General features: G+C 37.1%; 4 protein-coding genes across 10 annotated transcripts in view; 2 read left to right on the plus strand and 2 right to left on the minus strand.

Moving 5' to 3' along the window:
* Nucleotides 1-4,399, plus strand: part of NPC1 (NPC intracellular cholesterol transporter 1) — a 41,654-nt gene extending 37,255 nt beyond the window's left edge. The window contains exons 24-25 of the mRNA XM_072411313.1: nucleotides 733-895; nucleotides 3,345-4,399. Coding sequence (XP_072267414.1) covers nucleotides 733-895; nucleotides 3,345-3,427 — 246 coding nt within the window. The 3' untranslated portion in view covers nucleotides 3,428-4,399. The remainder of the gene's footprint in view (nucleotides 1-732; nucleotides 896-3,344) is intronic.
* Nucleotides 3,805-17,690, minus strand: RMC1 (regulator of MON1-CCZ1). The gene is made up of 20 exons (XM_072411315.1): nucleotides 17,377-17,690; nucleotides 14,398-14,474; nucleotides 13,396-13,480; nucleotides 13,111-13,167; nucleotides 11,963-12,049; nucleotides 11,710-11,850; nucleotides 10,996-11,096; nucleotides 10,810-10,899; nucleotides 10,328-10,433; nucleotides 10,131-10,242; nucleotides 9,881-9,925; nucleotides 9,466-9,519; nucleotides 9,133-9,261; nucleotides 8,943-9,049; nucleotides 7,872-7,991; nucleotides 7,663-7,740; nucleotides 7,090-7,194; nucleotides 5,695-5,763; nucleotides 5,178-5,403; nucleotides 3,805-3,954 (listed from the first exon to the last, which is right to left on the minus strand). Exons 1-20 carry the CDS (start codon nucleotides 17,476-17,478, stop codon nucleotides 3,875-3,877), a joined length of 1,971 nt encoding a protein of 656 aa, XP_072267416.1. The 5' UTR covers nucleotides 17,479-17,690; the 3' UTR covers nucleotides 3,805-3,874.
* A 2,964-nt stretch (nucleotides 17,691-20,654) lies between these two features.
* RIOK3 (RIO kinase 3) lies at nucleotides 20,655-32,674 on the minus strand. 2 transcript variants are annotated; one of them, XM_072411317.1, is made up of 14 exons: nucleotides 32,553-32,674; nucleotides 32,300-32,481; nucleotides 30,283-30,404; nucleotides 29,082-29,227; nucleotides 28,884-28,994; nucleotides 27,277-27,386; nucleotides 26,575-26,718; nucleotides 26,349-26,476; nucleotides 25,959-26,141; nucleotides 25,106-25,265; nucleotides 24,267-24,347; nucleotides 23,875-23,964; nucleotides 22,917-23,024; nucleotides 20,655-21,591 (listed from the first exon to the last, which is right to left on the minus strand). In XM_072411317.1, exons 2-14 carry the CDS (start codon nucleotides 32,336-32,338, stop codon nucleotides 21,484-21,486), a joined length of 1,530 nt encoding a protein of 509 aa, XP_072267418.1. In that variant the 5' UTR covers nucleotides 32,339-32,481; nucleotides 32,553-32,674; the 3' UTR covers nucleotides 20,655-21,483. The 2 variants fall into 2 exon arrangements, with proteins under 2 accessions (XP_072267418.1, XP_072267417.1); XM_072411316.1 differs by having other exon boundaries at nucleotides 32,300-32,636.
* A 3,852-nt stretch (nucleotides 32,675-36,526) lies between these two features.
* TMEM241 (transmembrane protein 241) lies at nucleotides 36,527-100,876 on the plus strand. 6 transcript variants are annotated; one of them, XR_011920806.1, is made up of 16 exons: nucleotides 36,527-36,693; nucleotides 41,870-41,916; nucleotides 45,289-45,366; nucleotides 49,302-49,383; nucleotides 52,873-52,950; nucleotides 54,483-54,508; nucleotides 55,242-55,293; nucleotides 59,942-59,990; nucleotides 61,311-61,356; nucleotides 61,701-61,736; nucleotides 64,819-64,853; nucleotides 69,344-69,413; nucleotides 70,190-70,283; nucleotides 88,228-88,339; nucleotides 91,669-91,733; nucleotides 98,616-98,687. XR_011920806.1 is itself a non-coding variant. In XM_072411319.1 (16 exons), exons 2-16 carry the CDS (start codon nucleotides 37,600-37,602, stop codon nucleotides 98,674-98,676), a joined length of 852 nt encoding a protein of 283 aa, XP_072267420.1. In that variant the 5' UTR covers nucleotides 36,550-36,693; nucleotides 37,469-37,599; the 3' UTR covers nucleotides 98,677-100,876. The 6 variants fall into 6 exon arrangements, 2 of the variants coding, with proteins under 2 accessions (XP_072267419.1, XP_072267420.1); XM_072411319.1 differs by lacking the exon at nucleotides 88,228-88,339 and adding an exon at nucleotides 37,469-37,632 and having other exon boundaries at nucleotides 36,550-36,693; nucleotides 98,616-100,876; XM_072411318.1 differs by lacking the exon at nucleotides 88,228-88,339 and having other exon boundaries at nucleotides 98,616-100,876.
* Nucleotides 100,877-108,484: the final 7,608 nt, after the last annotated feature.

The raw sequence follows: 108,484 nt of genomic DNA on the forward strand, positions 1-108,484 counted from the left end.
TTACTGACTTCATCAAAGGGTCATAGTTATCAATCAATATTGCAAAAATAAATACCAAAAGCTATCGGACTGCAGACGTTCATATGAGGCCATGCTACTATGGTCAGAGACTGCAGACATGCTACAAGTGATGGTCAGTGGTGCAAAAAAACAAAACGCAAAACATGAGAGCTAGGAATTATGGCTATTAAACTTTTTGTGCTATGTTTGACATTTGTCATGTTCTAAAAGTTATTTTAAATATTTAATTTAAAATAAGAACTGGGTGTATGACGTTGGGAAAAAAATGAGAAGTGGAAAAAAAAAAAAACCTCTTAACTAGTAAAAGCCGCTCTAAATAATATTTTCCTTTGCCAAAGGAAGCTCCAAAACCAAGACTACTGTCTGCAAAAAAACAATACTGCTTGCAGCAACCTGCTCACACGCATGCTGCTTATATTAATGGTTAGCAATGACAATACTTTTGTTCTCCTATTCCTCCTAAATTCGGCTCAATTGGGATATGTTACATTATTATCTGCGTTGTGGGTTACATGGCTAGTATTACTGTTATGTAGTGATTTCACTAGTGCTTAATTTTTTCATTGTATATGTAGGCAAAACACTAGCTTTATAAAATACATTAAAGTACACTTTGGTTTGTTTTTTCCCCTTTTTGTGTTGTAACAATAACATTTTCATTACATAGTTTTGAGTTAGAATATAACAAAAAAAAAATCTGATTTTTCTCAGGTCTTCAGTGGAATTACTCTGACAAAGTTTCTGGGAATCGGCATCATGGGCTTGTCCAAGTCTCAGATATTCAAGATTTTCTACTTCAGGATGTACTTATCTATGGTGCTTCTTGGTGCAGCTCATGGCCTAATATTTCTGCCAGTTCTTCTTAGTTACATAGGTGAGTGCGGTAGCAGTGACTATGACTAGTAGAACATACAGGGGAAGTCTTACTGAGTCATTTGCAGCCATCCTAGTAGAGAACACTCTATGGTTTACAAGGATTACTTTCCCACAGACATTTGTGATGTATACCCAAGAACTCATGAATGAACTCAAAATGTTGACTTGGACTAGCAAGGAACTAAGATGAGAACATACAGGGCAACAACAAATAATGCTGCTTATTTTTGGGTGTATTCATCTGTTTGAATAAATGAATGTGCCTTACACAATTATGTGTGGCTATTTTGGGCATAGGCAGCCAAGCCTTTACCAACCGGCTTCTTCAAGCTACTAAATACAGCTAATGGCACCATGTCATATGAGAACTTGGAAGCAATGAAGCCTCTCTAGTCATGTCCTTGTAGGGTTTACATAGCTGCTTGTGAAGACATGTCGATTAGAGAGCATGTTGCACATCAGGCTGCTGTACACTGCAAGATATATATATATATATATATATATATATATTTATATAGCATTAATGATTCGGAAGGGGCTAACCTTTGGGTTATACTTCTGCTTACTCTAGCCCTGTTTTTTTTCCAATGTACTAGCAGGATGGGTGTTTCTTCCATCATACTGTGCTAAAGAATAACCAACCTAATTTTTTTCTAGCATTTTTTTTTACTGTATTCAGACCGTGCGTAGGCATAGCAGGAGCAGCCTAGATGTATCAAATACTGGGTACCACATAATGGTGTTTCTGAGTCCAGAGCAACTTGCATTGCCTCAATACAGACCCACATGAAGGCTTACAAAATGAGTAGGTCAGGGCGGCCAAGTACTGGGAGCAATGCAGTAAGACTGAGCACTGATATTGTGCTGGATGGAGCATCTCCCTTCTGCTGCTTGCAAGGCACATTGTGGAACACCAAACTTTGTGCCATTCTTACTGCCTGAATACAGTGACTTTGGTCACCTCAGCTAATCTGACCCTTACCTGCTGTCCAAGTTTTAAAAGTACCTGAGGCTTTGCCTTTTTGCTAAAAGCCTGTATGTTACCATACCACCACAGAGTTGCAAAATGACTTGCAGTGCACCCACTGACTGTGATAGCAGCTGCAGCCTTTTGCCGTCTGTCCTTGGAGTCTATATTAGTTGGGTCCTCTTTTCAGATGAGGTAGTAATCTTTATGAACATGAAAGGCTCATGACACGAATCATCAAGGTATTTGCAGACCTTTTGTATCTTAGAATGTCTTTATTCAGGTTCAGAAATTTTGCTTTGAATCCACCAAATCTTTTGTCTTCTTCCAGGACTGTTTGCTTATACCTTCCCGGTTATGTCCTCCTCCTTAGACTGACTTGTTTATTAAACCCATAGCAATTTCAATATATTACTTATAGATTATATTCTATATAGCTATACTTAGTCAATATTAGCTTTAAATGGGACTCCACAGCATAGAAAGCATTCCCCCACTTTACTAACCTAATGAACAAAGTAGTAAAACCAAGCAAAGCAGATGTTTCATTTTTAGAAACTTAATACAATAAAATTCCTTTGTGCCACTACTTTGTTTTGCTGCTGGAGCATTTTCTCACAATGCAAGTTGATTTAAAATGTACTAATATTGTATGAAGACCCCCTTTCTGCTAAATAAATGTAAAGAAATAAGGTGTAGCAATACAAATCCTATCTCATTTTTCTCAGCTATAGAAGTTTGATGAACTAAAGTTCAAGGAAATCTATCCAGTAGTTATGTATGCAAAAAATCCTTTCCCCCATTCTAATGTTTTTGCCTCAACAGTCCACGATCTACCAAAAAATAAAGGTTTTAGTGGATGGAGTCATCTAAAAATAGTTCACTGACTTTTTACAAATTCTTAGTTTGCCTAAGTGAAATGTATTATTTCCTGTTTTTCACTACATGGAATTGAGTAGGGAATGAATATAGCCGGTACTAGGTACTTAGTGGGGAATTTACCTTTCTGTACTGGTAACCACACAAAAAAGAAACACTTCCCTATGAAGACTTGGTGGTCTTCATAGCCATCTATCTCCAGAAGCGGATTTGTTTTTTTAAGATGGTATGTTCTTAAAGTATTTGACTGTTCTTAGAATATGTTGCATTCAGTACTGCTTATATTTGCTAAAGGAAGTCATACAATAATGTGTCATGGTTAACATATTCTAATTACATTCAATTAGACAACACTGGAACAAACTGAATTTGCCAAATGAGTGTTCCATTCCCCTTGTAAAAGACAACTTAAATAAAGTTAGTTTGCACACACAAAAGTCCATTCTACTACAGCAAAATATTTTCACTGTCTTTGCCTTTATTATGTAATTTTTACTTACGTTCTTCCAACCCCTTTACCAAAAAGGAAAAAAATGCTTTATGTGCTATCATGATGAGGATTGTGTATTTCTGACACCAATATAAATCTTTATTTCCCCAGGGCCACAAGTGAACAAAGCCAAGGTTCAAGCAGCACGAGAAAGAATAAGAGGCACAGAACAAGAACGCCTTCTTGTCCACTAAGGTGACTGTGTACAATATATATGGAGCCCCCCTGGAGGAGAGATACAGACCCATCCAGCACCACCCTCACTGCAGTTTGCAATCTCAGGAAAGGACTCTGACAGCAGTGTTATAAGCAATTACTTCCACCATGTATATAGAAGTTACATTTTATTGGGAAAGTTTTGTTTTTTTGTTCTTTACAATCTTTTTAATTTATGGGCAAACCTTAATGTGTTTTCTAAATGCAGAACCAATGCAAGTTCCCCAGCTCCTTTATTTCTGACGGAGTCATGTTTTATCATAAAGGCAAATATATTTTAATAACTAATTTGCTAATACATTACTTTTTATATTAGAGAATATATGAGCTGAATGAAGAAAGAAAGGAGTTCACGTTTTATAAGCAGAATCTGCATGGACTTTATTCTTAATATAATACATTTGTACAATTTTTTTATATGCAGTCTAAGCAGAGCTAATCTTCAGCATTGCTTGTTCACCAAACTGCTGTCTGAAGAAGGTCACATGTTCCTCGCAGTGTTCTCCTGCAAAGAAGAAAATATGAGGAAGAAGGATAAGTAAACCTGCTCTTGCAGTAGTGTTTTAATGCTGAGTATCTGTTAATCCTTAAGTTTGGATAAAGTGTTGAAGGTTAGATGCTCTGGTTGTACTTTGCCTGAGATTTCCCCTTAAGTATCACTGAGATGGGAAATGGGAAGGAATTCTTCCCCATACGAGCCATTAAAAAAATGGTCTGTCTCCTTACTTAGATTATTAATAAATTGTTTTTATTGCTTCCTGTCCCCCAGGTAACTAGTTCTACTTGTTTCCCATTCTAGTGACCACACTTTCCTTCCCATTCTATCCACAAAAGGAGTTGCAGGAGTTCACTGCTATAAAACTTTGATGTACACAGTCTCTTCCACTTTTCATTTGTAAGGGAAATGAAAATTGAATTGTACAGTTTTATAATTAAATAAGTCAACTTAATGCCTGGTTTCAGCCTTGTCATTTATACACCATCATTTCATTGCTGCATTATGAAAGGAGCAATTATTTACACCACAGGTACAAAGTAGCAGTAACCAATTCATTTTGCAATGTCAGAGCAGTATGGGCTGATATCTGATTGGCCTGTAATTAAGCTCTACAATATGTGAGACAAAGGTCAACATAACTTACTCCTAATCATATGGTATGCCTAATAATTACAATTGTCTTATCACAAATCTTTGCTAGATGTTGCTATGCACAGAATTTCTAACTTAAAGACATTATTCATTTTATAGAAACTAAAATATCCACTGCTTCTAGCCTCATATTCATAAAAGATGAATGAGCACTGTACACAGTGCCTGTCCTATGGAAGGAGGAGAACCTCCTCCTCTCACTTGTATAGCAATCATTCCTGACTGATCAATGAACAATATTCAGCAACTGCCGTACACATACTAACCTAGAGCCCCATACAAGTGTATGAAGGCTCACTGAGGAGGAGTATGTGTTGCACCACTGCAATAGTAAAGAGGTTGGGGATGGATTACATTTCTTTAAATTCCATGGAGGGTGGCCAATACCAGCTTTATTTTCATGTATTTCCATTAAAAAAAAAAAAGTCTTTTGCATCAACCATTATAGTATAGCAACTCCTTAGATATAACCTTGGAAATAGCAGTAACCGTCAAAGTATACCATTTATTCCTATATTCTGGCATTCTAATAAAAGTAGCTGTCTTCACATTGCAATATCTGCTCAAGCCCCTTGTACCTGGAGTAAAGTTTGGGTTTCCTCGAAGACGTTGGTTTCTTTGCTCAAAGAATCTGAAGACTGTATAAAAAAGCATGTCATCAGATGCCTGCTTTGCAGCATCCAAGAACTTGCGAGCCGATATGCTGTCATGTCCGCCAATACTTCTCACAAACCTCAGAGCGGCAAGAACTTGATGTTTAGATAATAAAACTTCAACAATCTCATCATTGGCTGTGGAAAGTCTCTGCAGAGATAAGATAGACATAAGCAGTCAGCTACAGCAGCATTTCTACATTTAACACTACTATATTATTACACCGTTAGAATTTATTCAAATTCTCTCTGCACATTTGCTTCCAAGAATATTATATTCCATGTAAATCAAATTTTCCAAGTGAAGAAAAAAAATTCAGTAGTGTCGCCAAATAAATTTAAGTAGTCATTTATCTGTCTACAAAAACCAAAAATTGGTATTTAGATAGCATTTTAAGAGTCTCCATTTGGATGCCAATATTCTATAAGCAACAATGATTACCTTTAACATGTCGAGGGAGAGCTGGTGTGCTGGGGGATAGACACTTTCTAAAGACAGTAACAGGCAGGCCTGGAAGTACAATAGAAAATGAGAATACAGACCTATTCTCCAAAGAAAGAATATCTTGATTACAGCCAGGACTTACCCACTCTGTTCGGACCATAAAAAAGCTCATTATATTGTGACAGTGGTTATGTTTGTTTTAAGTGACACACATATTCTAAACCAAACACATTCTGTATAAGAGCATATAAACTTATCTTTCTGACAACCATGACTCTTTAAACTGTATCACTTTGCTAATTGTTGGCTAGTGCAGGTATTTAACATGTCACCTGCTCCTCTTAGTAAACAATGTCTTTTTTCAACCAGTTTGTAAGCCTTATAGTGATGTACAAATCAGGGGAACAGCTAATTACCGGTAACACATTCAGAAGTATCCAATACCTGTAGTGGTTTAGAAAATGGTAAAGGTTGCAGACACGTGTCACCGGCAAAAATACAGCATTTGCTTTTACAGGATGTGTTACTTATTGGGCCTGCAGTTAACAGGGTGACCTTGAAGATCTTTCACTGAATGATTATGCAAGTTCCCATTTCTGACTCTTTAGAAATAAAATAAATATTGCCTGGTTGGTGTTCTGATCCTCTGTCTTTAATACCTTCTGAATCAACCCAAGAATGAGTATACAGCTCAGGATTATCTTGATATCCAGGCAATTGGCATTCTTTAGAAGAAGTTTAGCAATAGCAGCTCTCATAAGGTCCACTATTAGGAAACCTGTTGAGAGAAACACAGAGGCTACACACAATAAATGTGTGGAAGGTGAAATGCAATCTGCTTTTCACACTAGTTTGATATAATTTGGAATTCCTCAACAGATGTATGTATTCACCCTAAATTTAACCTGCTTTTGCATTCCCATGGATTTGTATAAGACTTAAGGGGTCCTTAAGTCCAGTCACTGAAGACCAAAATGTGAACACTTTTCAATATTTCTCTGACAGCAGTAAATTACCAAATAGTTTGCAAATAATAGGAAAATTATGCCCAAATTCAACCTGTATGTGGACTGGAGTGCTAAGTGTAAAGAAGCTCTTTAGACATGAACAAATGTGCTTTAAATTACTGTCAGTCAATTCAATGTAAGTGAAGGGTCCATTAACACTCTAGTAACAAATAAAAACACTGAATTTGTAATATGAATGTAAGCCAAGTCCAAGCTTAACAGGTACTTTTTTCAGAAAAAGAGGGAACTAAAGTAAATGCAATGATTATATAAAACACATGGAATGTATGTTTTGTTTTAATAGGTGGACTTTAAAATGCTAACTGCTTGGGTCAGATCTCAAGCTATGGTCTCTCCACTTCGGAAAGATGCATGAATGACATACCAGAGGTTTGGAGTCACTGAGCACATGATACTGAAGGAACTGGTGGAGCATATAGAAGAGGTTGTGCTGTACCAATGTCTTTATTACCAGTTCATATAAGTAGTGCTGCAAGAGGAAGAAAATGGGATTTAGTTACTTGCACAGTGTTATCTAATAACCAACAAAAACACAATACCAGTATTGGACATGTTCAGGATTTTTTATTTTTCTTTATTGGTATAACAAAATACCTTACAGGGATGCCTGTTATTCACACATATTGTAACCTTTACAGTAAGACTATTTAAGGCTGCTAAAGAGGTTGCCTTTATTTCATGTTTCATAGCGGGGACTGAGGCAAGCAACTGTCCAATAACATCTCCATTTCAAGTTTTATAATAACTTAGTTTAGGTAGGTGATGAGATGGCCTTTGTTGGGGTCTTCTAACCTAGCATCAAGTTTATAATTTTGCTCTGACAGGTAGAAAATACCAGTAAACAGCACAAGAAGTAATGCCTCCTGAAACTCCTCCACTGAGAAAACCATTACCAGAGCAAAATCTTAAATTCTGGAGAAATATATGCATACCATACCTGTACAGGGATTTGAAACTGGTTCAGAGAACGGATATACTCCATGAGGACAGCAATGATGAACTTATGTGGTGCCTCCTAAAAAAACAAAATCAATGAAAAGTCTAAAAATGTATTTTAGTCACCCTGCCAATCATCTGCATCCAATTTTGCAACTAAGTATTCTAAAAGTTTTCATGTGCGGTGTATAGGAAAGCAAGCAGACTTACCTTCAGATCAGTGAATACAGACAATACATGTGTGTACATGTCAGACTGGTCTATGACAGCTTGTCCCCGCACAGGTCTCTTTACAAGAGCGTTACTTCTGCCTTGACTGGTCTCAACTGCCTGTAACACACAGAACACAGTCAGGCCCAGGACATGAGAGCATTCCAATATGTACTACCCGTACAACTTATACAAATATATCTACAATTATTTTTTGCACCCAATTCTATCAGCTTACAATGCACAATCTGGGCAAGCATTCAAATTAGATATATTGTATGTTTTCTATATTATTATGATTATTAATAATAATGAATAGGATTTATATAACAACGAAATTTTAAGCAGTGCTGTACATTAAATAGGGGTTGCAATTGACAGACAGATACAGGCAGAAGGAGAGGACCCTGCCCTGAAGAGCTTACAATCTAGGAGGTGGGGGAAGAATCACACAACAGGATGGGAGATACTATTTCATTTTTTATATTTAATCCATATATCTGTATGACACATCATTCAGTGTTTTCCTGTCTTAACCTGTGCTGGACAGAATATAGAAGCAGACACTGCTGACTTGGTTCTGAAAATGCTCACTCTCTGGCTTTCTGTAGTTATTGACCAAGAAAAACTATGCAGCTAGTGAACTCAGGACTCTGTACTTGGCAACAGTTCACTGATATAAAATAACACTATATAGAAAGGTACCTAATGTTACCTGGGCTGCACTTCCTTGCTTCCCTGATACACCAACAGTGTCGTTTGGTTATAAATGTAGTGTTTCTAGGCATATACACCCCTTCTACCTACCACAATACAATGCTCGTGTGTGTGAGCAGCAATGATCAAAACCAAACATTCTATCAAGACTCAAAGCATTATCATATAAATATAAACAGTAAGAACAGTATTTGCACCAGATCTTTATGCCCCAGCAGGAAGTACAGTGAAGGTGAGAGCAGCTAAACTGTCCACCTATAAAATAAGCTTAATTTATGTTTTGATGGTTACATGCAGGAAAGGCCTTCATTGAACACGGGTGATGGGTCCCTGAACAGACATAGCAGATCTTACCACTGTGTAGCTGTGCTCGGCCTCCAGGTACTTCTTATATTCACAGTTGAGTTTGTCGAACACTGTAGCAATTACTGGAAGTGATGCCCTATCCTTTTCTGATAACACTGAAGAACACATATAATATTGTTTAGGTTCATGCTGACAAGCTGGGTAATATATGTTATAATATCCTCTTGCCAGTACTTACTCTGTGAGCAAACTGATAAAATTACAGCTTTACAGTCTTTGCGCTGAAGTAAAAAATCCATTAGTCGGCCCTTGTCTGTGAGCATGTGCACAATAGGCTGCAGTTTGATACGGAGATACCATAGGTAACCTATGTATGGACATGAGAAGAAAAAAAAAGGGAATCCTCAAAAGTGTAAGGGAACAGATATAAGAATCACTGTCAAGAAGTTCTTCTGCTTTTAAAATTTATCTTCTTATAACATACAAATAGACTGCCACCATAATCTAATGATATGCACACCTAACCTCTAAAGATATCAGACATAGAAAACAAAACAGCCAGAACTCTTACCTTCGCTGGCACTGATTATAATATCTGGCTGAAACACAATCCAGGAAGAAGAATCTGTTAAGCTAAGGAACAAAAACACCATTTGGAGCAACCACATAACACTTCAGCTTCCTAACAGACAAAATGGATAGCACAGGTAGCAATGATGACAACATATTTAGGCAAACTGTGATTGCAGTCCTGTCAAGTTGTTTGTAATACTTTGTAAACAGGTTATTTTGTTTACATTTTTTTCTGCACACAGTTACAGAAAGCAGTATAAATCACAGTGTACTTAAAATCAATCTCTGCCACACCAAGGTTTTAGCGTTAAAATGCTCTCTATAAATACATGTATGTCAGAGACCATCTGCAGGGATCCTCATCCAAACCTTGTGGCATAGGCTCAGCCTTTAAATCAATATAGAAAGGATACAGAGTTTGCATGGAATTGGGAGCTGTCCAGCCACAGCTGCAGGACCTGCGAAAAAAAAACATCTCAAATATATTGATCAAGGAATAAATAGTTTTTCAAATGTTTTATTAGTTTATAATTTTTTAAATGTTACTTTGGTTTATCAGGACAAAATATCAAAATGCTGCCATCATAATACACATTTTTAATGACGTCAAGCAGCCAAACATTATACAAAAAGAAAACACACACTGACCACAGTAATACATACCTGTCAAGGGGATATTATAGGGATGTATAGAGCGGGCAGGCAGCACTGGCTGGTGTAAGACTACTGTGCCATCACTCTCTCCTCGCAGGCGAATGTCAAAGATCACAGATGTCTGCAAACATAAAAAGTATGAATAAAGGGCTTGGAAATACATAATTACACAAGTAATAGGTATACAATATTACATGCCTTCTTACCTCAGTATCCTGGTGATGAACTACTACCAGGTTGTCTACAACATTAAGTGCAAATTTCCCTGTTCTGTTCAGTTTCAGAATGTGCGTCTTTTTGCATGAACCTTCCCTGAAGAGAGATTGTAAGAGTGGAAGGAGAACATGATAAGATGCAGGGAGAATAGGCTTATACATGTGAATGGCGATAGATGATCATCTGCTGTTTTCTATCTGTTTTTCCCTAACATTAAAAATGTATCAGAATCAAAGATACAGCAGATGATCACCACATAAATTCAACACATTAAATCGGACCACAGTCATTCTTTAAAATTCAGAAACAGACAGGCTGCTCAAGGGGGCTTAAACAGTTTGATTACTTCCAATCTGTTCAATGATATTTAAAGAACTTGAACCACATGATTAAGTGTGACCGAACACATATCAAACTTTTTATTCAGATATATTAGGGAAAAAAAAAGTAGTAATACAATTGAATTCTATACCGTGGAAGGTGATAGAGGACAACCTCAGCTCCAGGGCTGCTGGAAGCTTTTGCGTGATGTCTCAAGAACAGAACATAAAGCTGCCCGTATCTAATTAGAAAAGATAAGACAGAACAATAAAATAATATCATAACAATAAGGTAGATGCAGATAATTCAATCTCCTGCCTATTTCTGCAACACTTACATTGTTGCCATTGCAATGTCTCTTTCAGAAATCTTTGCTGGTTTTATGGAAGATACTGGTAGCTCAATTTCAAACTTTGCCATCTTTGACAATGTTCCACTCTGTTGAGATACAAAATAAAAAAAAACTAGTTGAAGAACCATATAAATGCAAGAAATATTAGAAGGGCCTTTTCTGAGTACACAAGTCTATCGGGGGCAGCAGACAAAGATATAACTTCAAGATAAATAGTAGATATAACTGTAGATATAACTACAAAGATAAATAAGAGAGCCTAAAAAAATGCCTTAGTCTATATAAAGACCAAAAGAAAATTAAAAAAAAAAAAAAAAAAAAAAAAAAGATTGCTGTGTTAGGCTTGTAACAAAAATTCCAGCTTATTATTGCCTACACTTCCCCCCGATGTTACAGAGTTAAAAATGTTCTCTTGCCATTTAACAGTATTCAGGCTGCCTAGACTCTATTGCCGCAATACAGGGGTAGGTAACTTGCTCCTTCCTACCCAGCAAGTCCAGATATTTACCAAAGGATTTAATGGAGAAAAAGTTTGTAGTGTGAAAACATGCTAGGAGAGTATTGGGGGTTTAATAGGAGAGTAATAGGCAAAGTGATACTTTCTAATAAATAAAAAGAATGACAATGGTCTTGGGGGTCCTAACCCACCACTTATGTTTCTGCATTAGCTAGTGTTCAGCTTCTGAAGTGCTAACTTACCCTGAAGTGGAATGGCTGCAGCACATTACATAAATTGGCAGTAGACAGCAGTATGACGCTGCTCTCCGGACAGTACATGTACCAGTTCACATTGATACTCTGACTCTTCAGGAACTTTAATGTCCGCTTTTCAGCAAGCACCTGCAAACATAGAACAATTTCAATTGAAGAACCAGTACAAAAACTACATAATTATTTTTATTAAAAAGACAATAAATGAGTATAGATGTCATTTGTTTTCCCAACAAGATACCTGATAAAACTCAATTCCTTGGTCGGTTATGAAGACAATCTCTGTGGCACTAGTCCAGCAAAATCCCAAAATCTTTGCATTTTTTGTCTTAAAAAGAAAGTTAACAGTTTAGAAGCCATGACAAGTGTTCTTTTAGTAGCAATAAAAAAAAAAAAAAAAAAGATAATTGGTAAAGATTCTTTAAGTACCGGCAAGTCAAAAGGAAGGGAATAAATAAAGACATATACAATAATGGAAAACATAAAGATATAGATAAAGTTATAAATGTCTGTCATTCCCTAAATTTGGACATGAATGAATTTAGGGTAAAAAAAGTAAAGCAAAAAGTGCTGCGTAATTATGTTGGCGCTATATAAATCCTGTTTAATAATAATGATTTCATATCATCCATGTAAATTATGAAATGCATGTCATAACAATTACACTTCCTTTTGAAGGACTTTTACTTCTTTGGGTGTCTACACTGGAGACTGACCTCAGATGAAAAAATATTTTAGGTGCATGTATACCCAAAACCTACAAATCTGCATACTTTATGGTACAAAAGGAAAAAAAGATTTTCTGAGTAACAGGATTAAAGTAAAACTACAGGTATTACATACATATCAATACCCAAATATCTACAACACTGTACAGCTAGTCCTCAACACTGAATTAGTCCTCGGTCCACAACACTGAATTAGCTGTACAACACTGTACAGCTAATTCACCTTTGTCACACTGCACAGTTTTTCACTTAATACAGGAGACAATTCGTGTATTCTCACATGGTGTAGTTTGTGGATTTTCTTGCAGATGTTTTTACTATGCAAAGGACATATAAACTATGGCAGGGACATTAGATTTGCATCACGGCTATGAACTCTGTAAGGCACTGTGTAACATATAATATGATAATAATAATCTGTTCAGAGGAATAAAACATACCAAAGGTCCTAACCCATCTCTGCGCTGTCCCAAAACAAATAACTGAAGCTTAACTTTCAGTTTAAAGCAGATGTTTATCATCACGCAGGTCAGTATCTTGAGGTCTGCAAGCTGCCTGGTTTCTGAGATTTATCCAACCAGGGTGCAGATTATTTACAACATACCGGCCATGATTTAAAGTGTATTATCCATAAAAGCACAACACAATACAGAGCCCTTACCTTACATTCTTGTGAATATTCCAGCTGAGAATAATCTTGAATTAGGTTGATAAAATCCTAATAAATAGAAACCAAAAAAGTGAATACAATGAAATTATATAAATTATATATAAATTATATTGACTATTATAATTATATTAAACAAAAGTTAAATTTAGTTATTTTGACACCGTACAATGAATAATCATTTCCCGAGACCTCACTTATGTTAAGTCTAAGGAAAAGAAAAAAAGGAAACATGAGATTTGCAGACCACTGTTATACAGAAATCAGCAAATTACTCACCACAGATTTAGCTGTTCTTTGCACGGCTAGAATTTTGTTTCCCAATGAGAATTTGATACATTTCACTTCTCCCTTGTCTTCCATTCTAGAAAATAAAAATCCAGTTATAATGGCAGACATAGGCTGTCTGTAGTCAGGTGCAGACTACCCAATGTGCAAGTTAACATTCTGAATTATATATAGGGCATGGAACAACACATAGGGGAACCTTGGGAGGGAATTCTCACCAACTCAAGGTATACAGCTCCCATATATTATACGAGTTGTGTCTTATGTGACATTGCAACACACAGAGAGGATTTAATATTATTACACAATATTTATATAGCACCGACATAATACACAGCACTGTACATGTCAAGACAAGTCTATAGTCATGTCACTAGCTGTCCCTCAAAGGGGGTTCACATTCTAATGTTCCTAAGATAGTCATATGTCATTAATACAGTATAAGGCCAATATTTGGGGGGGGGCAGCCAATTAACCTAACCGCATGTTTTCGGAATATGGGAGGAAGCAAACCCACACAAACATGAGGAGAACCTGCAAACTCCATGCAGATAGTGTGCTGGCTGGGATTCGAACCTGGGACCTAGCGCTGTAAAGGCCAAAGTGCCAACCTCTTAGCCACCCCATACCCCTACACCAGTCATTCTCAACCATGGTTCCATAGATCCCTAGGAATTCTCCTAAGGTTGCTAGGGGCTCCATGAACTGACTTTCCATTTGATATTTGAATAGTTTGGGGCCCACGCCACCTAGCAGCATGAATCTAATAACGTTTAGTTGTCTATATAGGTAGTATTCTGTTCGCCATGATAAAGGGGCCATTCTTTCAAACTGGCCACCAATTTAGGAAAAACTTTTTAGATTAAATAAAAGCTATGAAGCTGGGAAACTGCTATTGTCATAATTAAAAAGTCAGTTTTCCTTTGGTACCTCATCACCATTTATTAAGAAATATTTGCAAAGCACTATACAAAACTAGATGAATTTTATTACCGGAAAGAAATGGGAATTCTGTCCTCTGGGCCTTTGACCACAACCCCTGTGGCTCCTCCAGACCGCACAGCAAACACCTTATGGGAAGACAAATGAATTTGTGTAAATACCCAAACAGGTCATTAAATTAAAAAAAGGTTATGAATTATAGAACTAAAGAAAAGAAAAAAGCAAAACAAAAACAACATAAGCAGCACACTTCTGCAATACATTTCCCTGTGTTTTACACCTGTGATTCTGCAAGTACAGAGTTTACCTGTTGATCTGTTAGAAATGCACGCAGCTATTTGTACTGTGAGCTGACAACACGCCGCTTGTTTGGTGGTGGAGTATTGTCAGCCCTCGTCTAGTTATCTTTGTGATACACAACCAAACCCTTCCTTCTCATCTCCAGTACATTCTGTGGTCCAACATGATCCTCACACGATGCTCCTCACACCTCAAAGTAACTTTGGCACACATTATGGAGCACGGAGGTTTGTTTTTAAGGAGCTGTCCTAGCACAGCGCACAGTAACATGCTCAGAAACACACATTTGTTGAAGTGGTGCATATGTGTGAATCCAACCAGACACTTTGATACACAGGAAGTGTGCACTGGGAAAAAATATTTCAATCATACATTAGAAATACTCAAAGAAAAAAAAATGAAGAGATGAACCTCAGGCATATAGTAGAGTTTAAAAATCTTTGTAGCTGTGTGTGCTGTGCATCAATAGCTGTGTTTGTATACACAGAGAGTCAATGAATTCAACAGAAACAAGCCAATGGCTGCTATAGTCAGGAGGAGATCACATGGGAAATTAAAAAAAAGGAAGTGCTTGTTAAGAAAAATCATGTGACTAAATAGAGGTTCTGCATGCACCATAAGAAAAAGACAAGAAGTGTATAAAAGACAGAACTACTAAAGAAGAACTCTACACATAAAAAGAAGATAAAAAGCCCATTAAATATAATGAAATAATACCATATTATGTCCAGATTCTGATGGTCAACAACCATAAACTCTGACCCAGGTCACCCAGGACCCACCCCAGCCTCTGACTGAGCAGTGAAAGGAGAAGCAGTACAATGACCAGATAACCTATCTGCTTTCTTTTGCCAGCGCTTCTTTCTTACAGTTATTGCAAGAAGATAATATTAGATCAAGTGCAGATACAAACACTGCTTTTATTTAAAAAATACATTTGAATATGTATTTAAAATAACTGTTTGTAAATCTGTAATTTAATTGTGTCCTCTAGATCAAATTAAAGATGTGTATCATTCTTTAATGAAAACTTGAGTGATCAGGTAAAATACAATTCATTTACTTTTTAGAAACTAAATACACTGTAAGGCAAATAAAAAAATAAGGAAACACAATACAACAACCATAAAAAAAACTTGTCTATAAACAAAATAATAGGATGGTCTCTGCTTATCTCCTTATTTCTTAATCCTGTATATTACCTGCTTTAGTATAAATCAGTGATAGTTGAAGCCTTAGATCTTCCCCGGTGGTAACGTTGGGAAAAGGCCTCCAGCTACCATTAATTCTTGGGTTGTCTTGCATAAACTACACATTTGAGATCTCCCTAAAGTACATCAATGATATCCAGGAAAGATCCAAATGTGTCCCATGTCAGCCTGATAAAAGCAAGCTGTCCTCCATTATTTTCTGGTAACATACTACATTCATCTTACCATCAATTTCCATAAAGTCATTTGTGCTGCTGTATCCCCCCACCCCCACAAAGACTATGAGAGATCCACCTCCATGCTTCACAGTAGGGATGAAGTCCTTTTCATTATAGCCCTTGTTGCATCCTCTCCAAATGGTATTATTGGTTGTGACCACAAATTCCAATTTTGGTCTTAACACTTCAAAGGACTGCAAAACTTGCAGGGTAAGTATAAGTGGCAAGTTTTATTGTAAGAGTTTTGCAATACTGGCACAGTAAGGCTTTTTTCTTTCATCTTGACCATGTAGCCCATTTTTATTTAAGTGCCTCCTTATTGTGCAGCCACTTGTAGGGAAGTGTTTCAGCTGAAAGGGGCTGGTGAGGTTTTCTTGCATCTTGATAAATTTTCCTGGCAGTTTCAGCTGAAATCTTGGTTGGTCCTGTGGCTTGGTAACAACAGAAGCCATAAATTTCCCCTTTTCAGCATTTTAACACAGACAGGCATTTTGGAAACTTTAGATGTGTTTTTTTATATAATAAAACAACCTTTTCTTGTAGGTGCATTGGCAGTTCTTTCGCTTTCCCCATTGCTTGGTATCCTGCAAGTCATTCATGTAAATTATCCATTTATACATAGAGCTGGATCAGAACCAAGAAGTGACCGGTCTGGTACTGTACCTTACTGGTGTGTATTATCAGCCCGAATATTGAAGGGTATAGAAACTGTGATCAGCCCCATCTGGGTGAATCTGGTATCATGTCATGATCACACAATTATAGAATGATAAATTGCCTCCTAAATAGAAGGAAAGTTTTCTGCATGATCAGCCAAGCAAAGGCCAATATTTCACAGATTCTGCCACGGTGTGTAACGCTCTGATCACAGGTGTATATGTGGGGTAATGAACACTTACCTGCAGACAGGTACAGCACTATATAAATACAAAATAACATTAAGATAAACAGAGCACAATATAAATACAGCACAACATTAATATAAACAGAGCACAATATTCATATAAATACAGCACAATATTAATATAAACAGAGCACAATATATATAGAGCACAACAATATAAATAAAGCACAACATTATTTATAAACAGAGCACAATATAAATACAGCACAACATTATTATAAATACAGCACAACATTAATATAAACAGAGCACAATATAAATACAGCACAACATTATTATAAATACAGCACAACATTAATATAAACAGAGCACAATATAAATACAGCACAACATTATTATAAATACAGCACAACATTAATATAAACAGAGCACAATATAAATAAGTACAGAATGTTACCTGTTTATTGGCCTCATCAAAGAACACACTGTTGACATTTGTAGCTTTCTCGAACAGGACTGGCCTGTCATTTAGCTCCAGGTAGTACTCTTCCTTCTCCATGCTTGTTTACGTACAGTCAGTTGTGGTAGGGGAGGTGTATCGGTCCAGTGTCCCCAGGACTGCCTATATAGTATTTACAGCTGAGGATATCAGTATAATACAACATCTCCGTCCATTGCTGTCACTACAATCCAACCCAGCAGCTCACAAACCCCAACACCATCAGTGTGCACGAGCATGAGCGCGTTCCTGCACTGTTCTCCTGTACGGCGCATGTAACAGGAAGATCCGCGCGCGCTCACGAGCACAGAACAAACACATGACCCCGCCCACATATCCATCTAGCTCCGCCCATTCCCATGTCTGACCCCCGCCCTCATCTTCATCTGACCCTCCACCTCCTTCTCCTGTGCACTAGAGATTTGGTGTTAATAATGACATTTTTATACAGTTCGCACAAAGGCGATATAAGGGTTAAAGAGAGGCGAAACAAATTGCGTTCCTCTTCCAGACAGGAGGGGTGATAGGTACAAGTCACAAAAAACATTTCTATCGCTGACCACAAAGAGTTAAACTTTAAACCAAGCTGGTGGGGGATGAGGTGGGCGGGGTTAGGGTGATGAGGTGGGCGTGGATATATGATGGGCTCGGGAGTGAGCGCAGGTTGTCATGTCACGTGCACAGTACAGAAGTGAAGTGCTGGAACGCGCTGCCATTGTATTGTAGCCGGGCGCTAGTGAACCATTAGCTTAACCCTGGACTCACATAACATGGCTGTCTTAGATCGAAAAATATTTTATCCTGTAGACAGCGAGTCATGTGACTGAAGACCACGCCTTATACAGTCTTTCCATACAATCTGTGCCCCCAGGAAGTCGGCCATTTTGTTGGTTATAATAAATCTCTATAGTAATAGCTTACTACTGTATATATGTAGATTAAGTATTCAAAACATCCTTCTTAAAATATTATTAGTATTATAAAAATATTTACCTTCTTTGAGGTATATTTACTTTTCTACCTATAAAAGTAAACATCTTGCCTAAGTATACGTCCCAAGGTTTGAACATGCCAAAAAAGGGAAATTAAACAGTGGGCGGGGCATGGGAAGGGTGTGGCCAAAGCCTGGGATGCAATGGAGTAATGTGAAACCCATCCAGTAACACTAAATATATAACCAATGCATCTTTAAGGTAACCCGTCAATCATCTTCTGTTCTTTAGATGTTCTATTATAATATATTGGACAGACAAGGGACATCTGATAATTGTATGTCACAACTCAATATTACCCAACATACTTCCCTTTTTAAGAATAGGTTCCTAAAGAAAACTTTGCTAAAATAGACTAATTTAATATTTTTCTTTACCTTTATTGCACAGATCCAAAAAATGTAACATTGCACACAACCCCTATATTTACACACATCTAATACTTTGTCACAAATTTTTCAGGCAAAAAAATGTGAAAAAAAAAATTTTTTAACCAGGAAAAAAAATTGCATGGGTTCCCTTGATATTGAAACCAGACCCTTCAATAGATTGGGGACTTTCCTGAATAGGAAATGGGGCAGTGACCCTGCACACCCCTATCCATTAAAGGTCCCCCCCTCAAAAAAAAAAAAAAAGCCCCTCTATTATTATTATTTATATATTACAGCACCAACATATTATGCAGCGCTGTACACAGGGAGGAGGAGAGGATCCTCCACCGAAGAGCTTACAATCTATACATTGGGGGAAGTATCTTCTGAGACTTTTAAACACAACGTATTAAAAAAAATATTTATTCTATTTTTAACTAATATTTACCTTTTCAGGCTCCAGCAATGTGTATGTGTGCACCAACGGATGGATGGATGGATGGATGGCCCCCTGTGGTCTCCCATACACAAGCTGAATGAAGAAGTGAGGAGTACTGAGCTCTGCATTGCACTCTGAACTATTGGCTCCACCTAGTGGCAGCCCTCGGAATAACACAAGTGAAACCCAGTAAAACTTTTCTCTGCTTTTCAGACCTTTACATATTTCTCTGTGAAAGCTCCCAGAAACCGGTTTTGTCTCAGCAAAAGCGATCAGGAGCTTTGCCTAAGCACAGACACTAAAGGGGTGTTTTTTTTTTTTTTACTTGTGTGCTCATCTTATGGTTGTCACGCTGATAACAGGGCAGAAAGCACAGCACCCTAATGGTTGGTTAGACAGGGAGAGCTGCAATCTCCCAGTGTAATCTGAAGGAGTGGAGTCAGGTGATGCAGGGGTATGGGAGGCTTCCCACTCAGCTGCAGCAGGGTGTCCAAGGTGGGTGCTGCTTACAGTTTCTGATTACATTTTTACAGCTACACTCAATATTATGCTGCAGCTTCACCTAAGATTTTAGGTTGTTATTGCTGGCTGTGCCTTCTCTTAAGAGCATCACAGGGAGAGGAAGTGCGGCAAAATCTCCCTAAAGTGGTCACACAAATAAAAGCCTGAGAGAAGTTATATATAGAAGTAAGATAACTGCAAATTCAGCAACTGTTAATACAGTGTTTCTCCCTGTTAGGATAGAAAATCTGCAAACTTACATTCTGTTTTTAACCTTTTTGTTGGTTCCATTCTCTACTCTCCCAAATATTCCCATGTTCCTCTGCTGCCATTTTCAGGTCTAGTATATGCCCAAAGTAGACCCAGAGGAGTACAGTACAATAAGGAGCTACCAGAAGGATTTGCATAGCAACAGTTTAGTGACAACCACCCATCATCTGCAAGCATTGAATGAAACTGGACAGTCCAAAAACAATACAAAATATTCATTCGCATGGACTTTCTTCTATGGCTGAGGAACTTTCCCTGGCCATTGCCAGTATGTCAGAAAAGCTGCTCATTATCCAATATTTACCTATTTTTTTTATTTTGAGTGCTTTTTTGGCAGGTGCAGGAAATAGTTAGGCACAGGTACATTACTTGATATATAGTTTAAGAATATTACCACTGCAAAGTAAACCTTATCCTTATTACTTTCAAACCTGTTTTGTGCTTCTGGAAACGATGGGATGAATCAGACAAAAACTTTCATGTATGCACATTTTGCTATGTGAATAGGGGATAAGGAATCTAAAGGAAGGAAATCCTCTTAAAAATTGCAGGACAAGTAGTAATAATAGCATATTAACAAGGTTGGTGTATTTTATTTGTTTTTACTGTAAGCTGCAATATTCATTCTAAACATTAGTATAAAAAAGTATAACCAGAAGGAAATGAATACATGACTCTTTATTTCTATTTTAGTTGAAGCACTGGAGATTACATTAATAATTTCCTCCAAGCAGTCACTGATACATTAGAATCATATGCATGATGTAAGAGTAGCAACCCTTCCTGATGATGCATACATTAGAATCATGTCAATGTTATGTAGTAATTTATAAATGCAAGCAGTAAAGACACACGTTAGTTAAAAGCACATCATTGTATTATTGTACAATCATATTCTAGAACATCTACACTATAGATTGATTAGTAGGTTATTCATTTAAAACAAAGGAAAAAAAAAAAAAGCTTATTCCCTCAGATAAGTTTGTAGATATTATCTCATGTTGCTGTTTGGAGGGATACATATTTATGTGGTCAGAACCCCTTGGACAGATCCATGTAATGTCAGAAGTTACCAACATATATATATATTGCTTCTTAATTCTGAGCTAAGTAGGTTTCATCTTCACTCTCAACTCATTATGTTCACTATATTTAACCCAGTCACCCTAAAAACACTTTTCTGAATTCAACCTGCTTTCACAATACTCAATGAGAAGCAAACAATTGAACCATTTTTTTTTCATAAAAAACTTTAAAAACTTAGAGCGAAGTCTGCACTTCTGGTGCCATTCCAACCCATATAGGTGGGATGTCAGCAGACACCATACTCTGGATCAGGAACTGTGTTCTCTAGGGTGAGTGGTACTCTGTATCAGCACTTCCAAACTGCATTAAGCAGGAAAATGAAGCGCTGCATCAATGCTGTCAGCAGACAGCAACCATGTTTGCCTTTTTTTTTGTTCAGTAACTCTACATAAGTTTCACATCAGGGTTATTCATCATATATTCTAGGGGGTCCGTCGTCATCTTTTTGGAAGGTAGCAACCTTCTTTGCATGATTCTGGACGTGATCCTCATTCATTTTTTCCAAGGCTTCAATCTAGAGGAAAGAATTAGGTACATTACCACATATCCGAATAAAGATGATGGCACAATTACCACAACTATCTGTACTGTCCAGCAGCAAATACATTCAAGGGTAAACTGGAAGATTGAAGCAAAAAAGTGTTTTCACCCAGCCAGCTGCTTCAGGGTAATTCAGAGAGTTCTAATTTCAAACACTTTTATAAAAGAGGACCTCTTCACCAGACCCTTTCTGCAATAGAGTCCTCCCTGATCATACTTACTTAAAGATGGAACTTCAGTACTTTAATAATGTAGTATAGAGTTAAAGTTTTATGTATCTGTCTGGTTACAATGTTTTAAATTGTTGTACCTATAGTAAATATTACATTTACCTTATTTTTAATATAGTCATTAAAATGAATCTGTTCCTGTACAGAGCAAATAAAGTGGCTGACCCTATCCCCAGCATCACATAATCATCTTCTCTTCACTCCCCTCATGCTAAAGAAGTGATCTGCAGCTTACACAGGGCTGGGAATGCTCTCTGCATGCCCTGGGCAAGTGTAGGCGTAAATCATATGCTGCTAGGAAGGGGGGGCATTTAAAGTGGACCTACCAGTGATATATTACTGAACTTATTGTTTAGAATGCCATTTGCTTGGATGTAAAACTGATAATCTGCTTTTATTCCTAGTCACATACCAGAAACCTGCAAATACCTATGCAAAAAGTCCTGTGGTGGCAAGCCATATACCTGGGCTGTATACCCATTATGGGTTAGTGATTCAGAGACAGAAGATTAGAAGATCAACCAGGTAAGAGGTATTTCTAATATAAAACGTAATGTGAAAGGTCAGCTTTAACTGAGCCTATTCCTTTGACCTAGAATAGCAAAAACAGAGGTTTGCAATAAATTGTGCGTCCACTGTTTAGAGAATATTTCAAACAGAAGCTCCCATACAGTTGCCAAGTAATTGATGCCAGTGAAAATTCCCAATATGCTTTTGTTTTCATATGGCTTTGGAATATTGTATTATTTGCTGGTTTGTTGGCACATATTATCTATACTCCTAAGAAAAAAAGGACGAATTTCCACAATCATATCAAACCACTGTAAGGCTACCCTTAATTCAATCTGCAGCATTAACTAAATTGCCCTACTTGCAGAGTGAATATATCTTTACATTTGATGTGATTGCAAATGATATTATCCTGGATGAGCCTTTATTACCATGGTCAAATTAGGTCTGCAGAAGTTACATGTCCTATTCTACAAGGCCATTCTGCATTACATTATAAAGGTCACTATAAATAATAATATTCATTACATGAACTCCAATAGATCATAATGGTATTTACCTCTGCCAGGAAATCCACTTGATTATCAGAGGCAATATTCAGCCCAGAGACCAAATTAAAGAGTTCACGTTCATTAGGAGTCTCAGCAACACCACACTTCTGGAAAAACTGATGAACACAAAAAAACATCTTTGTGAATTTAAAATAACTATATGTGAAAAATTACTTCAACAATGTAAGATATATGTCCAGTGAAAACATTTTACTTTTACTCTTTAATATAGAATAAAAAAAAAAATCCATGTTTTTGTTGGAGATTTCGCATTAAAATATGAGAACAACTTTTAATGAGCAGTGCAAAATTATAAAAAGTCTGGGGCACAAACACATTTTTATGTATAAAGCATGGACAAGGTTATCGATACTAAGCATGTACTCTGTTTTTAACACAGATCTTTTTACAGATGTGGTTTGTTAACAAGCAATGCAACAAAAATTCAAATGCAGGTACTGTGGTTGTGGATGAGAGGCAAAGCAACAAACCCAAAATAATGGATGCATGAGCATAAATATGATTTACAGCTCTCACAAACAGAACTCAGTACAATCAGCATTTTATATAGGTATTTTAGTAAATCATTAAGTTAAACCAAGAATATATTCTGGCGACCTTATGCCAGGCAAATGTCAATATTAATAAAATTAATAAATGCATTTTTACATTTCATTAGCATAGGTGCCTAAAATTTTTCAAATACTGGGCTGCCCATTATAGCAGCACCCAAACTGGGAAAGAGGGACATCACTAAAAATAGTACTCTGCTGAATACACGTCGTGACAAGGAACATGCTCTCAGGAAGAGGGAAGTAGTAAAGTAGATCTGATGATTTATTAGTGTGTTGCTGCAACTATAATTTCCAAACAGCTGGCTGCATGGTGGTGCAGACATCAAAATCATTCCTTAACTTTCACAAAGAAGTGTCACACTCCTGGCTAAAAGGATCCATTCTTATGTACCTGTGACACATTCCTGCAGTCCCTGTACAGAAATTCCAGTCCATGTGGATGTGTAGGCTCAACTGACTGACTTACATCAATCAGCCACACCTGCAGAAAGAAAAAAAGTTATAGATGTTAACTCTAACATTTAAGAAGCCAATGTTTCCTAAAATTGTATATGCCTATTGAGTTTTAATTTATCATTTTAGCAGTACTGCGGTGTTTCAATAAGGACAGATGATTTTAGGACAATACAGAAGTCTGTAATCAGTGTGTACAATGTAAACAAAACCTTTTCCTAAACTAAATTTTCATTACATAAATATGAATTCTGTGATCAGATATATGCAGATGTTTATTTATAAAGTTAAATACATCCTGACTACTACAGACTAAGCAAATATACTTACCTTCCCATCATGCCAAAGCATGTTATATTCACTCAGATCAGCATGAACTAGATTACACTGGTCATAGAGCTGCTTCATTACCTAAAAACAAAAAGGCGAATTAAGAAATGAAACGTGAAATGACAAATAAATACATCCAAAAAGTCAGTAATTTAACACAATATTTTTTTTTCACTGTTTAAGAGACTCGGCTAAAGAATATTGCCTCGGCTAACGAATATTTAAAAAAAACCCAAAGACAGGAAGTAAAATGTCTAATAGCATACAGTATGATGAATGTACAGTACTTCCTGTATACTGTATCAGAAAGTGAGACATAGCTTTACATATGAACAAACGGGGCTTCCCTAGCTTCCTCAGCTAATCACAGCTTAGGCTGTGGGTGATTTTCAGGACTGGGCTCTTCTGCATTCTCTTGTAACTCTTAAATGACCAAGACAAATTCTGCAGTTGTTTTTTTTTTAAATATCAAAGAAAAGCTTGCACCAGAAGTTAATTGAATGTCTAAGCTCCATGCATTTTGTTTTCTTTGCTTTGTGAATAATCCAGTGAGGATTTTATACAGTGACTGACACTTCACCGACTAATATTATGCTAACACTGTTCCAATTTGGAAGCTGTTCATCTCAGCCTTTGGTGAGTTTATGACTTTTTATATTGTTCTTTTTACTATTTTTTTTTTTTTTTTTAAACTTATCTTTAAATTGTTAGCAGTATTCAGAATGAATGAAATAATTTTCCACAGAAAATCACGTTTCAGCTAACAAAGATTTTAGCTAACAATTGTGATTACGGAACAAGGTATCACTGTAGTACGATTGTTACAACTGGAAACTTACAGCAAGAACTTGGTAATAAGCAGCTTTGGAATCTTCAATACCAAGCTTAGCTTCTTTAAGGGTGGGAGCAGGCATTTGATCCTTCCCAATAAAAGACATGACCAAAACATGCTTCTTTAACATAACAACCTCTGGACAAGGAATGCCAGCTTTCTCCATTCTGTAAAAAGAAAAAGAAAAAAAACAAAATTTAGAAAAAAAAATAAACAGTGCATTACAAAGAATTTCTTTAATTTCTAGGTCAAATTTGCAGTCAGCTGAACTAACTAAAATGCAATACTGATGTAACTTAGACATCTTAAAGACAGGACATGCTTCAAGCCAGCAACCTTCCCCAAGAATATGTGTAGAAGGTATTATGTATTGTCAATTTTTTTTCTACACAGTTACCAAGAAAAAGCAAACCAAAAAGTAAACCTGTAATACCAGCCAGTCCTATTAAGTCATTTAGCTGGCTGTATGTTCTGCTCACAATCCAGATATATTTTTATCTGTGGCTCTATATTGTGGTGAACTAAAAGTGGAAACATGGTTTACAACAGTAAAAACAGAATTTAAAAAAAATGAACTAAGGTACCACCTTAAAAATCTATGGTCAGGCCAGGTGATATCCTCTCTGCATGGTAGTTACATCATCCAGGCCCAGCCAATCAAGACGGCTGAAGATCTAAACAAGGCAGAGAAGGATATAGATGGTGGTGCCCGCACCATAACCTCAGGTCAGGTGAGTATATACAGGGAGGGATTTGGTTCCACTTTAAATGTTGTTATTTTTAAATCAACCTTCACCTCCAGTGTTTCTCTGCACCAGCTATTGGTTTTAGTATAATTAAACACAGCAAGCTCCCCATACCTTTTCAGGTTATGCTTTTCTTTTTCTGCCCACATTCTGATGATCTTGCGTGGATTTAATTTGCTGAAGCGATCCTTGAACCTGTAATCATCCTTGATATATTTGTCTCTGTTCTTAAATTCATTTAGAGTTGTCTTGAATACCTTGATGGCGCATTCAGCAGGTACTTCTTGTTCTTCCACGCTTTTAAAAAACAAAAAACAAAAATTAACAATCAAAAGTTAAGAACACTGAAAGCCCACCTAAAAGTATTATTTGACCCCAATATGCCATGTCTGGCCCTAGTGTCTCTTAATTTGTAGATAGCCAACAACAATCTGGTTACAAAACAAGTGATATATCACCTTTAGGTGGATAAATCAGGGAGGGGTTAAGATTTTATTTCAGTACCTTCCTCCACTTGCATGAAACACAACAGATTCTTTTCCAGTGCTCACACATCCATTAATAGTTTCCAGAACTCCAGCATTCACCATTTTATACAAAAGCAGTCTAGTCTTTGGGTCCACCACTTTTTCCTGGAACACAATAATACAAAACGTAGTTGTATACATATCAAACAGCATGCAAAAAATGTTTAAAAAAACTTAATAATGGAGGAATAAGCAAGACTTACAGCTGTTGAAACTTCTTTTTTGTCATGCACTCTGGCACTCTTGCGCTGTTCAGAGATTGAGTGTTGCTTTAACACATTAAAAACTTGATTGGACAACTTCAAATCCATTCCAATTCCATCACCAACTTGAAACTCTGGGACAAACTGAAAGGTTTAAATAAAGGTTAGGTTCCCTGTGTTCTGGAGATCCAACTGTAACTAGCATTACAGCAAAAAAAGTATACACAACTGATTCTATTTAACAATTTACTGTAACTAAAATCAATCTTATCAGAATCCTAAGCTTTTTTATTTATCCTCTGTTATTCCTAAAAAACACATTTGTGTTTAAGAACTATTAAGTATCAGAAATAAAGGCACATAGATAAAGGTGATCAATGCTTTATACCAAATTTGTTTTGAAATTAAAGAGTAAATCTGTCCTTATAAGCACAGTTGTCCTTATCAGCATACTTGTTCTGGGTTAATGACAACGTAATATGGGAAGAAGTTCAGCATGATAAGAGAATGAGGTTCAATCATAGGTTTTCTGCTTCACTACCTTGCAGTATCCTTTAAAAATATTCACTTATTTCCTTCCCCAACCCACACATTGGTGTATAAATTACTGTGGCAAGGACATTAACGCTAGAGCCAATATGAATGATTTAATATGCATATGTAAAAAAACAGTATATAATGAAAGCATTATTCTTTGCTTACATTCTCCATCCGAGCTGTATTCTTTCTGCCGCAGACTACTTCATCATGTTTGGTTGTAATGTCTTTACCTTTACCAATAAATCCTTTTTTAGGGGTGGTGGTTGGCTTATCTGCATATAAACATATGATAACTTTACTACAACACTGTTTTGTAATACTCAGCTATAATATTTTAAAAAAGGTTTAATTTTATTAGCAAAAGGCACAATTTCTGATGAATTTCCACAGGATAGTCTCACCAAGTATAGTCCACAGGCAATCTATTGGCATTGAGGCTGTGATTTTTGAAGATACTTGTTCTGCAACTGTCAATTGTAACCTGTACTGCATGATTTAGTGAGTCACTGACACAACACAAATGTGCATATTAGCTGAAGTAATACCCAATAGACATCTGCCTGTACCAGGTTGGTGACTAACCTGGTAAAGATGATAGCACTGAGATATGCACCATCAAATACAAAGCAAATAAAGGAATTGTCAAGAGTGAGGGCTGTGATCTAAATACTATGAATTATACTTACTTTAGTAGGTTCGCCAAGAAAGCTGTGAAACTTGAACATTGTTTATCGCTTGCTGAATCTTTTTAGATATCGGTTAACTTTTTATAGTAAATGCCATAACTTTGTGTTTAGGGCCTGAAACTGGTTCTGCACAAACACACCCACTCCATATAAATTTACTAATGGCATTAATCAATAGGATTATATTAATTTTATACCAAAGAGTAAAGTGGCATGCTGCCAGGAATACAGTATGCTGTCTTAACATGGAAAGCCACACTTGAAGAGAGACACTAGCAGTTTTTGCCAAGTTAAAGCTAAAACAGATATGAGTAATTTTCTCTCTTCTAGCTTAAAAAATATATTAAACCTGCAAATATGATTTGCTGCAACAAGAGATCACTCCATGTGAAGTGAGTGGGTCTGCTTCCTGAAGCCTTAATAATGTTAAGGCTGGGTACACACGTGCCATATTTGTCAAACGACAAAAGACTGCATGACACATGATCGAGTGCTGTACATACAACACTGTTCTATTCTATGGAGAGGGGAGGGGGAGAACAACAGACCACACCAACTTTGCACTCCCTCCCTTTCACTTTCATCATTCGTTTCTCGTTCATGGATACACCAGGGCGGTCATCAGAACAACGGACGACGAACGCTGTAACACACTCCAGATTCTCACCCGATATGAGCGATTATTAGACGAGAATCACCTGTCGTGTGTACATTACCTAAAATTTCCTTTCCATAACTAATTGCAAAGGCACAATTAAATTTGATTGGGAGATGGCAGAAACTTAATACTAACACGTTCATATTCTAAGCTTTTTGTTCATGACAACAGAGAGACTGCAGTGTCCATGGTATGGAATAGCATGATTACAAAGTGACAAAATAGTTCCCAGACCTCCAGAAAAAGAAGCAAAATGAAACTTCTAAACTGCAGCAATGCCTTCATGAAAACCTGAACCACTAAAATAAGATGTATGCCTCCTATGCATTTTCAGCATACATATCCTATTACCAGAAAAACAATTTCATGAGTTTGCACTGTTTTTCAAGAAAGAAAAAAAAAGGGGGGATTATCTGTTTCCTCACCAGCTTTATATGGATCATGGCGTGTATCCTGCCAATCAACTTCATCATCCTCGGAGCTGTCACTATCTTCACTTGGATGCACCTTGCGATAGTTTTCAAATGAAATGGAGACTGCAAATGAGAGTACCATGTTTAACTAGCTTTGGTTCCATTTGTTAATTTTATCTACATTACTATGTTCATCAATAGCAACTATACCTTTACTGTCCCCATTAAATTTCTTCTCCTCTCTTCGAAGTTGGGCATCAAACTCTTTATCAAACTGCATCTGCAACATCTGCGCCAACACAGCATCACTTGATGTATCAATGTTCTCACTGGTTAGGAAAGCACCTTCATCGGCACTAAAAGAAGATTACAAAATAAAAGTTAATCTTTTTGACAACAAAAAAACATTTTTAGGGGAAAAATAACTTAAGAATACCTGCTTGATATAATTTTTCAAAGTGTAACTTCACTATTACAGTGGAGGCAAAGTTCCACATGTTGGATCAGGCAGGTCGTTATTAAAGAAAAGGACAGGCAGAGTCCCTTACACAATGTAAATTAGAAAAAAAAAAATCACATGCAGGTCCTGTATTGCAAAAAGGATAGGCAATGTTCCTGAATAAAATATTTTAGCTGCCTGATCAATTTTTTTTTATTTAATACATTTGCCTGACCTTGTTTTATTCCATGTGTTGCTGTGTATACCCGGTCTTCTCTAAAACTCTGAACCTTCAGCTTTCTTACCAGGTCGAACTTCTGCAACTCCTGCGCGTGAGTTATCTCCAGCAGCCAGAGGCATCACCTGTCCCTTCTGCAATAACAAACCTGCCTGCTTTCACTTTTTTCTAAGTTATGCATAGTTCCACTTTAAATTTAACATCAGAGGCAATTTGTTTATTAGCTTTGAATATTCCTATATGCTTTCATGCTTGAGAATTTGTTTTAAATTTGTACTAAATAAGCTTGAAAGTTCAGGAATCTCCCTCACTTTTTCTATTTCCATAGTTCTCTTCCTCTCCTCTGTGTATCGTATACTAGACACGTTGCTTAGTGGTGTCTCTCTTATTTTGTGTTCATTCATCTTCTTCCCCATCTATGTACAATTTACAAGGTTATCCATTTATAGGTGTTATGTTGTCAAACAGGAATAATGTTAGAATCTAAGTCAGGTTTTTAATTTAGTCTATATCTCAATTAGGAAAATGTTCCCTAGCTTTTTGTCCTGGACAATCTGTCACACCTGACACAATAGGGTTTTATTGGCGTTTTGTTCTTCTTTTTTAAATACGTTATCTTATTTATGGTCATATGTTGGGGCAATGTGAGACAGGGAAGTTGAAAATGGGGAAGTGGAGTTTGAAACTTGGAATTATTGATGTTATGAGCAGACATTGGCTGATATGTAACTTACAGCACTTCCTCTGGTAACACATTTCTCTCTTCCTCTAGCTGCAGCTCCTTGGCCAGCTCTTCGCTCATGACTTCTGCCAATGAGCACTGATTCACAGGCTTTGCTGGTAAACCCCAAGGGCTCTAAAATGAAATAGAAAAGCTTTACACGCAATTTCAGAAGCAACTACTCAACAATTTGTTATACAAAAAATAAGTTAAATTAAAACATTTATATCAATCCAACTTTCTGCAGGCAAGTACTTGCCCCTATTTTCAAAATAGTATCACTCATCTCCAGGCAAACAATTATACAGATGAAATACACACATGAACTGGTTTTACCGACCAAAGGATTTGCATTTCTGTCTACATAGTAATTAAGGGAATTTTAGTTTTCTCTACTTCACTTCCATCTATAGCCCCTGCCCTTATTCTGTTACTGAAAAAGTGACAAACAGCACATTGATAAACGTGTCCCTTCGCGCAATCTCTCTCCTTTTATACTGCACAAAAAGTTTCTGGCTCCTTGTGATGCTTCTATCTTCACCTTTCTGAGCTCTACTCTATAGCTTAAATTCATGTTCTTTAACTGCTTGCTAAAAATAAAAATAAAAATATATAAAAGGCTCCATTTATTTGTGCCTTTTTATACCTGCATGATGGGTAAGTTTAGCATTTAAACAATATTTACATATGTTCTGCACACTATGTTTTTATTTTTTTTTGTTTTTTAATATATTTCGTGTGATGGTGTATAGGAAAAAACATGTAATCTTCGTATAGTGGAAAACAGGTATTCTTTATGGAGAAAATACAATCTATGTAACTCATCCGATTTGTTTTTTGTTCCTCTAAACCAAGTTCCACATGCTGGCTGGAGACTTCTCTGAAAAAAATAAAAGTCTTCCGCCAGACAGATGAACACATTAGTCACTGACAATTGGTATGAACATGTATTTAAGAAAGCCACAAGGCTGGGATCCCTTTATAGATTGAGATAGACTGTACTCTGTAAATAACAAAAGATCTCATGGGTGAGTCAGATGGAAATCCCAGGGACTGAGGTGACATCACATATTGTGTAATGATGAACAAAGTACAGCAGTAACTCCAAGAAGACGGTAAGGTAGTAAATGGGGACAAAGAACCTGCTGATAAAGTGTGCGGAGTCACCAGCATGGGAGGTGCCCGGAGTCATGAACATTGACACAGCACTGATAAAAGTTCATAAAACAACCCGTCATTATTGAAGTGTCAAGTTTTGTAAAAAGTGAGAAAGATTTACATCTGCTATTAAAGACCCGGTTATGGAGATTTACCTTCTTTTCCTGTCCTGCTAATAACACATCTGATACAAAACCAGAACTTCCTATTTTTAGCTTTTTTTGGCTTTGATCAGCAGCCTTAGGCTAATGTTAGAAGTCAGCAACAGGATCACTTTTACCCCATACAGATGTCAGATTACAGCTCTGATCTTTCATGATAGTTTCCGGGTGAATAAACAAACACACAGCTTAGTTCTATAGGAATAAAAGTGGGAGGAGGAGTGAAACTACGAAACTACGATTTTGTGCCTGCTTCAGGTGATGTATGAAAAAGAAGAGAAGATGGCGGTGCCTAGCAGAGGAATACCAGGACAACGCGGACCTGATGGAAGAAATCTCGGGACATATCAACTGATCTGCGGAATTGAAGGCAAGGGTATTTTGTTTTGGGCAGCTTTGCGTTTACTTCCACGTTTACGGTTCTTCTAGGTTGAAAAAAGCCAGGAAACACTGATTTAGGCAGTTACCAACTAAAGACAGCTGAAATCAGGTGACCAGCAGATCAGGGGCCACAAGTCAGGCAGAGAGCCCAATATGGCAGCTGTGCCCTTATATGGTCATGGCCTCCCTCCAACACAACCTGTGGCACCACATTATATATGAATTTATATATAAATATAAATATATATATTTATACTCACTGATACACACATAAAAATAAAAACAGCCAAGATGTGTATACTAAGGCTGGGTAATGTAAGGGTGTCTCACCGGCCGGGCTTCAGGTGCGATGATTCCCCCTTGCTCCATCTTCTCATTCAGACTACAGTGGGTGCTGGGTATAGCAGAAATAGGCAGGGTGCAGAGTAGACGGAGGAATACAATGTATAGCTGAGTACAGGGAATGTGTCTCTGGGATATGCCCGGACTTGTCAGAGTCTCACTCCTTCGCCCTGTAAGTGTATTACAGCTGATAGGTTATCTGAGGATACTTGTAGAGCAGGTACAGATAGATAATACTCACAGACAGCAACTCAGGTCGGTGTGTGGCCTCAGAATCAGGACGCTGCCCCCAATACCGGTGTATGACACACTCAAGTAATGCACTCTGGGAATAGGTTGAACTACCGCCCCCTTCAGGATGACCGCCCCTATGACGTTTCCATTACCTCACCCTAATGAACGTCATTTCTAGATATAGCACATGGCTCTTACATGTCTCAAACGTCGTGTGTTTCCTGTCACATAAAACAGTTAATGACATTTCTACAGTAAATGTTTTCTATATCAAATATTACATTTTTAAGTTGATGTTATACAGTATTACATTGTGTTATAGTTTATTTGTGGTTTTGCTTACAGCTATTTAGAAATTGACTTCGGTAAAATGTCTTCTAATACAGACAGTAGACGCGTCCTCTAGTGTCCGAGCTATAGAGTGACGTCACCTGTTGTCTGTCAGAAACACAAAGCGAGGACTCTGATTGGACGTGGCAGTTGTGCGTGACATTAAGCAATCATAGAGAAAATAATACTTTTGAAAAGGGGGAAGGGAGTGTAGAGTGCATACATTGTTATATCATTACAAAACATGAATCACCATGGGGACGGCGCTCATTATTCACCGAGCTGACGTGTTTGTTGTGGATCCTATTATCAAATGTTGTTGTCAAGTGTATAAAAACTTAGGACACACTACCCTATGGGTTATAAATACCTATATGTCATACTGCTCTATGTGTTATATCCTTATATATCATACCGCTTCATGTGTTATATCCTTATATATCATACTGTTATATCCTTATATATCATACTGCCCCATTTGTTATATCCTTATATATCATACTGCCCCATTGGTTATATCCTATTATATCATACTGCCCCATTTGTTATATCCGTATATATCATACTGCCCCATTTGTTATATCCTATTATATCATACTGCCCCATTTGTTATATCCGTATATATCATACTGCCCCATTTGTTATATCCTATTATATCATACTGCCCCACGTGTTATAGATCATTATTTGTCATACTGCCCCATGTGTTATATCCTTATATATCATACTGCCCCATGTGTTCTAAACCCTTATATATCAAACTGCCCCACATGTTATAGATCATTATTTGTCATACTGCCCCATGTGTTATTAATCCTTATATATCATACTGCCCCATGTGTTATAGATTCTATAAATCATACCGCCCCATGTGTTATAGCCCCATGTGTTATAAATCCTTATATATCATACTGCCCCATGTGTTATAAATCCTTATATAACATACTGCCCGATGTGTTATAGATCTTATATACCATATTACCCCATGTGTTATAAATCCTTGTATGTCATACTGCCCCAGTGTATGGCAGTATGACATATAAGGATCTATAACACATGGGGCAGTATGATAAATACAGATTCATAGCACATGGGGCAGTATGATATATGAGGATCTATAATACATGGGGGAGTATGTCATATAGGGATCCATAACACATGGGGCAGTATGTAATAAAAGATCTAAAACACATGGGGCAGTATGCCATTTAAGGATCTATAACACATGGGGCAGTATGTCATAAAAGATCTATAACACGTGGGGCAGTATGTCATATAAGATCTATGACACATGGGCCAGTATAATATATAAGGATCTATAGCACATGGGGCATTATATCATATAAGATCTATATCATATGGGGCAGTGTGTCATATAAGGATCCATAACAAATGGAGCAGTATGACATATAAGGATCTATAGCACATGGGACACTATATCATATAAGATGTATATCATATGGGGCAGTATGTCATAATAAGTTTAAAACATATGGGGCAGTATGTCATATAAGGATCAATAACACGTGGAGCAGTATGACTTATAGGGATCAGTAACAAACGGGGCATTATATCATATAAGATCAATATCATATGGAGCAGTATGTCATATAGGATCTTTACCACATGGGGCAGTATATCATATAAGGATCAATAACACGTGGAGCAGTATGCCTTATAGGGATCAGTAACAAACGGGGCATTATATCATAAAAGATCAATATCATATGGGCAAATATGTCATATAAGATTTATAACATATGGGGCAGTATGACATATAAGATCTATAAAACATGGGGCAGTATGTCATATAAGGATCTATTACACATGGGGCAGTATGATAAATAAGGATCTATAACACATGGGGCATTATATCATATAAGATCTATATCATATGGGGCAGTATGTCACATAAGATTTATAACAGTTGGGGCAATATGACATACAAGGATCTTTAACACATGAGGCAGTATGTCATAAAAGATTTATAAAACATGAGGCAGTATGTAATATAAGGACCAATAACACATGGGGCAGTATGTCATGTAAGGATCTATTACGCATGGGGCGGTATATCATATAAGGATCCATATCACATGGGGCAGTATGACATATAAGAGTCAGTAACACACGGGGCATTATATCATATAAGATCTATATCATATGGGGCACTATGTCATATAAGATCTATAACACACGGGCCATTATATCATAAAAGATCTATATCCTATGAGGCAATATGTCATAAAGGATCTATAACACATGGGGCAGTATGACATATAAGGATCTGTAAAATATGGAGAAGTATGATATATAAGGATGTATAACACGTGGGGCAGTATGATATATAAATGTCTATAACACACGGGGGATTATGTCATTTAAGGATCCATAGCGCTGTGTAATATGTTGGTGCTATATAAATCCTTTTTATTATTAATAATAATAATATTTATAAAAGCACATAGGGCAAAATAATTATGTGTCCCGTGGTTTATAGATATACTTGCACAGGTGTTATGTATTTGTTTATGATATGACATTTGTTGCTTGAAGTCCATTTCAGATTTTTCCTAAACTCTATTTGCCCCCATATCACCATAGGATGCTCTAGTAATGTGGAGGAAGAGCTAAGCACGGTTTGTTTCTCTTTTATACATCCTATAAACCATTGGTATAATCAATACACCAGGCGTGTACAAATGAGCGTGTACTATGACATCATCGGCAGGAAAGTTTCACAGCTATGTGTCGTGTATGAATGCAGCATGTCATCTATTGCAGCCAATACAAACCCCCATTTCTCCTGAACAGTATTTTTATACCGACCTGAGATTTTCAGGGTACACTGGAGACCCTCATAGCTTGCATTGCTTACCCCATCTTTAATAACTTCCAAAATATGGGAGTCATAATTATATAAAATAGTGCAAATTGAACATCAGGGTTGCTGTTTAAAAAGTGTGTCTAGAAACCCGAAATTAAAATACAAATTAGGGCCACTTACACAGCAAGGAGGTGCGAACCCCAAATTTATACCGTCACAAAACTAGAAAAGTCATACTACACTACCCTGTCCCCTTCCCTACTTTAAACCCCAATTTCTCTGGAACAGGGAGACGTACAAAACCAAAAATGTAGGTGCAAGTGGGACACACCTGTGGCCAACACCCACTAAAATTTTATTGTTAGGCCATTGTCAGAACATAAAGAACTCTGCCCATCAAAAAAATCTACCGTTACACATTGGTGGAAGCTTCTAGCGCCTGAACCCTAATTTCTCAGAAAATTGGGGGGTACAGGTAAACAAAATTAGAGGTGCAAGTGGGGGACACATGTGGCTAACACCCAGGTGTACCCCCCCTTTATACCCTCTATTGGTATACGCCCCCTAGCAGTTATTATTCTTCGGTAGTTTTTTGGTTAGGACAGGTGTATGCCGATATCCCATTCCTAACAGAAATCATTCAAATATTCTTGGTGCTTCTCTATGACAACCTATTTATAGTGCTGGGTTCGGAGTGGGCGGAGAAATGCAAATCTTACCCAGGCATCCTCCTGCACTACATGGACGCGTGTGTAGTTATGTGTGGGCGGGGCGTAGAAGGCGATTCTATGTTCTGATTGGAGGAGATGCAAAGCAACGTGTAAGTGTCATGGCAGCCTGCAGCTGATCCTTTGCTGTGCTGTTAGTGGGCACATTGGGATGAATAAGGAGCGATCAGAGCTGTGGCATGCGGTGACAAATGTATTTTCGGGGACCCGCCGTGGGTCTCACCTTCTGCTTCTTCTATTTGTCTTTTTACTTCACAAACAAGGTGAGTTAAGGGGAGCCAAAGGAGGTGAAATCTGTGCAGGGCATGTGGTGGTCTGTGTGTACAAGTTAGAAGGTGTCAGTGTTATATTGTTATGATTTGTAACCCTGTGTCCACACCAAGGATCACCTGTAATATGTAGCAAGGTGTGCTGGAAATCTGTTCTCATTATCAGTAGTCTGGCAGCCAGGATAAGATGTGCAAGACTGAGGAAGTGTAATCTACAGGCAGAGGGTCAAAGTGCAGCACTTTACTCATCAGTTATCATGATTTCACCTTTCCTTGGCCCTCTGTGCTGCTCATCTCCTGCGGCCACTGCACGCACGCCTCTGTTTCTGCGGCCACGGCGCGAACGCCTCTGTTCCTGCGGCCACGGCGCGAACGCCTCTGTTCCTGCGGCCACGGCGCGCATACTTCTGGTCAACATGCATACATGAGCCATGTTCACATGACATTTCTTAGGGTTTCCTGATGGTGACAAAAGAGAGCCATGCTTATGTTATGTCTGTTGAAAAGGCTACTTGTAGTCTCTGTTAGTATATCCGTATGATGTGGTTAGAATTTAGCCAGGCAGCTAGGAGACAGAGCGTTGTCACCTTATAACAGGAAGTGCCTGATCCAAGATCTTATTCAATGCAGAACTAAATGTAAAAGCTAAAAAACTGTATCCAGCCAACCTTTATTGTAGATGGGGACAGGGAAATTCTGCAATAAAATAAACATACCAGCTTGATTGCAATTTTTTTAAAAAGACAGACCTGTCCCATTTACATTATAGGCACCATTATCATCTTCTCTTCCTGGTCTCCTGCTCTTTGGCTATCTTGATTGGCTGGGTCTAGAAGGTGTAATTCCTGGACATTTGTGCAAGAGCTAATTTATTCCTGGCAACCCCGGGGATGCTGGCATATGCAGGCCTCATCTTTTGTAGCAAACAGGCAGGTAAGTATTTCATTGCAGAGAGGATATTGCCTGTCCCTTTCTGTAATAAAGACCTGCTTGCCTGATCTATATAGTTCTGCTTTCAGTGATAACAAGGTATGATTTATTGAATGCTGCAATTCATTGACAATATGGGAATGACATTTAAAAATACAATTAAGTGTTAGGATCTATATGAGATTATAGTGATCAGGTTTACCTATACTGTAACAAGAGGATTTCTGTTCAGCTGCCAGGACATTGCTGACATTGCTCAATTTTACTGCAGTTTTAACTACTGTAGTAAGTAAAAGAGCCAATTTTTAGATCTATGGGATGGGACTCTGTCCGCGATGGTTTCCATTCCAGATTCCTCCTCAAGACCTGGGACCAGAATGTCAAGGTGACAAGTAAAAGGGATGAAAGTAAGATCCTCTTCATGCTCTAAGCACCAACAGGTTCAGAACTGTCAGAATCCCAGTTAAAAATCCAGCTAATCTGCTGATCAAACAAAGTTTTGGTTTAGTTGCTTTGAGAAGAGGGGACTCTTTTAATAGTAATTGTATGAAAATAAATATTTTAAATTTAAAATAAAAATTTTTAAAAAATTGGGGCTCAGCCCCCCCCCTCGCTCCAAGCACATGTTCCTTACGCATGAGTATGTAAAAGGCAAATGCACAACACACAATCAGCCTGATTTATTAAAGCTTTATAAGGCTAGAGAGGATACACTTTCATCAGTGAAGCTGGGTGATCCAGCAAACATGGAATGGGTCTGGTCCAGGATTGAAAACATTTGCTAACGACTAACTAAATAGCTAATGACTAAAGAAATCCATTCCAGATTTGCTGTATACCCAGCTTCACTTCTTCTCCAGCCTTGGAGAGCTTTCATCAATCAGGCTGATTGTGTGTTGTGTAATAACTGGAAAAAATTATGTTCTGGATTTTAGGTGATGCGTTTATGTGATTAGTTGCGCTTATATTGTGTGACAACAAAAATTTGAACTTATTTATTTTAAGGGTCATCTGTTTTGGCATGTGTGCATTTTAACATGTACATACAAAAACAGCATGGTGGCACATTGGTTAGCACTCTGACCTTTGCAGTGCTAGATCCCAGGTTCGAATATCGGCCAGGACACTATCTGCATGGAGTTTGCAGGTTCTCCCTGTGTTTGTGTGGGTTTCCTTTGGGTACTCTGGTTTCCTCCCACATTCCAAAAACATGCAGTTTGTTTATTTGGCTTCCCCTGAAAATTGATTTTAGACTGTGCTAAAAACATATGACTATTGTAGGGACATTAGATTGTGAGCTCTCTAGAGGGACAGCTAATGAGATGACTATAGACTTTGTAAAGCGCTGTGTAATATGTCAGCGCTATATAAATACTGTGTAATAATATGAAAAAGGCTCTAGTGGCAAAAGGATCCCCCTATGCTGCATTAGCCATCTTTTGCAGCGATCTTGTAATAAGTCCATCCCTGTAAAATCTTCTATCATGTTCCATGCTATGAGATCCAGGAGCAGTGCTTGCACCTTATATAGGTTACAGGTACAGGGTAAACCATATTATAGCAGTGCTCCAATCACCAGTGTCACCAGGGCAAGAAGTAAGGGAAATGCCACATTCTAGTCGTCATCATGAGAGGAGGGGAAATCCCTGGAATGGGGCGGATGTTCCAGTGTCCAGATGTAGAATCGCTCCTTATTTGCAGGGGATTTTATCTCACTTCCTATTGCAAGTCAAGTACGGTCTTCCAAATGGAGTCATATTATAGTATAAACATGACAGATTGTTAACCTTTCCCTACTCTTTCCATAACTAAAACAGAAGATTTGGGATAAATAAATATTGTGGAAGGCATAGATGACATCATGTCAAAAAAACAATTGTACAAGTTACTGGAAAGGTTTCCAGTGTATTGGCTCCACATGTCTCATTTCCTAGTTGGACATGATGATGTAAAGGAGGAATGAAGGGACATCTGTTATGTGCAAGGCTAGCAGGTTCTGTGTACACAATTATTGTTTTCCTTCTGGGAGTGGTATTGTTCTGCCATGAAGCATATGCTGCCAGTAGGTAGAGATCTGTCCTAAAGGTGACTTATATTAGAAGTATAGATGTAGCCATAGCCTTTTTTTTTTTTAAAGGTTCTATATGTATTCTTTTTTCACTATTTGCGGAGTGTCGTCACATCATAGCACAAGCATACTGTTGCAGCTCAGTAACCCAGTATGGTATAAAGCAAAAGTAAGGATGATGGTCCTGCAGAGAAATCAGCAGCTCCTATATGTTTATACTGACAGGTTTTCCTAAAGAACAATTTTATAAAACAAATATGATTAGTACAATTGTCAGAACATGCAGAATATTTACCTCTCTGGCAATCTTTAGGATATTAAACAAGCATTCAACCGACCTACATAACCTTACAATTCTAAGATCATCAAAAGTCAGTAAAGTCAGACGGCTTAATCATCAGTTAGTAAATGTAAAGTGATGGAAAGAGATTTCTTTGCCTATTGACTTTTTATAAAATGCTATAAACAAGTCCAAGACCTAGTAAAGTATTACTACAATTCCATATAATTTAATCTGTTACTTTTGAGTTGTTTCTTTTAATAATTATTCTTTTTTTCCTCAAACCTGAAACTGCAAAGCTAGGTGTGTAATAACTATAAATGGCAACTTAAAGTGTAACTAAGGGCACACATATCTGCTGTGACTAATATAGTCTGTGACTAGTATTAACACAGCAGTTTATGTTTGTTGTCTCTCCTGAGTAATATTCTTTTAATAGGTGTGGATCCTTCATCAAAATTTGTATTTTTTCTGCTTCCTGTAACAGGGTGACAATACCATTTAGCTCTACAATGAAATGCTGTTCAGTTCTGCACACCAGTGTTATATTAATTTTTGTAGTTTTAATTTAGTTGATACTTTTTAAGCAGTTCCAGCAGCAAGTGTTACTTCTTTCAGAAAAAAAAAAAATGTTTGAACCGCGTGAATAAACTCTGGTCATTGGAGTCACCTAAGCGATCAATGATTTGTTCTAGTGCTTGTTAAAGCCATCCATTCTGCCAAGGAAAGCATGACTGGTTCCTCCATGAAATCATGCATATACGAGTGATTGCTTTGATACTCATTTTATTCAATTCTTCTTTGTTTGGGCATAACAGTGCTTCTGCCATTAAAATTCTGCCAGTGGACACCAGAGGTACAGTGTTTAGTTGGCCATTTAAGCCATTCCTCAAATGGCCCTCATTATTTTTTTCCCCCTTAGGAACCCTTGAAAGAATTTCAATCAGATCTTGGGGAAGCCCTGCTAAAACCACAGTAGGCTTTTGGAAAAAATACACCTGACATTGGAGGTCAGTGGGAAGAATGACCAGATAGTGTAGAAGAGAGAACATCATGTGAACCTGGGTGATCCAGCAAAACTGGAATGGATTTCTTCAAACTAATTTGCTGTTATTTGGCAAGTGTTTTCAATCCTGGACCAGACCTTTCCAGGTTTGCTGGATCACCCAGATGGTAGTCTATCTTCTACACTCTCCGAGAGCTTTAATATATTACGCCCATTATGTGAAAAAAATTTGTTGTTGTCTGCAATACATATGCTGACATTTTTTGTGTTAAATTTAAATCTGTTTTCACAGTCCTGCCACGCAGCACAGCTAGGCAATTAACACTTCTTTCTCTGTCACAGTAAAGGAATATTTAGCTGACAGCTCCTTGTTCCAAAACATTGACTGGAAAGTGAAGGAGCGACAGCAGATTGATGAGGTTGTCTCTTTGCCTCCTATGTTGTTCCAGTTCTGCTGTACAGGGGATTGCAATAGAATATTACCAAATCAAATTTATGTTCTTATATAAGCTGTATTACCAGTACAATTAGTGATTTATTAATAGATCCACACAGAGATCAGCTTTTACATTTTAAAATATATAGATGGTTTGTGTATTATCTTAAAGATAAGGATTACCCCTTTAAATATGTTTTAGTGCTTCACTTTCCTTACTGTTCGCTCAGACTCATCTGAATACACGGCCTTAATTAGGTTCAGCAGTTCTGTACTCTAAGTGGAAACAAGAAGAGTCTGGCTATTGGCTTTGCTTCTGAGTCTGTGATAAATAATTGTTCTATGTGACCCATTTTGCTCGTCTTTTGATGTAATCATGTCGTTATTAGAATTGTTTATGTTTTAACTTAAATTGATGTCTGTCCAATTAACCTGGTCTTTGTTTTCCAGTATGTTCTGTCTATTCTGAAATTCACCTACCCTACCCTTTTCCAAGGGTAAGTACTTTATATACCCTGGTATAGTAACTAATAGAAGTTGGAAATTATTCGCTGATACTTTTGTCTGTTTGATCATTATTTGGTGTCACACAGGCAGACGTGAATTGAGCCAATGCAAGTTGAAATATAAAAAAGCATTTTAGTTTGCATTCTGTGTCCATTATTAGATAAATTTGCTTTAATAACTGTTATAAAAGATCATTATTATTATTATCCAGTATTTAAAAGATGTAAGGACAGATTCTTTGCAAAGTAGGTTATAATGTTACATAGTAAATATTAAGCTGTCCTGTCCTGTATAAACATTTCACTAAAGCTCCTTTCCAGGTATGGAATAGAACCTTTGTCAGGACATTTTTTTCTATCTGTCCCTGTTGTGGAGACTTCCTCTTATTTAGGGTTGCGGTGACACCTGTAACTTTTTTGGGTAGCAAGGCGAGGCCCTCAGCAGTGTGGTGATTTACAGTCCAGCGAGCAGGCAGGAAATACTTGTGCTACCTACTGGCATTGTGGCACCGGTGTTCAAATCTCTGAACAGAACTTTGTATATGTATTTGACTTTTGTTCTAAGCTGTTTTGCTGTCTTTTTTTTGCTTGTCAATCAGCTAAATAGATTTTCACTGGTTAGCAGAATTAACACTTATGGAAGAGTACAACTTTCAATGTTGAAACCTAATTGCCCCTTTATGATCACCAGTTAGCATTCACCACTTTGATAGTGGCAAACTCCATGGATTTCAATAGTGTTCAGGATGTTTGAAACAAAGACAAGATTGTAATTTGTGATGTTGTAGTAGTAAGCAGCTACTAGAGGCTAATATCACTGCTTGTTAGTCTATGGTCACTGTAGCTTTGCATTGCAACATGTACTGCTAGTGGCAACTTAACGGCTACTGCACCACACGTGGAAACCAGTACCCTATCTAAGTAAATAGAACTTCTGGCCATCAATTTAGAATAGCTACATTGATAATAGTGATAAATGATTACTCCTTTAATAATGTAGTGGTATAAAAGTGAAGATCATTACAAAAAACTACAACCCTTAGCTGATTGCCTGTTTTTGGTAAATGGCACCTCTGTATTTGAAAGAATATGTTGGAGTTCCCCCAAGGCAATTAGTCAGATTTTATTTTACTACTTATTACTCATTTATTCCATATCCATTAGGAGAGTGACCTAATTTTCTTTTTGCAACACAAACAGAAATCTGTTACAAGCTTTTGTATACTGGACACAGTTTGTTCATAGCATGCTGTATCTATTTGCACCTAGAGCTGACTTGCGAACAAGTGTAAGAAAAACTGTTCAAGCATTCCCCTAAAAATACCTATTCATAAAAAATAGTGTCCCCCTAACAATCCTTTAGTAACCTTCGCCCCAGCATTTTACCAACTGTAGGGCCTGGGACAGAAGTGATGAACCTAACTCATAGTGGCCTCCAGCTATAGCAGGGTAGGGAGCATCCAGAGAAAGAAATGAGGGTCACTGTGCGTATGCGTACACAGGAGACGACCCAGCTGGTGGGTTTGATTTGCTTGTGAGGAACTCAGGAGTAGGGAAGAGTGTAAGTATCTAAATTTAGGGGCTTTGTTGATAGGGAAAGCATGCTGTGGGTGGGGGTGCAGTAAATAAAGGGAAATGTCTTTTCAATAACGCCTTAAGAAATTTGTCTGGATAACATGTGAAGGCTAAGGGTATTTGTAGTGTTAATAAACATACATTAAATGCTGTGTGCTTAATCATTACCTGCCATATTTGCAGAAAGACACAGCAGTGTAGATAGAACTCCTAGGATATTGAACTGAATGTTGACAGAGAAAGCACCTGAGAAAGCTGTGGCATGGGAAATGCAGAAGTTAAGTATCTTTTTGCAATTGGTTTGTGAAAAGGCAATTCATGCAGTTCAATTTGCAGACAACATATGCTAATGGCTGGTGCATCAGAGTTCAGCTATGGCATTAGCAGTACCATCATCCTCATACCAGCAATCTCATTAAAGCCAACTTTGCAGAGGAAGAGAGGCAGCAGCTGCAAGGGCAGTCTAGTACTCAAGTACATTATGTCACCAAATACCAGCTAATCAAGATAGATAAATGTAGGCCATGGTACTCTGGTGACAGCTTGACAAGATAATTTATAAAAAGTGGATAGAAAATGTTCACTTGTTTTCATGTCTTGCTCTCTCTGTGGTTGGATAGGCGAGGTGTTGTTCCCTAAAGGAAACACTGCAGAATATTACTGGAGAGAATACCTTTACTTATCTAACCAACGAGGTAGCAATACATAGGAAAAGGTGAGTATTTCTCTACCCTCTATTGCAATGCTATCACTGGCTAAAAGTTGTCTGTATGTATGTCACTGTAGCAGAAAGCATCCCATGCCAAGATCCTAACATTAATATCAATCATGAAGCTTAATGTGACTATATTCCTACAGCAACTCACTATTGCAGTTGTAACTGAGCATTTTTCTTCTTTTTTTGAAGTGTCCGTAACTGCATTTGTACAGGGGTCATACAAAAATTATTTAGACTGGTCAGATTTACATAACCATTGATACTTGAAGCATCTGGTTACACCTCAACTTATTATACATGTTCCCTCCTTGCTGTCATGTCTATAAAGCCTTAAAAAAAGTAATCTGTGGAGGTGCTATGTACCAACTCCCTTGCAGTTGAAATTGTCAAAGGTTTGTGCACCTTGGGTGCTACATATTTTGACTCAAAACTAGAACATGGTAGCTCAGTAGTGTTGCAAGCTTTTGACAATACATGATTCTGACCCGGAGATTTTCTTTTGGTTCTGTTTGTAATGTGAGAAAGTTTCACCCCCAGAAATTCCAGACATTTCTTTCTGAGATGTGCTGAGAAGCAAATAGGTTCATTGTTTTGAGATAACAAAGGTAAAGTCATGGTGATTAGCTTACAAAAGGCATGACCATCAACAACAAGCTGTTATCCAGTAGTTTTGAAATTGTTCAATTGTTCAGTGTTTCTGGTATATGAGCATCCTCGGCTACAAAATGAACCTAGAACTAGAGTCTCTAGGGTTTGCTCTAGTGCCATACCCTTCCTATTACACACTCCTTTCATTAACTTACTGTTCCCTCTTCAACACTATGAAGAATTCACCTTGAGGACATCAATTTCCATACAATGATGCCCTGAAAGCAGATGTCAAGGAGGTTAGCTCAAAAATGGCAATAGTGCCTTGGTCTCAGGGGGAATATGTGGAACAGGCTGAGGTGTAACCTGCGTGATCCAAGTATTATTAGCTACCTCATATAAGTGAGTTTTAATAATTTTTGTTTGGCCTGGGTTTATTCTCACTACATGAGTTAAAGATGATTGTAATTTGTTTCTTGCAGGTGGCAGACATTAGTCGGTGGAATCTTTCTTCATATATGTTGGAAAATAGGCTGGGTAGAGATTAACTGCTCTTCTAGGTAAATCTGAGCTTTTTTTTTACCTCTTGGTGTTCTATGTTGGGTATTTTACTTTTGAATATCTTGAGTGTGTTGAACCTATTTTATGTTTAAATCTTCATTATAAATATTAAAACTGTGTTTGCTTCAGTCATCAAGCTATGTGCAAGAACAAATCCAGTATTCATTTTTAAAAATTTGCATGCAATGTAAATCTCCTATCACAAATCGCTTATCACATATATGACCTTCTTTCCCATAGTGATTTGGGTCATATGATGCCCAAAACAATGTTCACTTGTGCTTGCAATTACAATATCACAATGAAGGTAGTTTAATCTGGCCATGTTCTAAAGCTACGTACACACGTCAGATTTTTATCGCCAGATAATCGGCATCAGCCAATTATCGGGCGAAAATCTTCCGTGTGTACAGTCGGTGTCGTCCATCGTCCGGACGACCGACCTGCCGGATCCACGGACGATGGACGACAGCCGAATTAAAGCTGAAAGTCTGCAGTTCAACTGCATCTGAGTTGTTTCATTTAAAATTAATTGTGGTAATGTACAGAACCAAAATTAGAAAAGAGTTGTCTCTGGTCAAATATTTACTGACCTAACTGTATTTCATATGGAAGATATGATGTCCACTGATTTCGGGACACCTGAGAAGTTTAATCTGGTTCTACTGGATCCAGTTTATTACTACCCCCGCTTTCACTACTGTCCTCACAAGATTTGTAGATCAAAGCTAGTCGCATTTTCGCTGAACCTTAATTCTTTGTGTCTTTGTGTAAAGGCATGGTTTGTTGTGTGATGCTGATGTATCTGTGTTACCCCCCCCCCCCCCCTTTTGTTTACTATCCTCCTTTTCTCATCCACCCAATTGACACATACCAGTTAGCAGCCTAAAAATAGAAGTCAATCATGATCAAGCATGAACTCAATAATTTGGTTCCATTTACTACCACTAGAATACAACTTCCTTTAACCATAAAAAAACACTTTGCTTCACCTAGGTTGTCTTTTTTATACTTGGGTAATTGAGTTCAAAAGTGTCTTCGGCTTGTATTACTTGATAACACACCAGGGTACTGTGTCATGTACTGTGTTTTCAAGGACTTGCATGAAGTGCTGATAAGTGACTTAACAGTTTGTACCCCAGTCATGGGTCGGATGTTAGAAAACAAACATGAAGCTATGAAGTCTGTACTTTGTGTTTTCTTTTTAAATTGTTAATATTAAATTTGAATCTTGAACCCCCAACAAACAAAAACAAAAAAAAAAAACTTTATTTGTGTTTACATGAGGGAAATACTATTAGTAGTTGTGCTTTTTAAATATGTGTAGTATGTCTACAGTGCTACCACCAGGTGGCAGTATGTGCTATGACATTGCAGTGCATAGATCAGAACAATAGTACTGTATAAAGCAATAAATAAAAAGCTTAAATTCAAAACACATTCACAGCACAAGTATACATGATTTCCCTTAACAGGTCACTATATCTGCTGATTAATGTTGTTCACTAACTGAGTTATTTCCTATTTGCTTTAAGTGAAAGAAAATAATGTGTATGTTCCTTTCTGATAGCCATTATCATTAAACATCACCACTTTGCAACTCTGTGGTCATTTTAAAAACTTCCTTATATTTAAATTCCTGCTCCTCATGCTGCATGCACATGTTTTATTTCCTCTGCTCAAGTGTGGTGTGCTATTGCTGGGTATTTAAAATACTCCATCTAAAAAAATGCAATACTCTCCTTTAATCTATAGCTGCCCTCACCGTACCACTGCCACAAGATGTTCTCAGGTTTGCTGAGTTAAATGCCAACTAGCATCATTCAATTCAAAAGACTGAAGACATCTTGAGTACAGGGTGATGTGTCCCCACTTTAGTTGCCTTGGTTGTAGCTTGTCGGACAAAAGCTCGCCACATTCAGCACCATGCCTAATGCTTTATTAATTGGCAGCACCGCCTCTGCTATGAAAACCTCCCACTCTGATATACAGTGCCTGCGTGAAAGTGATTGGGGAAAAGAAAGACGATTTTCAGGATATAAAGATTTTTTGCTGTCTGTGTCTTGGTAAAGAGTTTTGTGGTTTGTCACCATTGGACCCGCCAGTAAATTGTTGCCTTACAAGTAGCTTCTACCTGTGACAACGACAATGAATGGGAACAGATTGTCAATGGGAACAATGATAAATGCAGATTCACTAAGAACCAGCATTGCCATGCAAGTGACCAAATAAGAGCCTGGAGCTGCGTGGGATCGCTTGATCTAACCCTGCCTTTAGTTTTGAACATAAAGAAAATTTAAATCCAAACCTGTGTATACGATTGTGCATTTACTTGTAGATTTTCCCCTGGATATCTCTGTTTTCTGATAAAATATTATCACAATTAGTTCAGCGGCATAAAGGAATGAGAAGCAGGTCTTCTCCCATAAATCTTTACATTACACCAGGGGTGTCAAACTTAAATGCACAGAGGGCCAAAATTAAAAACTTGGACAAAGTTGCGGGCCAATTTTTCCTTCTCATTAGATATAAAACCTTTTCAAATGGAAACAGAGGTTTTGCTTCACATTCAATCTGGAACAAGCTTTTAGTAGAGACCCGAGTGATGCCGGGAGTTGTAGTAGTGGTGCTATTTCAATGCAATGGCGGGCCAGCTGCAGTTTATATTTTGGATTCCTTTGGGAGCCAAAAAAAGGACGTTGGGGGCCAATTTTGCCCCCGGGGCCAGAGTTTGACACCCCTGCATTACACCCTGCATAAACTGTACAAGTAATGACATTAGCTTTTCACCACAAAGCAATGCAGAATACTTTAGACCACCTTGGAAGCTACGTACTCATGAAATGTATTGCCTGTAATATAGATCCCATGATAAGACCTTCTTCTCTCTGTGCACTTTGGAGAAGATTTATCAAGCAAGTGACAGCCAGAGCCTTTCTACTACAAATCAGGTTGTCTCATATTAAAGAAAGATTTGTGGTTACATTTTGTGTGGATTTCCGACTCTTGTATCTAGAAACTTGGGCAGTCAACTGTGACGGTTATGCAATGATCTGATACAGTTATGTACTTAAGGTAAAACTATGGCCTCCCATATATAGGATTGTTGCTTTAGCACTAAATTGTAAGTATAACTACATTTACAATATATTCTTAGTCCCCCTGCATTTTATATATTCATATCTATATATTCCTGTTGATTGTGACAGTCCATGTTATGAAGCATCAGGTGATGGAGTGACAACACTGCTGCACAGCTTCTCAGTTTAGAGTAGTGTTGTCACCTTATGCTTGCTTACAGTGAGATGATATGGTGGGGGATATTGTCATTGCTGATTCATAATCCTGTGCCTTGGCAGTTATCAGCTGGCTACACCTAGTCCTGCCCATTGTTTTGTGGATTGACAACAAAGGGGTGAAGAATAAAGGATTTGGCTTATTTAGAGAAGGCCACAGGAGTTTGACAAATGGCAAATCAGAAACGCTCGCTTGTTCTCCCCTTTCCATGGAACAGAACGACACTGTGTGTACAGCGCTCATTTATTCACCTGTCACTGGAGACTGTCACAAAGGATAGTTTCCTGGGACAAGCAATGGACATCTGTACAGGGTCTAAAGAAACATTAAGAGAAGGGAACTAATCAGAAATGATAATATAATTAGAAATTTCAGTGCTGCCCATAAAATTAGGAATTTTCTGAATTGGCCCAAACGGAAACTGGTTCTGGATAGCTTAGAAGTTGAGTCTGTGGTAGACGGCTCTGTAGATAGAGTGAGTATTGCAGCTAGTTCCGCTTTTTATTTAAACATATTTTGGGGAATTACTTTTTATTATTTTTGCCCAAGCTAGACCTTAAAAAAAATAAAAAATAAACCTTTCCATCAAAGTGGCTGCATAATAAATGTTTTCTGTCTACTGCTATTTGTTTTTTAGATCAGACATTATATCATGGATTCCTGCCTCTACATTCTTTGTGGGCATTATTTATGCTGGTTCCAGGGCATTGTCGCGACTGGTATGTATCACAAATAGCACTATGCTTGATTTTGTTTTGTTTTTTTTGTTCTCCCTGGTTACAGAATTTAAAGCTGATTTTTACAATAATCTCATGTACCTTTCTTGTCTTTCTTCTCTGTTGCTTCATATAAAGGCAAAATCTGGCTGCTGGGCCAATGCCAGCAGGATGTACTTTATGTGATGAGCTGAATTCATGTCTTCTTCCAGGGACTCTGCTTGTCTCTATTGTTTGTTATATGGACACCTGCATACAATATCATTGTTTGCTTTATAGAATGCTGTAAAAGCAACATCTTTTTTCACTTTAGTTTTTTTTTTCCAAAAAGGCCTTAGAATTCTGTAGAATGTATGAAAGTCTACTTTAATGTTGGCTATATGGAAGTAGATGAAAGGAAGGCTTTAGTCAAATCACTAATAAATAAATATATATATATATTTCTACATTTTATTTAAAAATCACATGATTACTTTAAAGTTTATTTAAAGTAATCATGTGATCTATTGGTTATTTTAGATTTGTTTCAGGCCAGATAGTATACAATCCCTGGTTTTATTGGACTGGATTCTCTAGCTCAATATAGTACAGAGGATATCCACAAAATAAATTGCCACCCACATTCTTCCCTACCTTCTTGATTTTATTACACCCAACTGAAATTAGAATTCAGTTTTACCCTTTCCCCTCTTCACTCTTTCCTGTCCTCTCCTAGTTTACTCTATGGTCAATTACTTTAAAAATATATACATTGAAAAAGAAAAGAATGACTCTTTACGGTAACAAAGGTAGTCTAAAAATCATTTGAACACAGTAAATTATTGATAAATAGCTCAACTATGTTGTAGGTAAGCACATAAGTAAAGCATACAGTATTATCTCAGTGGGGGTAAGTCTCCAATTTCCGACGCATTTCACCGTTTGGCTTCATCAAGGGGGAGTGGAGAGCATACTAAACATAGATCATAGGAAACAGATAGTTATAATTATATCAAGTCAACAGAGCCGATAAAATCATTAAATTAATCAAAAGCATTCTTATCCAAAATATTATACACTTAGGATAATTATCATGTATAATTATACAATTTATAACAAAGTTATTAAGTATTGTGTGATAAGTTTAAGGATAAATTAGAACATGTTTAAAACAAAGAAAAACTGTTTTTATCCGCTCTGTTGTCTGGAATGGATCTGGTCCAGGATTCAAAACATTTGCTAGCAAATGCAAACGACTCTGAAGAAATCCATTCCTGGTTTTCTGGATCACCCAGCTTCACTGATGAAAGTGTATCCTCTCCAACCTTGGAGAACTTTTATAAACCGGGCCCAATGTGTCTACTGCTATTGTTAATGTAGAATAATAAAGAATTTATATAAACAGATTTTTATTTGTAATGACGCAGAATTACGTTTTTAATTATAGATCTGTTTGGCACAGATTAGGTTATATTGCTTTGCTGTGTGCTTGGCATTCTCTCCAAAATCTGCTGTCAGTCCTCTTGTTCCACAGTTCAGCACAGGCTCTCTGTGAGCTTTGTGTACAATCTATGACGGGTAGTGAATTTATAGATTATAATTATATACTCCTCATTACAGCTTCAAATCTTCAGTGCTTTATATATAGCATTTTCTTTTGTTCCTAGGAATTTCTGTCATAGTTTTAGTGCAAGGTCTAATTTTATATTCTCCTGATAGTAATAAATAAATTCCTGTTTCTAGGACTTGTTTTGCTTCTCTGTGAAAACAACACTGAGAGTCTGAAAGGCAAAGTCTGAAAACACGCTCCTTGTGCCAGTCAGCAGACTTTGTTTATTTCATCATTAGTTCTGTCTTGGAAGCTGAATTCTCACACTTTAAAAGTAATATTATTATTATTATTATTATTAAACAGGATTTATATAGCGCCAACATATTACGCAGCACTGTACATTAAATAGGGATTGCAAATGACAGACTAATACAGACAGTGATACAGGAGGAGAGGACCCTGCCCCGAAGAGCTTACAATGAACATTAGTTGCAGGCAGATGAAGATGGTGAATTCATTCAGCAGTGATGTTAGTAGAGAGGGATGATGATGATGATGATGGAATTCCCTGGATATGAGTATGAGGAAGAAGAGGCTCTTCTATAAATTCAGCACTGTTCTGGCTTTTAAGTAAACCAACACCATCACTATGCATACGCTGATTACCTGTTAGGATGCCTTGTGCATGTGTCATCTATTTAATAAAGAGAACCTGTCTGATATTTAGATGAATAACAGATCCCAAAGGTCTGGTCTTGGACACAAGGTTTAGTTTTTACTGGACTTTTATTACCATAGGGAGTAAACACATTAGCAACAGATAGTTAGAAATAAGTATAACACTTTGTGAAGTAGAAGTAGATTTTCACACTTGTAGTGATACAATTTTGCATACCATTCTTTCTCTCTCTCTTTTCTGTCTTTCCTCTTTTCTCTCTCTTTCTCTCTCTCTCTCTCTCTCTCTCTCTCTTCTCTCTCTCTTCTCTCTCTTCTCTCTCTTCCCTCTCTTCCCTCTCTTCCCTCTCTTCTCTCTCTTCTCTCTCTCTCTCCTCTCTTTCCTCTCTCTCTTTCCTCACTATCTTAGCTTTAATGAGAAGACATACCTGTAAGGGATGTATCCCAGCACTAGTAATGTTGTAGCATTGATTTTTAGCAGTTACAAATCTCTTGACTTGTTTTCTCTGGCAGTTTGTATATACTGTAGCTGCAGATTTGCTGCTGTAGCTGAGTGCAATGCATTTCCAAGCAGCTACAGCAATTGACTGCAATGACTTTTAGCAGCTGCAATATATAACATGTATTTGACAACTCTGTCACTTTCTCCCAACCTTTCAAAAGTCAGTTGCTCAGCAATTAAGCTACAAATGCTTGTGATTTTAGCAGTACAGACACTTTCAAAAGTGCAAATCTGTAACTGCTACAAATCACAAATACAGAACCACTAGTGTGAACATGGGCCTCACTACTTTACTACTACTACTTTGTTTTAGTTCCTCATTGCTCCTGTAGCAGCAGGAAAATTTCTCTTTTCCTGCTGAATGCCCTATAATACAAGGTTCAAATGTACTGTGTGGACAACTTTATAGTTGCTGAGGCAGCCAGGCAAATATGGGAATTGCACAATTCTTTCTGGTGTTGAAGATAGAAGAAGCCATACATGTGGGTGGAATGATTAAAAGATTAAGTTTTGTGCAATGGGTTATTGTTTTGTGCCAGATTATTCTAAAATCAAAACTGTTTTCATAAGGTCTGCATTTTAGTAACTGTTTGTGGAAACTCGGCTGACAAGTTCTTTTCTGCTGCTGGTGTTCATTGGAGACAGAAGAAGCCTTGGATGTGTGGGTGTATTGATTGAAAAAATGTTGTGTGCATTGTTATTGTGTGTATTCAGCAAATGTAAAGGGGAAACTCTTACCCCCCCAAAAATCTGTATTTTAGTAATTTTGTGTTTTTCTCTATAGTCCATCCCTGTGTTTCTGACTTTACACAATGCGGCCGAAGTTGTGACCTATGGCCTGCAGAGAGTATTCTACAGAGAGGTAGGATATCTAGAAAGTTCTAATTCACATCCATATATCTATATATCCATTGATCTATTTGTTCACAACTTCAAGGAATCTTTAGTGATAGGATGCCATATGTACCAACTTTTGTTCCTGTCTGCTGTAGGACAGAACAAATGGTTTATACACGTTTTTCAGTAAAATAAGGTTACTTGTGACCATGGGGTCCTTGTTCCTGCATCACTCCATGACCACTAGCTACCTTGCTACCCCCATTTTATCCACCACCAAGCCTATTGCTTCTGTTATAAAACTTGTTCAAATCTCTCTGCTTTTTCAGAACATGCATTAACATTTCTCTCCCATTCACTATTTTCTTTCCAACAAAACCATAGTGTGCTCATTTGTGCATTCCCATTATGTAAATTCTTCTATTAGCTGTGTATTATAAAGGCCATTGTTCTTAGGATCACCATACTAAAATTACAAGGTGCAGAATCAGCACAAGTCTTAGATGCATGGAAAATCTCTCCCTAAACCCAGACTGTCCAGGGCTTAACCTCAACAGCCCCTATAATAACACACTAAAAAAAGACAAGGAGGGTAAGCAAAGAAAAATTGTCAGTTTTGTCTCCTACAGAGGGAAGCTGCCGATGGCAGGCACAGAGCACAGCTCTTCTACCCTGTGTGCACCCTGTAACTTGGTCATATCATCTGTTATGAGGCACCTGAAGAAGCACAATAATTTAATACTTTGTCTTGTTTAATGCAGCTAATGCCATGGAAAAATAAATGTAATTACCCCCCCCCCCCCCCTAATAGTAGTGTGTCCCAGTATCTATTGCTATTCTTTAAGGACTTTAGTTTGGCCTACTCCTGGATCAAATCCAAATGGAGTTTTGAGAGGGTGGTAGAAGCTAAATTTATAAGTTAAATACAGATGTATGAAATGGTCTACTAAACAAATGATTTTAATGGTACACTTGCTATCTGGGCAAGCCTGGCTGACTACACAGTCAGGTCAATGACCTTTCCTTTCTCTCCTTGCAGTTGACTCATACAGATTGGTGACCAATCTGCTTCAGTGAACAAGCAATAATTTATTAGTGTCATTGTCCCAAACTGAGGGGCATTTTAAAGTTATTAAAAGGAACATTTCAAAAACTGTAATGTCCAGGTAAATATTTGTTGAGAAACCTGTCACATTTGTAACACCATGGACCTGATTTATTAAAGCTTTCATCATAGGTGATCCAGCAAACCTGGAATAGATTTCTAGTTTGGAAATGTTTTCGGTCGCTGATCAGATCACTCTAGGTTTGCTAGATCACCCAGGTTCTCCAATGATTGTTTATCTTCTCCAGTCTTAGAGCTTTGGTAAATGGCTTGAATTAGTTACATTCTAAGCAAGAGTCAGCAGTTCATCCCAATATCAATAACATTTGCTATCTGTAGTTCTGCCATACACATTTTTATTGTGCTTGATTTGTTTGTTAATGTTTTGTTTTGGGACAAAAATTGTTGTACTATTAATCTAACAAAATTATCTTTTTTTTTTTTTCCTCTAGCAAAGCTCTTACACAAGAACCTGCAGGTGAGAAACAAAATGTGTCTTTTATGTTTGTATTTTAAAAAGGAAAACTGTACTTATGTGATACTGAACACATGTGCAGACAAGGGCTGAAAACAAGGAAGACATCCCATCTCGTAGCCTTAATATTTGTAAAGTCCCCGAAGCTGGAGGTGTAAGGAAAAACATGTTTAAGTTTAAAAGCTTTTATTCAAAATGAATGTCAAGTATGAAATGACGGTGATGCAGTGATCAGCAATGATAATCTAAAATTTGCAGGCTGGGGCTTCCATCAGTAGCTTATGTGGGGTGGATAAGTAGTATGAACTGGTGTTCTATACTGTCCCATTGGCTGAGAGTAGTTGGCCAGCAAGCATCTGCCTGCCTCACACATGCAAACCAGCCAAAAACTGCTGAACTAGACCGACAATTACTACGTGCATTCTGTGTTTTGCCCTTTTCTCTACAAGCCAGACTTCAGTTGATATCAATGTTTAAGCTCTAACCACTTTAAATGGTCACATGCAACTTTTCAACATTTAATGGCATGGTTTATAGTAAAGAACTGCTAGACAAATTGTATATGTCTCCTCCAAGCAGGAGTACATTTAAAGACCTTCACAGTAACTTGAACCCCCTAGAACAAGTTCAATCATTGTTATTGTGGATCTTTAACAACCAAATTTGCTGTTAAGAATATAGAGTTACCCTAAAGTAAGAAAAAAGTTTTTTTTACAATTTACTTTTCATTTTGCAGTGTAATACTTTTACTGATCTCAGCGGTGTGTCTTCCGTTACATGACTCTCAGGTATGGTTTTTCCTCTTTACCTTTAGCTATTGTTGTCCTATAAACTGATACACATTTCTTTCATTAGAAGTTTTTCTAAGAAACAGTCAATAACAACTTAAAATGTATGGTGTGGTAAATACTTTATAGATTATAGAGTGCCATAAGTAAATGTTATTGTTTTTTTTTGCTTTAGGCAAGAATGCCCATCTCTATATACATGCAGTAGCCATTTTTTTATTTTTTGGACCCGCTGTAACACAGAAGGAAGATGATAGGGTGCAGCTTTATTTTTTTTCACTGGTCTAATAAATGTAATAAATGTCTGGCAATAATTTTATTTTTTTAATTTCAGATTTCACTATTACTGCCAAGTGTTGCATTTAAAGTTGTGCTTTTATGAATTGGGTATCATACTCTTTATTTAGGGTACAAATTCTAAACTTTGATTTCTCAAAGTGCAGCAACATTTGCAAAAAACTGGCAGGTTTGTTTAATCTTTTCCCAAACCTAAATCAACATTTAGCACATAATTTATCTTCCCACTTACCCAATAACCCATAACCCATACTGCATTCTTACCTTTCTCTACCTCCATGTGATTACATTACTGCGCTGGCAGATGGCCATCCTAATGCACCTCGAGCTTCTACAGATTAACTTTCCACAAAGATCTCTGAAATGGAGATTGTATATTTTCCACTGTACTAAACCAAGTCCAATAAATGGATTCAGCATGCAGGGACTGGTTTTCTTTTTTAATTTTTTTAATGGAGCCTACAAATCATATTTCAGAGTGAACTGTATGTTTTTTGTTCTCCGCAGCAAGGAATCTTTAATCAAGTAATGCATATAGGCACCATTCATACTGCAGCAGTGGCGAAGTACAGAAAGCAGATATGTGTTCTCAGATCTTTTGTAAAATGTAAATATTTAATGTAATCGTTTTGTCAAGGCTTGTATTACACTGGGGAACAATTTAAAAAAATGTTTTGTTGACTTTCATTTTTAAGCTTATTTACACTAAAATAAGTATGCTGATTCTGAAAGTGCAGTTAGTTTTCTTCTATCACGTCACGTTTTTTCTCTACCGCTTATATTAATGCGATTACTGTAGCGTGGGTTTATATAGGCTATTCATTTACACGCAAGACAGTGTGGTCAGAGGTTGTGCGCTGCTCCAAGTAATGAATAAGCAAAATTTATTTTTCTACTTACACACGTATTTCCTTTCATTCAGATCATGTCTGGCTCTGCTGTTTCTCGTCGTAAGTGCCTAAACAAACCTGATTCATTTTGTTATATCTGTGACAGTTTCACCATTCCCAGTCCAAGAGAGAACATCAGCACATTTGTAGAGCAAGCCTGATTGGCATATTTCAAAGTTAAACTTGGTGATCAAGATAAGTCTTGGGCCCCTCATAAAGCGTGCAAACAGTGTGTTGAGGGTTTATGGATGTGGACAAAGGGAACACGTGAAAAGATGCCATTTGGTATAACTATGGTTTGGCGAGAGCCAGGGGATCATTTCAGTGGCTGTTACTTTTGTATCGTGAAAACTTCAGGATATAACAAGAAAGATATTTGTAACATCCTAGTATCCTAGTCTACCATCGGCTATACACCTAGTGGCTCATTCAGATGAAATCCCAGTGCCGATTTTCATTACACTACCCTCTCTTGAAGAACATGATTATGGTGATGAACTAGGTGACAACAATGATGAAGAGTTTGAAATTGAAGAGGACACTGTTTGTAAGGGATTTGATCAGCATTAGTTGAGTGATTTGGGACTATCGAAGCCAGCTTCAGAACTAGCATCAAGACTGCATGAGAAAAACTTACTTGAAAAAGGAACTAAGGCATCGTTATCTGTGCAATGAGCAATTTTTGCCTCTAAGATCAGTTCACCTGACACCAATGATCTTTTTGGTCATTTGTAAAGGTTACATTCTTCCCACTGGACAGCAATATAGGGAGCCATTCTGACCATCACACTAATGTACTGTTAGCTGTGGATATGGTAATAACAGCTGGATTTCCCTGAAAACCTAAAAATTGTTTTAGGGTTCCCCGCTGTTAAAAAGGTTGAGAAACACTAGCTTAAGGAAATCCTTACTACGATATAAATTCTATTTATTTAAAATACATAAACATTGACATGGAGTACTAAATACACTACTGTTCAAAAGTTTGAGGCCATTTCGAAATATCCCTATCTTTTTTTGTTTGTCAATTGTTTCGTCTATTAAAATGACATAGAATTGATCAAAAATTGCAATCCAGCCATTGGTAATGTTGTAAATGACGGTGGTAGCTGGAAATAGCCACCACAAAATAATTTGTATAAATGTAGTAAGGCTTATTATTAGCAACAATTAGTCTTGATTTCCCATTGAATATGGTGATCACTAATACAAGTCTATGGGTGTAGAAGGTTATTGATCATTAGAAAAACCTTTTGTGATTATTTTAGTACAGCTCAATACAGTTGCACTGATTAAACAAGCAGTAAAATTGGTCTTCTTCAGACTAGTTGAGTATCTGTTGCATCAGGAAATCTGAATTGAATATGGCCAGAAACAAAGAACTTTCCAATGAAACTCGTCATTCTATTCTTGTATGGAGGCATGGAAATGCCTTTCAAGAAACTGCCAGGAAATGGAATATCTCCTACAACTTGTGTGCAGCATAAACTGGCTCCAATTGCGACAGAAGGAGGAGAGCAAGGCCCCCATGCACAACTGTACAAGAAGATAAATATCTTGGAGTGTATAGTTTGAGAAATCAACTCCTCACCGGTCCTCAGTTGGCAACTTCTAGGGAGAGTTGCAAAGAAAAAGTCCCATAGGAGAATGGCCAATAAAAAGAAAAGTTTGAGATGAGCAAAAGAACACAGACACTGGACACAGAAGACTAGGATCCTATGGACAAACAAATCCAAGTTTGAGGTGTTGGAATCACAAGGAAGAACATTTGTGAGACGCAGACCAAATGATAAGATGCTGGATGAGTGCTTGATACCATCTGATAAACATGGAGGAATCAACTTGATGATATGGGGCTGCTTTAGTGGTGCTAGGGACTCAATGTCGCTAGGAATAGAACACAAGAAAAACCCTTACCTCCTTGGACCTTGCTTAATCCAGAGAAATTGAAGAATACTTCATGAATGATCAGTCACCTTGCCCCACACCAAGCAGAGGTGGGAACCTGACCTCTTTAATTCTATTTTCACTTACACTTGTCAATGCACAGTAAAAGCAGAATTACCAAACTGATGAATTCAGCTCTCTGGTTTTCTCCTTCTTGCACTTCAGTACACCTGATTTCCTTTTCCATCTCAGCTCCCCTTTGTATTGAGCCACATAATGTTTTCAAATTGATGTACTGACAAAACATATTTAAAGATGCAATTATGCATTCATTTTTTTTTTAATGTCTGCACTCGGCTTTAACAACAGTGATGCTCATACAGGGGTCTCTATTAAGAAGAAGCAGCTAATCATGATCATTGTGTATATTTGCAAAGCAGGATGCAGAGCCTGTGTGTGTAATGAGCAAATATAGCTGGCCTATGTACACAAAATAATAATTGTACACAGAAATAAGGCTTTTAAACATTTACAACTCAATATTCTGTTCATCTTGATGATTTTTCTTTAACATATATCTAAAAAAATACATTTCTTATTTGACTCATTCTCTTTTAAAGCAAACAAATAAGGTCATCCAAAAACCACTAACACCATAGGTCCTTTGTTTTGGATTTGCATTTTTTTACATATAAAAAGTGCTGCTTCATTGAATATTGATTATTGAACTGGTTGATCCTATTCAGTGGATGTCTTTTGAGAATGCAGAGGCTCTGCTAATTTTTCCTGATAATTAATACTCCATACCTGGAGAAATAAATAGCTGTTTACGTCAGATCCAGCTCTGATAATTGTATATGAACTGTGTTCTCATTGTTTTGTGTCGAAAGTCAAGTCAGCTGCCATTTTTTAAACTGTGTGGTTAAACCACTTCAATAACTAGAACAATTTACAGCTTCACATATCCCCAGGCAATTTTGTTGGATTCTGGTAGAAAGGGAAAGGGTTTATCACAAGACTGGATATAAAACAAGCAGACAATACGTTCTTACAATGCATCATAATAGTGTAATTTTTGTATTTGGTTAACAACATACTTTACTTAACATAGCTTTGTATCTAAAGTGTCTATTAGAATTGAAAGCAGCCTGTTTGCCTAGCAAGCTCTATAAAGTAGTAATTATCCCGGCTGCATGTTTTTATAGAAAACCAAGCAAATTACCTTGCTGTACATTGTCTGGGTTTTCAATATTAACTTAAACAATACCTTGCACAATTTCAGTAATTAGACCATTGTAAGTAATTCTGTTTATCAGAATAAAGTGTTATTATTGTGCCACTCATTTGTAAGCAGTAAAAATATCGCACATTGACAGATGGTAAAGACAGGCAAGACTGAGTGAATTAGCTATGAACTGGAAGGTGAAAGAGATCAAATGCGAAGGTGATACAACTGTAACCATCGTGCGTTTGAAGGTTGTGTATAAACGCTTATCCGGGGTTCAGTTTTTAAATGGTTTTGAATTCTCAAAAATATGCTATAAACACTGTATTACGTTTTTTTCTCTTTACAGTTTGATAGAGACGGTTATTTTTGGGCTGTGATTCATCTTCTTTGTTCAGGTACGTGCCTCTGATGGCACAAAACATTATGTGTTACATTAAACTTTGCTGAAAGTAACTATTGGTTTATTGCATTCATTCTCCAAACTTGTAAATTTGTGGTGTAAACCCCAGAAGATGAATATCATCTAATTAGCCAGGAAAGCCTCCTCTGTGACCCCACCCTCCCCAAATAACCTGCCATTTTGTTTCAAGCATGACTACTATGGTGGCCAGGGGGGTGGAATAAAGCTAGAATGTCAGACCTCAATAACAAAACACATGTACATCAGAGAGGGGCACAGAAGAAATGATTCTCTTATCTAAAAGTATAAGGATATTTGTTTATATATATATATATATATATATATATATATATATCACTTTTTATTATTTGTTAGTATTTGAACGTGTTTTTGATGTGATCTATCCCTGAAGACTACCATCCAAAATCTGCGAGTATTTACCCTCACTTTGTAATTTGTACCCAGTCACTGCTGTATATCTTACCTACAGGTTGTGTTCCAGTGTATAAATAGTTATCTGATATATTATTCATCATACCTAACTAGGGACATAACTTTGAAATTGTTAGCCTTAGGAAAATAGTATAGGTAGTTAAAGATTTACATGTAACTGCACCTACGCTATGCCAGCATGCCCACAGGGACCATATGTATATCTGATGTGCTTTCTGCCATGTCTTAACACTTTGCAACTTAGAACTATAATTCATAGAATTTTATGTTTTTTATACCGAAAGACTAATGTCGTTTATTGCTGGAAAATGCTGTATATTCAAGTCCTAAAACACCCAGCTAAGAATGTTGTTAAGTATTCTTAGTAGACATTGCTATCTTTTAAATTAAATTGGGGGCAAAACATTATTTTATTCTCCCAAAAAATTTCAAATTTCAATAGAAAATAGACATCAATCTAACTAATGCCACCATTGGAAATATCTATTCACTTCTATTTAGTTACAACTATATAATTTGCATACCTAACTTTTACAACCAGAGAGAACGGCCACCAGGGCAAATAGTGATGTTAGAATAACAATCATTCAGTGACTCTAACCTCTCCCCATCCATTATAAATCTAAACTCCTAGATTGTAAGCTCTTCAGACAGGGTCCTCTCCTCCTGTGTCACTGTCTGTATACATCTGTCATTTGCAACCCCTAATTAATGTACAGTGCTGCATAATATGTTGGCGCTATATAAATCCTGTTTATTAATAAAATAATATTAATAATAAAAATAATAACCTAAAAACTATTGGCTGGTGTTCTGTATGAAGAGATAACATTGCTACCTTTTCTCCCATATTTTTATCCAGGATGCTACAGAGTATTCCAGAAATCTCAGAAGTCAAGTTTGCTAAGGTACTATACAATTATAAGAATTATATGAATGTATATCATTGTGGGTTCTGTGTCCTACAAAACTAGTATGTTATTTTGGGTCTCCTTAAAAATAGAAGTTGTAACTTCATCTCTGCTTCTATTCTCTGAGGAGGAACATAAAAACATTCATAAAGTTGTGTGCATCATCCTTAGTAATTAGTAATATAGGATTCCACACAATAGTATAAGTATAACATAAATTTGCTTGACAAAACTATCTATTTTTTCCATATTATATTCATGGAATGGCAAAGCACTAAATGCAAAAATTGTAAACCCAGCATTCTGTGACCCCCTTCTCATAATATTTGTTTTCTTTTCAGTGACCTTGATCAACAGTATATAAATTATTTTTTCAGGTATGTATAATCAATACATTTTTATTGTATTATATAATTTTTTTAATGGTCTTAAGCAGGGATGTCAAACTCAAATACTCAAGGCCAAAATTAAAAACTTGGACAAAGTCGTGGGCCAACCTTGAAATTTATTGAAAAAAACTTTTCCTTCTCATTAGATATAAACCCTTTTCATATGGAGGTTTTACTTCACATTCAATCTGGAACAAGCTTATATTAGAAAAAGAGGCATAATATTTTTTTTTATTTTATTTAAGAAAAAATCTTATGCCTCTTTCTCTATTTGTAGCCTTCTGAGGTAAATTTCAATGGTAACCTTCTAGCACAGGCTAACAATAATAATACCAATATTCTTTTACGAAAATGAAAAACTATTCAAGTCCATGCCTTGGAGTAGCAAGGAAAAGTACAGCTGAGGGGGAGTGCTGAAAGAGCCAGACGTGGCCAATGCGGGGCTAATTCTTATGAGTGCCCTGCCGCTGGAACTCCCTCTTCATTGAAATAGCGCCGCTACTAAAATTTCTGGTATTATTTTCCTCTCTGAAACAGTCCAATGCGGGGCCACGAATAGGCAGCTGGTCTATAGACGCGAGTGATGCCGGGAATTGTAGTAGCGGCGCTACTACAGAGGCGGGCCAGTGCAGTTCATATTTAGGATTCCTTTGGGGACCAGAGTTTGACACCTGGTCTAAAGGCAATGATGAAATATTATAATTATTATTATTAACAATAGAGAATATTGTTAATATATTCAGTACAACTGTATTATACTATGTATGTATGTGTGTATATATATATATGTGTATATATATATATATATATATATATATATATATATATATATGTGTGTGTGTATATATATATATATGTGTGTGTGTATATATATATGTGTGTACACATATACAACTGTATTATACTATGTATGTATGTGTGTGTATATAGATAGGGGTCGTATTGTAGGATTTTTGCTAACTAATTTTAAACAGAAAATGTGGGCATATTGTTCCCTTTCATATTATTGTCATAACTAGCACATTTTAATGCCTCACATCTGTCAATTTTCTGCTCGTGACGTGTAATAGTATTGATGTTTTTTCACCAAAATAATGCTTTTTCGGAGTTTCCTGTCTGTGACTTGAAGCAACTTGAAACAACTCATTTTAACAATTCAAGGGGAATTCAAATCAACTTACATTGATTTCATAGCTTTTTGAAAGAAGCAAAGAAACACTCTATACCTGGCTTATATGCCTACAGCCTATGTAAGCCCTACAATAATGTAAAAGGCATCTACTTTAAAAACTTGTATTCACTCTCCTCCACCATCACTCATGTTGCACCATTGGAATGATGTCTGACAAGATTATGAATAGCAAATGGAAAAAAAAATTCTGTGAAATAACAGCCCTTCTATTGGTAGTGTTAAGGTGATGCATACTATTCTCACTTTCTCAGTATTGATAGATTTATACATATGCCAAGTTCCCTAAAGGCAAATGCTTTCTAGCACATTCTACTATATCTCCACATGCTTGTTTTCTTTTAATACTGGCTGTCTTCAGTTTGGATGCTAAACAAACAGGATTACGTTTCCCATGCCTGGCCGCGTGGCTGTCCTCGTGCTTGTGGAGAAATAAGTTATGAGGTGATATCACAGCAGTTTAATGAATGTGCAGGGATTTCTCACTAATACATGACAGACTGTTTGATTGCACTGAACCACAGGAATGCGGTAGGATTACAATAATCAGTGTAAGGAAACTGTTTAGAGTTTCCAACTGAAAATTTCTGTTTAAATTCTTTGTTCTAGATTTCAGCTAAGAGGTTCCAGTTTATATAAAGGAATACTGCTTCTAAAACATGCTAGACAATAGCTGGCCTGTGCTTCTTGACCATATATTTCACATCCAATGCTTCTATTATAAAATCCTGTTACAAGAACCTAAGTGCATTTTGGAGTGGGTTCTGCTTTTAGTATCCTCCTCCAGCATTTTGTTTCCTTTTAATGGTCCTATAATATGTAATGATTTAATTGATTTCACCCTACGTCTGAGAAGCTTTGTTACTTCTGGTGGAAATCAATTTCTTGTTCTCCCAATCCAATGTTATATATTAGTAACTGGTATACCCCTCATCACATGTGACCATGGATTGAAGGACAGTGTGGTCAAACTTGTATGTTTGTTGATTTCCCAAACATGGAACAACTACTGTAACATGGAAATGGAGGCAAGACTTGGAGATTGTTTCAACAATAGGCTGAAATCACAAAGCTTTATTTTTTTACCCTCCGTCATATATTGTGAATAAGTAAACAACAGGCTTTTGCTTCCCTTTAATGAAGCGTTTCAAAAGGTTTGCAAAGCCAGTGTTATTTTATAACATAGAAATGAGCAATCCAATAAACATAAAATTCAGGATGCATTTGTGTTGCTTTGCTTCACAATATTTTGCTCATTTGAGAAATGTTTGGCAGGCATTGGCATCTTGCAGAGCCTGCCAAATGCCTTAAGTCAATTCAATATCATACACCCGATGCTCATGCCAACCATGCCTTGGAGTCTCTTAAGACATTTAGCAAACTTTTATTTATAATGGATTTCATCCCCCCAAAAATAAATGCTTAACAAGGCATTCTAAAAGTTTAGTATTTTTCAAATGCCTAATAAATACACAAAATTGTGCTGCAGTGCTATGTGGGATTTGGAACTGTTTTAATACACATTTCTTTTTTACACTGGTGTAAACTTAACCACAGCTTGACTATACCTGCAGATATTTTTGTGCCTACATTATCTGATTCCCTGTGGTGTATGCCACATATTAATATTATTATTAAACAGTATGTATATAGCGCCAACATATTTTGCAGTGCTATACATTTAGACACTTAAAATTAATTTAGGTGCGCTTGATATCTTTTCCTACCTGGCAGTGTGATATTAGTTGCAGTAAATAATATCTTACTTTATGTGCATTGTATGTATGTCCTACATTTTGTTCCCTTTGAGATAAAAGGAAATCTATATTATATAATTCTAAAACAAATATACATACAGCGTTTCCATTTTGTGTTTTGCAGTGTTGTCCTGTTGGCCTCAGCCTCACATCCCACTGGTGAGTTTATTTAGGTTGTCTTTTGGCCTTAGTGACATTATAAATTATGTTAATGTGTAAAAACATCTACAGCCTAAAATATAAAAGGGCCAGATCTTCTGATGTCCTACAAAATAACAATAAATGACAATATCCAAACTCCTTGTCCATTATTTCAATAATGTGGAAGAGTTTAAGTTGTGATGACCTGCATCCTATTGCTAAGTTCTATCCCAAAGTTTACCCTACAATGAATAATCTGTTCCGATTCTAAGTGTGCTGCACTCAGATCATCACAGTGAGAAGAACGTCTGATGTATGGAGAGCATAAAATAAATCAGGGACACAACTTAGTGCACCACATGGTCATACTTTAAAAATGCTTACCATGTTCCAAGAAATTACTGCCTATTTCAAGCAAATGTAAATAGTTCTATTTCTGTCACTTTACGTATAGCAAAGATCCCAAGAACTTGTCTCACTGCAGAGGGAAACCAGGATCTACAACTTAATTATGGAAAAATAGTATTCTAAATTTAGTTAGAGCTCATTTAGAATACTGGGTTCTGTTCTGAAGGCCTTACTCACATAGATATATTATTAGGACAGAAGTGCAGGGATGGGTAACAAAAATGGTTCAAGGTCTGAAGGATAAAACCTATATGGAGAGACTGCGGGAACCTAACTTGCACAACCTTAATTAAGAAAAGGAGATACACAACTGAAATGTAAAAATATAATAAGAATGTGAATAGGGTTCAAGAGGGCAGTATCAATACAAACCTAAAATCAAGAAAACAGGGACATCACCTAAAACTAGCAGGAGGAAAATTCAAAACTAACCTTTGAAAGTATTTTTTTACTATGTGTTGTCCCATTTTTATAATTCTTACTGATTTTACCAGAAGTCTACACTAAGATGCAAGGTATTCCCTGCAATAGGTAATTCAGTTTTATTGAGAAACTCTCTAAAGGTCATTTACTGCTAAAGGGATGCAGACAATGCAACCTTCCCTATTAGAACATAGAAAGGCAACCAGCTGATCATAATAATTCAGGCACTCCTTTCATTAATAATTTTGCAAAGGAAATAGTGGAACAGACATATTTTTTTAGAAGAAAGAAAGGTATGAATCTGCATCAAACTCAGAAGGAAACTTTCCAAAATGGCACACTTGTTACAATATGTTTGTGTAAATTATTGTATTAAAAGGTTCAGTACATATCAAGGTGTTTCCCCCTATCTCCCGGAGCAGTAATTGACCATGGAGTAAACAAGGAGAGGAAAGGCAGCACAGTGTCTCAGTGGTTAGCACTCTGGCCTTTGCAGCTCTAGGAACCAGGTTCGAATCTTTGCCAGTACACTATCTGCATGGAGTTTGTAGGTTCTTCCCGTGTTTTCGTGGGTTTCCTCTGGGTACTCCGGTTTTCTCCCACATTCCAAAAACATGCAGTTAGGTTAATTGACTTCCCCCCAAAACTGTCCTTAGACTGTTAAAGACATATAAATATGGTAGGGACATTAGATTGTGAGTGCTTTTGAGGGACTGTTAGTGACACGACTATGGACTGGACTGTGGACGTAATATGTTGGTGCTATAAAAACACTGTATAATAATAACAATATATACATACCATGTGTATATACATTCATCCCTCCCAAAGCAGTATATACATCCTTGTGCACCACAATAATAATATATATATCCCTTCCACCCCCAATAAGGATTTGTCCCTAGCTCCAGCAGTAATACAAGCATTAATTGTGCATGTTTAATGATTAAGCAGTTCCTCATTTAATGCTTTTTTCTGCTTTTCACTACACTGGATATATCTTTAAAATATACCGTGTAGGGAAGGTTGCGGTAGGTGTCCTCATTCAGTCATATGCTTTTTTAATTAACAGACAAAACTACCAGAGGGATTTATATTAAAATAGATCTTGCCTTCCTTTCTGTTCCTATTTTATCTCATTCATGTAGGTTGTTACACAACTTTTGAACTTCTTTAACTGCCTGTTTCTGTAAATGAGAATTTCCGTTGATCACAACAATAAGAAAGAAGGCAAAAAAACATAGCATGGCAAGAAACTCGGTGAACTTGAATATTTGATCATTAATGGGAACTTCATTAAAAATGAAATGTCACCAAATCTCAGCAAGGGGTTAGCAGAGTATTGTTATTTTTGATTTGTTTTTTTAAGCTCTTGGATAGAGAATGCTTTCCAAACTAATAACAATTATCAAGCTCCATCCACAGGGAGTATATTGCATGACTAGAAAACCCAAATACCCCCTTCTTAAAGGGGAAGTGTACCCATGACAGAGAAAGCAAGCATTCTAGCCAAGCTACTTCTCTCTTGGCCTGACTTATCTAAATATTCCAATTGGAAACACAAAATTACTGTAAGATTTGCCCTTGCTGGATTTTTCAAAGGGTTATATGTACAATTACAGAGCAACAGTAGTTCATGCCAGAATCCTAAACTGACATATTGTGCTGCCAAAACCTACTGAAAAGGCTAATGAAGAGTTTTTTTTCAGATGGAGAAGACGATTCCTGACCATGTTTGTGTTTTTGAAACAAACACTATAGTTAAAGGAGTAAAAGGGGGGAAAAAGCTTTCTGCACAAAGTGTTCCACTGGGAAAATAAACTAACAAATTTGTAATTATAGCAGTTGAAAATTAGCATGCTAGACCCAAAGGCCACATCTTGCTATTGGTGTCCTTAATCAATCCATTAATGCTTAAACGCTTTCAGAGAATCTTTTGTCTCTTGCCAGCTGCATCATTTACCTTGATACTTTTACTGTTGCTCCAAAGATTTATCTTCCTGTTTATGTGAAGGTTCTACTAGATGTGTAAATAGCTTCCTCTTTTAGCAGGAAGTTTAACAGTTCTTTCTTAAACATTTTTTGTCGATTTACAATATATTGTCATTTTTATGGCTTTGAATTCTACATACATTCGGAATAGATAGGATAATACAATGCTCATTGATTGGGAACCTTTTTTACTATACATCTACAGGTCTTCTTTAGGTGAATGTAATGCTTCCAAAACTAATTGCAACTTTTATTACCGTATTTTTCGGACCATAAGACGCACTTTTTTTCCCCCTAAAGTGGGGGGAAAATCAGGGTGCGTCTTATGGTCCGAATGCATATTTTTTTACTTACCTGTATCCCCGCCGGTCCCCGCAGCCAGTGTCCTCTTCCTGTGTCCCAGCGTGCGGCACTTGTGCCCGCCCACGAAGGCGGCGCCGATTGGTTTGATGAATGCCGATCGGCGCCGCCTTCATGGGCGGGCACAAGTGCCGCACGCTGGGTCTCAGGGAAACACAGAGGAGGAACACAGACAGAGGCAGATAGCAGCCAATGTCTGTGTTCCTCCTCTGTAGGAGGCTGCTATCTGCCTCTGTCTGTGTTCCTCCTCTGTGTTTCCCTGTCTTCCAGCGTGTGGCACTTGTGCCCGCCCATGAAGGCGGCGCCGATCGGCATTCATGAAATCAATCGGCGCCGCCTTTGTGGGCGGGCACAAGTGCCGCACGCTGGATCTCAGGGGAAATCAAATGAATTTTTTTTTTCTTGTTTTCCCGTGCGGAAAACCTGGTGCGTCTTATAGTCCGGAGCGTCTAATGGTCCGAAAAATACGGTATTTCAAAAAAGTGTTTTCTAGCTTCTACAGGTATTTTAGACCAAACACAGATTACATACATATGAGGGATGTTTTGCCAAACTATCTGTATTTCTGCTCATTTAGTCCTACATTTTACACAGATATATCACCCTACATACAGTTAAAGAAAACCATGGTGTCCATTCTTCACTATTGGCCTGCTGACTGGACAGTGAAAAGAAACTGACTGATTGGGTAATACCTTTACCCATGCTGTTTCCTACTATCAGTATACTCATTTTTAGCATTTTTGCATTCAGTACATCTGTTTGGATCCTGATACATAGGACAGCTTTCATTTTTTCTCCTATCCTTCTGAGTGCTGCCCACCTAGGGTAATACTTACCAACTTTCCTAATCTGTTGATCTTTTCCCAGCTGACTTCCCATACCAGCACATGCATGCTTGGCCCCATTCATCTGTGTGGGTAAGCAACATTCTGGAGGTTTATGGTTTACCTACAGAAATGAATAGGACCAGGGGATGCATGCACACTTTGAATGGGTGCCTACTAGGACCTTGTCGGAGGACGTTTAATATCCCATCTGGGCAGCACCTACAGACGGTTCTGGGATTTAATTTAGGACTACTAAAGATGATGTTGTCTTGTAATGGGAGTATATATTTCTACTTTTAAAGTTTACTTAATAAGCATATTAAAAAACAAAAAATAAAACACAAAATATCAGTGTGGCAGGTAGGTTCAGCAAAGCGTAGGAGAATGTCTGCATACATTGTTAGTTGGCTTTTTAAGTTTTTGTTATTTTCCATTAGACCAGAACTCTTTACATATCTGTCTTTGAGTGACTTAGTTCTGTGTTTATTTCCTAAGGTGACCTCTTCAGTGCCTTGGAATTCCCCTTCCTTTATTTCTATCGATTCCATAGTGGTTGTTGTGCCAGGTAAGGATTTTGATCGATCACTTCTTTGGCATTTCCTCACTGGAATCAAAGCGGATTACAGATTGATCGTAAGATATTGCGAACTGAACAAGTGAATGCACCGAGTAAAAGTTTCTTAAAATATCTTAATCAATACATCTTTGGTAGGCCTTTTGGCACAAATGTTTTGCATACCTGCTGGTATCTGGGGAGAGTAATCTAGTTTTGCATTTGTAGAGACAAGTTTTAAGAAAATACATACATGTTTCCAAGAAATCTGAAAAGTGATTCTTTAATGCATGAACTTTTTATTTTGCTAATACAGTTCTGTATTTTTATTACAGGTATTTATTTAGTTAAAACAATTATTTTAAATGTAACTAGGGTAGCTACCTGAATTGGACTTGGTATGTGCCTCTTGTAATTATCCAATATAGTAGAAGTGAGGCTGGTAGAGGGAGGGGCAGTAGTAGGTAGGCATGATTCATGTATATATACTTACAAGAGTATAATAGAAGGATTACTTCATCACTATACAGCTGCTCCTTCACTGTCCAGTCACAGACCAAAGACAAAGTGACCTGGCTGTATTGCACAATTGCAGTAGAAATTCACTTCTCCAATGGGCAGCAAGTATAAACCTGAGAACTGGCTGGACATTACAAATCTTTAATCTGCATTTTATCGTCTTGGATAGATCTATGTAGGGGTGTATTTTATTCACTGATGAATCGATGATAAAATGCTTTTGTCTTTAATCACTGCATTTTTACTAAAATTATGTATTGACCTTCTAGTGGGATTTTGGGCTTCGTATTGATGTTGCTATCTGTAAAATTAAGAGGCAGTCTGTCTCCTGTGCATCACCTCTCCTGGACCTTCTTAGCTAAGGTAAGCTGCTTGTATCTGGTATTCTTTCTATCTTATACCTGCGTGGGGGAAAAATCCAGAAGTGATAGGGACAACTGTCTGTGCCCTTGCTCTTTACCTCCTGGGATATGGCAGAAAATGCAATGGGTTTTGTGTTTTTGTTTTAATGTTTTCAGCAGCTTGGTCATGTGCTGATGACGTTTTCAGTAGCAATAGAGGGGAGATAGGAAGAGGGGCAGCACTGTCACCAGTATATGTCTGTTCACATTAACTCTGGTGTGGGGATGTTATCCCCTGTCCAAGCAGGCATGTGCACACTTGTGGCAGCATTATAGCTCCACTATGAATTAGTCACCCAAGGTGCTTGGTGCGGTAAGGAAAGTTGCTTGTTGGCACTGTGATTGGTCCCAGACTACCTACCACTCACTACTTCTCCATTGCCACACTTTTTCACCTACTGCCCCCTACATTTTTCTCTACTGCATCAGTGGACCCACATGTCAGCACTAGTGTGCACTTATTTTCTTGGCACCATATCATTAGTCCTTTAAAGACACATCTCTCCAATACATGCACATTGCCCTAGGTTTTATGTCTTTTTAAGCACTGTACAAAAATGTATGTTGGTCTGCCAAAAAGTTGCTGTGCCTTTACTTTGTGTGGGTTGACAACACAGTGCTTTTCTCCCCGAAATTCTAATTTTAAGCTCTACTTGCTGACTTGCAGACCTTTCCTTGTCTCCCCTCCCCTGCATACATTGCTTTTAATTTTCACTGTGTGTAGAAAGGGGGCTTTTGGGAGATGTAGTTCTGGCATGTTTAAGTCACTAGAAACTAAACTTTTTACAAACCGCGTTATAATGTCACAGTGAATTATAAAGGTGAATTATTCTTGTATTAGATTAAAATAAATGATGGGACACTCACTGAAAGAAAAGTGGAAGATTTAGGGGTAAAATTTTTTACAATGTCTAAAGATACACTTTTAATGTGTCACCTATCAAAGTAACTAACCTTCAGCACCACCTATTAGTTTTTTTTGTTTTGTTTTTTTTAGGTATATGTTTAAAGCTATGCTAATCACTCTATCTAAACCAGGAAAGAGTCCATATTTCCACCAAAATTTTAGGCCAATAGCACTCCTAAACACTAAAACACAACTACACTAAAAATATATGGCACAGCTTTAGTGCTAAGAATGGTGAATATTACCCCATGTCTTATTAACACTGATCAGGTGGGATTGGTTAAGGGAAGACAAGTTCTGGATGGCACGAGACGTATGATCAATCTTATTCAGTATGCTGAAAATTCCAACTTGAATGTTATATATGTCACATTAAATGCAGAGAAGGCTTTAAAAGTTTTAAAGTGAAGGTGCATTCAAAATTATGTGCTGCAGCATCTACTTTTATCCCTTTTATGGGAGGCTAAAGTTATACTCTAATTTATTTTTAATACTTAGCTCAATTGTACTTGAAGCAAAAAGTATTTATATTCTGGTTTTGTATTTTGAAACACATACTTTAAATAAAGCTTTCACATCTAATTCCGACCCTATGCTATACACCCTGCAGTGGCACTTCTGCCTACAGCTTTCTATGCTGGCTACAGAAAATATTGCCCCTATTGGACAATGTTGGGCCCAGGTCATATTATTGTTGTTACCTGTTTTTCTAACAATTGCCTGGTGACATATGCCATATTCTTTCTCATACCTATAAAGACTTGGCTTTTTAGAGCGAGTCAGTAGGGAAACAATGGTAAAGGCAAGCATTTGACAAGTGGGGTAGTGGTTAGTGGTTGGGGGCAATTGTCACAAAAAAGAAGTTTGCTTTTAGTCACATCTTTACAAACTCTATTTAAAAGGAATAAAGCAAAGTGCAAAATCCCATAGTAATCATTCAGAAGTCTTTTATACTTGAAGCTGTGGGTTCTGCACTTCCTGATTGCACGTCTGTTTAATTCATCAACCCCTGGTGTGTCTTATGTTGTATTAAATTTCCTGTTCTGTATGTAATACATTTATGTCCAAGAAGACTGGCTTTTAGAATCTTTGGACTCACCACTAAATGTATACTCTGGCGGTTCGTAGTTACTGTAACAACAGCAGATTTTGATATTTCCAGCTGTAATTAGATGTTGGAAATTTTGAGCCTTTTAGGAATGTAATCCTCTTATTACTTTCATTAATTTGATATTGTCCATACACACTAAGAGGCACAGGGCAGACACTTCATATTTCAGCTGAACATTTTCAGATCCATGTGAGTTAATTATTTTTTTAAAGGACCTGCCAGTCCTAATTAAACAATAAAAGAAAAAAATGTTTATTTGAAACCTTCAACCTTTGGAGTGATGTTAGAAATGCACTTCCAGAAGTCTTCTCTTTTTGGTTGCTTCAAAGCAAGTGGAAAGCAATGTCGGATTCCTAGACACACTACAATATATAACAGCGATATGTTGTGTTACAAATAAAGCAGATGTGTCCAAATAATGCTCTGTGTAATCCTCTATCTACCCGGCTTATGTGTTACCTACTTTTCCAACGGTGACCTAACAAGGGTAAAGCAATGCATATAACCTTTTGCTGCATCAGAGCAGGGAAATCGTGTTACGTATGGAACTAGTTCGCATGAAAATATGGGAGATGTATGAAATCAGAGGTACTTACATGCTTGGGTTAAATATAATGGTGTGCAACAACATAAGTTCAAAAACTTAGAGGTGGTGTGGTTCAAAATACATTTTTCCATTTAAGTAGAATGAATGAGCCTACACATTTCAGGGGACTTAGAAACCCTTTTAAAGGGTGGCATTTGGCCAGGGAATAGCAGTGTGTTCTGCAATCACAGATTTGTAATGGAGGGACCATATCACTATTTTCTCTCTAATGCCCTGCACTTCACTGTGCACAGCATACCCCCGAATTTATAAATGTCAAGCCATGGAGTGCATCTACGTGAAGCCCCACTCTACACCGCCATGATTCAAGGAGAGCAGGTCATTCTTGTAGCATATTTGTGCCTAAAGTGGAACTAAACTCATTGGTGGGTGGAGAGCTCCTGCCATAATCGGCAGTAATACACAGCTCATGAGTACCCGAACTACATGGTGCATGTCCCGAAAGTTTAGAACTAAACAAAAGCCACCAGGAGCCAGTGAGTTAGTTATTTGACAAAGGAGACATTGCTTGTCATATAACACTACCTCCTGGTGGTTTTTTGTTTTTTCAGTTTAGATCTGCTTTTAGCAAGCAGAGGGAGCTTTGCGAGTGGAGGAATACTGGTCCTTATTTCCTCTTATTACTTCTTGCATCTTTAGAACAGTACAGGTTTTCACTCTTTCATATAAAAGAAACTGAAAGACAGGACCTAACTAACTAACTAACTCACTAACTAACTATTCTGACCTGCTGGAGCTTGTATTATGGATGATTAAACTAGTCACATCTATGTATTAAACCCCTCTTTATCTGTTTATTTGTAGTACAGTGTTCTATGTCATGTTCAGAAACATTTTTAGATCATTATGGGATGAGATCAGGTAGTTTAATTAATTAAATTAAAAATGTTTTGCAAAATGTTTATTGCTTTCAAAAGCTTAACATTTCTATCCAATTTGAACGATTATCTATTATTGTTATTATAATTGAAAACATCCTTTTTTTCCCTCAGTAAATAAGATGTATACCAGCCAATAATAAAATTCCATTACTAGTAGATTATAAAAGGTTCTACAGGTTAATGTACGTAACATTTGACCATAGGGCTTGCATTTAACATGAAGATATTCTGTATATACAATTCTAAGGGATTTACAGCATTTTCTCCCTTAAATATAATATGCTTTTGAAATTGTAAATTGCCCAGAACTGTGGTTTTTCCAGTCACTAATTAGCATGTCTGTTCTTTCCATGACATCATTGCTTAAACAGTGTGAACCCCATAAGAAATCTCTGGCTTTTTTAGCTAGTAGGCAGTGTGAGCAGATTCAGTTTCTTTCCACTATTTGCTTGAGAAATGAATGTATTTACTGCAAACAAAAAGAAAATCAATAGAAGCTTTAGAAATCTAGGGAACATGCAAAAGCAGCTTTTATCATAGTTACCATGAAAAGCGTTTGATGCATGTTACAGGGAGGCACAGCTATGTAATTTAATGTTTTAAAGTCCCAGCCATTTTAAACATTTTTATATGGAATTATATGGAAGGGTGGCATACCATACAATACAATCTTGTCTCCCAACTTCCTATTATTTATATACCGTAGTTACCCTACCTGCCTTTGTCCCAAATTGGTTTAATCTTAGTAAAAAGCAAAATATCCTCTATTTCACAGTACAATAGTGGTAGTAGCAGTCATTATACATCATCAGATTGGTTACTATAGGTTTCTCTGTCATTCTTTGTTGTCCTAGTAATCATAAACTTGTCTCCTATTCTTCTGCATCTCAGAGCTGAATAGAGCAGACTTTGGCTCCAAAGAATATTTATGCTTAGTGGGTTAAACCATTTCAGGCTCATAATTGTAAAAAGGCTTCTGTTCCCAGAAGTAATAATTATGTGGCAAGTCGTTTGGAACAAAGGTGAAGATCTAACTTTATTTGTGCTAAATTAAATCATGTCTACCTAAAAGCAAACTGCACAAGGTGCTTCGGTTACCATTACTGGCCACAATAGTTCTTCTTTTTGTGCCCCAGATTTTGGGTTACTAATGTAGTTCACTGTGTTAATAGGAACATGGTTTCTGGGCTAAGCTCCGGTTACAATGAGCCCTGCATTGAAACACAAAATCTTCCTAAAGTGGGCCTACTATTCAGAGCATTATGCAAGCTGCCATTGCCGATTTCATTGATTGAACTCATGATCAATTGGCCACACTTAAAACAAGCATACAGGTAATTGTGTGACAAGTTGTGCTGAAATTAGAAGACCACCTGAGCTGCGTACTAATATTTGGTCAGTGTTTCAGAAGAGGATTATAAAATCAACCAGGAAAGCTGTATATTTTAGTACTAGGTCAGAAATGACAGTTCACATTGTAATTGTTCCGGCCTAACGCCCCCCGGCTGATCTGGCCTAACGCCCCCCAGCCGATCTGGCCTAATCCTGGCTGGCAACCCGCGGTGGAGCCGGAACAAACTAAGCCGGAGCTCCGAAGCTGCATTGAGCCTCGGTGTGGTGGCTCTGTTCCCAATTTACCATGGCCGGCGTTACCAACTCCGCCACGGGGGTAAATAAGAAACATTCCCTCTCCTCCGTATGCATCGCGTAGGAGAGGTTTTCCTTTCAGGGGGCGTTCCTGGTGGGGGGCCAGAGCTATTAGAGCGGGATTTGAGAGAGTCCGGCCGAATGTGCTCCTGCCTACCCCTAAAATGGCCTAGTGGCCAAAAAAGTTTGCTGACCTCTACATTAATGTAAGAAAATAAAAATCTGTACGTAAATGGTTGTATACCTACCTTACCTCAGCTTAACTACTGTAGGTGTTGATGTCAAGCTTTGTTTGAGAAGATCCCAGGGAATGCAGAGTACCTGAACTCTCATGACTAGGGGTTGCAAATGACAGACCGAAAAGTAGTGGAGGACCCTGCCCCGAAGAGCTTACAATAATACAGGATTGTCTTCTGAGTTTTCTAGTCCTCGGTTTTACCCAACACCTTTTTGATCCCTAAACTTTACTTTATAGGTAGTGAAGCAGCCCATCATACTGATGGACAAGTAGTAATATGTGGGGCCAGTAGACATTCTGCTTCAGCTCTCCCAGGAAATTTTATAGAAGTGCCTGTCAAAACAGCCCATGGTTTGGCTGTAAAGTATTTTTCCTTTTTTCTGTTCTGTTCACATGTCTGTTTATATTGCATCCTGCACTGCCTTATTAAAAAGCCATTATATGCATCTTGTCATATTTTGTCTTCTAATGTGTTTAACATTTCTTTGTGGAAAGCTGCAAAGGGTCAGCAAGTTTATTTCTGAGTGCATGCCTTGCTTGTGTTCATTTTGGGAGGAATGACCTGTTTAAATTTTCCAGTGATGCAAAAGTATGAGAACAATGTGGTTTGGGGCTTACTCAGAGTATGTCTTTCCGCTCCCTTTGTTTTTATATGGACACACAGACTCCTGTGGAGCCATGTGCTTCATTATTTTACTGCGTTGGGGGCATGAGAGAAGAAGGACTTGCAAGCTAAGTGTAGATTTACTGTGTGTTAATGGTCTCTGTAGGAAGTCAGATCCCACCAACATTGTCACCACAAAGTATACACCATTGTTAACAGGGAAGTGACTATTTTCAATATCTTTGTTTTTCAATTGAATAGATTTGTGGCATATTTTAGGATATTCCTACAGAAGTAAGACAATCATGAAGCAGACTTTAATTTTAGCCTGGATTCTGATTCTTTCTAGGGACAAGCAATACATTTTATTATATAATGTACTCATAGACCATTACCTTATAATCCCTGAGACTTTTGGACTTTGAGATTGTGTTGCCTTTAATGGGGACCCAAAGTTAGATGACCTTGGCAGAGCTGTGTACTGGGGCAAAGGACATCTCCTTGGTTGGCAATTGTTTTTATCTTACAGATTCATTTGTCAACATGCAAAACAGCTTTTTTGAGTATCTAGTGTTTATATACACATGTTTGATATCAAGCTATGAATGTGGTTGTCCAAGAATAGAAAAAAGAATGCCGCGTGGTTAGCATTAGTCATTGCTTCCTATATTTTATCTATGGCAATCTTTATAGTAAAACTCAGGTGGAATTTCTCACTTAAGACTGTTCAACATATAAATAGTCAAAAACATTAGCTTTTTTAATGTTTTATAGGAATACATTTAGGGCAAAGAAACCAGGTTTTTCTTACTAGTCCACCAATCCCTGACAGTATTTACAAATGCCCAAATACTGCTTTGTACACCTTAATAGTGGCTTCTTACTATAAGAAAATATTACTGTACCTTTTGCGGATCTATGACTATTCTTAGTTGTTTTATTATTATTACACAGTATTTATATAGTGCCAATTTACGCAGCGCTTTACAAAGTCCATAGTCATATCAAAGGGGCTCACAATCTAATGACCCTTCCATAGTCATATGTCTTTAACACAGTCTAGGCCAATTTTGGGAGGAATCCAACTAACCTAACTGCAGCCTACCTTAACTTTTGGATTGTGGGAGGAAACCTAAGTAAACATGGGGAGAACCTGCAAACTCCATGCAGATAGTGTCGTGACTGGGATCTGAACTTTGAACCTAGTTGTATGGCCCAATCTTGCCTTGGTTTCCCAGTGGAATAATAGTAAACCAATGATATCATCTACAAATTGCAGTGACTCATAGTCAAAATATCTTCTATGTTCTTTTAGATATGCCACACCATTAATACTTATAGGAACACAAATCATTCTGAAAATGTTAAACTTGATTAGCTTAGCTTTTTCACAGAGGCTTGACTGGCCAGAAGTGTACTTAGATCCCCGCTTTAAGGAGAATGTTCCTTTAATGCATGGAGTTGAGAAGATAAAGATTGGAGTGCAAAACAAACTAGGAAACTTCAATTGACAGATGACCGTAAAAACAAAATGTGTGCTCTAAGCACAATGTGATCTAAGTATGCAATATAGCTGCACCCAAAACTACTGGTCTGAGCTAAGACAATAGCAGCAGTGAAGCACAATCGGTGTACAGCATTACTAAACAGAATGCAGAGCCTATTAGTAAAAACACCAATACGCTGACCACCATTTACATGTATAGTTAGATGGACATAAAAAGGTTTATTACTATACATAGAAAAAAATTCTTTAAAAAGTGATAACATTACCACCATAAAAACAAATAATTTCCTTATAAAGCCAAGTGATGAATAGTTTGTATATAAAATTAGCATTATGATATATGAGTAAAGTAATTGCGTGTGTGTTTTCATTTCCAATTTAATATGATTTATTTGTATAATACGAACTGTTGGTTGAGCACCAATTAGACAAATGAGAATGGCTGTCTACTGAATATTACCTCCATACATTATGTAGGCAGAACACAGACGAACACGAAACCTTGACATGTGACAGATGTTGGAGCAAACTCATCTCTTCTGACTGCTTTGCTTGCTCAATTAGACATTTTGATGTGTTTTTTTCTATGTCAAAGCAACAACATACTGGTTGGGCAGAGACCAAGCCCAATTTATCACTTCTCCTCTTGCCTTTAATGACATGAGAATCCACTTTCATTCAAGGCACATAAGGCATCCTTAAATTGACCCCCACCTCTTGTACAATATAGCAAAAGTCTCTGGGGCAAGAAAGAAAGGGTAACCTTCTTACAGGGACACAGGTCATAAAAACTGGCAAAACCTAAAAAAACACTGATGGTTGTCAGTGTATACCGGGGACAGTTTTTCTAACTTTCATCTCATCTTCCTAACTTTCCTAACTTGTCCATCTAGAGAAGTCCATTAAACATGGACAGTAACTTCTAAATAAAAAAAAAAAACCTCACTCTTTTAAAACTAAAAAAATATATTTTAGTTAAACTCCTTTAAGCACATATTGCTTGTGCATTATATATAAGTTGGAAAAAAAGTTCATTTTTTAATACGGGGTGGGAACACTTAACTCAGAACTTGGCACATCACATTTAGGCAATTGAAGAAAATGCCATGGCTGTTTCACTTACTTTAGTATTGACTTGGGTTAATAGAATCGGCTGGGGTTAAACAATGAATAAAAGCACACTGAAGACCAAGATATGAGCCCCATTAATACCGAACAATCTAAGCATGATGTACCAGACTTTTGGCAGACCCAGAGCAATTGCTTTTCTAGCCGTTTAATAAATGGGTCTTGAATACAAGTTTATTACTTGTTCTCTTACAAGCAGTCAAAACTAGGGGAGCTCAGATTTGGTAAGTACTTGTAACCAAGGCTAGTTTAGGCTTTATGCTGATATTTATGGAGACTTGTTTTTGAAAAATTACTTAGGCGTGTGGAGTGTTACACCCCTAGTAACCAGAATCATGCCCATTAAGGAAATGTTAACACGGATATAAAGATCTCATAAAACCTGACTTAAGCTGGGTACACACGTGCAATAATTGTTGTTGGAAAGGATCTTTCACGATCCTTTCCAATGACTAAGCACTGCACCATGCATGAACGAGTGATGTACATACAGCACCGCTCTGCTCTATGGGAAGCGGAGGGGTAGAACGACACCCTGCTGCGCGCTCTCCCCCTTCACTTCCATTACAATTGTTGTTGTCCATCATCCGTGGATCCGCCAGGACGGTCGTTCGGATGATGGACGACGGGCGCTGTACACACACCAGTTTCTCGTTCAATATTGGCCCTGAGCCGATTGTTGGATAAGCATTGGATGTGTGTACGTAGCTCTAACATGCTGATGTTAATTCAAAAGTTGTTTTCAATCTTCTAAGATCTGTAGCTTCCATTTAAATAATACTTAGTGATCCCACCAGTTTGAATTACTTGTGTGGTGCTATGGTGATTGTAATGTTCAGTGATATCCAAGTACAGTTTCCAGTTCATGTCCTTCAATGCAGGGTCTGGTCATCTGTATCATAAAATTCTTTCTTCTGCTTGCCTTGCCTAGTGTCTGGTATGGGGAGTGTATGGCCTGTAGTCTGGCATTCTGCACAGGTTGAATGTTATTGTACTTTAGCTGTTCCATGATTTTCAGTATATGTTTTGTGTTTTAAGGCATTGTACCTAGGCAGGAACAAATACAGAACTGCTGTTTGGTCCCAACACTTGTTTTAGCCAGAGGTGCCTTGAAAACAAATCCAGGGTACTAGGGGGGCTATACACTGGAAAAGTTTGGAAACTACATATAAATAACTTTATTTATATGTAAACTAGCTGCATGATATGTCATCTGTATATATACAGTTTATATGCTATGATTATGCAATAAGTACGGTATGTTAAACAAATTACAAAAACAAAATCCATCCAACGTTCTGCTATTGTGAGAGCACAGGAAACCCACATTAATTCTCACTTTTCCAGACATTTTGGATTTCTCGCTGAGTCAGTTGAAGTTGCTTTGTGTTGTTGTGCAGGCTTGCTCTGGTTAGTCATAGGAAGGGGAAGTGTGTTTCTTGGACATTATCTTGCAGAGGTGCTGCCACATGCTTTTTCTTGGCTGCCTTTCTCATGTTGCCTTCACTCAGTGTCTGCTTTTGTCCGGGTGGAGTTATTTAATATCACACATGATTTAACAAATGTTCTACCAAAGCTCAAAGTCTGCTCACTACTCACAGGGCTCCCTCTGGATTCACAATTAACCTGTTACGTTCTGCCGGGCTAAGATGTACAATGTTGGCTGGGCGAGGCTATGGAAACCATTTTCAGTAATTACTCGTAATGGAGTACATATACATACTGATATTTCTACAATTAGAGAGTATCCGTCACATTTTACATTTTTTCATGTAGCTTATACAATTTACACATATCTCTTATTGTCAAACAACACTGTTTGCCATAAAAACATTTTTTCTTCTGGAATCTTGGCTGAGATTCTGATTGATTTTCCTTCATAGCTCTTATAACATCAGCCTTAACTTTTGCCTTATCCTCAACCCTTCCTCTGTCTGGCATCAATTTAACTGGTGTGGTGAACCCGAGGGGTAGTAGGTAAGAGGTGGCATGCTAGAAAATATGGCTGCTTCTGCCGAGTGTGTGTAATGTAATATGTAATAGTGATTTCACTACATTCTAAAATACATTCATCTTAACAAATCAGAAATTAGTGTATTCAGCCTTGTAAAACTATTGTTTGAAAATTTTTTTTAGGGGAATATGGTAATGATTGTTCTATTAATCAGTGCTTTTATTTGCTATATCCAATGTATCATTATTTACTTATGCCCTGTTGTAATATTTTTGCAAAGTAATATACATTTGAACCAGAATAGGTTTGGCCCAACGTTACAAACAATGGTATATCGGCCACTTTTTACTGTACTTAAACTAGAATTGAAACCAACAACTTTTTAGAATATAATGTGGATTTAACGAAATTGGGTTTTTGTAGCTGTCTGTGTCCCCTTTGGAAAGATTCACCCCTTTATTTGTTTCTATATTTGCCCATTGACACAGGGGCAGAAAGTGATGGGAAATACAATGTATTACAGTGATCACAGCGTACAAGAGGTAACGGGAATTCTTCGTATGAATTACTATTCTGGTGACTGCTACCTAAGAGGGGATTTTACTCCGTGTAGAGAGATTTTCATTTCTTATAATGCCCCTATGACTAAAAGTGAAGGGAAATCTGTTTATCTGTCCAACAAGCTTGACAAGGGTACCATATTATATATCAGCTGCTGTCACTTCTAGCGTATTATCATGTTATTGGGTCTTCTTCCCCCTTACATTTATCCCTCTAATTATTTTTTTCTTCATCGCTATAGCTATTTGTCCATTAAGTTGATGTTCCATTTACCTTTGTACATAATACGATGATTGTAACTGCTGATGACTAAAGGACAGCATGTGGTATAGGGATCCTGCAGAGAAGCACAGAATAATTGATATCTCTGATAATTAGTGCTCATTAATTTAATAATGCTCCACCAGATAAATGTCACCAATATAATTATTATTTTACAGGGAAATTTTACCACGTGTAAGCTACAAAGAAATCTTCTTGGAAGTTACAAAGTCAGTGTTCAACAAATGAAAATTTTAAAACTGGGTGGGAAGAAATTGTAGGCGGGTGGCAGCCTCTGTATTGTGATCCAACAGTAACCAACCAAAAACCGGTGGTTACTGAAAAGTTCCGGCTAAAAGGGGCTGGGGAGAACACTAAAAGTGATAGAATGAACTTTACACAATATTAAAAAATTATTGTATCTGTTGGAAAGAGAAATGGCAGTGTTGCCCATATTATCCAGTTATTTTTAATATCTGCTCTATAGAAAAGATTGCTGGCCATGTGTTTGAACCAGGTGAATTGTCACAGACAGGTTTAACCAAAGTGAACGCTGATCCTCCATAGGAGTACAAATCACATGGGAAATTCTAATGCCTTCACACATGTGACTAGCATGGGGGTTGTCCAGAGCACCCAGGGAAAGCTAAGTATTCAGTCTTGCTGGGACATATTTATCTATGCAACAATACCTTGAAGATGGCTTTATATTTACTTTAAATATAGGTCTTGTTTAATAAACAAAATCATGCAAATTCTGAAACTATTAGATCAATCTTGGTCTTTGCAATGTGAGCCAATGGAAATATATTGCTTCCTTGACTATAAAAAAATATCCCACATGTGTATTTCTGACCGAACCTTCTAGTCACATGACCGGTCTCCGGTACATCTCGCTGTACATTATTCTCTTTTTGTCTCTGGCTGTACAAAAATCAGGTGCAAAGGAACATAAACACCAACACTGGATTTTCCTGTGACAGGTCTGCTGGTTTTCACAAAACACCTGACTGCCAACAACAAATAAATTATAGTGTGATGACTTCATACATTGCAGCAATGTTTTCCAGAAGCCAAAATAGGAGCAAATGTAGAAGTTCAGATTGGAATTTCAGTCTGTTGTATGATTGTATACCACAAAAATTGTCTGTGGCTCTTTTATGGCTAATATTTGTGTGCTAGCATCAGTTCATCATTTACCTGTTGCTCATTTTGTTTTACTGATGTAGAAATAAACAGCACATGGCAAGTGCTTTTAGGCATTAGGAAAGATATATATATATATATATATATATATATATATATATATATATATAAAGACCAAAAGGATACTAAATGCTGTAAAACTAATCTTCTGTTTAGGCTTTTTTCCTGAGCTGGAAAGACCTTTTCCTTATACATAAACAGCAGTTGCAGCATTTGTTACTTATGAAGGAAACCTTTCTGCATGCCCATGGAAGTATTACTCCGTGTCTGAGAATACAGACAGCTGGCATTCCACAGCAAATATGTATGTGTGTTTTATTTAATCTTTCAAGACACTACTCTACGTTAATATTGTGCAACAATAAACAGGTCTTCAATCTGTGATTTCTATGCAGGAAAGGCAGTGCAGAAAAAAGAGCAGATCCGTGAATGAAGTGTAAACTTGGGAGGCTAAGCCCACTAAAGCTTTGTGTGGATCTGGGTCTGGAAAGCATGGTATTTTCTCACCAGTACCAGTATGAGATTGCAGAAATAGAAATTCAATCATGCAATAACCACATATGTTAGTATGCATGTCATAGCATATAATAGACATCCCAGAATGTGATCTTGTTTTTCAAAGCCAACAAAAAGTCTAGCATAAACCCATTTCATAATCCTGTTTTTCTTAATGGTCAGGTGACCTTTTAAGTTAAATTGTTTGTCTCATCAAAAGACTTTTAAGTTTTTAAAATTTCCCTCCGCCTCCTTTTCTTCTAGGGAGATTTCTCTTTACTTGTCCAGAAGACGCATGAGAGCAATAGGAAGTAATTTCATTAAAGGGAAGAGAATTCCCCTTTTGGGCAGCTCTCACTGAAAAATTGATTTAATTGGAATTGGTATAATTGATTTGCACATCTAGATCTTGTAGTTTCTATGAATTCTAACTTGAATAGGGATGAGCGAGAATGCCTCTGTCATTCTCGTGAAAATTTCCTTGAACTTCCGATGGTTCCACAAAATTTCAGCGAACCAATTTCGCAAAAACATCAGAAGATCGAGAAAATTATAACAGGAGGATTCACAAGATTCCCTGGGGATCCTCCTGTTTACGATCCCAGGCCACTAGACGTTAATTAACCTATAGTGCCCCAATCATTCTTGCAGCTCTGGGAATCCTGTTTGCGATCCCCAGCACTAGAGGTTAAATGGGGACAAGTATTCCCATTCAAAACCATTCCCATTCAAAGCTTTCCTCAGCCAGTCAGAGAGGACTAAAGGTTTTGAGTGGGAAAACTTGTAACCCATTTAACCTTTAGTGCCAGGGATCGCACACTTAGCTGATCAATGAATGCAGCCGGTGCAACCTTACATTTTCGGTAAGCGAGAACGGCCAAATTTGCCGCAAGATAGAGTTTTAAAAACTTGCTCACTCATCCTTATTGGTGAACACCAACATTGTTGTCTTGCCACAGATTCCTAGTCATGTTAGGCAATTTTAAAATTTTCAGGTACTTTATTTTAAACCACTTATTTGCATTTTTGGCTTTATACCTTGGGTCATTGTGACCCTCGATCCCAGCCTCTACCAATGAAAATTTTCCCTGACACATAACCTCCCTGACACATAACCTTCGCTCGATAACCAGGTTTAGCTTTTTACTACTCAAATCATTTTGTGCCCAAATCAAAAATCTGGCTTACAGACCAGAGAGACTTTGTCCACATTTGCTGTTTTTTCCTGCATGCCTTTTGGCAGACTCTGAATGGGATTCTGTAGGGTTCATCAGTGGCCATCATTTCCTCTTGTCGGTTTTTCAAAAAACTTAGCTGTGTGGAGCATCAGGGCTATAGCAATAGAAACTATGTAATCCCTTTTAATATAAGAAATTACAGCTCTATACATAGTACTGTAGACATCATTTGGGCCTGCTCTGTTTCTGGGGTTAAAAGAAAATCCACATTGCCCTAATCATATTCCCAAATGCATCTTCTTCATTTACCCTCTCTGCTCCCATCTCTTGTAAACCTAATCTAACGTAACTGTTGTGTTCGCAAAAGAAATTAATATTTCCATTATGGTCTGGTTAATTTGTCACCCCTGGCTTCTTTTTACAATGAAATGTATTCTACTTCTGTTCTACTAAAGTATACAACTTCTCTATGCACTCGGTGATATTGATTTCTCCTTTTATACTCTGTAATACATATTAAAATTTTAAACTCTGATAAAAAACAGATTAGATCAGAAGTTGCTGTCAGCTATGATTTTTGTAACTGGCAAAGTTTAAAAATCATTTTTTTGGCAACTTTGGAGGTATTCGGTACACTGTGCATTCTGTTCTTGTTTATGCGATTGCATCTTTATCTTTCTCGTTTATTTTTCTATTCTTCTTTTTTTTTATTTTTTTTATGAGCCAACATTGTAATTGTAACCACTACTCTGCCCTCTCATGTCCATCATTTTATGGAATTTTTTTGGAATAGCCAAACTGAATAGTTTTAGATAAAAAAAAGAAGAGAGCATGCAGTGAAATTTCTGAAAATAGTTGTAGTGTATATAAATTACCCAAACAAGATAAACGTATGATAAATTGCTATACAGTGCTTGGTGATCCATCAAAGGATGGAGCATGGCAAGTTTATATATTTTCACTATCACAATCACAGTATTTTTTCCACTGTGCATGTACATGGTCCTCAAACAAGTGGGGCATTCTTCCTGGTACAGTGCATAGCCACATTGTAAATATATTTTTGCATTTGAATGTATTTTCTTCCAATTACAGAATATCCTCATCATATCTTAAGGCCATGTGTGGAATATATTGGCCATGCATTCTTTCCATAAAGGACACAGTTGTATGTTAATTCTCATGTTGTAGGAAGAGACAAGTCCCCTGCCTGTGCCTCTGTTTGCTGTCATCACCCTTCCACAATATTTAACGGAGTAGCAATGGACCGTTTTGGGGCTTGGAGAATTTATTAGTCCTTTGGGTATAATTAATTACCCTAATGATTGAAGAATGAACAAAATTTTTTGCCAGCTGGTAATTATTTTTTTTCATAAACTTGAAAATAAATTATGTTTTTTCAGAAGTATTTGTGAGTTCTTGTTGACTTCTTCCACATTATCACTTTATCTTACTGGGAATTCAATTTTGTAGAATCTGTAGTAAAGCATTGGGGAGCATTTGTTTTTCAGTATAAAACTGTAAACATTTTACAGCATTTGTATTAAAAGTGCCCTTCACTTCTCATTCTCAGCCTTACCAATATCCAGATTGAAAAGTTTGCAATGCTAGTTGACATGGGCTGCCACTCTTCCGCGTCATGAGAGCCTGGTACCGAGATCTAGATTACATGGCATGCTATGTCAGTGCCACCATGGCAGCCTATTCAGGTTGGAGGGCATTTTCTCAAGAAAGGTACAGATGCTTGGGAACTTCTTTAAGGTACAAAAGTAGTAGGCAGCTTTAGAACAAATTAAATGCACAGGTCAAAATTTGAAGAGTCTATTTTGCTTTTTGAAAATTACTCTATCATGGCAATTATTTCACTATTTAAATTCCTTTGGACTAAGGAGATAACAAAATGTATATCTTACCCTGGCAGTGTATTAGTTACATACAGTGGAAGCAGTTTTTAAATAACTGAATTTGTATTTCTGACAAGGCCATACACAATTAACCAACTGAATTCAGATAATAGGAGTAATATTATTTACATTGTTAGGGGGGTTTCAATTTACATTATGTTCAGCAATGGAAAGGAGAGTTTCCATTAGCAAGAGTTTGTAAAGGAATCAATGCAAGTTGTGGTGACTGTGGAGATACAATAGCATATGGTTAGTGTAATCAAAGTGAATTTGTCTAAATCATTCTAAAATAAAAACAAAGTTAGAAAGCCAAACAAGGAATACAATAGAGAATTGAGAACTGAGAACTCTCAATGGAGGCCTTTTCTGAATAAACAAAGTATCAATTTACTATTAATATCCCTCAACATTAATAATCTGCTTAAGGTATTGAGGCAAAGTGAAGATTTAAAAAGTATAATTGAAAAGCTTTTGTTTGTATTGGTCTAAATTAAATCCAAAGTTGGGTGCCAAACTATGCATGTGAAGATAATTAGTAGCTCAAATGTCAGTAACATTTTCAAATAAGTTTTCTATTTATCACACATAAACTCATATAAAGCTCAGCCAACCCAGAACCATGCTGGTCCCCTGCAGAGAAAAAACTCTGTGTCTATAAAATCAGAGGTCTCTTTCTAGAGGTTAGACATATGCCTTGCTGTTTCAGGGCCAGAGCCTTCCAATCAGTAGGGAGCACAAGTTTTCCTATTGACCACTACTTCTACACAAATAACAATGGTCCTTGTCTGTAGCATTCTGGCAGTGGACATGCTTTTCTACACAAGTTGTGGCTTCTTTCTAAAGCTATCTAGATGCTTTATTTGCATGTAAGCCAAAGTGCACATGCAATCTTCTGCTGAGTTTAGGTACTCAGACTGAAAAAAAAAAAGAATTCTTTTGCAAACCAGTGAACATTACGTGTTGCAAGGTATAGGCAGCTCACACGGCCATCATTTGAGCCAAAAAGATCATCTGTACAGTGAAAAACTACATTTAAATATCTCCTTCCTCATTATAGCCTTGATAAAGGGGCATAATGAACCCCCCAAATGCATTGGATATGTTTGCAACAGTCAAATAAAGCATGTACAAATTGAGAACCATTGGTTTTCCATCTATGGCTTTCCCTTCCGGTTCACTATTTTTATACTATACTAGGTTTGTATTTCTCACTGTAATGCTTCAGTGTATATTTTGTCTTATTTCTTGTCTTTCGTGTCACAGAAACTGAAAGTGATAGGAAATAATGTCAGTGGGGGAAAGCTTGTCCCACTGATTCTGCTTTTCTCATTACTTGTTCTGGTGTCATATGGACTGAATGTGAGGATCAGTCTTCCTAGATTGCAATAAAACTCAACATCATTCTTACATTTCCCTAATTCAAAATTGATATTTCATTTTCAATTTGAAAATTGAAGTTTCAAAATTTAAATAAAAAAACATTACTCTGTGTATTCCACATGGATGCAAGTGCAATGTTGGGTAGGTTGACCTAATTTCCTTCCTGTTAACAAACCCAACTTGAAGAAAGTTTCTATAGTTTCCATTTTTTAATGGAATAAAAAGATATGTCCAGCTGCCTCGTAGTGTGAACTGATGAGACTACAGACCTAGAGATCCCCCAGCTGTTTTTATCATTGTAAAGCAATGTGTTAATCTTTGTCTTCCATATTATTAGCCAGTTGTGAGCCAGAAGAAAGATGCCAAGACTACTATCTGCACAAGATCATCGTATGCCTATAGATGCCTAAACCCAATTCCACCCAAAACTTTGCATGATTAATGGAAAGGTGAATTAAATTCTGTTGTATGTTACTAAAGGCTCAAGTGCAGAGTCCTTAAAAACAGCATTACAATTACAATTAATATTATTATTATTATTATTATTATTATTATTAATAATAATAATAATAATAATAATAATAATAAACTTTATATAGCACCCACATATTACATTGCATTTCCTTACCTACCTACAACCTTAATTCCCTTTCAGGTATGTGTTGATAGTTGGCACTACATGATTTTTTAGCAGTGTCCCCTATATAAATATATTATTGGGTTCCCCTGCAAGCCCCCTGCACTTTAAGCTTTGTAGGAATCACATATTTTGTGGATGAAAAAGTGTAACTGGCCAAAATCTATAGGAAAATATTGATTCTCTTAAGCAAAAATAAAAATAGATTGTGTTTTTCTAGATACTCCCACAAAGAGTTCAAAGAACTATTGTGCAAATATTTTAGTGGAAAAATCAGGACAATTCTTTGGCAACTCCTCCTAATAATGATGGGGTGAAATCGCTCCGTCCGCTACTCCTGTGCCAAGTTTTCATATTGTGTTTTCTACACAAGTAGGCACATGATCTCCCCTGAGCTGAACCTGTGATCCCGTCTCTCTTTATGAACTGGCATTAGCCAGGAAGTCGTGCAAGGACACAGGAGACCAGAACGCTCCTCATCCACTCATTGTGAGGCTTCATTCTTCCGAACACAATTCAAAGCTAAAATATTTCTGACAATAATAGGCAGCTTTTTAACATTCCTCTCATTGTGAAAGATTCAGCATTAAAAACAAAGCATAATACATTAATTCTGCTGCATAGTTTATGCAGGTGAAAACCAAGCAAATCTAAAAACAGCCTTGAGTAGTAGTATTTATTAAAATACATAAACCTAAATCCTAATAATACAGTTTATCATAAATGTTTTTTTATTAAATAACTGTGTTCATCTTTTAGTTGTATCCTAGTGCATATTTCAGCCTTGCTTCCACCATATTCCCCGATTGTAGGGCCGGTATCTTGACAATGACAGCAGTGCCTACATAATGTGGAGTAAAACTGCTATTTGTAGCTTTTATTAGCAGCCATATGACAGAGCATAGTTCGAAGAAAATGACAGAGCCTTGTTACCAGAAAGTGCTTGAGCAAGCATCTTTGCTACAAGATCATGGGGTATTATTTCAATAAAAACTGCATGTTTAAAAGAAATAAAAAATAATGTTGTGCATTTATCTATTTTAGTAATTGGGTTTAAATATATTTAATTGCTGTATTCAGGGGGGAACTTTGGGCGTTAAACACCCACCCCTACTAATACCTGTTAAAAGCTCCTTTTACTTAGAAATCAATAGTCAAAGTGTGCACCAGGTCTTCTATCATCTTTGGGAGGGTCCTCCTTTGGGTGTTCATATCAATGGAATGCCTGGATGACTTGGACGCTTTCTTTTGGTTGTTCAGAGGTGGAATTCTGCTGTCTAAAAATATTTGACCAGCAGCACACCACAAACTCAAAATCTGATCTAAAATAACTTTATCGCTGCAGAGAAAACAATAGAGAACAAAGAGCCTCTTATGGATTATTCATGGAGGGTAGGGAGGAACAGGAAGGGAAGAGCCTATAATATTATTGCAATTAATGTCAGCAAATATTTTAAGATATACATTACTAATCCATCATTGTAATATACAACATCATAATAAATAGCATGCAAAACATGTCAAATATTTGGCCCTACACCCCACTGGACAGTACAGTGATTACAGTTGGGATTGGCACAACTATTGGGATCTGTATTTGTATCTCAGTTGGCAACTTAGGATAACATCAGGACAATATTGAAAAACTAACAACCATTTCCCCTAAAAAAAAAAAAAAAACTCTGGAAAATATGAAAAACTTAGGATCACTTTTTTGCCATTTTTCCATGTCATAGCTTAGATTATATAAATCAGCGGGTGCCAACTGGTGGTCCGGGGGAATATTTTGGTGGTCTGCAGAAAAATTTCCTTGCCGGCGCACCCCCTGGCAGGGTCCTTTTCCTGACCCTGCTGATCATGTCCCCCATAGTCACAGCCCTGTGCTACTGTCCCCCCCAGGATGTTTAGCAAGCAGGTCTGAGCCTGTGATGGGAGTAGGAAGTTTCTTCCCCTTTGATTTAAAACTATGAACTTAGTGGTCTGAAAGGTTGGAGACCACTAATCTAAATGACAAGAAGCTGATTGAAAAAAATACTGGGTGATTTTCATTTAGGTAAAGCAATCATTTTAATGGTGACCTCACCAGTAGCTTTTCATACCTCCACTTATCTGATGAGATACATAGTACTCTCATTATGGTGAGCATATGGCTCACTACCATCTGATTGGCTGCAAAGGGGCCCCGTTCTTTTTTATGTTGGTTGGTGGGGAGTCCTTAGCCTTGTGTAGGCTGCATTGCAAACAACAATCACAATTTTTCCACAATGTGCTAGAAATGCTCCAGAAAACAAAATGCTAAGTCCCTAACGGTTTCCAGTCTACCTTTTTGCTTGTCACCACTCATATTAACCACCTCCCTGCTGTTTTCTCTGCTTGGACTCGAAGTTATTTGGAGCATTTCCAATCCTAAAGAGTACTTTCCTTCCAATAGAAATTATTATTACGGCTAACCATTGTGTAAACAGTCTCTGCATACTCCCCGAAGAATCCTATCAGCGAAACGCGTCAGGCTTGAGAAGTTACCCGTTTTTTCATATGCACTACCCACTTAGGCGTTTATTGTCTAGATGACAGGCATACCCCTTTGTTACCTTACATGGGGTAGCCTTAATTCTTTATGTTATTGAAGTATGATGAATTGATTTTTACCACTATTCATTGTATATTAGCAAAATATGCTGAATATATTTTTGACACTTGCTGCATGAAACCCCAACTTCCCCCTTTCTTTCCAAATGTGTGAAACCATGTGTGCTACATTGCAGTACTGTTCATATTGGTTTGAGTCTTACCATGTGTTTCAGTAATACATGTGTTACCATTAACCCCAAAAGTCCGAATCACCTATAAGATGAAACTCTATCCATAGCTGTTTGGGATAATGTAAGAAAGACTAGGAACCTGATATCTAGAATTTATTCCTGTCTGCATACATTTTGGAGAGACAATCCTCCACTTCCATCTTGCATTGAAATTCCTATTTCTCCTTTTTGTAGTGTGCTTCCATGTTATACAATCTAACACCTTCTATCTAAAATTATAAAAGAAACTAAAGCTGCTTTTAGATATCAATGTGATTAGTCTTCTGGATTTGTTTTATTAATATATATTCTTTTCCTTTATTTCTCCCCCGCATTGAAGGTTTTAACATCGGTTGTGTCACTGTTTGTCTTCGAAATATCCTTGACTGTTCCTCTGACTATATGGTAAGATCATTACTCAAAGATTCCTCTTTTGCTCATAATGATAGGTCCAAAATGAAAATGACATTTAATATAAAACATTCTTCTTTTGTCATAGTTTAGTCTCTCACAGTTAACAGTTTGAAATCAGAAAAAAAGGATAAAACCATATATCCCTAAAAGTTTCCATGTTTACCAGATCCAAGTAAATGTTTACTACACATCTTACTATGCAATAAAAAATTACATTCATTGCATGTAAATGTTATATTTTTAAAGAATATATAACTCATTGCACTTTGTGCTACCCATTGAACGTCTGCTAATGATGTAGAATTGCTTTGTGTGCAGAAAACAGAATATATGATCACCAAGCTCAGTTGTGCATATCAGTCATAGAACAATAATCATACCTGCTTTACCACTACCCAGGATGTGGTAAGCTGAGTATTTCTTCTTTAGTTAACCATTTCTGATCAGAGATGCACTTTAAAATAATAAGGGTCAGATTAGGCTTTAGCAAGATTGTTTTGTAAAAGTTACTATTTTCTATGTGAACTATACACTAAAACTTAGTGTTTTTTTTCTGCCATTGGTAATATTTTCATAATTTACTGAACAAAAAAAATTTCAATTGCCAAGAAAGTAGTATTATTGCCAAGAAGTATACTATAGCTCAAACACCTAACAGCTAAACACCGTTTAAGAAGACACTAATCAAAATGGGAATAAATATGAAATGCTTAATGGAATAAATCATTACTGCTTTATTCTTTTCTTTCTAGACTTTGCTGTATTGCATCTGTGTACCCCATGAGTTCTATTCAGTAGCCTGGGAACCCCCTTTTCTAACTGATGTTATGCTTTTTTATAAGTATTTCCACCCACACATATTCCTGGCTTCTTGCGTAGAGGAGGCACAGGCAACCATAGGACCCTATTAGATGGTTCTAATGCTTACTACTGTACTGTATCCAAAACTTTGGGTTCAAATATATAATTCCACAAAAAATCCAAAAATCAATCCAGATTTTAGCTTCCATGGTTTATACAGAGCTCACGTTAATTTAAATTAATTTATTGAATTGACCAAATAAAAGAATATTACATATAATATGGCATTCCTGGCTTTTCTCTACAATGTCTTCTGTTGGTGTTGTAGGTCTTATACCGGTTATATGCACAGTATAATCCAATGCCTAAAGAGACAAACACATTTATTATTACTTCTACAATCAAAATCATTTTCACAAATAACCACTTCAAAGGCTTAAACTTGCCTATTATTATTAGTATTTTACAGTAGATGAGCTTGCCAGAAGATCCCCTCTTTAGGGAGTTGGTTTGATGTATGGATAAGAGGAAGATAAGATTTTAATTAATGAACAAACAAACCAAGAAAACTTCTAGGGCAGGTGAAAAGGCAGAATAGCAAAATGTGTTATTTCTCATATATACAGCTCTGCCTCTGAACAGAATGTGATCTAACCATGCGATATTGCTGCTATCTCCACTACTGCACTGTGGAAACAGGGGAATTGTTTTTTTTTTTTTTTTTTTTTTTTTACACAATTGACATTAAAAAAAACATTTGTGCTTAAATGTTTTTTTTTAATCAGTGTAAGCCCACCTTAATGATGACCTAAATTCCGACTTTTATGGGCTCTTTGGTCGGCCTGATCACCCCTGCTGTGAACAGTGGGGTTTGATTGCACAAGAGCCACATGAATCCAGCAATGCAAGCCTTAAACTGCTGTATTTTTCACTCTTTTTGGAGATTTAAGCTGGAAAGTTTGAAGAATCTGCACTTATGCTGCTTATTTCCTCAGAAAATCTAAATCAAACTTCCTGTACTGTGAGGAGTTTGCATCACTTCCCACTTTGCAATGCAGGCAACCGAATGAGAGGAGCAATCAGCAATGCCATGGTGATAGTCTGTGCTTGACCTTTTTGTAAAGTAAAACTTTCATCAAACTTCTTGGGCTACCGGGGTCCAGTTGCAGTACTTTGAATTTAGGATTTCATTTTGCAGGCATAAATGGTTCCTACAAATACCGGAATAAATTAAATTGTCTTCATGGCTTTTAAGAAATGCTTTTTAATATAGTTATTCTTGTTCAAAGAGTTACATTGGTTGTACAAGATTTCAAAATGTAACTAGCAGGTAGGAGTTTGCAACAGCATTTAGTTGAGTTGGACATATTTTTGTGAATGGGGAATTATTACAGCTGGGTAGAACTGCAATGCAAGTAATAGATTGTATAGTATAGTTTGTAAAAAAAATATATATATGTTGAAATGTATTTATTTTTCAGTACACATCTTTTTATAATTGCAATTGATGATAATGTGATAATTGAAAAAATGGATCATGACATGATTCGTACTACAGTGTAGCATGACATAAACAACACTTGTTTTTATCAAAGACTCCAAAACATGTGTATCAGATATCCAGTACAGGAAATCTGCTCATTCTGCAGGACAGCAAGATAGAGCCATGTGTTCTCACTGCTGGTGAAAGAGTTAAGTGCTTAAAGGTGTTATTGTGGAATAGAAGCTTGGTAGTGGAGGAATACAAGTACTGGATCAATGGAAAGCAGCCCATTCCACACTCTGTGGACCTTGGTGTTCTCTTGTGTCTCAGAATGGCCTCTTCTTACTTGTTTCTTGGAGCAACTCAATCCTGCTTCTCTGATCTACTCTAATCTACATGACTTGTAACTTGGCTTCGTTCCCAGGCACGGAACTCAATGAAGGAAAAAAAAAATACATTCAGAGGTCACACATAGTATGCAGAGAGTTTGTACTGCAAAATTTATAGTACGCCAAACTGGGGGAAAATATTATGGTACATTATGTAATATTCTGCTATGTTCCGTTATGTTATACAACCATGAGATTATCCAGATACCATTTACTGTAAATCAATAATTAGAATGAAAGAAAACAGTGTATCTATGTGATCTTCATTCTAATAATGCACACAGAAATGTTTTGAATTTGTTCCACATTTGTACTGGGTGTAATGAAACCAGGACTTGATGATGTCTTATAAAGTATTACCATGCACTCTAAGTAAAATAGTTTGAAAGTTTAAAATGACTGACACTTCCTTTAAATGAGTACTGCCTATAAACAATGGTGTTTTAGTATATATGAAAAAGAAAGAGCGCCCTCTATCACTTCTATAGTTTTGTATATTAGAGCAGGGGTTGTCTAAAAGGTGGGTCGCAGTTCTGGCCAATGCACCCTCCAGCGGGGTCAGGAGAAGGACCCTGCTTGTTATTATTATTATTAAACAGGATTTATATAGCGCCAACATATTACGCAGCGCTGTACATTAAATAGGGATTGCAAATGACAGACTAATACAGACAGTAATACAGGAGGAGAGGACCCTGCCCTGAAGAGCTTACAATCTAGTAGGTGGGGGAGGCGCCCTGGCCAAAGCCGCAGACCACGTCTGCCATACGCATTGCAGCCTCAGGGTGCTGGCAGGTTGTGTCTCTGGACCTGGCTGAGACCTGCGATCGGAGGGTGGGAGGGTTCTGGCAGGACGTCACTGCGGGGGAAGTTTTTTTCTCCTTTGAGTGACACACGGCTCCCCACGCATCCCCGGTCCGCATTTAGTGGTCCGCAAGCTCCAGAAGTTTGGGGATCGTTGTATTAGAACACAATATGAAATAATCTGGTCTTTAGCAAATCTAAAAATCAGGTAAATACAACCTCAAAAGAAGTATTTAGGACATATTACATTGTGTCATGATTTATTTTATTTGTGACCACCTCTCTAAAAGTCTTGGCCGTTTGCTGGTCTGGATCATTCAGGTGTGTGTTAACACAATGCCAAGAGGAAAGACATCAGCAATTATAGAGAAGGAATTGTTTCTGCCCACTAACCTGGGATGGGTTATAGGGTGATTTCCAAACAATCTGAGGTCTATTATTCTACAGAGAGAAAGATTATTCACATTATTCACTGTATATGCAGACAGACGTGCTTGCTTGTACCTTACTTGTATGCATGTGTATGTGTGGGGAAATCTGACCAGTAGGCCGCAACTTTTATTTCTGTTGACCTTGCATAACTTCTGAAGTTCCCTTTAGACCACAGAATCTGAAGTGTGTAAATCGATATTCACTGAATTATTAATAGAATGAATTTTTGCTGCATATCACTAGAACAGAAATCAGGCAGTTTTTGTTTATGCATCTGTTAACGAGAGAATCTTAGTTTAAAAGAAGCAAACACTACTTTATTAAATAGTGTGAATATAAAAAAAAAATGATCTGGACAAGTTCAGATTTAGGTAAATAAGTGATAACTGCAGGTCTAAGTAAGCCTGTGCCTTATATGATGAGGTGTATATGATTTATCTGATAGAATATGTAAAACATGGGGATGGTGCCAATTCTCTTCCAGCAGAGGGCACTCTATGGTAGACATTCAGATATTTGATTTCTTATTTTTTTTTTTTTTTGGAAGAGTAGTTTTACATAGAGCAACAAGCAGAAAAAAATTTAAAGCAGACAAAGTGAAATGTCCTTGGTGCCTTTGGAGCGTCAGAACAAGAGGCTTTGTGTGTGTTATGGAGAAGGGAGAAAGAGAAGGAATAATCTCTAGGCTTCTAGTGGAAAGTTTTCTTTTTCTGACAACTGTGATTAATAGAACATCAAATCATTTTGTATACAAAAGGCAAATATAGTCTAATAGATCCACCTAGTTTTCACATTTCTCTGCTTCAAAGTTATTTCTGGTCCTGTAATCATTCCTAGCATAGCTGTATGTTTATCCCGAACATTTCTAAAATATTTTACATAATTTTCCTGTACTGGATGATTCGGTGATCTCATGCAGCTGAGGCTTTCACCTATGTGCTATAAGGAATAACATAATGGTTTTCCAGCTTATATGTATACTCATAACACTTATTTTCCGTCTACTTATTTTACTGACAAATTCATTGGTGCTTCCAGGTGTATGTGTACATCAGTTTGTGCCTGGAAGGATCTTATAATTCTGCTATCATGGTATCTAGTTGTAGAAGAACAGCTGGAATACCCAGGGAAAAGCCATCTAAATACAGCAAGAACAGTCTAACTCATTCCACGTGGTGTCACCAGTAAACTTTCTGATTATGTGTACTTCCCATTTTATTTTAATTTAGAGGTGTAAGTTTATCCATTAGTACAGGGTTGACATTTATCTATTGGAGGATTCTAATTTTTTGATTAAAGATAATAATACAAAATATATTCTTTCTGACATGAAAAAAACAAAGGTTTTTGGAATGCTGAGCTAAGTCATGCAATTCATTCATAGAGGTTCTGTTGCTGATTGCTATAAAGGATGTGTGGTGGCAACTACTATAATCGGTTTAGCAATAAACCACTTGTTTTATAAATTTGTTAGACATTTTGAAATGTAAAAAAAATGTTTTAGTAAGGAAAACACAACTATCCCAAATCTTAACACGGCCTAACAAATGCAATCTTTACATTAAACCTGATCTTCATCTGTTTTACCTTCCCTATATTTAAGACAAACTTTTCTTTTCTCTACACTTCTCTTCTACAAGGAGTTAGCCAGGTGGTTGGCTTTTTAGTCATCTTTAAATAAATATTAGATCAATTATATTGATATAATAATAAAAAAAGCAGCAAAAAGGACATTTGGCTTCTTGTCTACTTTCTTTGTCACTGTTATAGAAAAGCAGTCAAATGATTTCTTCAGCCATTGGCATACTTGTCTCGGTAGAGCTAATGGTTTACTTTAGTTAGTTACATTTGATTTGCTAAAGAATTGTATTTTTTGAACACAAGCATTGGCAAGTGTCCTTGCCACTCTAGAAATATTTTAGGCAATGGCTGGTTCACCGTCATGGTTCTAACTCTACATACAGGTAGTCCTTGGGTTACATACATACGAGATAGGGACTGTAGGTTTGTTCTTAAGGTAAATGTGAATGTAAGTCGGAACAGGTACATTATTTTTATAAATGCAATTAGGACTAATGTTTGTCTCAATATAATATTAGGCAACATGTCAGTTACTGTATAATATCCTCACTGTAAGTTAATCACAAACAAAGCAAAAACAATTTATGGAGCCTAGACATTCATTAACTTCTGGAGCAAGCTGTGCTTTGATATGAAAAAAAAAAAAAAAAAAACAACTGCAGAGTTTGTCTTGGTCATTAAAGAGATACAAGATGTTGTAAAAGAGCTCAGTCTCTGTTGTGTTTAGCAAAAGATTTCTTCTTCAAGTCATGCAAACTGCCCCCTCCCCCTTATCAAGCCTCTGTTCTGTTCATGAGTGAGCAGGGAAGCCCCGTTCGTATCTATGAGTTGTCTGTATGTCGGATGTCCTTAGCTCGGGGACTACCTGTAGTAAGAATATTGCTTGTGAAGAAGAGTGGACTAACAAGCTGTGGGATTTACTAGAGGCAATTTTTTTTAAGACTTTGAATTATCTGACCCTGATATTAAACTTGTTTAAAGATCTCTGTATGGCCTACAGTTGTTTAAAATGAGCAATGAGGCTTTCCCCACCATGATCTGCATTTTCTACACATGTGTTATCATATTGCTGCTGATGGACAACTATTTATAAACAACCATTGATAATTTCATGAAAAACCAATAGGATTGACACCTAGTAGAATTTAAATTTGATAAAATCTGATACGTTCCATACAGTTATCCTATTTACTTGAATATGCAATTGATGGTTTGAATAATATACAAGCATCAACAATATTGCATCAACAGAATTACCTTCCTTGATGTCTGGCTTTAGATTAGGGCATATGGTCTAAACCTTATAATAAACGTAGTAACCTATGTTTTATAGTCCCTGTCTTTAAAGAACATTATTTTAATATGCTTGTATTCTTTCCACAGTTTCCTGATATGCTGCCTTGGCGAAGCTCTTCTAATTTATACACAAAGCTCAGGGTCTTGAACAAGACACACATGACCAGCAGTCGTTCAGACCTGCCACTTTCCGCTCTATATGACCATCTGGGAGAATTCCATCGGCGCTAATCAACCATCAGAAGCATAACTATACCGTCCACACACAACATGCACAGTAAAGGGACACAACCCATGTACAGTTCACCATAGCAGCCAATCAGAAATCATCTAAATCCTAAAAATTGAAATCTGATTGGGTACTTTGAGTTACTGCACTTTGCAAATCATCATTACTCTTTGTATTCCTGTATTTCATAATACTGTATGTTTTCTGTAGCCTATCAGCTACATTAGCTCAAACCATCAAAATGCACCATGCACTTATTTTAATGTAGCATGTTGAAGCTGTAATAATAGAAAGTAAATGTCATTTAGTAATATTTCACTATAAATAGTTTTACCTCGTGCAATATTACCCTTAAAAAAATGGGAAAAAGTACTAATGTTTGCCTGGAAAGGAAGCTGAGCATTTTCTGTAGGCAGACTTACTGTAGGTCTTCTTTGTGCTGGAGTGGTTACCTAGACTTACCTGTACATAGGTGGCTGCTATTTAGTCCAGGTATCAGTTAACCAACATAATCCTAACCCCAGGCACATTATTTCACATCAATCTAACTATTTGCATGGAATGAGTACAAATATGACAGCAGCCATGGCCAAGTGATTCCGTCCAAATACATGTTTTCATTTCATTTGTGGACAGATTTAGTGATAGGTACGCCAGGATTCTGTTGCAGTCTTTTCTCAATGAAGAATCCAATTTATTCCACTCCCTGTACTTGGTGGCAGCAGCAACAATTGGGACAGGAAGTGAAGGAAATTCTCTGCATGCAATTGTACACAGAAGACAGAGGTCCAAGACCTAAAGAAGTGTTCTTACTGCTGTCTGTTTTCATTTCCTTTTCCTGTCACTAGTAAGTAGAGAAGGTATCTTCCTGACCAAGGCATACTAAAATAATATAAAATAAAAAAAGTCCTGACATGGGACACTTGAACTTACATTAGTTTCATTTTAAATAATATTTAAATGATTTGGTTGCAAATGGCAGTTATAACTTTACATGTTTTTAAGTCCTGAGTACCTAAAGCCTTTCTCAACCTTTTAAACATGGGGAGCCCTTGAAACAACTGTCGGGTCTTAGGGAACCACGTTTAGATTTCCTATATTCACAACTTACAGTATATTGGTGTGGTGGTTAGTAGAATAATTCCTCTTACATTGCTGGCCAGGGGAAGAATGTCACTCTTACAGATAGTCAAGTGGGTCTGACCTGAGAGGTACAAAATGCTCAAGGAAACCCTAGTACTTTTGGGAGGAACTGTGGGGTTCCATGGTTGAGAAACACTGACCTAAATCCTATCTAGAACATGAAGATCATCTCATAGTAATTTACACATTGCAGTACTCTGTGTATCAACAGATGTACCACCTATGCAAAGGTATGTTTGGTGAAATACCTTAATGAAATCCTGGACTTCACAATAATATAGTAAAACTAAAGTCCGCTTCATGGCTGGTGAACTGCTGCTGTAATGTGTGTAAAGCTTTTATACCATACCAGAATAGTGCCCTCCTTTACTGACTCATTTCCTGCTACCGATTTTGGGTTTCCCAGCACCCATTTTTGGTCACTGGGGGGCCATTGATGATGTAAGTCCTGTATATAGACACAGGAGTTTCATTGTTCCCAGCACCCAGCTCCTTTCTCACCATCACCGTACAGTGTATTTTAAAACTGCAAATAAAACCCCAACTTCCAGCAGTTTTTTGTTATGGAATTTTAGCTTTGCTTTAAGATATTTGTCTATATATGTTATACTTTATTGATGGGTACCCATATTTATTGAATGAGCCAGTACAGAAGGCAGCAATAATTGGGCAAAATACATTTATCCATATTTACCTTTTTTTTCTGTTTTGAGATACAGCTAGTAAAACAAATTCTGATTGGCTGCAACATGTTACTGCCATTTGGTTATTGTTGAATATTTTGGAATCAGAATAATGCGATTCAGCTGAATTTATACTGAAAGGTTGTGATAAAACTGGTTAATAAGATCTAAAGAAATCTTACTGTATATGGGCAGCCTTAAATTGCTTATACAACTGTATACAGAAATAAATTTTACTGTTCAATTATATATTTTAAAGTGCATATCTGAATAATAAATAATTTTGGTTTTTATGCAAGTGTATGTTTCTTTATTTGGTTGGGTTACAATGGAAATCATTAATATGTTATAGGATGTCGGATTTTGTCTACTCACTGAACTGTGGTTAACAAAATGTTTATATGTACCTTTTTATAATGGCAGATATTTACAGCCTTGAAGATCCATTATGAAACTTTTCAAGTCTAGGGAAACTTCTGCTAAACCTAATATCCTTTAATTTGGTGACCAGTGACTAGAATGTCGCCTCCACAATTGTGGCTGGAATACTATCAATGTCATGCAGCTAGTTTGACCAAGTGCTATTGGCTATTCAGACACAGGTCAAGGAACCCTGTCTAGGCATGGCTGTCCTGAACTTTATACAATTATGCAAGCACCCCGGGCAAATATGATGTGGGGGACCACAAATGCAAAGGATTGAATGAAGCTCCTTACCTCCTTCCATACTACTATTTGTGACTGAAGGTGAAAGCCCTGTGCCAACAGCCTAATTTGCCCATACCTAAAACTGGCTTTGCAGGTATGGTCTACACCAGCGGTCGCCGGCCTTTCGGACCTCACGGACCACTAAATTCATAATTTTGAATCCCCCGGACCATTAATATAAATTTTTTAAAAAAGATAAAAATATTTATAAAATATTGATCTTCCTAATGGTGCCTGCGGAAGCTCTGATTCATTGATCAGCTCACGCCTAAGTGAAGTATTACTATTGTTACTATTATTAGTTGCATTGTCTTTGGTATTACTGAAGAAATGCAAAATATTTGTTTGCATTTTTCTTACTCATTATGGGTTTATTTCATTTAAATCTAAGACCAAACAAGAAATGATAGTTATCAAAGTCAAATTATTTGATGCCATTAAATATATAACAGGTAAAGAAAATACAGTTAAGGTCATACTTGCCTTCTGAGAAATAAACAAAAAAAATAAAACAATTAGATGAGAATCAGTATTCGCGGAGCGGGGGTGACTGTTGTAATGGTGGAAGCATTACTGAAGCATACGGCTCGGCAACGGTTGCTTCATTAAACGTAAGACTTCACTGATGTCACGCTGCGCCTCACTTTTTTTCGTTTCTAGTACAGTAATAAAGTAGTAAATTTAGTGTAATATGAAGGTGAAAATTGTCATTCAGAATATAGGAATTTATCAGAATATTATTTTTGTTTTTTTATTAATAAAACATAAAAATTGCAAAAAATGTCCAAAATTTTCTGTGGACCACCAAAATTTTCTCCACAAACCACTGGTTGGCGTCCACTGGTCTACACCCCTGGGTTATATACGCATTTTCCAATGAAACCTTCATGTCTGACAAAGATAGGTCTATTGAAAGATGCTCAGCATACACGGTAACTGTAAAGTCATACAGTTTGTACACAGCAGGTTGTTCTGTGAGCACACCACATGCACACATCCATGCTGATCTGAACACTGAACAGATTATAGCATAACAGAAATCAATAAAGGTGGGGCCTGGCTACCATTCTAGCAAATGATACCTTATACAGGAAGTATAAAACTAGTAATGCTGTATATAGGCCCTCATCAACTGTGAAAGACACACAATGGGTAGTTGCTGGCTTTCAATAGAAAAACTCAAAGCAAAATAGCAATCACTGATCTAAATTACAACATTTATTATATTCAGATACTTTAAATCATTATTATATATTCTTGGGGTACTTGATAAATGCTATATTACTAAATGGTTTTCTTTTATTTATTAAGGGGTACATATAGTAATAAAGGAAAAAAACTTCTGCTGGTCAAGGATTTAATTTGTACAGACACCATAATTTTATGTTGTTATACTGTACATTTAAGAAGAAATAGAAATATTGTAGAGTAGTGCAGTAAAGGAGGAATCTAAACTTTTCAAGACAGCAGCAGTGTGTGCAGGTGAAGAGGGTTTAGTAGAGCAGTATGTGCTGGAGAAGAGTTCATGAGGGTATAACAGAGGCAGTATATCCAAGATAGGTGCCAGGGGGTATATTCTGAGGCAGTGTGTGTAAGAGGAATGCAGAGGTTATGAATGGCAAGGGTGCTTTAAGTGCGCAAAGTGAACCAGAGTGTTTCTCCATTCTAAAAACCATTTGTGTGAGAGGGCGGCATGGGCTCTGAAGACCTGGGGTCAATTCACCTAAATCTCAACTTATTGGAGAGATTTACAGCGGACCTACCCCATCATCTTTCCTTAGTTGACATTAAGGTCAGTAATACCTAAAGGAGTTCAGTGTTTAAACCAAAATTTTTTTTAAGCCGGGTGGGAAGAAATAGTAGGCGAGTGGTGTCCCCTGTATTGTGACCAAACTCTTTAGTAACCACTCAAAAACTGCCCGGTGGTTACTGAAAAGCGCTAAAAGGAGCTGGGGAGACTGGACTGGAGTTATTGTATTTTATCAAACAAGGAATTGTGCTAATAAAGCCACATTTTTTTACTTTATTATCCTACACAGACTACAGGTAACTAATTTTTTTTAAAAAACCTTTATTAAATGTATCCCTTAGGCATCAACATATTATGCTGCACTGTACAATAATATAGGGGTTGCAAATTACAAATTTGCAAATTAAACAAGTACAAACACAGGAGGACAGCTGCCTGCCCAACAGAGCTACGAATCTAAGAGGTGGGGGAGTAGTCCACAATAGAAAGAGGATATGGAATGGTTCCTAATTAGTGACAGGATAGGAGGCAGATGAAGATGAGTAGGCAACACTGAAATGGTTGGGTTGTAACATTTTTTTTTTTATAATATGTAGAATGAGCACACCTAATACGATCAGGAAGAGTGTTCAAAAAGTGAGGACAGCTCTAGAGATGTCTTGAAGCAGTGCATGGGAAGAGGTTATGAGCATGAAAGTCATTTGTGGGTCATTAGTGGAGAGAGTGGCTAGGGGTGTATTTGTGTGGGTGGGGTAAGGGGCTATGGAGTGAATTGAGAGCAGAACAAAAAATTTTGAAATGTATTCAAAGAATTTAATTAGGATGGATTTATGGAGATATACAGAGGCAGCAAATGGAAAAAAAGTGGGAAGGATAGATAAGAAAGATTGTAGAGGAAAGAGTCTGGTTAGTAAAATGTAGGAAAAAAGGAAGTTGTAGTAGTCCACAGGAGAGACCTACCTTACCTCAGACTTTAAATAACAATGGCATTGTATTTCAGTCCTATCATGTCGATTGACCTTAGACATGGCAGGTAATGGCACGGTCCTCGGGCACTGCAGTTGTACATCAGCTCCAACATGAACACTTGGCCCAGCTATGGTGAGGTAGGTGTATACTGACCCTTTCAGTTCCAGGGGATACCATAGCAATTGTATTTTAAACTGTCTAGTAATAATTTCTCTTTACATCATTTTCATCAGGCAGTGGTGTTTGTTAGCTCCCACAGACAGGAGGTCAGGACTTAATATGGCTGAAAAAAGCTAATTAACAGACACATCAGCAATGGAAAATAACTGCCCATTCACAGCAAAATGATGGCGCTCCATTATTACCTCTCCCTTCCTAGCAAGTCATACTTCCCCTCCCTACTACAGGGATCAGCCATGAGTAATCTCCAGTGATCAATTAATTGACCGTACCCAAAGGATTCACTAAATTACAGAATTATAGCATAGGCCTAATGCAACAAAGGAGCTTAAGGTGCGTACACACTTACAATTTTTATCGTTCCAATCGAACGACGAACGATCGATTGGGCAAAAAATCGTTCGTAAAAAAGTAACCAACGACGCCGACGAACGAGGAAAGTCGCTGGAAACGAACGACCGGACCGACGGATTGGATTGGGCGGCGATCGTTGAACATCGTTCGTGTGTACGGTCGTTCGGTGATCGTCCATGTTCAGAGCATGCGTGATGAACGAACGTCCGTTCACTTTCCTGTCGTGCACATAGTTCCTCTATCGCTCAAACGATCGTATCTATTGTGTGTACAATATCTACGAACGATCGTGTCGTTAACTCTATGTGCAGGATCGGTGCTATACGATCGTTCATATATATCGTGCATGAACGTTCGTCGTTCGTTTTCCAACGATAATAATTGGAAGTGTGTATGTAGCTTTAGATAGGAGAGTAAACCTTGTTGGGTGAGTGGGCTGATAAGAGTTTTTGTCTCTATGCTAACAAAAGGACAGGGTTTCTTTTAAACTTTTCCTAATTAGTGGCGACTATAGGGTTACACGTGGGCATGTAATGACTATTTTCAGGCAGAAGCCAAGGAATTTCTAGGTATCTGACTGATTTGTGCTGTTAAGTTTGAACTCAAAAGTTCAGCTGAATTTTAAAATTCATAGACAGGACCTGATCAATCCAACATGTATTACCGTTTGTCTTTTGTATTTTATTCATGCATTCAAATGAATAAGAAGGTAATAGTGTGAATTAATACTTACAAAGGAAAAAAAAAATTTTAAATTATAAACATAATTTTGTCTGGGTTGCACCAGGAAGTTTATGGACGTAACTAGAGAAAGCCTAGGGTTACCTTGTAGATCAGAGCTACCTTCTAAACTAGAGGTTGTTAGGGGTTCAATGAGCAGTTTGATTCAGTTTAAGTGACACCAATGATCTTTTTGGCTATCTGTAGGGGTGAGATTTTTTCCCACTGGTCACTACACTAATAAAATGTGAGCTGTGGATATAGTAAATATAGCAGACCTGAAAGGCTTTTTAGGGACTCCCCATGTTAAATGGTTAAGAAAAGCTGTTCTAGATAAAATTATATTCTTTCACGGTTTCTGGCTAAATGTGTGATATATTGGGAATGGGAGTTTTGTGATACCTTAAAGATGGAATTCAACCAGATATAAAAAGACAAAGGGTTGTATTTATAAGAAGGAATGTAATCAAACCAATACCATTTTTGTCAAAAGTTTAAAACTGTAGTTAATCAAAGAGATTGATCTATAGTTGGAAATATCAATATAAAATGCTTATATAGGCCCTGTTATCTTCTGGAAGTAATGTGTTATCTCTCAAAAGAACTAAATAATTTGAACCAAATGTGGGCAAGTACACTTTAAAAAATGTAATAATATAAGTGAGAGAAGCCATTCACACATGCAATGAGAACTCACAGTCCGCTGTACACTAAATAAGAATTACTCAACAAACCCAAGGAAATCCATGTGACGGGAAGCGAGGTTCATAGCATGCTACTGACATTATCGTAATCAAAACTGGTTTTTACTCTGTGATTCCTCCCTTTAGACAAGAAGACACACACATTGTTTTTTTTTGTACATGTCATTGTCTAGAGAGCTTAGAGTGTGACAGCCAGGTTTTTTCAGAGTAATAAATTGCCAGCACAGAATTAGAAGAGGCTCTATCCGAGCTGTTCCCACCATGAGAATCTAATCTGCTTTTTCATTGACCAAGCCTGGGCTTTAATTCTTGACACTGCCCAAACCTTAAAACATAACCTACAAAAAAAAGACTTGTACATCCTCCAATATATGTAAAATTGCAGGTAAAACCTGACCGGTTATGATTTTTCCCTACTCTCTCTGTAACACAAATGTATTTTAGCAACACTTTTACCCTTAAGTTAACTTCTTGAAATACCTAACTACCTTGCAGAATGGAAGTTTATCGTCCCACATGAAATCCCTTGGTGCTATCCTGAGATGTCAGCACTGGAGAACAAATTATTTATCAAATACATGTCTATCAGTGGTAGTTTCTGTATTTAATTACTTTGAGAATAAACCCAGGTCATTGCAAATGCATCGCAAACTAACGTTTAACAGACCCTAAAACAACATATACAACCCAAATGTCAACTAATTGCCAATCAGAGTGATGTAAATGTTTTCTTCTGTTCCCAGCTCAGAGCGGGCTTAGATCATTTCTCACTATTGCAAATTATAGTTTGTCACTGCTGGCAGAAATGATGTGGAAGCAGGGAATTTCCATTACTTAGAGCAGCATAGCTAAATTACATGTTTTTGGTAGGCAAACTAACCACAAGTGTGATTTTAGCAGCAAACATGCTGGCAGAGAGAGAGGCACGGCATGTCATAGAACTTATGAGCTAGGAATGTTCAGGGTGGCGGGAACTGGGTACTGCCTTATACAGACATCAGTCTAAAATGTCTAAATTAGAATCTAGGAGAATGTAATATTTTGCATGTACCCTGAATACTGTGCAATGGAAATATTCATAAAGATAATACCTTTAAATAATTACACATTTCGGTAATTCACTGAAATACATTTTGAAGGGCCATAAGGAGAACATGAGATCAATCACATTAGTAACTTGCATTAAATAGCAATTTAATGTTCATACTTCAGATTGTGCTACACTTGTTTGAGTGAAAGCTAAACTGCCACTAGGGGTGTTAATAATGAATGGGGCCCTATAGAAAAAACCTGAGGGGTATTTCCTCCCAGAATTCTCTCTGTGGCACCTACCAGTGTAAGTTATGACAACACAGTCAAGGACAGGTAACAGGAGGTAGCAGCTGTATTTTATATTTCTGCATCATTGTCAGGGCAGAACTACAACCCTGAGCTATCCTGACAATGGTTTGCATATGAAACACCCTTGTTTTATAGGCTCAGAAAGGCTGGATGTAGGCATATGGGGTAATTTTGAAGTGTTTGCTGGGTTGAAAAAACTCTGAATGCAATAAATCTGCTCCTAGGTGGGCAGGAGGACCGGGTTTATCTTTGCAAAACAGACTTTACAGGAGCTAAATCAAAGCTGCGGCAACGGACAGCTTTCCTCTAACAATACAGCACTGGATTTGTGTTCTCTTTATAGGAACACAGGTTTTCTGTGTTTTTAATTTGTCTCCTACCCACAGGCCCCTACTGCCAGTTATTACTTTCACGAACCTGTTTTCAGCCTTTTACTGCCCCATGTGCTGTAAGAGATCGTGGTAATGAAAGAATTACAAGAATTACTTGGAATTATCTCCTCCTTTCTGAAAATGCTAGTAGTCTGGCCATCACACATGACTGTTTTTTAGTCTATATCTTTTCAGGGTCTCATTAGGCTCTATTGATAAAACCGAAAATCTGACATTCCCTAAAATTCCCTGGTGGGAATCAATTACTTACATTGCAACAAATAGACCTCGGAGATTCCTGCAAGGAAATATTTGAGGAAATGTCCGATTCCCTGTTTTATAAATAAAACCCATTCTATAGATCCACTAAAACATCCAAGTATTAAAGTCAAACCCCTTCATCAAGAAAATAAAGATTTTTCCCCAAAAACATAATGCATTGACAGATTATTAAAAATGTCTGAGCTACCTACCCATTCCATCACTGAAATCATTAATACAAATATTATATATGTCTACAGGTCTTGGTGAGCAAGGCCAGGAAAATAAAACATCCGACTTCCATTATTACATACAAGTAAATTGAGCTTTAGTTTAGCTTCTATTAACATTTTAAGAGCTTTAGTCCCACAGGCTGTAGCAGAGCACTGCAATGCAGGATCCAGGCTTGTCCTGAATTTTAATATAACAAAGTCTGCTTTTGTGCTTAGAGCAATGTACTTTGTTACTTGAGGAAAGCAATTCAAGGTTATATATGAGGTATTCTGCAATATATTTATTGCTACTCTGACACAAAACAAGTTA

The sequence above is a fragment of the Pyxicephalus adspersus genome, chromosome 5 (genome assembly GCF_032062135.1).
Source record: "Pyxicephalus adspersus chromosome 5, UCB_Pads_2.0, whole genome shotgun sequence".
In the NCBI taxonomy this organism is placed as follows: domain Eukaryota; kingdom Metazoa; phylum Chordata; class Amphibia; order Anura; family Pyxicephalidae; genus Pyxicephalus; species Pyxicephalus adspersus.

Excerpts from the sequence above, each read along its gene's own strand:
- RMC1 (XM_072411315.1), bottom strand. The coding sequence starts at position 17,478 with ATGGAGAAGGAAGAGTACTACCTGGAGCTAAATGACAGGCCAGTCCTG. Across the intron at positions 14,475-17,376 it reads TTGATGAGGCCAATAAACAG|GTGTTTGCTGTGCGGTCTGG; the intron begins GTAACATTCTGT and ends TCTTCCCATAAG. Across the intron at positions 11,851-11,962 it reads AAGGAATTGAGTTTTATCAG|GTGCTTGCTGAAAAGCGGAC; the intron begins GTATCTTGTTGG and ends CTATGTTTGCAG.
- TMEM241 (XM_072411318.1), top strand. The coding sequence starts at position 36,622 with ATGTATTTTCGGGGACCCGCCGTGGGTCTCACCTTCTGCTTCTTCTAT. Across the intron at positions 41,917-45,288 it reads TACCCTACCCTTTTCCAAGG|GTGGCAGACATTAGTCGGTG; the intron begins GTAAGTACTTTA and ends TGTTTCTTGCAG. Across the intron at positions 91,734-98,615 it reads ACTGTTCCTCTGACTATATG|TTTCCTGATATGCTGCCTTG; the intron begins GTAAGATCATTA and ends TTCTTTCCACAG.
- RIOK3 (XM_072411317.1), bottom strand. The coding sequence starts at position 32,338 with ATGGAGCAAGGGGGAATCATCGCACCTGAAGCCCGGCCG. Across the intron at positions 30,405-32,299 it reads TCGCACCTGAAGCCCGGCCG|AGCCCTTGGGGTTTACCAGC; the intron begins GTGAGACACCCT and ends ATTTCATTTTAG. Across the intron at positions 23,025-23,874 it reads ACTGCAGGAATGTGTCACAG|TTTTTCCAGAAGTGTGGTGT; the intron begins GTACATAAGAAT and ends TGTGTTCATCAG.